General features: G+C 40.5%; 2 protein-coding genes across 8 annotated transcripts; both read right to left on the reverse strand.

The window, feature by feature from the left end:
- Positions 1–7,493: 7,493 nt before the first annotated feature.
- Positions 7,494–74,050, reverse strand: lrp5 (low density lipoprotein receptor-related protein 5). Of its 4 annotated transcripts, XM_053427960.1 has the most exons (29): positions 73,786–74,050; positions 48,862–49,062; positions 48,532–48,748; positions 47,207–47,275; positions 47,002–47,130; positions 43,252–43,448; positions 42,929–43,060; positions 37,438–37,526; positions 37,085–37,303; positions 36,718–36,806; positions 35,825–35,996; positions 27,007–27,223; positions 26,752–26,905; positions 23,774–23,909; positions 23,275–23,519; positions 22,806–22,990; positions 21,858–22,006; positions 20,770–20,947; positions 19,993–20,189; positions 19,245–19,447; positions 17,663–17,853; positions 16,183–16,392; positions 15,925–16,050; positions 15,147–15,383; positions 14,218–14,328; positions 13,892–14,131; positions 13,654–13,796; positions 13,454–13,551; positions 7,494–13,304 (listed from the first exon to the last, which is right to left on the reverse strand). In XM_053427960.1, exons 1-29 carry the CDS (start codon positions 73,838–73,840, stop codon positions 12,980–12,982), a joined length of 4,914 nt encoding a protein of 1,637 aa, XP_053283935.1. In that variant the 5' UTR covers positions 73,841–74,050; the 3' UTR covers positions 7,494–12,979. The 4 variants fall into 4 exon arrangements, with proteins under 4 accessions (XP_053283935.1, XP_053283936.1, XP_053283938.1 ...); XM_053427961.1 differs by lacking the exon at positions 14,218–14,328; XM_053427963.1 differs by lacking the exons at positions 35,825–35,996; positions 36,718–36,806; positions 37,085–37,303; ... (6 more) ...; positions 48,862–49,062; positions 73,786–74,050 and adding an exon at positions 34,739–35,777.
- A 7,938-nt stretch (positions 74,051–81,988) lies between these two features.
- LOC128444026 (uncharacterized protein C11orf24) lies at positions 81,989–102,863 on the reverse strand. 4 transcript variants are annotated; one of them, XM_053426313.1, is made up of 3 exons: positions 102,730–102,863; positions 100,595–100,779; positions 81,989–86,298 (listed from the first exon to the last, which is right to left on the reverse strand). In XM_053426313.1, the coding sequence occupies exons 2-3, from the start codon at positions 100,755–100,757 to the stop codon at positions 85,418–85,420; spliced, it is 1,044 nt and encodes a 347-aa protein (XP_053282288.1). In that variant the 5' UTR covers positions 100,758–100,779; positions 102,730–102,863; the 3' UTR covers positions 81,989–85,417. The 4 variants fall into 4 exon arrangements, with proteins under 4 accessions (XP_053282288.1, XP_053282290.1, XP_053282287.1 ...); XM_053426315.1 differs by having other exon boundaries at positions 100,595–100,730; positions 102,730–102,857; XM_053426312.1 differs by having other exon boundaries at positions 100,595–100,887; positions 102,730–102,857.
- Positions 102,864–144,179: the final 41,316 nt, after the last annotated feature.

The following is a 144,179-nucleotide window of genomic DNA, read 5'->3' on the forward strand; positions in this document are numbered from 1 at the left end:
ACAGCCTTAAGTGTTTACACTTTTGCTCATGTAGATACTTTATCTGCTGCCATGTAGATAATGTATCTGCTGCCAGTCTGGCCCTTTCCTTTAACAACTAGAAGTGGCAAGACCTCAGTTTTTTTTAGTTCAGGCAAAGTAACTCATTTTGGAGCCAAAAATATAACTAATTGTAAAATAATTTTTTTCAGCATATATCATTTCTTTGAGGTGTCCAGAACAACATACTAAAAGTCGTAAGAAATCCTAGTTGAGGAAATATGTTTAATTCTCATCATTCCTAGATGTGTGCCAGTAACCCAATCAGAACATTTTAAGTTACCAACTCCTTTGTAACTAGACATTGTACTGTTGACACATTTTGCTTAAGGCCAAAACTACTTTTCATCTTGAAGTAGCATCGCCTTGCCTATTGAAACAAACTAACGTTAGCTTGCTAGCACTAGCAAATTCTATTGGGCCTAATTTCATTGCTAGAAAACACTGTTTTCTTTTCTTTGTTTATGCAGTGTGTAATGTATGTAAACAGGGAGAAATGGAGAAGTGTCAAATATGTAATGAGTGATGAAAAAGGGCGCCGTACATGGTCGCTCACTGCTCTGTGTGTCCTGCACCAGATGGGTCAAAATCAGAGGTTAAATTTCCCTACCTGCATGAGTGTGCCTGTGCATGTCTGTGCATGTGTTTGGGACTAATAAATGCATCTTAATCTTAATCTTAAAACACATTGGTTGTTTTACGAGCAAAAGGCAGCAATGGTATGAACCGTAACAGTGCTCAACGTGGAAGTAGCTTAGTGACAATTCCTGGAGACAGGGTACACATCGAAGGCCGCCGCAGATATTGTAAAGCAGAAAATAATGTAAGTGATAATGTAATACAACTTTTGCAACAACCACAAATCAAACATAATCTCACAACAGAATTTACATTTTCAAGAGCATTGCTTGTTTTGTGGACAACCAACTGAAATAGATAATACAAATAATCAGAGAGAGAAAATTGATATCTACCCAGTAAGACAAAGAGACTTCCAGGAAAGGATTGTGCAGGTTTTCCACTTAAGGATGATGAATGGTCTGATAAAGTTTTGGAGAGAATATCATCTGTCCATTACCTTCATGCAGCCGATGTAATGTACCACAACATATGCAACACTAACTTTCGAAATATGAAAAATATTGCGAGTCAATATTCTGCAAACCCTGGCAACAAACCCAAAAGATTCAAAGTCGGAAGACGAAGATTATGAGAGAACAACAGCATTCCTAAAGGTGGCAAACTTTTTAGAAGAATACGATGATGAACAAATTACTATTCAAAACCTTATGGTAAAGATGACAGAGTACTTGCAAGACACTGGTTGTGAACCATATTGTGCAAAGTGGATGAAAATTGAAATAAAGGAACACTTTAGAGTAGAGATAGAGTAATAATGACTAGCCTGGAAAATCAATGTGTGGTCACTTTGCGAGACACAGCCCACTCAATTCTATGTGATATTCACAAGCAACAAAATATAATAGTCCAGAAGACGAGAAGCTGAGTATATTTTAAACCGCTGCAAAGTTAATTGGAAGTGATGTCAAATTCCTGGAAGTCCTAAACGATTCTTACCCAGACTCAAGTGACATTGCAGCTGCTGCAAGCTATGTTCCGGAGTCACTACAAGTTCTACTGAGGAATATGTTCACTGTTTAAACATTGATACAAAGGTTGCATCAATCGGACAGTCCATCATGCAAGCAATAAGATCAAGGACAATGATTGCCCCTCTTCAGCTTGGCCTAGGGGTCCAGATGCATCACCATTTTGCATCACGCTTTTTGGTAAACACACTCCATGAGCATGGTTTTGCCTGTTCCTATGCAGATGTGATGAATTAGTCACAGTGCATCAGTGCAGCAGTGGCACAAAGGACTGAGATCCCTGGATTCACAGAAGAGCATCATATAAAATATGTTGCAGACAACGTCGACCACAATGTGGCAACCATTGATAGTACTAGGACGTTTCATGGAATGGGTATAATGACTTGTATTACACCAGGAATGCAACAAAACAAACCTGTTCCAAAGATCCAAGTGACTGCTGCAGATATTGCTGCGGTTTGTCGCATAAACATTCAGTACTTTAAGATTCCTCCTATACATGAGCCACTGGCTCTGTTGCCAGTAGATAACAAAACATCACAGATGGACTTGCATTTTCAAATTCATTTACAAAGAAACTTGTAATACAATTTTATTTACTTTTCATGGGTACTTTCATTGTGTAAAGTTTCATTTTGATTGGAGTAAAGGAAAAAAATTGCCCCATTGTTGCCTGGCCCTTTTGGCACACATCTCGGATTAATGAGAATTTAATACATTTCCTCGACCAAGATTTCTTAGGACTTTTAGTAGGTTGTTCTGGACACCTCATAGAAATGATCTAAGCTGCAATGTTTTTTTTTTTTTATAAATAGTCTGTCGTAAAACGCTACTTTGCCTGGACTATTTGTCCCTCATAGACAACATTTTCTGCAATTTGCCCCAAAACAGGAATGTGACCCCAATTATAAGCTCTAAGAGTATCTGTAGCTGTGGCTACCTGCTTGTCTTCATCTATGTCATTAGCTTCGAAGTATTGTTCCAGCCGTTCAATGTACGATGACCATTGCTGGTTTTCTTGTCTGTTCTTCAAACCAGGGCCATTGTACTAGTAGTAGTATTTTGGTCTTGCATATGGGTGTGGATATGTGTGCAAAATGGATCAATAGCGCCCCTACAAAATTGCAATGAAGCAGCCGTGGTGGCACAATTAAGTAATATGTATTAACATCAGTACTATGTCCAGACTTACAAAAAAGCCTCTTGGACCCATTACCAATGCTTGGTTTATTTCCATGCATTGTACTTTGACGAAATCCTTCTAGACGATTAATCTGACAGCTGCATAAAGTTAGTGTAGTCTAAACACCTTCAACACCATCACCTTGAAAAGTTTTACACTTCGTGAGGTCTCGTTGAACGGTGTATCCGTGGCTTAAGGTTGTGTCAAAAAGGTTGTGTCAAAAAGGCCCAATAGTGTCCCCTACAAGTTTTGGCTGGCATATATGAAAATTGGTATGTAGACACCGTTACATTCAAACTCCTGAAATAAGATTTTGTGTGTATGGTTAAAACAAACCCCTCAAACATTTGATTCAGACAGCACTTACAAAAAAAAAAAAAACTGAGGCCGGATTCAACTAGAAACAACACAATACACAATTTGCCAATTCTGTAGCCTTGAGTTGTTTTTGGACTCGCAACCACGTAGTTGTCTACAGTACCTCTGTGACAACACTTTGAAACAGCAAACACGGGAATAACAATTATAGGACTACTACTAATAATAATAGTTGTTATCCTTACACCGCTGGTGTAGAGGTCCACCATGGATGGCAGCTCCGTCATGGTGATGTGCTGAGCAGGTACCAGGCGGTGATGCAGCCAGCCAGATACTCTCTACGGAGCACCGCTAGAAATTGCAGAGAATCCTGGAATCCATGTTGTGCCTCAGCAGCCTGCGGAGGAAGAAGAGCCTCTGTCTGACCGTCTTCCTGATGGAGTCTGTGTGGTGGATCCAGTTCAGGTCATCACTGATTCTAACACTGAGGAACCTGAAGCTGCTCACTCTCTCCACCATAGTCCCATTGATGAAGAGGGGGCCGTGTTCTACTCCTTGCTGCTTCCTGTAGTGACAGTCCATGATCAGCTCCTTTGTTTTGCTGATGTTGAGATGGAGGTTGCTGTCCTGGCACCAAGATGTCAGGGCTCTTATCTCTTCTCTGTAGGCCTTCTCATGGTGATCAGGCCTATGACGGTCATTACATCAGCAAATTTGATGATGGTGTTGGAGCTGTTGGTGGCCACACAGTCATGCGTGTACAGGGAGTACAGGAGAGGAGTGAGCACGCAGCCCTGGGAGGCGCCAGTGTTGAGAGTCAGGGTTGAGGATGTGGTGCTGCCTATCCGCACCACCTGTGGTCTGCCCATCAGGATGTTCAGGATCCAATCACAGAGGGCGATGTTGAGCCAAAGGTCTTTGAGCTTGGTGCAATGTAACTCAGTTATGTAGATTCAAGAGACAAATTCAATTCAATTTTGTTTGGATAGTGCCAAATCATAATAAACATTATCTCAAGGCACTTATCATAACAGGTCAAGACCTTAACATTTTACAAAAGAAGTACCATTTGATGACTTTCAGCCACATCACAGTCATCCTCAATTAAGGGTACCTCAATTAATTAAGTCAGCCTACAATTAGTCAGTGTAATAAATTCGCTAGTGAAACTTGGTTCATTCAATTGTACTAAACACAAAACAATGACCTTCATCATCAGCGATTGCAGTGATTCGATTGGAAGGAATTTACTTCCCAGTAAAGGTTTGTTATTGTAATGGTCTATATTCCGGTGTTACCAGGCATCAAACCCTTGTCCTGGTTTTGAGAAAGAAAGTGTTTGATTTTCAATGTACCTCTGTCACATATACCTACAGTAAGAAGCAGTTTGGAAAAACAAAATCCTCTTTGTCATGTTGAGGATACGTTACACACAGCGACTAACACTCACACAAAAATGATATTGTGTAACAATAATTGAAACGAGTAGTTTCAATATAAACGCCATATTTTGAATAAATTCTCAACAAGGACAGGATCCCAAACAGATGAATAATCTGTTTGTTATCTGTCAAATAACTTGAAACATTTAGCTTTATCTCAAATTATTATTGTTGGTGACTTTAATATTCATGTTGACAATAATAAAGATAGCCTTAGCGTAGCATTTATTTCAATACTAGACTCAATTGGTTTCAGTCAGTGTGTACACCAACCTACTCATTGTTGTACCCACACACTTGACCTTGTAGTATCGTACGGTGTCGGATTTGAACATTTAACAGTACTTCCGCGCATTCCAGTTCTATCAGACCATAATTTAATAACCTTCGATTTTTCAATAACTGAATATATGCCACTTATGAAAAACTCATTTTCTAGATGTCTACCTGATAGTGCTGTAGCTAAATTTAAGGATATAATTCCAATTACATTTAAACTCGTATTATCGGTAGATATAAACTATATCTACCGATATATATAAAATAACAAATTCTTTAAAAACCCGAGCTCCATTGAGATCGACCACCTCGTTTATAGCTCTGCAGACTCATTAGGATTAACATTAGACTCAATAGCGCCTCTAAAAAAGAAAAATGTCAAACATAGTAAATTAGATCTGTGGTATAATTCCCAGACAAATGAGTTAAAACAATTATCAAGGAAACTAGAAAGGAAGTGGCGCTCCAGGAACCATGTTGAAAATCTCAGACTGGAAAGCAAGAGCTGCCTACTATTCACAACTAATAGAAGAGAATAGAAACAACCCCAGGTTTCTCTTCAGCACTGTAGCCAGGCTGACAGAGAGTCACACCTCCACCGAACCCAGTATTCCTTGATCCCTAAATAGCAATATCTTTATGACCTCTTTCAATGATAAAATTTAACTATTAGAAATAAATTCAACCATCTCCTGCCCTCAATTGGCACTAATACCCTCCCAACAACAGAGATCTCAGAAACGGCTGAGAATCCTACCCATTACTTAGACAGCTTCTCTCTGATCACCCGTGATCAGTTTACCAAAATAATCTCAGGTTCTAAACCAACAACCTGTATCTTAGATCCCATTCCTACAAAATTACTTAAAGATATTCTGCCCCTAATTGATAGTTCGTTACTTAACATTATCAATCTGTCATTATCATCAGGTTATGTACCACAGTCTTTTAAAATAGCTGTCATCAAACCCCTACTCAAAAAAAAAACACTCTAGACCCAGAGGTTTTAGCCAATTACAGACCAATATCTAATCATGTCTAAAATCTTAGAAAAAGTTGTAGTCAATCAGTTGTGTGAGTTTCTCAAGGAAAATAATATATGAAGACTTTCAGTCTGGGTTCAGAGCCATCACAGCACAGAGACAGCCTTAGCAAAAGACACTAATGACCTTCTCATAGCTTCAGATCAGGGATTTGTGTCTGTCCTCGTTCTGTTAGATGTCAGTGCAGCATTCAACACAATTGACCATCCAATTTTATTACAAAGACTTAAACAGTTAATTAACATTAATGGAACCGCCCTTAACTGGTTGAAATCTTATTTTTCTGATCGCTCCCGATTCGTGCAAATTAATGATGAGTCATCTGTGCTCACCAAAGTTAACCATGGTGTTTCACAGGGCTCTGTGCTCGGCCCAATTTTATTCTCATTATATATGCTTTCACTAGGAAACATAATCAGGACACAATCTGTAAATTTCCACTGCATTAAAACCTGAACAAAGTAATCAATTAACTAAACTTCGAGCATGTCTCAAGGAAATAAAAACCTTGATGACCCGCAATTTTGTCTTATTAAACTCAGATAAAACAGAGGTTATAATACTTGGCCCTAAACACCTTAGAAGTACATTATCTCAAGATATAGCTGCGCTAGACGACATTGCCCTTACTTCCAATGAAACAGTCAGGAACTTTGATCCTAATTTAACATATTTCCTCAACTAGGATTTCTTAAGAGTTTTAGTATGTTGTTCTGGACAGCTCAAAGAATTTTTTTATGCTGAAAAAAATTAATTTACAATTAGTTGGTCGTAAAACGCTACTTTGCCTGGACTATAATGTTACTTCTAACAAAATGCACATTGTAACATTTTTAAGAATTTTTCTCCCCCTAAATTCCTAAATTTTCATAGACAACATTTTCTGCAATTTGCCCCAAAACAGGAATGTGACCCCAATTATAAGCTCTAAGAGTATCTGTAGCTGTGGCTACCTGCTTGTCTTCATCTATGTCATTAGCTTCGAAGTATTGTTCCAGCCGTTCAATGTACGATGACCATTGCTGGTTTTCTTGTCTGTTCTTCAAACCAGGGCCATTGTACTAGTAGTAGTATTTTGGTCTTGCATATGGGTGTGGATATGTGTGCAAAATGGATCAATAGCGCCCCTACAAAATTGCAATGAAGCAGCCGTGGTGGCACAATTAAGTAATATGTATTAACATCAGTACTATGTCCAGACTTACAAAAAAGCCTCTTGGACCCATTACCAATGCTTGGTTTATTTCCATGCATTGTACTTTAACATATTTCCTCAACTAGGATTTCTTAAGAGTTTTAGTATGTTGTTCTGGACAGCTCAAAGAATTTTTTTATGCTGAAAAAAATTAATTTACAATTAGTTGGTCGTAAAACGCTACTTTGCCTGGACTATAATGTTACTTCTAACAAAATGCACATTGTAACATTTTTAAGAATTTTTCTCCCCCTAAATTCCTAAATTTTCCTACAGAGACATGTCAAAATCTCTGCTGTGAAATGTCTTTCTACAAGTGCCATTTCATATCATAGATTAGCAGTCAAAACATTAATTATTGTACCTTGGACAGACACAATGTTCCTTAAAATAGAACCTTTATTATATAAAATGCTTCTGGTACAAATAAAAACAGTCACAGGAGTAAAATAGACACAAACAATTTGCTGAGAAAACAGTGTCTAAGGAGTTTCGCTGACACAGTGGCTTGATTTGGTGTCCACACACCCCTTAAAAATGGACTGCTTGGAGCAAAACACATGCATGCATGCACGTGCACACACACACAGATTGCTCTTATCTCTCAACAGTCAAATTACACACTGAAATCATTTAGTGTTCCGCTTTGTCGTAGAGGAGGTTTGTCTATTATGTATATGTTCCCGCTGTTTTGGTGTAGTATCTTGAGCTGATATTTACCATGTGCTGGAGTGACAGCAGGCTGAATATAAAAATATAGATAAAATAAAAATATCAAAATCTAGTAAATGTTGCCCCTTAAGAATCGTGTTCCCTCGTCATTTATCTGATCATAAGACTAAGTACCAGAACAACCTCAGGTGACTGTGCAGTGGTTGTTCAGAAAAATTGCAGCAAAAAGTCAGGCCAAAGGGTATTAACTGTGCTGTCTAACAGATTCTTGCATACTTTACGCAGAGACTGGCCCGGTGTGTTGAGGTGTGTAAGTAGAAAGGGTTTGAAGTTCTTGTTTTGTAGCTGGATGCATCCAGTGACCGCCATGAGCAGAAGAGCTGACAACAAGGGAAAGATCTTGTGGCGGCGAGGAAAGAAAGCTGGCATGGGGAACCTATCCATACTGGCGGGACCCAGTAACAGAACCCCCTGGAACGGAAACAAAGAAGAAGACAAGCACAATTCAAGAAGCTAACATGACAGAATCAGACAATAAGCTCCGGATGTGTCCCTGTGGCTGGAGGAAAATAATATTGGCCAAGGGCCTAAAAATATACCAAAGAAAGAAGTGCTTGATCGAAAGAGAGCAGGGATGTCGCATTGATCAGTACTTTCTAAGAAGTCAATCAAGTCAGTCGAGAGCGACCTAACTCGACCCAAAGTTCGCAGTCCCCCTGTATCTCAGGAGGATATCTCAAGCAACAAGGTAGAATAAACCTTTACAAACCAATGGTAAACTGACCCAGAGCATCAGAAAAAGCTAAATGGGAGGCCATCAATGCAGACCCAAGCGCTATCCTGGAAAAGATAAAGGACACAGTTGAGACAAAACTTGAAAGGATGGGTAATGTCATTAATAACTTCAGAACGGTACATGTTGGAGTGACACAGAAATAACGGATAACACCAACAATGGAAACCAAGTCCAGAAGGCAGCTGGAAATAGAGCACCAGGTACAAGAGAAGAAGTAGCTTGAAAAGCATTGGAAGAAAGCATCAGAGGAGCAGAAGGAGGGAATTAACATACTGCAGCAGAACATCAAGAGCCGACTGACAACCTTAAGGCGGGCAGAGCGCCTAAGAACAACTTGGAATAGAAAACGACAAAGAACCTGTTTCTTTCAAGACCCCTTCAAGTTCGGGAATTCCCTCTTCACTGCAAAGAAGGGAGGAACCCTGAGGACCTCAAAGCAGGACATAGAGGAGCACCTGGACGGATAACCCTCTGACCCAAGCAGACATGATCCGATAGCTATTCCATCTGATATCCCACCCATTGAGCAACCAGAACACCAAATGGATGTGGGCCCTCCGAAATGGAAAGAAGTCGAGAGCACAGTGCGGCGGGCAAGAGCATCATCAGCCCCAGGCCCTAACAGTGTCCCGTACAGGGTATACAAAAATGCTCCTAATGTTCTAAGCTTCTTGAAGAAATTAATGTTTGGCATGGGTGAAGCCAAAAAGTACCCAAACCTTGGCACTCAAGAAGCATCTCAATAAGCAAACGTAAGAGATCACACTTTAGCTTCTACATTAATGGAGATCCCGTTCCAACAGTGTCTGAGAAACCAATAAAAAGCTTTTGATAATGCTATGATGTACATTGGGAGGAAAAAGTATTTAGTCAGCCACCAATTGTGCAAGTTCTCCCACTTAAAAAATTGAGAGATATCTGTAATGTCCATCATAGGTACACTTCAACTATGAGAGACAGAATGGGGGGAAATAATCCAGGAAATCACTTTGTAGGATTTTTAATGAATTAATTGGTAAATTCTTCGGTAAAATAAGTATTTGGTCACCTACAAACAAGCACGATTTCTGGCTCTCACAGACCTGTAACTTCTTCTTTATGAGGCTCCTCTGTCCTCCACTCGTTACCTGTATTAATGGCACCTGTTTGAACTCGTTATCAGTATAAAAGACACCTGTCCACAACCTCAAACAGTCACACTCCAAACTCCACTATGGCCAAGACCAAAGAGCTGTCAAAGGACACCAGAAACTAAATTGTAGACCTGCACCAGGCTGGGAAGACTGAATCTGCAATAGGTAAGCAGCTTGGTGTGAAGAAATCAACTGTGGGAGTAATTATTAGAAAATGGAAGACATACAAGACCACTGATATCTCCCTCGATCTGGGGCTCCACGCAAGATCTCACCCCAGGGGGTCAAAATGATCACAAGAACCAAAAAATCCCAGAAACACACAGGGGGACCTAGTGAATGACCTGCAGAGAGCTAGGACAAAAGTAACAAAGGCTACCATCAGTAACCCACTACGCCGCCAGGGACTCAAATCCTGCAGTGCCAGACGTGTCCCCCTGCTTAAGCCAGTACATGTCCAGGCCCATCTGAAATTTACTAGAGAGCATTTGGATGATCCAGAAGAGGATTGGGAGAATGTCTTATGGTCAGATGAAACCAAAATATAACTTTTTGGTAAAAACTCAACTCGTCGTGTCTGGAGGAGAAAGAATGCAGAGTTTCAACCAAAGAACACCATACCTACTGTGAAGCATGAGGGTGGAAACATCATGCTTTGGGGCTGTTTTTCTGCAAGGGGACCAGGACGACTGATCCGTGTAAAGGAAAGAATGAATGGGGCCATGTATCGTGAGATTCTGAGTGAAAGCCTCCTTCCATCAGCAAGGGCATTGAAGATGAAACGTGGCTGGGTCTTTCACCATGACAATGATCCCAATCCCATAGAAAATCTGTGGAGGGAGTTGAAAGTCTGTGTTGCCCAGTGACAGCCCCAAAACATCACTGCTCTCGAGGAGATCTGCATGGAGGAATGGGCCAAAATACCATCAACAGTGTGTGAAAAGCATGTGATTTATTTAAATTTTTTTCTCATTCTGTCTCTCATAATTGAGGTATATCTATGATGAAAATTATAGACCTCTCTCATTTTTTTATGTGGGAGAACTTGCACAATATGTGGCTGACTAAATATTTTTTTTCCCCACTGTAAGCCTCAAAGACTGCAAACAAGTCCAGCAACTGAAGCAGGATGTCAACAAAGGTCTTAAGAATATCGACCAGTCCATGCTTCCTGGCAAGTTAAAGCTCTGGTGCTTAGAGTTTGGCCATTCCCCCCCGACTGATGTGGCCACATACAGTAGTTGTGATCCTATCACAGAAGTTGAGAACATGGAGAGGATGATAAATTCCTATGTGAGAAATGAGCAACATTGGCCGGTACCGACAGGGCATTGTCGAGTTGCCTATCTCAAGTTTCGTAGAAGAGTTTAAATGCACCAAAACAAGGCTGGAGTTGACTCTATCAAGAGTCCTGAGACAAATCTATACAGGCTGTTGGACCATCCTCGACAACAGGAGAGAAATTGAGACCAAAAAATGCAATTCAACGAGCAAAAGCAGCACTCGAACACGCTGACATTGTGGACCACTTTCATCAGGGAAGAGGTTGTTTAGGCCTAGCTCAGAGGAGACCCCTGTGAAACAAGGTAACTCTTTCAGAGCGAGGAAGATGGTAGTCCTGGAAATCAGGCGTCAAGTAGAGGCAGCAAGAAAGGCTGTCACTCAAGCAAGACAGGGGCAGGGACTAGACCCGAAACACCTGATGACACTTAGGTACATAACTGAATTACATCAACTGGCGGTGGGCATTAATTAGTGTGGCAGAACATACTTTACGTATTTTCAATCTTTTCCTATGTTCAAAAAGGTAAAGTGTTTAGTTTAAAAAGGCATAGGGGTAATTATCTACTGAGCAGGCCAAATAGCTTCATAATACTGCCATACAAGCCAGTTGCCAGTCAGATTTACCTTTAGCCTCAGTATACTCTCAAATTTGGCCTGTATCATTGATAACAAGCCCAAAACACTTCATGGCGCTAAGATGCACAGTTATGTCCCTAACCCCGGCTTGTGGCTACTAACACCTTTTAACATCTACTGGTAGTTGGTAACCTAAATTGTGCAGACGACCTTCAAACGTACAAGGGATATTCAACATTTCACTTTACTATTTCCCAAAAAATATAAGCATGGAGAGTGACATAGAAAAATACATAATGAACGATACACAAAAGAAAATACAAATAAATGTTGCTTTAAAAGTAATTTGTTATTAACTGTAAAATAACTTCAAGACATACTGCCAGTATGGGCGTGGGCTTTCTGTGAAATTATATGTTATAGTAACTCGTATAGAATGTACACAATAGCAGCAAACATACTTTTGGTAAACAGAATGATGAGAGTGAAGAAAAGTTGATGGAAGAGGTTCAGATTCACAATGAAAAGCATCCATCCTTCACTCATAACACATATGTTCAATAGCTGTTCATTTCCGGTTTCATGCCACATAATACCGGCAGAAACAACGGAAGATTTAGAAGAACGAATATGGACCAAATAGAAGAGCGTTTGGCAGAAGAGATCCGAAAGTATGACCACTTGTATAAACCGTCACTGACTGGCGGATTTGTCTGCCAGAAAAAGGCTATGAGGAGCCGCAGTGGCGATGTAAATAAACAGTCGACGAAGAAGAAAGAAGGCGTCTCTAATGTCGTCTTCGACAAAACACGTTACTCCGCCTAGTGTTCTGGCGGGGAATTACTTTGTAACACGCGCAACGGTTTGAGAAGCATGAATGACAACGAGTCCTTCGACACAGCTGCGTGAAAAGCAGCAGACGCAGTTGCAGAAGCATGCGCCGGCCTTAAGTCAGTGATTTTAGGTGAGGCCAGGGCTCAAATTTGGACAGAGGGAAGGCTTGACATTTTGTTGCCCAGAAAAGGAAATGTTTCTTATTATGGAGGAGTGAAAATTATAGTGGGAGCTGCTCGCCGTTTATAATTATCATCTTCTTTTTGTGTTCTTTAGAAAGGAAAGAAGACCTTGAACCATCAGCCACCACTGAGTGAATGTTAGAGCAGAGCACATGGGAGACAAACTGATCAAATGATGGTCACCCTGAGAGCTCCAGGAATACTGGAATGATGATATGAACAAATGGGGACATAGGAACCTTGAACAAGGCAATAAAGCCTAAGCAGTTGAGATAAAGCAGCATGTGTGAAAATTTGTTCTTTCCCTGTGGGCCAGACAAGGCCACTTCTGAATGAGGCAAGCATACTGTGTCCTTTCCTTCCTTAAAGGGCTCTTGGGCTGTTGGAGGGTCACAAGGAGTCGGTGCAGGGTGAGGGAGGAGGGGGGCAGAGGTGAAAGTAGGAGTGCTCTGTGGAAGGGGATGGGGGGCAACTGTCCTCAGCTGACAGGTACTGGGAACGGGGAGTGGGGGGTGGAGGGTAGGGGTCAGAGTCTGAGTTAAGGTCCATGTAGTATTTGGTGTGTTTGCCGTGGCTGCCATGGCCCATGGCCTTCCACCGGCCTGTTGATGATGCAAGCCCAGCCGGAAGGTGGTGGGTTGTGTAGTCACTGTCACAGACATCAGTGCTGCAGGGCGTAGTAGGCGGGGCAGTGCCACGGACTGGATGGTAAGGTCTGATTGGGGGGGGAGACAAAGTGTTAGTTTAGTACAGGGTTAAGGCTCTATAATATTTAACCTGTATTAAAACTTATTTCAACACTGAGGATAGATCAGACATTTGCTGGTCAGATGGATATTGTCCATATGAGACAGTTTGTATTACCTGTACGATCTGGTGGTGGACGGACTGTTGGAAGAGTAGAAGATCTCTGTGTTGTAGAGAGAGCGGTCAGTAGCCGGGGACGGAGGTGGGTTTAGGATCTACAAATGAAATATCTTTATTTTATTTGACTGTGGAGAGAAAAGAGCAAGAGACCAATTGATCTGCACTGTGTGTGTGTGTGTGCATGTGCGTGTGTGTACCTGAGGGTAGAAGGCTCCCTTGGTAGATGATGAGCTGCTAGATGAGGCTCCAGTCACATGGTTCCTGTCATAGAGGGGTGCTCCACTGCTGTTGCTGCCCATCAGGCTGACCGAGCTCATCATGGACTTTCCACAAGAAATCCCTGCACACAGAAATTCTCATTTTACCGAGACAATAACATGTTACTGATATTGTGTGTCAGTAAAATCATCACTGCTGCAGTGTGTCTGATCTTACCTTGGAAGGTGCCATGCTGGGAGCTGCTTGGGGAGATGAAGTTGAGGGGTACATGGGGCGTACCACCGATATACTCATGAGGAAAAGACCCACTAGGGCCCTTGTAGCGACGACACACCACACGCTGGCAAACAAAATAAGCTGCCCCAATAACAAAGACCAGCAGGATGATGGCAATGACTGGACCAATGGTATTGGGCCCTGTGTTGGGGATGCCACTGGAGGGAGGGGACACATTCTCTACATATGGAGAAAAAATATGGTTTATATTTTACACATGGTTTTACACTATATGATATGTTGTAGGAGATTTTCAATGTTTTTACCACAAGCAAACTCATCTGATCCGTCGGGACAGTCAGAGTAGTTGTCACACTGCTGTTTCTTGGTTATACACTGGTTATCACTGCAGCGGAACTGATTGGGAGGGCAAATAGCTGCAGCCGAGGATAAACAAATTGGAGACACAGTGAAAAGCTGCTTACATGTTACTTCTATAATAGAAGTTCTAGTGGCTGTCAGTCAAAAAAAAATATTCGGCAAAATAAATTCAAACAAGCCACTGATGCACCAGTTCAGTTGGATTGTACTCAGGTAATTAAGAAGTTGATTGTCCAGGCAATATTCACGTTTTGGTTGATATTAATTTTCCAGTTCAAAGGCAAACATACATGTTTTTCTCTTCATGCTCTGGTAAAAACCCATGTACCTTACTGGTGCTTTCCCTGACATTAACATACCTGCTACCTATATTCTGAATCCTGCCTGGAGTGGTGCTTAGTGCCCCCGAGTGTCTACACATATAGATGCACCAAAAAAATAGCACAATTTATCAAACGAATAAAATAGCTCCTACAGAGGTAATCAAATAATATATAGTTGTCAAAAACTGATTGGCCTGTCTAGTTAGCTTCTTTTAGTTTGGACATGTATTACTTGACTATATTATTAATCAATTATTTTGCTCTTGTAGAGGACAGAATTAATTTGCAAATCTGTGGGAATTAATTGCAGTTTTATAATCAGTTTATAATCTCAGTTTTCAAATCCAAGAGCACACATTAAGAAATCTTACCCTAACCCAGATGAACATAGGAAGGGGTCTATAGGACTGTGACTGCAGCACTATTCCTCAGCAACATGACATTTTTTTATAAATATTATTTATAATTTTGGGGTGACGATGATAAATCTGTGATCGCTAATAGTCTCATGTCAGCTTAGATAATATCCAATGTTTCAAGTGTAAACCTACTTTCACAGTCCTGCTCATCAGTGTCATCAGCACAGTCTGGTTCACCGTTGCAGCGCCTCTGAGCATCAATACAGCCTCCTTTATCACACAGGAACTGGAAGGCTGAGCACACGGGACAGTTCTCCTCATCACTACCATCTTCACATTCAGTGACACCATCACACCGCCAAGCCATTGGAATACAGTCGATCTCCCCTGTGGAGCAGGTGAACTGCTCTGTGGAGCAAGTGGGAGGCTCTGACAGAGACAACGGAGAGGAGGAATTATGTGTTGGAGAGGAGGAAAAGGACATAATATAAAATGCAAATGGAAGGTTTGAATACAGAATGTCAGGAAACCATAGAGATCATAGCCTGCAGTGTGATAGTATCGAGGCACAGTAGACAAAACAATTCACTGCCATGGTGTGTCCAACAGCGAGGGGGGTTATTGTGGGTATGATTGTAAAAACTATAAACGACCAGATTATCATAATAGCATGCAACAGTAACAAATTTGTTGATTATTCATTTTTTTTTATATTTTACAAACAGACAGAGATTAGGACACAAAATGTAGTGTCCTATCTCTGTCTGTGCACTTACAACAAACAAGAGTTTAAACCCATCACCACCCATCACACTGACTGGACACTGGAGATCCTCCTGAATTCACAATTGAGGACTGAAACCTGAACCTAAAGAGGACAGGTCAGTTTGCCTTGACAAGTTTCACAGAGTAATGACTAGGGAGTGAATTTTGGTTAGAATGCACCATGATTCACATCACAACTGTTTACCTCCACAGCGTAGCAGATCCTGCAGTAACACCAGGTGCATTGGACAGGAGCAGCGGGGTGTACCATCACCCTTAGCAATGCAGATATGAGAACAACCTCCATTGTCACGGGAACAAGGGTGGGATGCTGGAGAGAAAAAAAAGTTATTACTCAAAAATAGATGCTTTCCTGCTAAATTAGTACCATAAACAAAGCCATTATCACAGCTTGCTGCAATAAATTAGTCAGTACATGTGTCAGAGCGGCAGAGATCCATACCATATTCCTGTGGGTCCATCTCTTCCACAGCATGGATGGAGGTCAGGTATGATATCCGTCCCTGAATGCGTGTGCGTCCATCTCCTGTCAGTTTGTCCACCCTCTCTATCATTTGCTGCTGCCGGTCGATCCAGTACAGATGGCCTCCAAGGACTGTCAGCCCGATTGGCTGGAGAATGTTGGAATCCTGGAGGACGATGCGATTGGCTCCTGGAGGAGTGGGAGTAATGTCCATGTGAAATCTTATGAATAAGAAATTAGTTAACCTGACGAACCTGTCTAGATTTCTGATAACAAAAATGTAATGTTGTAAATATATAATAAGAGAGAGAGATTAAGATATACTTAAAATGTATTATTTATTAATTTAAAACAAATAACATCTCTGACACTCACACTATCATAGTTACATAGTGTGACTAGAATTTATGTGATAATGGAAAAATTCGTTAGTAAATTATTTCATTCTGGAAGATCTGAAAGTCAGTCAGATAGGTACCAGAGGAGACTGTTTAACTATTATTCAATTAAATTAGAAAATTATTGAGAGACTCAACAATTCCCAGAATGAGCAAACACTTTCGTACGAAAAACTCCACCATTAACCAGAAAAAAACTCTAGCAGAGGTAGACTCAATGTGGGTGGCCATCTACTTTGACAGGTTGGGGTGAGATGAGAAAAATTGGCAAGAGAAGAGACGTGGGTGGAAAAAAACTGATAGGGGGAAAGAGAGTAGAGGAAGACCAGGAACAGTTGTTTAACTGTCATATTAAGCTGTCAGACTTCGTTTTTATAATAAGCATCATATTTACAGATCCTACTATGTTATTAATGATAGCAGCACCAGTTAAAATAATAATAACAATTATAATTGTTGTTAAGATAACAGCACCTGGTATTCCAAGGCAGTATCCCTTTCCAGTACTAACCAGGCCCAGCCCTACTCACCTTTCGAGATCAAATAAGAGCTATGGTGGTATAGCCACGCAGATCATTATTTAATTTATCTGTGTTCTTTAAACACACATATGTTCATTTATTTGTCCACACAACTGACAGGAAAGATGATTGAATTAATGTTGAGACAGTGCTATTACAGTTTTTTTTATATCTTTTTACCTGACTTCACAGCTAAGCATCAACAGACTGGTGAGAAGAATCTCCATCTCTCCTTTCACAGGGTTTAAAGATGATGATAATAAACAATAACACATTTAGTACAAAACGGATATTTATATTTGTCTCTCTGCAAATTAATCTGAATCTGAATTTTTTTATTTGCCAAGTATGTTTGCACATACAGGAAATTGCTTTGGTGTCGTTCGTTTGTGCACTCAACTTAAAACAACAATATAGAACAAAATATATACAGTAACAGAGTCAGTGTGATGCAGGGGGCTTGTTTGTGAGCCCAACTGAAGAGATTCAGTTCAATCTAATGGTCTAATTAAACAATAATTTGTGTTTCTGTTGACTCACCTGTAAGATCACTGCTCTCAATGCGTTTAAGGTCAGCATCGACCCAGAACAGTTTTCCCAGTTTATTGTCCAGAGCCAGAGCTACTGGTCTAATCAGACCAGTGGTAAACAGAGATTCTCTCTCTGTCCCGTCCAGACTGGCGCCTTCAATTTTAGCTGAGCGCTCTTGCACTGTGGTGAAATACATGTACCTGCAGTGGGACAAAGGCACATTTATACACTACAGGCAGTGTTGTGCAAGTTCACACCTCTCATGAACTAGTTCAAAGTTCAGTTCATACAAGTAAACATGAATAGTTCACGTTCATAGTTCACCATTTAAATTCTGAACTACTTCATAGTTCAGTTCATCTCATAGTTTTAAGGTGGAAAGTGAGAATGAAAGACTTAACTTGTTAAATAAAACCTTATCCATCAGTACCCCTTGCCTTTACTGTCGGAATCTTTATCAGACAGTGTGTAAAAATCCTTCAGATAATAATAAGGTGCATCGGATGTAGTTGCTGAGTCTGCGTCTCTGCTTTCTCTTGCCATCTGTATATGAGACCGAGAGCTATTGTGTTGCAGGTATGGCCTGCCCCTTTAAGGACAGTTTGTAGTGTGTGACGTAGTGCACCTGGGTATTGTGGGAAAAGACGCTAAAAGTGTGTGTATAATGAGAAGTGACGGACCACCTAGAGAAGATGCGAGTGTTGCTCCTGCTGTATATCCGAGAAATAAAGTGGCCGCATTCCAAGTAAAGAAACGTCTCCTCCTCCTTATTAACGGAGCGGTCCGGACGGCTGGTTACCGGCCAGACAGCGAGCCAAGATAACCCGTGAGCTGAGACACTGGCCAGAGGACAAAACACTTGGAATACGTTGCTTGTTTGGTCTGCATATGTATGCCATGAGTGATGGGTAACGTAGTGCGAAGGCGAGTTAGTTGGTTTAGGTTAGGCTACATCACGGACATTTTACGGGCACTGAGCAAAGACATGGTGCAAGCACTCGATTTAGACAGAGTTTCTCCTGAGGAGAAAGTATTGAAATGTCCTGAGGGTCAGTGAACAGGTAGGGGTGGGGCACGTGACAGTTCTAGGCCAATGGCTGTAAGGATTTGTGGGATGGCAGGCTCTCATTGGCTGATGAGTTGGCGTATCAAGGGTGAATGAGGAAGGAGAGTGAAGAATACAGTGGTGGATGATAGGAGTTACGAACAAGAAGTGTGTCGTGTTCGCTAGACTTTAATAAAGTTACACATAAAGAGAGAAGTTTCCTGTCGTCTATACGCGAGGATGCTAAAATATGAACGTGTTCACCATTTAAATTGATTATTTGTCATTGAGTTGCGTTCAGTTCATCGTTCTCATAAAAGTGAACGTGTTCAATGAACCTGTTCTTTTGCGTTCGTTCATGCACAACACTGACTACAGGGCACTCACTCTATTCTCACTGTGTCACTGAGATACACCAGTATGTTCCGTTATACAGTTCTAATAACTTGTGGGATGCAATAAATTCCTTCCCTACATAGAGTACAACATATCTTCAAGTAACAAAGCATTTATTTTGAGCAGCAACAAAAATACAAATGAGCTCACCCTTTCTCAGCGCTGACCATGATGGCCCGGGGCTTGTCCGTTTCATCCTTCAGGACCACACCTACAGTGTGTCCATCCATCCTCTGAACATTGATTGTGTTGGTTGTCTCACAGGTCCAGTAAATGTGGCGGCTGTACGGGTCTAGACTTAGGTCATGAAGCTGGTTGTCCATTGGCTGAAAAGTGCTGCTCACTATCATGGACTGGGGACAAACACAGCAAGGTGTGGTGGGCAATCGTATATTCAAAGTCATATTAGGCTGGGTAAGCTGTTCTCTGTCTTACTATGTTTCAGAAAATGTGTTTGCTTATTTACATATACATCAGATTCCCATAAATGTAATGCGTTTTCGCTCAATATGATATAAAATGGGGGGATCCAGATCATGAGGAAATCTGATTCCGGTTGATCGACCCTCAATCCCGCCCTATTCCTAAGCCTCAGGTGAACCTTTCTGTTGATGTTTAGAAACCTTTCACAGGTTTCAGTGATGGAAGCAGGGGAAACAGAATTTCACAGGCTTGTTCCACTTTACACACTGATATGTCTTCACATACTATTTTCTCTTGTCCTAATCGGAAGGACACAACTAGGAAAAAGCTTCAGAGTCTCAGGGGTGTGACTGAGAAAGATATTACCAGCAAAAAGAAACATTCACAAGATAAAATCATATTTTAAACACAGCTACTTCTTGGGCTAAATACAGGTTTCATAAACTGTCAGTGTGTGTATCATGGCAAATTGTACCATGGCTCCATCGTCTCTGGCCCTTCTTATATTCTGTCGTCCGTCCAGCCAGTAGACAAGGCGGTCCAGTGGGTCATAGCTGACGGCTCGGACATTCCTTAAGACGTGGATGGGCAGGATGATGTCAGGACTCTGCTCACCTAAAACCATTCTGCTGATGCTGGCCTTTTGACTGAAGAGCAGGAAACTGGAGGGCGCTGCAGACAAAGGCAGAGAAAGAGAGAAGAATTGAGTAAGCACAGTGGAAAAAATGTTCTTCCTGCCAAAACATAGGCTCAAATTTTTCAGTGTGTATATATATATATGCACATACAAAGACAACCAACCCAGGCTCTCTTAAATATGTTCCCTGAAGCTAGAGACCGGGATAAGAATGAAAGTAGGAGTAGAGGCCTAAACTCTTTGGAAACATGACATGCTTAGCACCCCCGTAACGTTTAGAGAAACAAAGAGGTGCTAGTTTGACTGTGTTTCGGAGTGGAGGCTGTCTTGACCGTAGTCATAAAAGCTAGCCAGCGGCATCTCAAGCTAACTTTGGGATCTGTACACTGCCTGCAACAGGCCAGGCAGATATCCTGTGACAATTGTAAATTTAATACTTTACAGCCAATTTATGCTCAATTTAAGACAATTTAAAATCTTAATTTTGTTCATTTTGATTTGTCATTTTAAAGAGCCGTGGATAACCTGTACATCACACATTCGTTTTTACGTCACTCCTGGCATTCAAACCAGGGGATTTCCATTCTCAGCCATCCTATGCTTCTCTGTACTTACAGCTACAGTTTCGTCCGTCAGGGTTCAAGGTGTAGTGGGAGGCACAGCGGCACTGAGCACCAGCAGGCGTTGCCAGGCAAAGGTGTGCACAGTTGCCATTGTTTTGGGAGCACTCATTGCTACCATCCTGGCGAGATGAGTGGAAAACCAGGATGTCCAGCATTAGCTCTAGCTGACCCTGAGGACACAATGATTCAATAAAAATGAGGTACAGTATTACAGAAAAAACATTATTCACTCATTATCTACTCACCACTATGCCCAAGGAGCAGTACTGAGGCATTTTATGTTTTTTGCCTAATGTTTAACTTTTGAAGAAGTGGTTACAATTTACTTCAATTGTATTGGATTTGGCTGCAACGCTCTTTACCCTTGAAACTCCTATTTTTTCCCCTGTTTTGTGGACTCTTCACCAACCCCTCCATCAGCAAAGGGGTGAGTAAATAATGGGTGAATTATAATTTTGCTGTGAACTATCCCTTTAAGGCCAATTCATGCTTCTGCGTCCAAGCTAGGCCTTTGATGCGCTGGGAGCCTCCGCACGGATCCCAACTTTCATAGTTGTGTGTACGTGTGTGTGTGAGTCTCACTGCCATTAAACGCTATTGGCAGTAGAGTTTTTATGCTGATTTACAACTTCTCTGGCGTCTCTGTTTACTATAGAACAATGGTAAGTGTTACTAAATGGATCGTGTTTGAGTTGGAGGTGATAGATGTTGAAAAAACATTACTTTATCTTAAAGAACTACAACAGAGAACAGAAAGACGTTGCCTGTGTTGTTTCCTTAAACTCAATTCAAAAATTGCGACGAGTCGGTCGGACATCACAGCTCCTGCTGTCTGCTTCACTGACCCGTATTAAAAACTTTGGGGAGTTGCAAACCAGGGCACGCATCAGGGTTCTGCATATGGTACAGGTCTCTGAAGCAGAAGCATGAATTGGAATTTAATGTTAAAGCAAGTAAGACATGAAATACATTTTCAAATAACTTCCTCTCCAAATTAGGAGCACAATAACAGCACTGATCAAATATTTTGTTTAGAGAATTTGCTGAAACTTGAGCCTTGATTTTGAACTTGTTCCAAACCTGCAACACCACAGTGCGGTTGAGCCCACTGCGTTTATCCGCTCTCTCAATACTCCGCAGATTGAAGTCTGTCCAGTAGATAAAATCTCGGTATTGGGTCAGACCGAAGGGGTGAGGGAGGTCGTCTACTATGATCTCTCTCTGAAGGCCTGCAAAGGATGAGACAACCTTTATTGAAATAGCTCCTCATTTCCTTATTAAATGGTAAATGGCAAATGGTTTTGTATTTATATAGTGCTTTTCTAGTCTTGATGACCACTCAAAGCTCTTTACAGTACAGTTTTACATTCACACACACATTCATACAGTGCATCTATTTGCAGCACTTTTGGCAATCAGGGGTTCAGCATCTTGCCCAAGGACACTTCGGCATGCAGATGGGGAAGACTGGGGATCGAACTGTCGACCTTCAGGTTGGAGGACGACCGCTCTATCCCTCAGCCACAGCCGCAAATAACTATGTCATCTTCCAAGCATCAAGTAACACCATCATTAAGGACTTGAAGTAAATAGTGATCAGATAATTGGTTTGGCGATGATAAGCATTGGCCAATGCCTGTGCTCACAAGGACACACACCAGTAGGTAGCCTTTTTAGTGTTGCTGCCAATGACCCATGGGACAAACAACTTCCTGCAAATTTTACAGGTTATAATGCTGTTTTTTTCTTCTAATTTCACCCTTGTTCTGCTCCTGATCTAGCAAAGCAGATGAGGGAGGTTTGTGTGGAAGTCAGCATTCTTCCAATACTGCTGCAAAATAAAAATACATCTGTAAAAATTAGAAGGGGTTAGAGCGGAGGAATTCTAATAGATCTGCAGGATTAAGTTAAACAAATACATTCTGTTACACATAATTTGATTATGTCCATTTGTGATATTTATTCAAATTGATGTGGTCTGTTTATTATTTATGTGCCCTGTTGCAATGTTAGTGTGTAAATCCAAACCTTGCAAGTTGGTGCTTTCGATCATACATGTGTCCAAGTCAGTCCAATAGAGTCGATGGTCTACATAGTCAATGGTCAGTCCGTTTGCCCTGCCCACTTTATCAACCAAGGTCATGATGATGCTGCCGTCCATGTATGCTCTGGCTATACGAGGTCGACCACCCCACTCTGTCCAGTACATGTATCTGCGGAGACAGAACATTGTTTTAGCCTGAGACACTACATGATATAGTAGAGCTGTGTGCAGCGCTCATTGCCTCACTGTTGTGCACTTTCTCTCTACTTTCTCTGTCTCTCGCTCTCTCTGAAGCATAAAAATAAGATGTTATCATAAAATTACAATGACATCATCAAGACAAGTGAGTGCCATGTGTAACAGAATTGGATGTTATTGCCGTGAATGAACAGTGATGACCATAGACTTCAAGTTAGGCCAATATGAGAACCCAATTATTATATGCAGTAATACCCTTTAGCTGGGTGCAGTGCCAGTGAGCGAGGGTTGTCCAACGATCGCGGGTTGTCAAGATCCTTGGAAACCAGAACCTGCCGGTACTGGCCATCCAGCCTGGCCACCTCGATACGGTTAGTGCCTGTGTCGGCCCAATAGATGTTACGACCCATCCAGTCAACTGCCATGCCTTCTGGGTAGTCCAGTCCAAACTCTATGACATGTTCTACTGAGCTGCCATTCATATATGCTCTACTAATTGTCTAAAAAAAAAGGAGAAAGGTGTAAGAGGACAAATCTCATTCTGAGTTCAATACAAGGTCATGGATGTACCAAAATAAGGAATAAAAACACTGTCCAACTTACTTCCTCTGATACAAACATCAAACTGCCCACAACGTTCATTCTGACTTCTACTCTTTTCAAATCTGATGTTTTATCATACATCTGTTTCAGCAAAAATGACCCAATTTAAATTCAATCCGATACTTAGGTTGGTTTCAACAGCCCAGCTCACCTTGGACTGTATGTCAGTCCAATATATTCTCCTTTCAGAGACGTCAAAGTCGAGAGCTGAGGCTTCTTTAACTCCAGTCAGAGGAATGGCCACGTCGTTGCTGTTGGTGCCCAAAGAGATACTCCTGATGTTGTCCCTGGAGAAAAAAGGACTAAAGAAATGTTTTCCAGTCCAAGGTAAGACCTCTGCAACAATAATTATTACATTTTTCACGCCCATTTATCCATGTTAACAGTAATAAAAAGGCAAAATACTTTAGGAACAAAAACAAAAGAGTGGCCATTCTATATTCTTCACACTTTTGTCATGTCTTACTGATAATAGGGGAGAGCGGGGTAATGTGAGACATTGGGTGATGTGAGACACCCCCTGTATCTAGGCAACGGTACACATGTGTGGTCATGTGACAATCATGTTTTCAAGCCCCTCCCATTCCCCCCTTGCCATGAAGGAGAAGTTGGTGCTGGTGCTGTGGTAATTAGTTTTTTCACAAAAATTTGTTTTTTTGCATGTAAAAGTAAATTTTCTTGCTTTGAACTTAATCAACTGTTGTGTCAAAACAAGTTGATTCAGGTACAAAAACGTATATGATACATGTTGATGAACTTCCATCATATAAAACCATGTGATTGATGCTAGCTGAAGATTAGCCTGAATTGCTAAGAGATGTTTTTCTAAAATGTTGGCTGTGGGTAAAGTGAGACAAATGCTGTGGGGTAAAGTGAGACATGAAGTACAAGTTAAGTTTAGTCTTAAACATATTTTAGTGTAATATCACATAACATATGTTTTTAATTTTAATGTCATAAACATTGTAGAAAAGCCATCATGCCAAGAAACTACACCAGGAAGACAACCTGGGGCCAAACACCCCTCGCAGAGATGGAGAGTCCAGCCGCTGAGGTCAGGAAAGGAAAGAAGTCCTTAAGAAAAGCTGGAAGGGATAGAAATATTGACAAGACAACCCTCAAAAGATTCTTAAAGAAAAAAGAGAAAGGGGAAGTAAAATCAGTAGCCTGGGGTTCAGTAGCTGAGGCAAAGATAATATTCACAGATGAGATGGAGGAGGAGCTTGCCAAACACTTGAAACAACTAGCTGACCAGTTCCATGGCCTTGCTCCAGTTAAGTGCCGTGACCTGGAATTTGAATACGCATAGAAAAACAATATCCCTGTCCCTGCCAATTGGACAGAGAAACAATGTGCAGGTAAGCTAGGGTGTGGAAGAGATCACATGAAACATAATAATTATAAATGTGCTTAATTGACCAATCCCCATTATTCTGTTACTATTCCGATATTAGTTTTGGAATGTGTGGTTGTCAATCTAGCTGTCAGGATTTTAACTATTACAACATCTGTTGTTATGGTAGTTTTAAAGTGGAAAAGTAAGTGGTTCACTTTACCCCCTTGATGTCTCTGGTCTGTCTCACTTTACCCCATAGCTGGGGTACAGTGAGACACAAGACCACTTTTTAAAAAACAATCATATTTTCACTGCCCTTTGTCCTGAAGACATTCTGATCATTTCCATTGCTAGGAAACAACCTGACTTATTGGGAAATGTGTATATTTTACTGATATATCATTTTAGCTCGCCTAGAGGGGAGCAAATGTAAAAAATGTCTCACATTACCCCGCTCTCCCCTAAGATATGAAGTAAACATGGTAAAAATGTAATCGACTCAGTACAGTTTTATCAAATTGAAAGAGAAACTAGTAGATACAATCTTTACAGTAGCCATGACTCCTTTTCTGACACATGAAAACTCAGAAGTCAATACCACATTATATGTTTATTTAATATATAATGACATTATATGTTTATTTAATATATAATGTATTCTATTAATGGTAAAACTAAAAAATTTACAAATAAATTTGTTATTAACACTTACATTTATTTCCACACATTTATGTAAAAAAGTACACAAGTAAAAAGGTAATGCTTAGTTAATAGATGGACAGGACACATAAGAGTGTCAAAAGTAATACCTACAGTTTTACAGTCCAGAGCAGATCAGTGAAAGTGATACTAATTAATTCTGGTGATTTGGAGAAGAGATAACAGATTGACACTCTGCACAGCACAGTCCTCAGCTGTAGGACCACTGTACACTAAAACTGTGTAAAAAATATGACAATCAATTAAAAAATATTTTTGAGGTTAATTTATAATGTTATCATCTGTAATGTTGCGGTCACACTTCAAGTGGGCCTCGATGGACTCTGCTAACTACTAGCTGGTTACCTACTACCCGGTACACAACACATAACGTTATGTCAATATTGCCAAACTAAAAAGCCTGGCTGTTGCTAAGTTGACTGTTACTACATCATACAGTTAACATGCACATTATGTGTATTTGAGATACAGTACTTGGAGATATTATACAGAACTGAAAGACTCATCTGTGTAATATAGCAAAGTAATAAAACGCATTTGAAATTTTCATAAAAACATAGTATGACCAGCAGATTTACAAATCTTTATTTTAATTTATAAACACCTTGTTTTTTTTCAGATTATCAAAGAGGAATACAAGTCCCTAATATAACTAATATCACTTTATATATATTTTGTTGTAGTGCCAAATTATTGAGATATCAACTGTATAACAAAAATATTTTTGTAAAGTAACTTAAGGGTCAGTGGCTCTGAACAAACTGTAGAACATCTGAGCATGATGAGAGTCCTCAATGATGTAGAAAAGCTGAGCTACCACCATCAAACATCCCATATTTTTTTTAAGTTATTACGTTATAACTTACTGTCAGGCTGTATCCGAAATTCTGATATTCTCAAAGGCTTGACACACCTGAAATTATCAACCTGAGAAGTAGTGTAATATGTCATATTGAATTAATTTCTTTACGCACTGGATACAAGAAGAATGGAATATGTACTAATCATAGGTGAGGGGATCATTAGAAGACTGAGCATCCCTTGTTTGCTCCACTCCAATACGACAGACGTACCTGTTAGTGAAGAGCAAGAAAGCCTCAGGCACCACACAGGTCTGCAGGTCTGAGAGAAGCTCCATGCCCATGGGGCAGGCACAGCTAATAGTCTGTCGCTGCCAGAAACACAGATGGCTGCATCCACCGTTATCCACAGCACAGCCATTTGTTCCTGGACACATTTTGAAGGACGGAACATCTAGCTATTTAAGTTTCTATAATTTCACATTTTGCTCTGCTAGTTCTACTGCTGTGAGAACCTCTCCTCCTTACCGTATGTCTCTGTCACTTTAGTGGCCTTCAGTCCCATTAAATCTGGCAGCTGATCAATGATGATCTCTCGTACCGCTGTGCCTTTGTGGACTCTCTCAATGCTGCGCCTCTGCCAGTCCGTCCAGTAGATGTAATCACCCAACAGAGTGAAACCAAAGATATGAGGTAGTTTGTCCTCTAGCAGAGTCTGTCTGTTACTGCCATCCACGTTGATCACCTTAGAAAGAAGTAAAGAGAGGAGGCAGGGAAAGGTTTGGATATTTTTCAAGGCAGGAGAACAAATTAAAATCTGATTCTTACATTCAACATAGAGAACATAACAAACTAAAATTAAAACCTGACCTAATCTAATGTGCCAAAGAATGTTGTGACCACTTATATGTCCCTGAGCATGGCAACACACCTTCTAGCAGCATGGTTGCTATTGCTCCTTCTGACCTTTGACCACCCTACACCGGCCCTAGAGTAGGGGTCAATTTCCATGCAGAAGGTAGTAGAAAGGTAGAAGTTGTGAGCAAAGAGGCTGAGGAACTGTTGGAAAGGTAACCATGAACAGACAGAAATTGTGTTACCCGGATTGTCTCCTGCAACTACTTGACAACACTGACATACCATATAGCACTTAACAATGACCCAGTTAAAGCAAAATCACACAGAAATTGTGATCCAGTTGTGTATTTTTTTTCAATGATGTGAACTCTAAAACTCCCCATTTTGCAAAAAAAACTCTGGAAATGCACAGAGTACCTACAATTCAACTCAAAGTTTCAAGACAGAAGTGTGTAGGTGCACTTGCAAAATTCACAATTTATTCCGGCATAATGAGATTTAATTTCTTAAAAGAAATTCAGTCATCAGCTGATCACAGTGACTGCATACTGAAATTCATTCCCTGGGATGTTTCCTTCATGTAGGTATTTATTTCATGTCTTAATGTGTGTTACTGTCTTACATTACTTGTTCAGTTCCATAAAAATGCAATTTAGAGATGTTGTCAAATCACCACTATCAGTGTTAGAACACACAGCAATTCATAGTGAGACTCTTGCGTGCATGCGTGCAGACACAGTCACAAGGCATTACTATGTTGTTGAAAACTGATACAAGCACCCTTGCCTACAAATCTCCTGTTGTGTGTATTTGTTAGATGAAAGTGTTTATCAACCCTATTATTTGCTCTCTTTCTGTCTTTTTGTCCTTTTCTCTCTCTCTCTCTCTCTCTCTCTCTCTCTCTCTCTCTCTCTCTCTCTCTCTCTCTCTCTCTCTCTCTCTCTCTCTCTCTCTCTCTCTCTCTCTCTCTCTCTCTCTCTCTCTCTCTCTCTCTCTCTCTCTCTCTCTCTCTCTCTCTCTCTCTCTCTCTCTCTCTCTCTCTCTCTCTCTCTCAACCCTACCTTTTAATATGTTCAGATATCAAATGATTCCTTCATGGACCACAGCTCCCCAGTTCGCAAAGCTCTCGTCTTAAACAACCCAGAGTGTCGTTCTGTTTTTACCCATATCTTTTAATTTACTTATTTTTTCAGATTTTAGTAGTGATCCTCCAGCAGACAACTGTTTCTTGACAAATGTTAAGGTATATCTAGTGTGTTTCATCATCAAAATTTATTTTGTACCTTTATAAATCACTGTCAATGCAGTGGTGACATGATGGACAGCCATGACCTGCTTCCATAAGACATCTTATATTCCACAGGTTTATCGTTACCAAGTATAAGAGCTCTTCACAGCTGACAGCATGACAGGCAAGACTGAAGTAGGACAAAGAAGCAAGGCATTTACCTATGTGATGGACATGGTAAATGGTTTTGTATTTATATAGCGCTTTTCTAGACTTGATGACCACTCAAAGCGCTTTACAGTACAGTTTTACATTCACCCATTCATACACACATTCATACAGTGCATCTATTCACAGCACTTTGTTATTCTATGGGGGGGCCATTCAGGGTTCAGCATCTTGCCCAAGGACACTTCGGCATGCAGCCGGGTGAGACTGGGGATCGAACTGCGGACCTTCAGGTTGGAGGACGACCACTCTACCCCTCAGCCACAGCCGCCCTAACAACATGTTGGTATGGTTGTCAAAATGGACAATACCACTGTAATAAAAGCCTGTCTTGGAGCATTATGAACCTCTATGCAGTCATTAGGATTCATATAAACCTTCAAACTCATGGAAGTCTTACTCAAATTGGACCTCCCATATTGTATTTCATGTCTCACAGTAACACAGTCCCAACAACACAGGTCCTTGTGTTGTTTAACAGAATAATTTGTCGCTAGACCTTCATGGTGAGATTTATAAACCACTTCTTGACTAATCAAATTGATATAACAGCATTAATAACAATATCACATGATACTTAAATCTATATCATTATATATGTATAAAGTATACACAACTTCCTTGCAATTACAAGGTGTGATCATAAAGGTCTGAGACAATTCCTATACCAGTTTTTGTGACTAATTACAGGTGCACTATTGGGATTTTACCATAAACCAAAACTTGAACAGCTAGCGACCAGAGATGGGTCTACAGCTACAGAAAAACTAAACTCATCAGAGTTAAATGGCCCGCATTCTATTAGACCCGTAAAGGTGCTTCAGGTCCGAATCGTGACTAGTGTCTGTCTGTCAACACTGAGTTGTACTCTACCATTATGAGGCATCTGAAGGAGGACATTTACAGAATAACAGCATTCTCTTACAGAACAGGACTTCCAGGAAGCGTTCCAAGAAGCACTCAGAACAATGTACTTCAAACACTTTTAGATCCCACTTTGTAATGTTGAATACAACAACAAAGAATGTGTTCTATTGTTATGCATTACATCTGAACATTCTCCACAGCTCATTCAATTTTATTACAGTTTAATTTAGACAACGAAAATGTGCTAAATTAAGAATTGATGTTATTCTCATAATACAGTATAAAGTCCAGAGCCATCTCACTGTAAACAAAAGGAAAGGACAGACAAGTTTTATACCGAATTTAAAAAAACATTTGCTATAATGATATCATTTTATGCGTCAATCCTACAACTCACGTCTTCTGTTGCCGTAACCCAGGAGATAATATAACCAAGTGTAAAAGAAAGTAGAATTTGTGTTGTTGCTGTGATGAGCAGATATCTGTTTCATGAATGCTTATTTAAATATCCATTGAGAGGGTAAGAGGGTGAGCAACAGAAAAAAAAAAAACATTCAATTTGATGGGCCTCTGATCTAAGGAAGGTCCCTGACCCCTTCACAAAAAACCTATTCATTTATCACTGCGACACAATTAGATATGGTCATGCCAGGGAAAAAGACATTAGAGACACCCTTTCTTTGCTCTCTCCTTCTCTTTCTCTCTGCTGGATTTATCAGGAAGAATTAGGCAATTGGAGTGTGATTATCTTTCCTGTCCTCTCAGTTTAGCTGTGAGAATTTCTCATTTCTTGATGGACATGAGAGAGAAAAGGACAAAAAGACAGAAAGAGAGCAGACACAGATGTGATCAGACACGCAGAGAGACATCAGAGAATTGCCGAGCAGTTCGCATACGCTCACATATTCTCTGATAAACATAATGAATCACACTGGATGAATGGAATCCTCTGGAAAACTGCACAGTAAAAACTGTAGTGTTTCACTCAGAACCTCAATGTGCAAGAGGGGACTCACTGAAATCTTTGACTACTTTGTGTGCAAAACTCACATTTCACCATCATTTCCAGTTTACAACACAAGATCGCCTGACTTTAGTGTTAATAAAATACATTATAACAGGCAAGATTTCTTTCAGTAGCCATTGATGATAACTTATTTGTTGGTTTGATTAGACATTTATTATGAAAAATATATGAAAATAGTTTTTTAAATGGCCATTCAAATTTCTATGAGTTCAAGATAAGGTTTTTGTCTGAGAAACAATGTCTTATGACAGACTTCTATCTAGCTGAGAACACACTAATTTACTTTATACAATAAATTGGGTTTCAATATTTCAATAATAAGGATAAATTACTATGTATTTTGCCACTGTGCATTGTAATTTTACCTTCAATTTTTGTTCTGGCACAATTGGTTACATGTTAAGGTTGGCTTATGAACTCTTTAGAGCTGGTTCTGAAATCTTGATGTATTTATAAACGGGCTGTCTTTATAAAAAGATTTTCCAGCATTATCAACTACTCAAATTGCTTATTTTAAATGTTTTATTTTGAGTGAACAGAGAGATTAATTTGTGAAGAGTGGGCAGAGAGTCTGTCGGGGAAAAACATGCAGAAAAGGGCCGCAGTTGAGACTCTAACCCTGGCCGCTACGGGTAAAGACTAGCTTCATTGGGGCGGCAGCTCTACCAGGTGAGCTGTACGCTGCCACTAACTCAAAGTGCTTTTAAAGTGCCTCTATATGCAGCAAAATCTCTATTAAACTACTTTTTTTCACTGTCAGGCCGTGTTGTGTATCAATTTGGATCGTGCATCTATCGCACTTCTGTCTATCTTTTGAGAGGGATCCTTCACATGTGGCTCTATCTGAGGTTTTTATGCTTTTCTACACCGTTAAGTTTTTTTTTTTTGTAGTTTTCCCTTTCTCTTGTTGAGGGTCAAGGGCAGAGGAAGTCGCACCTTGTTAGGCCCTACCAGACAAATTTTGCTTTGTGAATATGGGCTTTATAAATAAAAATGTATTGATTATTTGAACTTTCATCTTGCCCAAGGGCGCTTCAAAACACAGACTAGAGAAGCTGACCTACCGACCTTCAGGTGGACTAGTGGACAACCTTCTCTAACTCCCGAGTCTCAGCTGCCACTATGTGTAAGTGTCTGCTTGTGGCCAATCATGGCAAAAAGTGTGGATGTGGGATCATTAGTTTCACAAAATTAAGACAAAAACCCCCAAAAATATTTTGCGAAGTACATGCACAGTATCAGTAAAAAAATGTAATGCCATTTTAAGAATTCCAAGTGGCATCTGTGGTAAATAATATGGAAGGAGGGAGCAGGGAGGAGAGGTGTCCTGATGAAGCTGCCCTGTAGCTATGTCAATGTGTATCATCACTATTTGGCTGTCTGATATGTTATCCTCTCATTTCTTATCTGTGAGGACTATTGTACATTAAGTCTTGTTTTGAATTTCTACAAATAAATCATATATCAAGAGCAGGAGGGTTTCCCACATTTGTCACACAAATCGCCCGTGTGGAAATACGGAACGTGTCTTTTAGTGTCCAATTACATTACGATTCCCTATTTTTCAGGACGGTTGGCAACACTTATTACAACTTAACTTCCAATCCCTCTTTTGTCAGTTTGACACAGAGATTCCCCAGGCATCCACCTCTTCTGCTTCAGGCTAGCATTAGTTAGCATTAGCTTCCAGTAGAAGATAAACCACCTAGAATTAATGTAAAATCTCAGTCTCAGCCAATAACCTTTTAATACAAGACACTCGTAGTGTAACGCCTTGTAAAAAGTTTGCAAAACAAGACTTAATATATGAACAATATGCTCCAGGTATGTGACTTGTAAAAACCCAATATTGTGCCATCTTCGCAAACAACCAATACATGAATAAATAGAAACTTGAGGTTGTATGAGGAAAAAGTGTGGTCATGTGAAAGGAGTTTTAAAAAATGGCTCTCGTCAATTAAGTGCTACTCATTGACTGCAATTGAGCTTTGCTTTTTGTTCATGTGAATGAAAGAAGTTATTCGAATCCTGTTCAAACCTTCCTGCCGCAGGACATCTGTCCCTTCTCTGTCCATGGATATTACACTAAACAGCAAACACGATATGATAGACCCAGGAAAGCTGCAATTGTCTTGGGCTCTATTGTGTAATGCCGAGCTATCAGCTGACACACATATCAACTAATTAATATAGCCCTACATTAACTTACATGTGCACTGTTTTGTGTTGGAAACACTGAAGCACCAGAAAACTGGTTTCAGCATGGGAAATGTCTTTAATAATGTTAAAAGTCTTCGATCCAGTTCTGGAAAAATCTGGAAATTTTACACTAAATGTATCTGAAAGTCATGTTCACACACAGTATTAAACATGTTGTATAACTTAAGACAGTTCTCAGCTTCATATACTCTGGTTGGTGAAACAACTCAGTTTCTGGTTGCCTGTCCCTCGAGGCTTCTATATGTGTGTTTGCCTCTCCTTGGCTGCCGGCTCTACTATTACCACTTACACTGTTGTAAAGTGAGGCTCCTCTGTTTCACAAAGCTGCCTGAAATCCTGTTTCATGGTCCTCACAGGGGTTAAAGCATTAGGGCAGAGCAGGACCACACAAATGCCAGTTTCCAAACACTTTATGTCACTCTTTTATCTAATTGATCCATTCAGCTCTGCAGTATGTGCTATCAGAGGCAGAGGAGACCTGAGTCACAACACTGATTTCAGTTCTACTTCAGGAAAAGCATTAAAAGTGACCAAATTCAACATTCCTTAGTTACCTCAGTGACTCTGTTACATTTAATGTTCTCATGTTTTGCAAATGTTGTATGATCACATGTCCTACAGTTAAGCTTATTTTAGACATGAGCTGAACTAGACATGAGGTGTCTGTGTGATGTCAAGCAAATTAGAGAATGAATATGTTACTTCCTGCCTCTGCCTGCTGCACCCGGCTGCTCTACCTCTTGCCTGAATAATGCAGAGGGTCTTTTTGCTGTTGTGAACGTGTCTGTGAGAAGAACCTTCCGCTGGGTTGTGCATGTGTGAAAAGCAAACTGTGGGTAAAGTCCGAACCAAATTCTCTGGATTTTAAGTTAGTACCTGTTACAACAACACACAAATTTTACAAAGAGATGTAGACAACATGTCCCCACTTCCTACCACTGTACAAAAATGAAGCCAACATATCCCAGATAGAGGTGCTGCCTTTTAGCACTGATGTTGGATGTGACCTGCTGATACCCATCCAACCAATAGCTAGTCATTCTCAGCTGTGAATTAAACATGACATCTCAGTCATGATGTCAGAGCATGGTCGTTTAAGCTCGTCTCTGCTGCTCCTCTATGACAAGCTGGAATAACCATGACGAGATCAGCTCTTTGTGAATAAGTGTTTCCTGTCCCATCTTTGAGGCATTCAGCTCTTGCACTTACGGAGAATTCTCATCTCAGGATTTTCCTAAATATTCTGTTTCACTACGGGATGTCATAAATCGGGGGTAACCCTTGTCTTGTGTCCCCAGAATCAACCATCTCTATGATATTATCAGTCACTTTGATAATGTTGTGTTTAAGGTTCATATCTTCGCTGTCGAGGCGAGGAATCAGCTTTTACATTTGAAATTCCTGAGGTCTTCCCCTCACCAGGACACACAGCTCTGCTTCTGAGCTTTCTTATTTTCTGGATCTTATTCATCAAACAATCTATTAACTACAACTGTCAGAGAATGTGCTATGAAAAAACTAAATACTTAAAAACAGTAGATGTGTCTTATCTTTATTTACACATGGTACTTGAGTAAATGCACTTTTTTATAGTAGTAAAGTAAAAGTGTGTGGATGCTTTTCCAGCCCTGTTGTTTTAAATGTCCAGCTAACAATTATTTTCATTGTGGACAAATCTATAATTTTCTCTGATTAACATTGTGGTTTAAAAAATGTCAAAAAATGTTTAATACTATATCCGATAGTGTAAGGTGGCATGTTCACAAATATGTTTTGTCTGACCAACAATCCCCAAATTCAATAATAATAATGATGAATGGGTTATTGGTTACCTGTGGCTGCCCGCATCCGTTTCAAAACACCAGTGAAGTGAACGGATGGGGTCCAGTCTACATCCAGGACATGGTCAAACCTTACCGTCCCCTCCGTTTCCTATGTCCTCCCTCCACACTACTGCTGACTCGCATTCTCTATCCCAGTAAACAACAACACTCATTAAAAGTTATTAGGACATGATTACTCAGTTCACCTGTTACTTGCATCACAAGACATCATGGTTAAAGTGTCCGGAACGTTACAGATTCATGATATGACATAATCAATTAAATTAAAACTTGATAATCGTGATCGTCTGTGCGGTGTGAAGAGCGACACACACAAACACACACTCCTTAAGAATTTGCTGGAAAACCTAATACAATCATAATCATCCTATCGTGTTTTCCCGAGCTGGTAACATATATCCCTTGCAATATTTATTGAAGAGCAATTTTTGGTAACAGCGCCAGAGAGACCATTTTATTTATTGTTTTGGTTGTGTGTGTTTTATTTTAATACTTTTAATTTTAATTCAAATGTCAGACTAAATATCTAAGAAGAAGTGTGTGGCACTTTGAAAGAGATATTATAATATTATAATAATATCAGTGGTATGAAATGGTTTCAAAATTATGACAATAATATAATCATCACAATTATAATATATCATCCAACTAAATTTGGTATCATGATAGGCCTACCTTAATATATTTAATAATGCACCAGGTTTACAGTATTAGTTCTCTGAAAATGTCTTTCACATCCAAGCAAAATTGAAATGTCAAGTCGCATCAGAAATTGAATCACGACGTTGTGAATCAGAATTGAATTGATTTGGGAAATCAGTGGTAATACCCAGCCCTATGTCAAATTGTACGATCAAGTGATTTGAGAGGTCATCAAGACTACAAAAGCACTATATAAATACAGACCATTTACAGCTGGTAGCATGCAGTTTGTTATTGCAAAACATCCTAACTGACCATACAGTAAAAATATAGTGGCAGAATTCTCCATAGCATCCATCTTTCAGCTGTCTTAGAAGAACCTGGAGAGAACACATATACATGAGATATTATTTAGTCTGCTCTGATTCCTACCTCGATTTTGTCAGTTTTAGCATCCCCCCAATATAGTTTTCCAGCTGCGTAATCTATTGCTAGTCCGTTGGGCCAGCCCAGAGAGCTGTTGAGCAGAACAAGCCGGTCTCTTCCATCCAGGTTGGCTCGCTCAATCTTGGGACGCTCACCCCAATCAGTCCAGTACATGTAGCTGAAAGAGACCCAGCAACAAGAGAATATGATGCCTAATTCCAGTAAGACATTATTAATCTGACAAATATCCATATTTTTTTATATATCCAAACCTCATGTCATCTTCCGTTGCTTTATTAGTTAGATGTTATTCTTTTAAAATTAATCTCTCTGGTTCTCAGCCATAAAAAGCCCTGAGGGCAGTCTCTAAAATTCATTAATATCAACATTTATTGTACCTTAAAAGGATAGTTCATCAAAAAATAAAATTCCACTGCAAAAAATTTCTCAGATATCCTCACACCAAACACACCAGCTCTCATCCGAGGGCAAACAACACTGTTTACCCCTGAAACACCAAAAGTATTTTGTGGACTCAAACACTTCACCCGACCCACCATTGGCATAGTGGTGAATGAATAATAAGTGAATTTAGATTTTTCAGTGAACTATCCCTTTTAATGAGTGAATATAAGTCCTATCTGGAAAATGAAAACATTTCGAGAATCCCAAGATGAACATCGAAATGCCACTCCAAGTTCTTGTCCACATTAAGTTTTTAGGATGTCCAACAAATGGTCAGGATTTGTTAGTAGAATAGTTTGTATTTTGGTCAATATATTTAGTCATAATGAGTAAAAATACTGCTATCAGTCAAGTAGGTCAAATTCATTGAATATGAGTTTACATTTTAAATTGTAAAGTGCAAACTCCACTGACAGACACACACAAACACACACCCATTTACGGGGTCCAGGACGATGGCTCTGGGTTCATCCAGGTTCTCTGAAATTAAAATTTTGCGAGAGGTTCCATTCAGCCTGGTAACCTGGAACACCACATGACACATTCAGTATTAGAATACAAAATACTTTTATCACTATTTATCATAATCCTGCCTGTTTTTCTTTTCTTTTTTTTGATAAGAATCAGGGTGGTTGTTTTCTGTGTTGAGCTACACATCATAAACACTGTGGTCCGCATATGGCACAAACAACATGAAATTATACCATGGGCAGGGATGGTGGTTATTCATCAAAATTAACTAAATCACTGGTATTTAAAAATCTAAAAGTTGAAATAAATTAGGCCATGTATCAAATCCACCTCAATGCGGTCAGTGCCAGTGTCGGTCCAGTACAGGTTTCTGGCCACCCAGTCCACAGCAATGCCATCTGGATGGTTAATCTCTGTGGTAACCAGCATCATGGCATTACTGCCATCAATGTGGGATCGTCGGATGGCCCGAACCTCATCGTCTGTCCAATAGACGTAACCCTCAACAGGGTCGTAGTCAATAGCGATGGCATGTCGAATGTCATCAACCTGCATGAGCAAAGTAAAAAAAAAAATGAATACAAAAGAGTGCCCATAACAAGTCTCAGTGTGGCGACTGTGTGGTCTCTCACAAATAAAATTTGATTGATTGATTGATTGATTGACAAGACTGATAAGTTTACCTGTAGCACTATGTCAGTATAGTCTGGCAGATCCAGTGAGATTCTCCGCAGGTCAGTGCGTCGAGCCAGCAATAAGACGTGCTCTGCTCCTACATAAACACAAAAGTTGAATTCAACGTTGATTCCTGTTGATTTTAGCAGCACTAAAGTACTCATTGGAGAGTTTGTTACAGCTTCGTTTGGTCCTATATTTGTGATATTAATTTCTACACTGCTGTGTTGGAATCTTTCTTGATGTCCTGCTCAAAACAGACTAATCCTCCATCATGTACCATCTATGAAGTAGAGGTGATGGATGTAGTTATATTTCTTTCATTTAGAGGGGCACTTGGATGGTGTGGTGGAGAAAATGCATTAAGTTGTAGAACAAACAAGAGACCTTGAAAAAGGTCAAAATTAAAGCGATATATGCAGATTTTATTCATGCCCATATTTTTCAAACTCCCAAACTATGAGAAATATCAGAAAATAGTCTATTCCATGAATGCAAAAAATAAGCCTTATGACATTGATGTAATCACACTTGATTCGAAGTTAAGCTTAATTAAAAAAAAAATTTAAAATCCAAATTTTTTGTATTTCATTTGGCGAGGACAGAGAGCTGTGAAGGCGAGCAGCACAGGGCCGCTGGTCGGCCTCAAACCCAGGCCGCTACGGGTGAAACTTAATTTAAGTTACATTTAATGTATAAAATGCCAAATCATAATAAATATTATCTCAAGGCACTTTACATAGTAAGGTCAAACCTTAACAAATTTTGCAAGCACTTTGGCAACATTTTACACTACAGGGACATTTCTGCTATAGGGTCCCTGTAGTCCCTGGGTAAAATGCCTGCTCATTTGTCCAAAGTCCCATAGATCCATATAATTCTATAAGCTTTTTTCTTTGTCACTCACACCTCACACCTCTGACTTTGAACAGCCATATGTAAAGCGGTTCAAAGTATCTTTCTATTCCCTAATCTGCCTCATCCTACTCTTCTTTGTGTCACATTTCAGATGAATTCATTTGAATCCAAAGACAAAGCCACATCTGCAGAGGAAAAAAAATATCCATAAAAATGAACATTTTATAAAAAAAAAGACATTCTAATGCGTGTTAAATACATTTTGTACATTCCCACATTATAGGTTTCAATGCACAACTCACGATCTCCAATTTCAAAAAGTGTCGGCTTAAACGTCAAAAACACATAGTTCACAGAATCAAAATCTGACATCTGTCAGCCTCAGCTCCGATTTAGATTAAACATCAAGATTGATTCCATGGTTTCCTAAATGGATGAGGCAACAGGACACCAAGACAATTTTAGACTCCTGACAGACAGTCTCACACTCTTACACACACACATTCTGGTGCCAGAGCAACAACAAACACCTCCAATTTAACCAGCCAAGTAAAACAAATGAGAAGCTGGGTAACAAAGACAAAAACACACTTCTTTCATTTTTTTTAGGACACTCATTACAACGTTGCATTCCCTGCCTCTTACCGCTGACCTAAACCATAATAAATGCCTAATCCCTAGCTAACTCTAACTTAAACCCTAAAACATGAAAAATTTAAAAATTAGAAAAAGTATCAACCATAAAAATGTCCTCAAAAGAATGGTTTGAAACATAAATTTGTTGAGTCAGCCATGGAAAAACACGAATGCACGCATGCACAACAAACTGCCGACTGACACAGTAGAGCTTTGTTGTTTTGATTTTCAACCAAATTGGAATGACAGGGCATGCTTCATTCAATTTTAATAGATTCAGCTTAGACAGATGCACTCTATTCAACAGAGAGATGCACTCAAGCACTGTGTTTTTTTTTGCAGAATAAGGTTCTATTGTTCTAGCATCGTGGGAATCAATATGGTAACTGGTCTGTTAGTGTCCCAACCTCTATGCAAGCAGAGAGGTAACTTTCTCTTGTTTTAAAGCTGATGCACTCTGTGCCGCATCACTAAAGAGAACCAAACACAATAATAATGGAGGTCACAAAACAGACTGTGTCGAAGTAGTATCTAATGCGCATATAAAAACCAATTATCAAATCAATTTGAAGGCATGTTGGGACATCTTCCGAGTTGTGGGTCCTCTACTCTTCTCTCTGTACACCAACTCTCTCGGCTCCTTCATTCACTCACACGGCTTTTCCTACCACAGCTACGCAAATAATTCTCTCTTTTCCCCAACCTGAAACACAGGTAGCAGGAGGAATCTCTGCCTGTCTGACTGACATCTCTCAGTAGATGTTCACACACCACCTGAAAATTAACCTAGACAAAACCAAATTACTTTTCCTTCCAGGGAAAGGCTCTCCCACCCATGAACTTATTATTACTAGGGATGGGCATAATTAATCGACGATCGATTAATTGATCATTAAGCATTACGTCGATGAAATAATTTTTTCATCGAGAAATTCGCTAATTACACATTTGACCACGGGGGCCAGTGTTAGAAAAAAACGCCACAGTCCTACTCAGTTACCTGCGACTGGCTGCGAGTTACCGTGTAGTTCCATTTCCAAAGTAAACATGAAGAGGTCACGGCGAAGTGTTGCGTGGGACTATTTTGAGTTAAAAAATGACTTGGTTCACTGCCAATACTGCGAAGCTATCCCAGGGACTGGGGGAGACGAGGAGCCTGCGTTGTCTGACACGGCGCCGCGGCCAGGCTAGCCAAGTTAGCACGGAGCTACCTGTTTATCACGGCGACGTCAGTCCCCTCAGAGCGGGTTTTTTGGCGGCTGGACTGACGGTCACCAGGCTGCATTCGCGTCTGACCCCAGAGCATGTTAACATGCTCATCTTTCTCAACACAAATCAGTAGGCTGGAGCTGAAGTTGTATCTGAGTTACTGGTTATTTTTATGAAGCTTTCTCGACTCGGTACCTTGTTTGATAGTTTTGAGTTACATTTGGCTGAACCTGTCAGACCTAAGTATTATATATTTGTAGTTGTTGTTTAACATTATGTTTTTTTATATTATTATTATTTTATTTTGGAGGGAAAAAAACGAGGGTCAGGTGTGTTTAGTAGCACCGGCTTCTAGCTGTCGGCTCCGCTGCTTAAGATTATGGCAGCGCATATTTTGTTCATCTTGTAATAAAGATCTCAATGAGGAAACACGCTTTTTTTTTCCACTGCATTTTTAATGTAGCTTATAAATAGTGAATTTTTTAACTTGAAAATATTAATGATTAATCGAAAATTCGTCATTAACTCTCCCGACGATCGACGAAGACAATTTAATCGAACGCCCATCCCTAATTATTACCATTGACAACTCTGTGGTAGCCCCAACCCAGACAGCAAGGAACCAGGGTGTGACAGTCAACTCTCCCTAACTTGCTGCAACAACCCGTTCCTGTAGATATATGCGGCACAACATCAGTAGAACACGTCCCCTTCTCATTCAGAAGGCGGTGCAGGTTCTGGTCCAGCCTATGTTCATAGTAGTGCTATCCAACCTCTGCAGCTCATCCATAATGCAGCAGCTCGACTGGCCTTCAACCTACCAAAGTTTATGTACACTACTCCACTCCCTTCACTGGGTTCCAGTGGCTGCCGCCTGCGTTTCAAGACAATAGAACTTGCATACCGTGCTGTGAACGGATCGGGCCCAGTCTAATTCCAGGACATGGTTTAACCTTACAGCCCAGCCTGTCCACTCCAATTTCCATCTGTAAATCTGTTTGCTGATACCTCACTGCGAGCAAAAAAAGAAAATCAGGACTGTTTGCTGTCCTGGCTTTTAAATGGTGGAAAGAGCTCCCCATAGACATCAGGAAAACAGAAAGTGTACACCCTGTCCGCCGAGGGCTAAAGACATATTTAGCCGACTAAACTTCGGCTAAGAAGATGATGTCTAATAAACCACCGTCACCATCACCATGGATGAAAGTTCATCCATGGTGATATAATGTATCAGTTAAAAGGTCTAGGAAAAGGAGTAATTCCAAGAGAAATAATAACAGGTCGGTTATATGTTAGAAATCTAAACCTTCTGTCAATAGTCTTCGGTCTATAAGGAGGCAGAGACCGTTTTTAGTGGCGGATCAATGTCCACAACCAGTTGTCTTAAAAAGAGGTGAGCTGTATAAGCGGTTATAGATAAAAGAGTACATTGTATTGTCTACGCTTAGGGGCTTTCATATCTAACTCATATGCGCACAGACAGAGAGGCACCAACTCTAACTCTTTTGCGTATTTCACCAGTGGCAAGACTTAAGGACACAATGTGATTTAGTTATGCATACTTTAGGCTTAACTATCCAATAGGATGCCAACACCTACACGTAAGGTGGAGAGTGACCCTAATTCTAGCAGTTGGAATGGGTGACGCAAGTAGAGGGAGATATATACGGATACTGTGGGAGACATCCTGAGACTTGGGTGTGACAATTGCTCATGTGACTCTGTTAGCATTTATAAATGACAGCTAACTTGATATTTTATGCAGTTTATTTGTGATGACTTTTTTTGTGTTGGGATTATTTTGTTATTCATATTCTCCTAAGCATTAGAAATCAACTACTCCGGGATAATTAGAGACTTCCTGTGTGAGTTATAAAACACCTGCTGCACATCAGCGTCTTGATTGCTTTAATCCCCGTTTGAACACCCCTCAGTAAGGGGAATGAGGTAGGAAGCGGTCTAATTCCCTTTGCTACAGGCAGTGCTGGGCGTGAGTCGCTCATTCACAGTGGTCAGCTGTTCTTTGTTTAGATTGACAGTGCACAGTTTGCGAGCTGTACTTCTCTCATGTTGTAGTTTATTTTTCAATAATGCTTATTCATGTATTTAATATCTTTTATTTATTTATAAGGGTTGATGTTTAAATATTTTAGATAGTTGTATCTTATTTTTTATTAAGTGATTATCTTGTACTTCCTGTTAGTATCGGATCTGAATTAATATTTTGTTTAGTTCCTACTAGTTTCACGGTGATTCTATGATGCCATGGTTGATTTGTGTGATTAAAAAGCCGAGAAGCATCAGTTTGGGACTCTGCATCTTGCTTTGCTGTTATACTGTAGCGTTTGTATATTTTTCCAACTTCTGGTCTCCTTGATGCATCAATTCTGCATTAAAATCTTCTGAATAAGAAATCAGCTGCTGCCCTAGTTCTCCTTTTACCAGCTTCCAGAAAACTGTGTACCAGGTATACATCTGATGTAGATCATCCCATGTTCTTTCTTCGGTGAACGGTTAGTCACAAGTGCTTGCTGATAATGGGTTTCAATTTAATATTGTACAGTTTTGAGTAAGGTGCCCTCAGATTATGTCTTTTATGATCTTGTGTTATCTTCAAAAATGGAGGATGATAAATAATTCATATGAATTATTTATGTTATCTTTAATGCACTGTTTAATAGTATCGATTTAAAAAATACTGTTATCAGTGCACCATATACAGCTCTTCTCACTTCATTTTCTAAACAGAAGTCGGAGTTGAGTTTGTGGTCACACTACTGCAAAAGGGGTCTGTACCTGGCTTGCATGTCTTTCCGTCTGGTTTAAGCTGAACACCGGTGGGGCAGGCACAGCTGTAGAAAGGCAATACTGGAGAGAGTAGGCAGAGATGACTACAGCCTCCATTTTTGTCACTACAGGAAGTCTTGACTTCAGTCACACAACAAAAAAAAAGGGACAAAAGTATATTATTAAATATATTGTATACAAATGATATTTTACCTACTAGAAAACTATGAAGTGTTGCAGATTAATATTCAATACCAATATTTGTACTCAATGATAGAAGCATATGTACTGTAATGTAGGCTACATACACATTAGTAAAACAGTCCACTTACTCTGAGGCTGACGATATGGCTCCAGAACCTGTATGTCCATGGGGGAGTAAATCCCACTGAGGATCTCTCTGGCTTTGTCTCCCCTGTGTTTGTTACAGGCATGGATGGAGCGGGTTTGCCAGTCGGTCCAGTATAATGTCTCCTCAGACAGTGTCAGTGCAAAAGGATGGGTGAGGGTTCCCTCCACCACTGTTTCACTATAGGACAAAATAAAAACAGTTTGAATGAGAGGATGGTCTGTATTTGTGTTTCGAGAATCCCGTTGCAAAATGCTTATCTTGAATGGAAGATATTTTTTAATAATTTGAGAAAATAGAATTGCATATTTTAATGTGATGTTTCAAGATGCCATTTTGGGTAGAACAGTGTAGCTGGAGGAGAATAGTTCGCCATGAGGAGGTTGGCTGCAGGGGTTTTATTGCAACATCAACCATCAGGTTGCTCTGAGATCTGGGAATCCACTGAAAAGCCCTGTGCTAGACCATAAAAGAAACACCACGGACTGCAGAAGGCTACAGCAAATATAAGCCAGATTTAACACACTCTAGATTTCAAAACTATTCAGCTTTTGAGAGTGACATTTTTTTATCAAACAAGCATATTTTTTCATTATGCCAGATGTCGGGTACAGTCAGATTCAAGCTTCCACTCCCCTTCTCAGTTAGCTAGACCAAGTGCATGTTTCTACCACCAAAGAGCATACTTCTGTCTAATACAGGCTGTTTACATAAAAGCACTATACTGAGCCGCTTCCAATAATAAGAGGGTTACAGTGGTAGGCTAACTAGAACCACCGAGCATTTCCACTAAATTGTGGTTTGGATCTAACTGAAACTTTTCTGATTTTAATACTTGTAGAGATGTGCAGTAGGTAACATTATGCTATACCTGCAGCTGCCTTCAGTTATTTCCTTATTTCTCCATGAAGTTGACTAATTACATGATAGAGAGTGTGATTAAAGGCTTATAATCCAAAAAGGTTGTTTTTTTTATCTAAATGTGTTTGCATACAATGTTTTGGGCATTTTATGCAGTTTTAGATAGATCACAGTTGAGCCATGACTTGCTTGCTAGGTGTTTATGGACTCCATCTGTAGCCCTTGGCACTTATATTGTGAAAGCCTACAGCATTCTGCCTTAGACTGGATCAGTAGCAACCATTTGAGACCTTACTCTTTGTAGGTTGAGCTGGGCTTGCACTTAACTGAAGCAGCTTCAACTAAAACACTGCTCATTCACTTTGAATTGAGGGATGTCATGGATTTCCGAACTGCAATGGGATTATGTTGTGTTGCATTGCTTGCACTGCGCAGAGGTTGAGATAATCAAATCTTGTTAAAACACTTAACTGCAGGTGCTTGCAAATCAAATCAAGATAATGCAATAGAAGAGGCAGAAGCAGCTGGCTAACCTGGAATATATTAATCTGAGTGAATTTTATTCGCTGTGTAATTATGTTTAACATTGCATTGATAGCTAGAAAGACATGTTAGCAGGAAAGCACGTGTCCCAAGCCCGAAACTGTGACTTTTGTTGTTATGATTACAATGCCACCACTAAGCAACAGGCACACTGACTGCCAAGCTTTAAAACAATACATACGTGTGAGTACAGCATCACAGATGGGCCAGCTCAACTTGTGGTGTTCCCAAAGGCTTGATCCTAAGTCCCTGTTAATTAACTGTTATGTTCTTATGGTAACATATTAGATCCTCATAGTAAGTTCTACAAATGTTACCTTTTGAAACAACTATGAACTGGCCTGACTGTAAGTGCTCAGAGGACATTATGTACAAACTAAGTGAACTCCAATCTTAATGCCTAAGAAAGAAGAAAAGCCTTTTCAGGCATAAACTTTGCGTAAAATCTGAAGAAATGGCTTTGGAGTTCACCCATGGTTTACCTGCCACACATGCAGGAAGGTTTGCTGCACAGACATGTTCACAACAGCAACAAATCCCCCACATTATTCAGGCAAAAGCTGGAGCAGCTTGGTGCTGGGGGAAGTTACATATTAACTATTCTGCAGAGATCACTTGATTTTCTTTACAACACACAGCTGACCCTGGGGCCCCGCCCCCACTCACTCGCTCGCTCAGAACGGCACACACAGTGAGATAAGAGATGCACGTGAAGCCGGTAACATTTTCGCCCGCTCCTCACATGATGACCTGATACGATTATGATAAAGAAACTTAAAGTGAAAGTGAGAGACGTTACCTCTCGCTGGAGTGAACATTGCTCACGTTTAGGGTTGCAAAATTCCGGGAATATTCAAAGCTGGAAACTTTCCATGGGAATTAACGGGTATTAACGGGAATATACGGGAATTAACGGGAAAAAACTGGAAATTGTATGGGTAATTTATACTAACTGTATATACCTTGTCATGTACAGACATAAATATAAACTTTTTGTTTTGTCATGGCTGATTTGAGCCCTGAGGAAACTTTGGGCACTTGACTATATGCTTCTGCATCTTTGTGTCATTCTTAACATAGGCCTTTGCACAGTATTTGCAAATGTACACAGCCTTTCCTTCTACATTGGCTGGGGTGAAATGTCTCCACACATGATAGTGCATGTGGCAATGTTCTGTAGAATAAGATGAGAAAAAAGCTTGTAAAAAAACACTAATGCAATGCCAGAGATATAAATAGTTAGCCAAACAATTGGAATCGTCTTTAAAAATATTTTACAATTGATGGATAAATTAATAGAAATAGGCTAGATGAACAGATGAACAATCCTCAATCAGCATGCTTGTATATTTTCCCCAGTAATATCATCGAAACTTACCTGACTAGTCCTGTACTACTGTAGTGTGCAGGATGCTGGGAATTATCTGTGCATGTGATGGAGAAATGCACAGTGGAGGGTTGAAATTCAAAGTGCAGGGTGTGTTGCATTCCATACATCTTTAAAATAGAGTTTTGAATATTTTTTTTAGTGCTCAGCGTTTAATTTGTGTAATTTTTTTTTTCAAAATTCCCAAAATTCCCCAGCTGAATATTCCCATGGAAAGTTTCCGGAAATTTACTGGAAATTGTCCGCCCCTTTGCAACCCTACTCACGTTCATCATATGTTAATTGATTCGTTAAATTCATCGTTCACAAAAAACTGCACAACACTGGCAGCTGATAACGGATATGACAACATCAACTTAGCGCCTTCTATAAAATACATTTAATCAGTATTGATAATAGCAATATACATAGAAATATGCAAGAATATGTAACAATATAGTTTTGTGACCTCTTTCACTTCAGTGAGATAGAGTGTAGTGTAATCATTCGTAAGTGAGGTGGTGCTTATAGGATATCAATCCAGGCAGGGTGTATGAGGCTGAGGGTTAAACATCACAACATAGGATCAAGTGTTGAACTGGCCAGTGGACCATCAAAATATCATCCAAATAGTTTGGGATGATTTTTCCCTCTTTACCTGCTTTTTCTGTATGTCTGTCATAAGAACCTGTTGTGTACCATCTGTTGAATCAACCAACAACCACAGTGCATACCTCTCAAATGTTTAAAAATCAAAGTCTAGAGCCATGCAATGCTCCTTGTTGATAATTGGTTGGACAGGAGAACAAAAAAGATAACATTAACAATTAGATTTCTGTACAATGAAAAAGTCCCTGTAGAGTTTGATTTCTTCTTCCACATCAGTCTATTATCTACTGTCAGAGAGCAAAGGCACAGTTCACACAATTAAATCCATTATCTTCCATACACAAAGATCCATACCGTGCTGATCCATCAAGGTTAGCTCTATGAATGAAGCTGAGTTTAGCATCTGCCCAATACAGCTTCTCCTCGACCATGTCTATAGTCAGACCATTGGGCCAGTATATGTCCACGTTTACAATCACTTTCCTGTTAGAGACACAAGCAAACAAATTGAAGAGACCAAAGAATGACAGTTGATTTACAATTCATTAAGTTACATTACCTATGGCTGCCATCCATGCCAGCACGCTCTATCCTGGGCTCCTCTCCCCAGTCAGTCCAGTACATGTAGCTGGATGAAAACATTATAAAAAATACAATAATACAAAAACACGGAAGTAAGTGTGAAACAACTGATTTTAATATTCACCATAGCATTTCAGAACATGGTTGTCACACCTTGGTTATAGTGGTTTTCTACAATTCTTTTTAATACAATTTTCGATGATTTTGACTGAAAAGATCTGCCTTTAACTGACTGAGCATCTGTTAGCGTGTCCCTGAAGGCAATTTTATCACATTTAGGCAAGACAAAACTCACATGATCTAGATGAAACTGAACCGAACTGACAAGAGGTTAGATTCAAGAATTGGTTTCTTAGTTTCTCCAATTTGGTGTCTTAGTGTTAAAAACATCCCAGAAAATGAACAAAAACCAACATTGTTCTAATCCCTTGGCCCTATCATTTGGACTTGTCATGAATAAAAAAAAACTAATGTTATATGTATATATCCACCTTCTGTCATTTATCTTTCCATCCCCACAACAATACACATAGAAAGTGGGAATTTTTTGGGCATTTAGAAATGGTGATTAATCGGACATTTATTTGTAATCGTTTGACATCTCTAGTCTTTTCACACACATTTTATGAAAACAGTTGTTCAGTTTTTAGCAGCTCTGTCAGTAATTAACTGCTCCTCTGTGTCTTGTTATTCGCGCTGTGTACCGAGTAAACTACGTAAAACCGAACAGAGCGCTCAGCTGTTTTTCTAGAACGTCACTGATCGGCTGCTTAACGTGAACGAGCCCTGATCTCACTGCATGTGTTGCTCCGAATGGAGTGAGTGGGGTATGGGTACATGGAGCGGGTCATTCTACGCATGCATTGATGCATTAAAAAAAATGAACACTCTAATTCCAGAAATTAATCATTGCAGTTTCATAGCTGACCACTGATTTGGAAGACTGGGAATTTTGTCACGCTGTGGCGTGCTCTGCGCACATGAATAATTAATATTCATGGTAGAAGAAAACAACACTCATCTGTGTTACACTGGTAGTGTCTCAGGTAGGACACTGCATGACAATATTCCCACAGCCTTAAATGCACCATCTGCAAATGTAATACGTTGCAACCAATTTATGGTAAACTTAAGTCTATTTAAGACCATAATTTCACTGACTGCCTGCTTCGTGAACCATTTGATGCAGAACACTGCTGTTGTAGATAGTTATGATTGTTACGGTTAGGATTAAGGCTAAGAAATACATTGTGTTGGTTAGTGTTTCTAAAACTTTAGAAAGACAATTGTTTGTGTAGTTACCAGTGAGCAGGGTTGAGAGCGACAGCCCTGGGCTGGTCTAAGTCCATCCAAAACAGAACCTTTCTGGATGTGCCATCGAGGTTGGCCACTTCAATCCGATTGGTCTCTGAGTCTGTCCAGTAGAGCTTTCGCCCCAGCCAGTCACAGGCCAGCCCATCAGGACTGTCCAGTCCAGACACTACCACTGTCTGACCAGTTCCCAGTGCCTCTTTAAGGGCTGCAACCACAAATCATACAGTGTGAAATGATGATAAGGAAGATACATTACATTACATGTGTTCCTTACTATTCAAGTAGAATAATCAGATAAAATAGAACATATAGTCTTACAGTTTGATGACTTATTCCAGTGGGTCTGTTTGATCGCCTCCTCACTAACATCAGTCCAAAATATAAGGCCCTCAGCATACAGGAAGTCCACTGCTGCTGCATCCTCCAGGTCACTAACAACAATGGCAGACTCACCCCGCACACCTTCTGCATCTACTAATCGTACATCACGTCGGTTGGCAAAGAGGAGGAGTGGTGAGCCTGGAAAGCATAAGATATTCTGAGTAACATTCAAAACATTTCATTGAATTAGGGCTGGGCGATATGGAAAAACATCTTATCACGAAATTTTTAATATATATCGCAATCAAATTATCATCTCTGTGCATGTGTTCCCACTTGTCTCTGCCCATCTTCACACACAAACTGATAAACACGTATTAAATGTTTAATCTATGATGTCGGTTCATGACTCTTTATCGTTCCAGTCAGCTTAACTCTGAAGTACTGTCTGTGCATGTCACATTATGTTTCCCGTAGCAGGTTTAAACGTGTATCAAATAGGGATGGGAATAATTAATCGACGATTGATTAATTGATCATTAAGAATTTCGTCGATGAAATTATTTTTTCATTGATAAATTCTCTGCGACTGGCTGCGAGTTACCGTGTATTTCCATTTCCAAAGTAAACATGAAGAGGTCACGGCGAAGTGAAGCGTGGGACCATTTTGAGTTAAAAAATGACTTGGTTCACTGCCAATACTGCGAAGCTATCCCAGAGACTGGGGGAGACGAGGAGCCTGCGTTGTCTGACAAGGACAAGGGGAGCGCAAACACCGGAGCCGCGGCCAGGCTAGCCAAGTTAGCACAGAGCTACCTGTGTATCACGGCGACGTCAGTCCCCTCAGAGCGGGTTTTTTCGGCGGCTGGACTGATGGTCACCAGGCTGCGTTCGCGTCTGAGCCCAGAGCATGTTAACATGCTCATCTTTCTCAACAAAAATCCATAGTCTGTTGCTGAAGTTGTATGTGAGTTACTGGTTATTTTTATGAAGCTTTCTCGACTCTGTGCCTTGTTTTATAGTTTTGAGATACATTTGGCATAACCTGTCAGACCTAAGTATTATATATTTGTAGTTGTTTAACATGATGTTTTTTTATATTATTATTATTATTATCACTTGTGTTTAGAAGCACCGGCTTCTAGCTGTCGGCTCCGCTGCATAAGATTACGGCAGCGCATATTTTGTTCATCTTGTAATAAAGATCTCAATGAGGAAACACGCTTTTTTTTTTTCACTGCATTTTAATATAGCCTGTAAACAGTGAATTTTTGAACTTGTAAATATTAATGATGGAGGTCACGTGGGACCCAGCTCAGGATGGCAGCATAGACAGCTAGCTCCCGATCAAAACTCAATAAAAAACCCTGAACTCGGTTATTAAAACGAGTTTTAACGTTTCGGCTTTGAGCATGAAAAGGGGAGGAAGATCAAGAGGACAGAAAAATACAGAAAACCAGCCTAAACAACCCTAACGGCTGGACGACGGAGGAGTCACGTAGGACACGGGGGAAGAAGACAAAAGCATGGAGACCGGAGCTGTCGAAGCGCTGCGTGCAGGTCTGAAAGACATCGTTAAAGAAATCAACGACTTCAGAACGGAGATGAAAAGCGAGCTCGCCACACTCAAAAAGGAAATGAAAAGAGAACTTAAGGAAGAACTCGAGGATTTTAAGAGAGACATTAACCAAAAGTTAGCAGACACGGGGAAGGAGCTAGCAACACAAACGGTGAGAATCGCGGAGGCTGAGCAAAGAATTGATGAGACGGAGAACTGGACTTAGGAGGTTAAAGAGGCGCTGCTCCAAACACTGAAACAGCAGAAAATACTACAAGAAAAATTGACCGACCAAGAGGGAAGAAACTGGCGAAACAATCTTCGGATTTTTGGCCTGGAAGAGGGAACGGAGGGCAGCTCAGCCGCACAATTCATAGAACAGTTGTTAAAAAAGGAGCTCGCCTTGCCGGCAGAGATAGACCTGCAAATACAACGCGCACACCGAGCTCTGGCACCAAAACCGGACTCCAGCAAACCCCCGAGATCTATTGTGGTGAACTTCCTCCAGTACACAACAAAAGAGATGGTACTGAGGGAAGCCTGGAAGAAAAAACCACAACCGAGCTTTGTTCTTTGATCATGACTACGCCACGGAAATAATTCAGAAAAGAAAGGAGTACGCGGGAATTAAAAAAGTTTTAAAAGAGAGAGGAATCCGTTTCCAGACACCCATGGCCAGAATGAGGATACACTTGGACACCGGCCCGAAAACATACGAAACTGCGAGAGAAGCTGCAAAAGACCTGAGCGAGAGAGGGATCGGCGCGACAACTGTCCCGGCGGGGAGAGATGCACCTGACACGGGGATGGAGAGCAGCCCGACGGCGAGAGGAGCGCCTTCCGCGGAGACAGAGGAGAATCTAAAGAGAGCGTGGACATGGCAACGGGTGGGAAACAAAGAAGAAACCGCAACACGAGCAAAACAAAGACTGCAGAAATACCGAGGAATGGACTAATAAAGTATGTGAGTACATCTACATGAATAAGTAAGTGAAAGATAACACATAAAAGACACTGAAGATAAATAGTCTAAGAGTTTGTATATAGGTGGACCTGGGTGATTGGATTTAATAGTCCTCATTGTTAGGATTGATCGGATGCTGTATGTGTGAGCTATAATGAGACAGATGTTCAAAATCTGCATAACAAGAATAGACCTCACCAAGGAGGGGCCCCCATATTACATGGGAACTACCCCTCAACCCACGGGGGAAACGTGGGGGGCAAGTGCCTACTGTCTTAGTTCGTTTTTTTTTCAATGTTGAGTTGCTCAATGTTCTTTGGGCTGTTGTTTATTCTCATGGCTGCAATAAGGGTCCGAAAGCAATGTATAACGTCATTCTCCAAAGTTATAAATGAACAGCATATCGTTAGTGTCGTTAAATGTTAATGGGTTGAACAATCCAATTAAAAGATAATTTTGAAAATGAGAAAACTTAAGGCCCAAGTTGTCTTTATGCAGGAAACACACCTTTCCCAGGAAGAACATGAAAAGCTGAAGAAATTCGGTTTTAGAAACACCTATTACAGTACATGTAAACAAAGCAACAAAAGAGGTGTGGCAATACTTATACAAAACTCGACTAATTTTGAGTGTCTCAAAGAAATCAAGGATATAGAGGGACGATATATTATGGTAAAGGGGAAATTACAGAAAGAGGTGGTTACATTAATAAATGTATATGCTCCTCCAGAGAGTACTAAACAATTCTTTAAATCATTATTCTCAGTCATGGCCTTAGAATCTGAAGGTATAGTGATATGTGCTGGTGATTTTAATATGATAATGGATCATAGGGTAGACACAACAAGCATAAAAAGAAATAAGACACATATATCTAAACTTGAAATTTTGTCAAGACAAAAAAAACTTAAGCAGGCAAAGTATCTCAACTTAGTGGAAAGACTAAAAAATCTTGAGGTACAACGCCAAACTACTTACACAGCCCAAATCCAACAAGAAATAAAGGATATTAAAAGGGGAAATAGATAATATATTAGGGAGCGAAATAGAGAAAAAACTTAGATTTCTGAAACAAGATTATTATGAAACAGGCCCTAAAGCCACAACGCTTCTGGCAAGGAGAATTAGGAAACAACAAGGGATTAACACGATATATAAGATCAGAGACTCTTCCGCAGACCAACTAAGACATAATGAAGTAGAAATACTACATTCAGAGACTACTACGAAAAACTATACTCTCAACCACCCTCATCGAATGAAGATGCAAAAAGACAGTTCTTTAGTTCACTTGATCTGCCATCTATTGGAGAAAACCAAAACCATGCTCTCACAGCACCTATAACTCCTCAAGAAATAACTAAGGCAATATCCAGGCTTAAGGCGAATAAATCATCAGGAAGTGGCGGTTTTCCTTCGGAGTGGTACCGAACTTTTAGAGAAGAACTAACCCCTCTGCTTGTTTCATCCTTTAACTGTACCCTTAGGGAAGGTAGATTGCCACCCTCATGGAATGAAGCAATCATATCTGTAATCCCCAAGGAGGGTAAAGACGCAGAATATTGTACAAATTACAGACCCATTTCTATACTCAATGTAGATTACAAGATATACACATCCATTATAGCAAGGAGATTTCATGACAGAATTAATTGACGAGGACCAAAATGGATTTATTACAGGACGACAAACATTAGATAACATAAGAAGGACCCTGCAAATAGTAAACTCGATACAAATGAAGGAAACTAAGGCTATTTTGCTGAGTCTTGATGCCGAAAAAGCTTTCGATAGCGTAAATTGGACATTTTTATATTTAACATTGGAACGATTTGGATTTAACAAAGAAGCCATTAAATGCATCAATACAATCTACCAGAATCCTATAGCTAGAATAAAAATGAATGGTAGTCTAACAAAAAACATAAAGTTGCAGAGGGGAACACGCCAAGGATGTTGCCACTCCTCTTTGCCTTATACATTGAACCTCTGGCGCAAGCTATAAGGCAGTGTGAGGAAATAAAGGGAATAAATATAAAAGAACAAAAACATGTAATAAGTCTGTTTGCAGACGATGTAATACTGTATTTAGAAAGACCTGATGCAAGCCTAACACATTTGATGAAACTTATAAGTATATACGGAGACCACTCAGGATATAAAACAAATGTGAGTAAAACACAGATTCTGGCTTTTAATTATACTCCGTCCCAAGAAACTACAAACGCCTATAAATGGAAATGGAACTCAGAAAGTATCAAATATCTTGGGGTAACCTTAACAAAACAGATCAGCCATCTTCAGAAAATAAATTATGATCAGATCCACCTACAAATTAAGAGGGATATTGAGAGATGGTCGACCATATCACTGGACTTCAGCTCAAAAATCAACATTATTAAAATGAACATTTTCCCTAGGCTGTTGTATTTTTTCCAGTCCCTTTCTGTTAAGATACCGCTAGAAAGATTTAAAACCTGGGACAAAATGATATCGAGGGTTCATTTGGAGCGGTAAAAAACCAAGAATAAAATATAGCAGGCTACAACTGGCTAAGAATCGGGGGGGTATGGCACTCCCAAATTTAAAGGATTACTATGAGGCAGCACAACTTGGACCAATAGTCAAGTGGTGTGACAAACATAACTCCAAATGGAAAGAGATTGAGATGAGGGTGGCTAATAAACCAGTGCAATCCCTTTTGGGCAACATTACATTGATAAAAACATTTAAAGGTTCAATAGATCCAATAACCTCCCACACACTGACTATCTGGGCTGATTTCATTAAAAGGCATAGATTGGAAAAGGAAGTGAGGTTGTTGAGCTGGATTGCATATGATGAAAGACTCAAGCCAAACTTGAGTGACCTGACATACAGAAACTGGGAGAGGAAGGAAATCACTGCCATGTGTACAATACTCAAGAAAGGAAACATAATGTATTTTCAGGACCCTTAGAGAAAGTTATGGATTAAAAAATGAACCCAAAAAAATTAAACGGAGTGATAGATGTACTAACGCGAGTATATAATGGGTCGAAAATCAAGGTGGTATCTGTGTATATCAAAACCTCAGAGACTGTACGAGTGCTTCAACTGATTACATTAGGGCTAGATGGGAGAGGGAGCTGGGCATCGGCATCACCCCTGAGGAGTGGCTTGATATGTGTTAAACACCACATACTACCACAAACTCACAAATGTGGAGGGAATTTGGGTGGAAAAATCTGACCCGTTTCTTTATAACACCTAAGATAAAAAGTAGACAAAGTGCTACTGAACAATCATGCTGGCGTGCGTATGGGAGTAAAGAAGCTAACCATGCACATACAGTGCCTTGCATAAGTATTCACCCCCCTTGGACTTTTTCCCATTATGTACTGTTACTAACTGGAATTCAAATAGACTTAAATAAACTTTTTCCCGTTTGATCAACAAAACATGCATAGTACTTTGGAGGTGCAAAATAAATTTTATTGTGACACAAACAATAATGAGAACAAAAAAGTTGACATCTGTTGGGTGCATAAGTATTCACCCCCCTGTGTCAATACTTGGTAGAACCCCCTTTCGCTGCAATTACAGCTGCAAGTCTTTTGGGGAATGTCTCTACCAGCTTTGCACATCTAGAGATGGAAAGGTTTGTCCATTCTACTTGGCAAAAAAGATGAAGCTCAGTCAGATTGGATGGAGACCGTCTGTGAACCGCAATCTTCAAGTCTTGCCATAGATTCTCTATTGGATTGAGGTCTGGGCTTTGACTGGGCCATTTTAAGACATTAACATTCTTTAATCCAAACCATTCCTTTGTAGCTCTGGCTGTATGTTTAGGGTCATTGTCCTGCTGGAAGATGAACCTCCGCCCCAGTCTCAAGTCTTTTGCAGACTGCATCAGATTTTCTTCAAGGATTTCCCTGTATTTGGCTCCATCCATCTTTCCCTCTATTCTGACCAGTTTCCCTGTACCTGCTGAAGAGAAGCATCCCCACAGCATGATGCTACCACCACCATGTTTCACTGTTGGGATGGTGTGCTCAGGGTGATGGGCAGTGTTGGGTTTTCGCCACACATAGCGTTTTGCATTGAGGCCAAAATGTTCAATTTTGGTCTCATCTGACCAGAGCACCTTCTTCCACATGTTTGCTGTGTCTCCCACATGGCTTCTGGCAAACTCCAAACGGGATTTTTTATGGATCCCTTTCAACAATGGCTTTCTTCTTGCCACTCTTCCATAAAGGCCAGATTTGTGGAGTAGACGACTAATAGTTGTCCTGTGGACAGATTCTCCCACCTCAGCTGTGGATCTCTGCAACTCCTCCAGAGTAACCATGGGCCTCCTGGTTGCTTCTCTGATTAATTTTCTCCTTGTCCGACTCTTCAGTTTGGGTGGACGGCCTCCTCTTGGTAGGTTTGCGGTTGTGCCATATTCTTTCCATTTTCTTATGATAGATTTTATGGTGCTCAGAGAGATGATCAAAGCTCTGGATATTTTTTTATAACCTAACCCTGCTTCATATTTCTCCACAACTTTATCCCTGACCTGTTTGGTGAGCTCCTTGGTCTTCATGATGCTGTTTGTTCAGTAATGATCTCCAACAAACTCTGAGTCCGTCACAGAACAGGTGTATTTATACTGAGATTAAATTGCAGACAGGTGGACCCTATTTACTAATTATGTGACTTGCAAATGTGACTTGTGAATGCAATTGGTCGCACCAGATCTTTGTTAGGGGTTTCACAGTAAAGGGGGTGAAAACATATGCACTCAACACTTTTCAGATTTTTATTTGTAAATAATTGTGAAATCCATGTAATATTTCCCCCCACTTCCAAATGATGCACTATTTTGTGTTGGTCCATTACATAAACTCACGATGAAATAAATTTTAATCTGTGGTTATACCATGACAAAATGTAGAAAAGTCCAAAGGGGGTGAATACTTATGCAAGGCACTGTATTTTCTGGATGTGCCCCGGGTTGCGCTCCTTCTGGGATGATGTCGGTGCCACAATTAAAGACATACTGGGATATGAAATACCAAATGAAAGCAAGACTATGTACCTTGGAAATGTAACTGAAAGTGTAACTGAAAGTGATAGATATATAGTCAAGATACTGTTGATTGCAACTAAGAAAACAATAACAAGGAACTGGTACAAAACTGAATCTCCTACCATAGAACAATGGTTAGGGATTGTAAGAGAAATATACTGTATGGAGAGAATGACCTACCAACTTCGACTGAAGGAAGATGTTTCTATAACAAAGTGGAAAAAAGGGGTGTTGTATGACATAACGAAAGACATGTGAACTGTAAACTGTATAAATCTGATTTTGTAGATTAGGGATACCTGCAGCCATGATTGACTTTTTCTTTTTTTTTCTCTCTTTGTTGTATATGACTTGTATGTGTTAATGGAAAAAACTGAATAAACACTACAGTTTAAAAAAAAAAAGAAAATATTAATGATTAATCGAAAATTCGTCATTAACTCTCCCGACGATCAATGAATACAATTTAATTGAACGCCCATCCCTAGTATCAAACAAACATAGTAAACATCAGTCCTGTTTGTTTCCCAATAACTTGTGATCAGTGATGGTGTTTATTGTTAAAGTGAGCGCAGGTCAGAGGGGGAGTCAGACTCCGACACAGGATGACCAGACTTTTAATGAGCGTCTGTCTGATCCTTGCGTACCACTGGTTATAATTATTCAGCGGTGGAAACCTGCTGAAACTATGAACGTAGCTGACAATATGATTATTTTCAGTCACTGCATCAATGCAGAGTCATCCTCCTCTCTGCAGGAGCCCAAACATTGACACATGTGCTGCTGCTGTTCCGCACACTCTGTGCTGTGTGTGGGGGGGGACTCTGCATCGATTTGGTGACTGAACATAATTGATGTTTTCCACAGCGTTCATTGTTTTAGCGAGTTTCCAACGCTGAATTATTATAATTCAGCGTTGGACCTGCTTAAGTACCAGGACAGATGCTCATTATCAATCAAATCAAATTTTATTTGTATAGCCCGTATTCACAAATTACAATTCATCTCATAGGGCTTTAACAGGGTGTGACATCCTCTGTCCTTAACCCTCAGCAAGAGTAAGGAAAAACTACTAAAAACCCTTTTAACAGGGTAAAAATACTTAGAAACCTCAGAGAGAGCCACATGTGAGGGATCCCTCTCCCAGGACGGACAGAAGTGCAATAGATGCCACGTGCAGGAAAACATCGTCAAGGTTAAAGTCTTCAAAATTAAAGATTAAAGTCTCTAGCAGCATTTGATGAGGGTAGACATCCCGAAGGACAACCCCAACATGACATGCCAAGCAGTCCCGCTGCAATCACAGTCCATGGTCAGCAACCATCCAGACCACGATCCACCATCCAGACCAGACGCCACTCCAGTCCTCAGTCACCGTCCACCGCCGCCCACCAGGACCCATCACGAGCCACCACCGCGGTCCTGGTCCACCCCCGTGCCCAATGCCAACGCGACACAGGGTCCGCCACCAGCACCACGATCAGCCCACATAACTCAGAATCCGCCACACTGGATCCAACACTGCGACCCCCGGTGCGCGATCCACAAACCGCAATCCATGGTGCGGCCACAGAGGCCCTGGATCTGCGGGTGATAAAGCAAAGGGATTCCGGGGAAGGGGGATAGGGATGGAGAAGAGGAAGGAGAAGCTGGAAAGAGAAGCTCCGTGTGTCATGCGTCATAAAATAGAAAAAGTTACATTCTTCCGCACTAATTAGCTCTAACTATAAGCTTTATCAAAAAGGAAGGTTTTGAGCCTACTCTTAAATGAAAAGATGGTATCTGCCTCCCGAACTGAAAGTGGTAGATGATTCCACAGCCGAGGGGCTTGATGGCTGAAAGCTCTGGCTCCTACTCTACTTTTAGAGACTTTAGGGACGACAAGTAAACCTGAATTCTGGGAGCGGAGTGCTCTAGTGGGTTTATAAGGTACTAACAGCTCTTTAAGGTAAAAAGGTGCTATATTATTAAGGGCCTTGAAGGTGAGGAGAAGAATTTTAAATTCTATTCTAGATTTAACTGGAAGCCAGTGTAGCGATGCTAATACTGGAGAAATGTGCTCTCTTCTCTTTGTTCTCGTCAGGACACTTGCTGCGGCATTTTGGACAAGCTGTAGAGTCTTTAACGACTTACTGCTGGATCCTGATAATAATGAATTACAATAGTCCAGTCTCGATGTAACAAAGGCGTGGACTAGTTTTTCTGCATCTTTTTGTGAAAGGACATGTCTAATTTTTGAAATATTACGCATGTGGAAAAAAGCGGTTTTAGAAATTTGTTTAAAGTGACTACTAAAGGATAAATCGGGATCGAAGATCACTCACAAGTTCCTGACTGTTTCATTGGAAGCAAGGGCAATGTCGTCTAGCGTGTGAGTTTCTCCAGGAAAATAATATATATGAAGACTTTCAGTCGGGGTTTAGAGCCAATCATAGTACAGAGACAGCCTTAGCAAAAGTCACTAATGACCTTCTAATAGCCTCAGATCAGGGACTTGTGTCTGTCCTCGTTCTGTTAGATCTCAGTGCAGCATTCGACACAATTGACCATCAAATTTTATTACAAAGACTTAAACAGTTAATTAACATTAATGGAACCGCCCTTAACTGGTTTAAATCTTATTTTTCTGATCGCTACCAATTCGTGCAAATTAATGATGAGTCATCTGTGCGCACCAAAGTTAACCATGGTGTTCCACAGGGCTCTGTGCTCGGCCCAATTTTTTTCTCATTATATATGCTTCCACTAGGAAACATAATTAGGACACACTCTGTAAATTTCAACTGCTATGCGCATGACACCCAGTTATACTTGTCATTAAACCTGAACAAAGTAATCAATTAACTAAACTTTGAGCATGTCTCAAGGACATAAAAACCTGGATGACCCGCAATTTTCTCTTATTAAACTCAGATAAAACAGAGGTTATACTACTTGGCACTAAACACCTTAGAGATAAAATATCTCATGATATGGCTGTGCTAGACGACATTGCCCTTTCTTCCAATGAAACAGTCAGGAACTTGGGAGTGATCTTTGATCCTGATTTGTCATTTAATTCATACCTAAGACAAAGAGATGCAAAAAGAGTCGCAAAAAGATGCAGAAAAAGTAGTCCACGCCGTTGTAACATCGAGACTGGACTATTGTAATTCATTACTATCAGGATCCAGCAGTAAGTCGTTAAAGACTCTACAGCTTGTCCAAAATGCCGTAGCACATGTCCTGACGAGAACCAAGAGAAGAGAGCACATTTCTCCAGTATTAGCATCGCTACACTGGCTTCCGGTTAATCTAGAATATAATTTTAAATTCTCCTCCTCACCTTCAAGGCCCTGAATAATATGGCACCATTTTACCTTAACGAGCTGTTAGTACCCTACCAACCCACTAGAGCACTCCGCTCCCAGAATTCAGGCTTACTTGTCGTCCCTAAAGTCTGTAAAAGTAGAGTAGGAGCCAGAGCTTTCAACCATCAAGCCCTTCTCCTGTGGAATAATCTACCACTTTCAGTTCGGGAGGCAGACACAATATGTACATTTAAGAGTACGCTTAAAACCTTCCTTTTTGATAAAGCTTATAGTTAGAGCTGGTCCAGTCTTAGACCTGCTTTTAGGTATGCTGCTATTGGTCTAGAACAGGGGTGTGCAAACTACGGCCCGCGGGCCATCTGCAGGGGGGCGTGGCGGCGTGAGTGGCCCAGACCTTTGTATTTTGTCTATATGTGGCCCTCGGGATAAAAAGTTTGGACACCCCTGGTTTAGAAGGTTGATAACATCAACTGGCGCTATGCATTAATGAGTGTGGCAGAACTTAACTTGTCTTATGTTCTAAAATAGGAGGCGTTTAGTTTAAAAAGGCATAGAGGTATTGATGTCTGATCTACTGAGCGGGCCACATGGTTTTCATCGTTGTAACGATATGTGGAAGTAGATGGACCCAGGAGCAGAGGTATTTAACAAAAAGAGTATTTAATATAAAAAGAAACTTAACTAGCCAAAAACAAAAACCACAAACACTAAAAGAGTGGAGCCCAAAACACAAAACATAAACACTAAAAGAGTGGAAAAACTGGAAAGACAAGAACAAGAGGACAAAAACACAAGGAAGCTTACAAGAGGCTCAGGAGATCAGGACAGGGCAGGAACGCAGGATATGACAGCACCATGGAACATCGACAAGAACGACAAGAGGAACCAGAACCAGAACAAGAACAGCAAGACAGCAAGAACAATCTGACAAGGACAAAGGGAAGGACAGAGGCTTATATACATAGAGGGAAGGCAGGGCCAATTAAACACAGGTGAAACACATGAGGACTGGGGAAGACAACCACCGACAGGAAGTGAAGACAAAAACAACACACAAGGTACAGAGACTACAAAATAAAGCAGGAAACAGAAACACATAGTGCAAACATGTAAACAACTCAAACATAACCAGAGATCTAACAGATAAACAGAAAACACTTACAGAATTAAGCCTGACAAATACAATCTAAATTGCCAGACTGTTACAATCGTACTACCATACAAACCAGTAACCAGTCAGATTTACCTTGAGCCTCAGTGTACCCGCAAATTCGGCCTGGCAAAAACACCTGATGGTGCAGAGGGAATTTATGACACATGACACACAGAGCTTCTCTTTCCAGCTTGTCCTTCTAGTAGGGTCAGGAACCTCAATTCCGTGACCATTCTCTGGCTAATATGTTTTGACGACTGATTTGACATCTTTACACCTTTTATAAAAAATGTAGCCCCCATGTCTCTCGCAAAAATGTCGGCATTTTTCGATAGAGGGCCGAATCAAAAATGGCAGCCGGCACCATCTTGTAAAAGTAACTTTTTTTACCAGAGCACCTAGAATAATGTATGAATTAGTGCTGTCAAACGATTAAAATATTTAATCGCGATTAATCACATTTATTTCATAGTTAACTCGCGATTAATCGCAAATTTGTATCTTTTCTAAATGTCCCTTCATTTTTTTTTTTTTCATAACTTTTTTTTTTTTCGTTTTAATGCTCTTATGAACATGGTAAAGTGAATTGGCTTGCTTTATGCAAATGTTTTATTTTATTGAAAAACAACATTGCCAAACAGGGCGATACAAAATAAAATTATAAAGTGCACATTTCAGGTAAACAAGGACTCAGCCTATAGTGCAGCTAAACCATGGCTTAATATTTTCTTTTTTCAAGTTTGCTGTGAACATAGCATTCAGGCCTCTTATTTCAGAAACAATGAACCGTAACAGTTAGGTTACCAATAAAAGGTAAGCCTACTACTTCTTTGCTTTCAGTCTGCTACCCAAACAGACAAGCAACAAAATAACAAACAAACAAAATACAGAGGCAAGTGTCGGCCTACTTTGAAATAAATTAAACACAGAACTTTGTAGGGCTATTTGAGTCCTCCCCATTTTTGTGAAAAATGTATGAAATAAGAAGTACCCTATTTTTAAATAAATAAAAACATATAGCTGCAGCCTAATAGCTTAAAAATATATATTTTAGTTGGCGAAATATTAAGACAAAAAGCAAGAGCAGGTCAGACTGGAGGCGAACACAGATACTGAAGATCGGTAGAAACCAACTGCAGCTTCTGCTGTGATCAAGACGCTGAGGCGCTGATCTCTGATCAGCTGAGACCAGAGAAACTCTGTGTTTTCACTGTTTCCATAGTTAAGAGGCAGTCAGTCACTGAGCGTGACCGACTACACGTGAACGAGCTCTGGTCTCGCTGTGTCTCTCTGAGCGAGTGCGCGGTGGCGGTGGGCGGAGCCGCCGGACCGGTGCGCTATCTGGGAGGACACACACACACGTGTGAGAGTTGGCAGCTCTGCGTTAATCTCGCGATAAAAAAATTTACGGCGTTAAAATTGGTTTGCGTTAACGCCGTTAATAACGCGTTTAACTGACAGCACTAGTATGAGAACACTTTTTGTGGTAATAGACCATACGGATTGGGATTCTGACATAATTTTGCCATTTTGCCATCATCTTGACCCCGAAATCCAAGATAGCCACCATCTGGTAGAGCGTAAACGTAATTTTTGATACACAAATTAACTTTTTAACCAATGCACCTAGAATAATGTATGAGGACACTTTTTGTGGTAATTTGACCATAAAGATTGTGATCCTGACATCATTTTGACATTAAGACATCCTGTTGACCCCAAAATCCTAGAGATGGCCACCATCCGGGAGAGCAAAAATGTAAAGTTGTATACACAAATCCGCCCCCAGGTCTCCAGGAGATGGGTGATGTATGGCCTTTATACATTACTTATTATGGAAGGACAAAAACAAAGAATATCAGAAATGTAGGTGGGCTCCAAACTAAGCTGTTTGAGTTTTGCTGTGAACCAGGGCTTGTCGTTGTTTTAACTCACCCTGGTACGTGTCGGAATACATCTGTCTTCACAGAAGCTGATGTAGGACGTCACAGCATCTGTGTATTTGTCCAGGCTGTTAGAAGCAGTTCTAAAAATGTCCCAATCAGTGTTGTCAAGACAGTCACCCAGCTCCTCCACAGCTTATCTTCGAGCATGTCTCAAGGACATAAAAACCTGGATGACCCGCAATTTTCTCTTATTAAACTCAGACAAAACAGAGGTTATAATACTTGGCCCCAAACACCTTAGAGATGCATTATCTAATGATATAGCTGCGCTAGACGACATTGCCCTTGCTTCCAATGAAACAGTCAGGAACTTGGGAGTGATCTTCGATCCTGATTTATCCTTTAATAGTCACTTAAAACAAATTTCTAGGACCGCTTTTTTCCACTTGCGTAATATTTCAAAAATTAGACATGTCCTTTCACAAAAAGATGCAGAAAAACTAGTCCACGCCTTTGTTACATCGAGACTGGACTATTGTAATTCATTATTATCTGGCTCCAGCAGTAAGTCGTTAAAGACTCTACAGCTTGTCCAAAATGCCGCAGCACGTGTCCTGACGAGAACAAAGAGAAGAGAGCACATTTCTCCAATATTAGCATCGCTACACTGGCTTCCAGTTAAATCTAGAATAGAATTTAAAATTCTCCTCCTCACCTTCAAGGCCCTTAATAATATAGCGCCTTTTTACCTTAAAGAGCTGTTAGTACCTTATAAACCCGCTAGAGCACTCCGCTCCCAGAATTCAAGCCTACTTGTCGTCCCTAAATTCTCTAAAAGTAGAGTAGGAGCCAGAGCTTTTAGCCATCAAGCCCCTCGGCTGTGGAATAATCTTCCACTTTCAGTTCGGGAGGCAGTCACCATCTTTTCGTTTAAAAGTAGGCTCAAAACCTTCCTTTTTGATAAAGTTTATATTTAGAGCTAATTAGTGCGCCAGAACATTACTTGTTCTATTTTCTGACACATGACACACGGAGCTTCTCTTTCCAGCTTCTCCTTCCTCTTCTCCATCCCTATCCCCCTTCCCCGGAATCCCTTTGCTTTATCACCCGCAGATCCACGGCCTCTGTGGCCGCACCATGGATTGCGGTTTGTGGATCGCGCACCGGGGGTCGCGGTGTTGGATCCAGTGTGGCGGATTCTGAGTCATGTGGGCTGATCGTGGTGCTGGTGGCGGACCCTGTGTCGCGTTGGCATTGGGCACGGGCGGTGGACCAGGACCGCGGTGGTGGCTTGTGATGGGTCCTGGTGGGCGGCGGTGGACGGTGACTGAGGACTGGAGTGGCGTCTGGTCTGGATGGTGGATCGTGGTCTAGATGGTTGCTGAGCATGGACTGTGCTTGCAGCGGGACTGCTTGGCATGTCATGTTGGGGTTGTCCTTCGGGATGTCTACCCTCATCAAATGCTGCTAGAGACTTTGATTATTGATGATGTTCTCCTGCACGTGGCATCTATTGCACTTCTGTCCGTCCTGGGAGAGGGATCCCTCACATGTGGCTCTCTCTGAGGTTTCTACATATTTTTACCCTGTTAAAAGGGTTTTTAGTAGTTTTTCCTTACTCTTGCTGAGGGTTAAGGACAGAGGATGTCACACCCTGTTAAAGCCCTATGAGATGAATTGTAATTTGTGAATATGGGCTATACAAATAAAATTTGATTGATTGATTGATTATCTGCTGCTCCAGTTATTGGATCTCAGCACAGCAGGTTTAGAAAGTTTTAGTTTCTGTCTGTAAGCCGGGATCAGGTGAATGAGAGCGTGGTCGGATAGACCCAGGGCAGGTCAGCAAGGCGTATCATGCAGTGGCATGTTACACCTTTCTGATGGTGCTGTAACAGTGATCCAGAGTAATGTCCCCCCTGGTCGGGCATTTGATTAACTGTTTGTATTTTGGGAGTTCGTTAGATAAGTTCCCCTTATTGAAGTCCCCAAGGACAATAACAGGGGAATACATGTTCTCTCTCCTTCTCTCCACTCCCAGTATCTGCTCCGCACGTAAACTCCAGCCAGGATAAAAGAGGTGAATTCACGGGGAGAGTAGAACGGTCTGCAGGTGAAGAAAAAAGTTTCTAGGTCCGGAGAACCGGACTGTAAAATGTATTTCACGTTGCTGCATCAGCCATGGTTTATATAAAAACAAATCCCTCTGCCTTTTGCCTTGCGTGACTGGATCGGGCTGCTGTCCGAACGTAAGATGCTGAAAGCCGGTCAGCTGTTCAGTATATCTGGCCGCTGACCATGGACTGATTGCAGCAGGACTACTTGATATATAGTATTGAAGTTATCCTTCAAAATGTTTACCCGCATCAATGCTGCTAAAAACTTTAATCTTGATGATGTTTTCCTAGACTTGACCTCTATTGCACGTCTCTCCAACCTGGGAGAGGGATCCCTCACATGTGGCTCTCTCTGAGGTTTCTATGTATTTTTACCCTGTTACAAGGGCTTTAGTAGCTTTTCCTTACTCTTGCTGAGGATTAAGGACAGAGGAGGTCTCACCATGTTAAAGCCCTATGAGACAAATTGTGATTTGTGAATATAGGCTATACAAATCAAATTTGATTGATTGATTTTTGACAGTAGGGGGTGCTATGACTACAGCTAAATAATTGGCATGTAGATTGTGTTCAGGCTAGGGCCATGTTAAGTTTGGTGCAGATTGGATAATGTACACTGATGTTGAAACAACTTCCTGTTACCCGGCAAAACACTGAAATTCTACGAGGCCCTTTAATCTAAATAAAATGTTTATATGTAGTCCAGGCAAAGTAGCGTTTTACGACCGACTAATTGTAAAATAATTTTTCTCAGCATAGATCATTTCTATGAGGTGTCCAGAACAACATACTAAAAGTCCTAAGAAATACTAGTTGAGGAGATATGTTTAATTCTCATCAATGTGTGCAAATAAGGCCACACAACAATACACCCCAATGGGGCTATGTTTTTCCTTTATCCCTATCAAAATGAAACTTTACACGATTAAATTACCCATGAAAAGTAAAAAATGTTGTGTTACAAGTTTCTTTGAAAATGAATTGTAATATGCAAATGAGCTATACACTAATCGAATATGCCCAAAATACAATCAAAAAGGCTTAATATTTTCCTTTACTCCTACCACAATACAACTTTACATGGTAAAAGTCTACATAAAAAGTAACTTTTTTTGTATTACAAGTTTCTTTGGAAATTAATTTGAATTTGTACATGAGCTCCACACTTATTAAATATGTCCTAATTTGCATAGGCAGAAACACCATTCATATGTATGACAAACAAATCTGCCCAATCTTCATCAAATCATCCCACTGCCAATGGGTGATGGCAAAGCTGCTTTTAGACTGGCCTCTTACCGGACATTTTTGGCTCCAAAATGCGTTACTTTTCCTGGACTAATGGGAAACAAATGTGACAGTCAATAACTGCACATGAAGAAAGTCATTGGACAGTTTGAATTTTGCCTTTTGTTTCTTCCTGGCCCTGCTTCTTGTTTTGAGCTTTTTGGAGTAAATTCAGTTTTTTTAGTAAAGGGGGGGAGAGAGAGAAGGAGAGAATGAGGATGCTATCAGGGCAGGGCAGGGAGAGAGCGGGTGACATGGAGGTGAGTGAGAAAAGGTTCATGTTGATTATTATAACCAAATAAGGACATCATACTAGTCAAAGACTGGATGTCAAATAATGTCCTTCAATTGAACGCTGACAAAACTGAAATTCTCATTATTGGCCCACATCACTTACATTCGGTTAACATTAGGTTATAACCACTCACAAGCCTGTGCGCAGCCTGAGATCATCAGGCAGAAACCTGCTAGTTGTTACAAATATAATTTCTTATTTTTGCAACAATCCAAAACTAAGACAAACAATGTCCAGAATATTCTCCAGAATACCCTCAAGGGTACTGTATATATAGTCCAGAGAACTGGGTCCGGGCTTAACCCAGACCTTCATGTATGCGCAATGTGCATGAGCACGTGGTTCTTTGCACAGTGGCCCTCCCAACAGCAACAAATCCTCCAAATTATTCAGGCGAGAGCTGGTGCAGCCGGCAGGAACAGGAATTAAAGTATTACGTCCACTAGGAGATCATGTTATTACATGTTTACAGCACCCCGACACCATAATCGGCTGTTATCACCACAAACTCTCTTGACATCTTTGTCTGTGTCTTCTGCTGGCGTGTATGGCACCACTTTTAACCCAGAATTTATATTTATTTTTATTTTATTGTTGCATGTTGGAAGCGCCATTAACTGGATTCACTCACTGTGAATCCAGCGTGGGATTCCTTGCTCTGTTCACACATCTACTTCTCTGGACTTTCTATGGACTTTATACTAGGGGGACAAGCATGGAAAGTCTGCAACAATTGCACATGCTCTTACTTGCATTTACACTACAGGGTTCATACACATTTTGACCAATGGATTTCCATGACTTTTCCATGACTTTCAATAACTTTAAACCAAAAGTATCGGCACTTGGCCTGTTCTTGGTTCACAGGAAAAAGGGAAACTTGAATTTAAATAAACAAAACTATATTTGCATTTTGCCTGTCCTTGGTTTTAAATGGACAAAAACTTCAATAGTACCCAGCAACATTTATGAAAATACATTTTTGAATGAAGTATCGATCTTTATTGTCTTTATTTTCAGTCATCACCACCTCAATCTAAATTTAAAAGCTGTTGGCTTAATAAGAGCAATTGTGAATTTGTGTGATTCATAATCCGATTAGTCGATTAATAGTTTCAATAATCTATAGATTAATCGACTATCAGAATAGTCATTAGTTGCAGCCCTAATTTACACATGCACCTCCTCTGGAGAAAATAAGGAGGATCTATGGAGGTCAGTGCATCAGCAGCTTTAGAGTTTAGCCGAAATTTGATGTTGTTAATGATGCACACAGTCATCAGCTAAACCAGGGGTTCCCAAAGTGGGGGTCGCGACCACAAAGGGGAGGTCACGAGATGCCGTCCACAAAACAAATAAAATGTTATTCATTTTAAATGGAATTTTTAACCTTTATTGTATAAATATATACATAAATATGAGTTGAAATTAGAATAAAAGTCCTCTCAGTTTTTTCCTTTTTCTTTGTGACCCACGAGGTTATTACGACACAGATTAGCGGAACGAGCGAGAGTTGCAAGGCCAAAAGAAAGTCTTTACGAAACAGACAATCCCAGCCGCAGCTCAAAGGGCATCAGATGAGGTGGCATATTTAATTGCACAGGCAAAAAAGCCAAACACAATCGGCGAAACGTTATTTAAACCTGGTGCTGTAGCTATAAATCTGGCCATGCATGGGGATAAATTATAAGCCCGTGAGCTGAAATCAGTTCCGCTGTTTAACAGGACCCGGCACACCACCAACATGGCCCTGGACATAAAGGGGAAGGGAAATATGCTTTACAGTTACATGAATCCAAAGATACATTAAACTCTGCCCAGCTGCTTGTTTTCATCAGATACAGTTTTGACGGAAAACGTGAAGCTGTATTGCTCCGCGCTCAGCACTCCGGAGTTGACATGCACAGGTGAGGACATTTTTACAAAACTAAAAGAAGAGGGACTATCTTCAGAAAAAACTGTATTGTTGTGTGTAGGGACAGGGCTGGAGTGTTGCTGGGGAAAAAGGCAGGACTGAAAGCGAGAGTCTTACAAATGGCGTTGCACGTAAATTCCACACACTGTATTATTCACAGAGAATCTCTTGCAAGCAAAACACTTGAACCAAAGCTTAAACATATTCTTGACATGGCGATAAAAATGATCATCTTCATAAAAGCACCTCCACTCAATATCAGACCTGCTCTTACGGAGTAATGTGCTGAGCCGCCTGTATGAGCTGCGGGACGAGGTGCGCATATTTCTGATGGAAATCCCAGTGCATGGATCCCAGTTTGCTGACCACCTCACTGACCCTGACTGGTTACTTGTGCAAGACTTTCTCAGCCCTGACTAGGGTTGCAAAATTCCCGAGAATATTCAAAGCTGGAAACTTTCCATGGGAATTAACGGGAAAAAACGGGAATAAACTGAACAATGTGTAAGTCATTTATACTGTATTTACCTTGTCATATACAGACATAAATATAAACATTTTGTTTTGTCATAGGCTGATTTGAGCCCTGAGGAAACTTTGGGCACTTGACTATATGCTTCAGCATCTTTTTGTCATTCTTAACAGAGTATTTGCAAATGTACACAGCCTTTCCTTCTATTTTGGATTGGGTTGAAATGTCTTCACACATGAGATGGAGCGTGTGCTGCATTCCATACATCCTTAAAATAGTGTTTTGAATAATGTTTTTATTGCTCAGCGTTTAATTTGTGTATTTTTGTCTCTTGAAAATTTCCAAAATTCCCGATCTTAACTTCCCATGGACAGTTTCCGGAAATTTACCGGAAATTTTTGCACCCCTTTGCAACTCTAGCCCTGACGTACATAAAGAATAAATACAGAGCGCGGCTAAATGTGGAGAATGATCTCTGAGTCGCCGTCTCCAGAATAAAGCCGAGAATGGACTTGCTCTGCTCCATGCATATTGCCCACCTATTTCATTAGTGAGTTTAAGAAATAAAAGTAATGTTTAGGCTAAATAAGTTTTTGCACATGGCAGCAATAAGGTGCTGCTGCTTGTTATGCATTCAGACGGGCACAGACATCACCTACGCACTTCTTATACTTACAGCATATTACAGCATATACTTACAGGGAGTTTCCCTGTATTCTTGTTATATTCTATTTCTTAAATTGCCTAAAATAACATTATGGATGTAAGGCTGTTGTTCTTTTGTGTTATATTAATGCCCGTGTTTGCATAGGCCTAATAGTGCGTGTGCATGGCTGTGCGCAACATTATATAACACATCCAGGGTCGGTGGGGGTCGCCAGTCTCTGGCATCGTTATTTTAGGGGTCGCGGGCTGAAAAGTTTGTGAACTCCTGAGCTAGGGCTGCCACTAACGACTATTTTTCTATCGATTAATCTTTCGACTATTTTACAGATTAGTCGATTAATCTAAACAATTCATTTTCCTCCAAAAAAAATCTAATTGACGACGCGCCGCACAGCGCCAAGGAAAGCCAGGCGCCTCCTATCCACCCCCCTGTTAAACCTTTGTGCAGTTCACATGGGCTGCGATGCGCATCGCTCCCTGCACCGATGGTTTAGGCGTTGAGTCTGTCGAGTTTGCTTAATAATGTGCGTGAGACAGACAGTGTACTATGTTGACATCTTTATTCGGGTCCTCACTTCCGTGTCTCACCCCGCCCCCCACATGCATTGCCTCATCCTATTTTTTTTCGCTCGCCGCGTATCGCGCCAGGAAACACACTGAAAAATGATTTTAAACGATATTAATGACTTTGATGATTTTATATGATATAAATTATCAAATATGCAGGAGTTTTGATTTCCCCAATTTTCCCAATCACATAAGTAAATGTCCCCCTCTGCCCATCCCCTACAAGCACACAAGCAGATAGACAGAGAGAGAAAGAGAGGGGTGGGGGCTATGAAGACCATCATCATTTACTCCCAAACAAGTACATTGAACGGATTACATACAACATCAAGCGGAGAAAGCAGAATCGCGGGCTGACCTGCGTGTCCCGTGTGAACAGCCAGGCGCCGGCGTGATTGAGAATAGCGCTGTACGGAGCGGCGCAGTGCTTCGGCGTCAGGTGTAAACAAGGCGTCACGTAGTGATATTGAAGAAGACCACCAAAATATTGGATTGATACGCAACTAGCAGATGGGAAAGTAGAAGAGTTTGAGGCTAGAAGAGAAATTTGAAGGCCTGAAGGAAAGGACAAGAGATGTGGTGACACACATGCACCGTTCTGCTAAGATGGGCTCTGATAAGGCTTAAAGCAAGAAAGCCTATTTGCTTTTTTCAAGAGAAACAAAACACTTTCACGTAGAAATCCTCCCCTTTTCATTTCTGTCTCCTCCAACCGTTCTTATCCTTTCTTTCACTTCTCTCTGCAGTTTGTCTTTCATTCCAGTCTTTCTCCCCTCTATCCTCTCTTTTTCCTGTCTCGCCCCTCCCTCCATTATACTTGGATGAAGTCCAAACAGGACAGAACTTCCTTGAGTTTGTAAAATACATAAATATAGCCCATATTAATACGTTATCTTTGTTTCTTTTGTTTTTTTTAGACAACTAAATAAATGAATTAGTCTGGTTGAGCACAGGGAGCTGGAGCTGACCACCGCAGGCATGGTGTCGTTGTAAAATGGTCTGCTTTTATATTGCGCTTTTCTAGTCTTGATGACCATGCAGAATGCTTTACAGGACAGTGTAACATTTACCAATTCACACATAAATGTATACAGTGCATCTATGTGCAGCAATTTTTTCTATGACTAGGTGTAATTCAGGGTTAGGATAGGCCAGGATCTTGAAAACTGTGTGACTCTACCGCCGCACATCTCCCAGTTTTGCCTTGAAGTTTTTCACATTTCCACTTCATGGGGTCAGATGAATAATCTTTTATTGCTATTTTTGCTTTTTGTTTATACTTAATTCTGTTGTCGTTTCACCTTGTTGCGTTTTCACTTCTTTGACGGCTTCTGCACGCTCCCTTGTTTTTTCTGATGTTTATTTTCTAAGCATTATATCCATTAAACATAACTTCTGTTAGCAAACTTTCTACAAATGTTTAATAAGAAACTTTTAATAGTTTGAATTTATGCAGAGCTTTTCTAGTCATGACCACTCAAAGCTTTACAGTATAGTTTGTCAAATGATGTCACAATCATAAAATAATGATTTGGTCAGCCAACTCTTTATCAGATGTTAGCTGATGCTGTTTGTGAACTTGTGAGGGGGCCAATTGGCTAAAGAGAAGAGGTTTACCCAATTTACATTTTATAACTGTGAACAGAGGTCTCAAAATCCACCTGGAAAAGGCACAAAAACAGTTGTCAAATTCTTTATTAGGTCACTGTTGATGAGAGAGTATAATTTATGAGAAAACCCAGCTATACACCAAGTGATAAAACAGTCTGTCTATAAACATACAGTGAATTGATGCCACTTTGGTGTTTTTAGTCAGTGAGTGCAAAGTGTGCGTACATGCAGTCGACTCATTTTCGCTTGAGGACCAATAACAGCCAACCATCTTAACTTAAGAAAAAGCCCAGTCTTCTTTTCTGTCTCTGTTTCAATCTAAACATCAACTTAATAACATACTTTAATGTTACTTATGTACAAAATGAGCTACAATGTTTGGTTGTGTTTTATATGGTGATATGAGTAATGTTTCAATAAATGTCAGTATTCTTAACAAAAGGAAGAGATATAGGCGAACCTATCTTCTACATGATATATATACAATCAGTCCGAGATTTTGACCACAACCAATCCCATTGATATATATTTATTTTCAAACATGAATTAAAAACATTTGACATCTGTGTCAAAAACAAAATGTTCAATACATTAATCTTAGAAGCTTATGATACTTTGAGAAGCAGATAAATTGACTGTGTAGGCACAACAATACACTTTTTACACTAACTTCCACAAAATTTCTATTAAATATGTTCTGAGCAAATCAACTTGATAATAAACTGAAACACAATGTCACTAAAGCTACTTTCAGATATGTACTCTACTCCGCAGATCCACGGAGGAGGTGCATGTGTGAACGCAAATGTCCAAGTGAGACACTCCGATGTTGATCTGAAGAGGATAAGAGCTGACAGTAAACAATATCACGTGATCTACACAGCAGGGTTAACACTACCTGTCTCTGTCTGTTGCACCATATGTCCGAATTTTGCTCGAAGGTCATGCCTGAAAAAGGCTTAAGTGTGTTACCGGTGCAAAAAGACACACATTATACCTATATTGTAACATGTTGAAGAAAATAATGCTGTCAATTGTTTCAGAATAGACTATGCGAGCAAAAAGGGGCCTACATTTAAACAATAATCTAAGTAGAAATTGACAAAATCATGAGAAATATCTGATCAAAGAAAAGCTATAAGGACATAAAAGCTGGCAATGCATTCAGTCCCATTTTATGTTCATCACTCACCCCTATTAACCTATATCTGCTGCATCAGTTACAGGATTATAAAAATGTTATTTCAGATTGGATGTAAACTTTGTTTTATAGTGAATCAGTCATATGTCAGTTTTCACAATTTAATCATGCTGGATATTGTATTGGGTTATAGTATAATTTCCATCAGCTAATGATTCCAAGGACAACTCTTTAAGCTTTATTTATTTCACCAGTACACATTGACACACATTAGTACGGTTTGATTGAGGACCTTTGGACCTAAATGTTAGTGAGGACTGTCTTCACACATGACAGAATGTCGAAGCGCCGCCTCGTAGTGGTGGAGTTTGGGCGAACAAGACCGCAAATCCACCGGCAGAAAAAGAAAATCTGATAAAGACTCTGATCCAGAGGCACAAACTGTCTATTATGTACATCAGCATTTTCTTTCAGAAATAAACATTCCTTGTTCATCTACTTCTCCACACTGGAGCACAGAGTCTGCCTGACATCCGACACCGAGCAGGAATCGTCTGGAGCTGCAGAGGCCCGAGAAAACAGCCCAGGCTCTTTTCAAACTTGATTTGTGCTCCAGCAAATAAACACACCGCTGAGACTAAGATACTGTACAAAATGGTTTATCTACGATAGGTTTATTCAGCTGTGAGTCAGACACCAACATAGCATTTTAAGATATTTACTACAACATAGTTGTTGTTGTACCCTTGGGACATTAAAACGTCCAGAACAAATATCATAGCTAGCTGCACACCTCAGTGTGGAGAGGCGAACAGCAACACACAAATGGAGCACAGCAAGTTAACTACAACGTTCTTATCATGTTCACCCTGGTGGCTCCAGTCTTTGTTTCCTAAGAATAAAAGTGAACAAAAAGTGGACGTACCTTGAACTGCCGACAGCAAGCAGCTCCTGAACAGCAGCAGAAGCAGACCGCCCATTTCAGTTCTTCTAAGCTTTAAGTCCGTAAGTCCCGCTTCATTGTTGGCTGTTTACTCTTAAATGAAGTTGTAAAGAGGTCCACTTTCGGTGTGTCCATGAACACATATGTGTGAGTGAGTTTGTGCGCGCGCTCCTCTATCGACTACACTTTTTCACTGTTGTGGCACTCGCACTACTTTATACTTTGGACAGTCGAGCTCGTGCACGGAGAGAAGGGGCCGGCGGACGTGGTATGACGTCATCCAACACAAGGCGAACAGATATTTTCTTAATTTCACAAAGTCCACTCTACTAGTAATGTCATACATACCTTTTTATTTTTAATTACAACCATATCTATGTCCTTCTTAACCTGGATTTCAAGTGGACCTACTAAAATCATTGAAACCCAACCAAATTCGCCCGAAGGACAATTTTTTATTTAGCAAGACATGAACAATAAAAACAAGATAAAACAAGGAGGGGAGATAGGCACAGATGCTGCAGATTTGAGAGGGCAATAGTTGTCCCGCATTGACCTTACAAATGTTGAATAAATATAATACTGTCGAATAGATACAATAGAAACAAGAATAATAAATACTATATAAGATATTTACAAAATCTTGGGGAAAAAAACATGAATACCATTGCCATCTGCCCCCCTGGAAAGAATTAAAAGTTGGAATGACAGTGATAATGAATATGAGTTTGAATCTGGGGCCAAAGGGTTAAAGAAGGTGGTGAGTACTTACCAATAAAATAGATGCAGCTTTCCTCACAACCTGTTTGTTGTGCAAGTCAGTGAGGTTAGCTTGCTTGAACTCCAAGGGTTTTCTTGATGTTTAGGATTTTTGTTTTTAAGGTTCCGTTTCAGGACAGAAGAGTGAGGGGCTTGAGCACCTGCTGTTATGCTTCTCGTTTTCAGACATGATCTTCTCAGGAACTTCAGAATATTGAGCCCACACTTTCGTCAAATTTTGCAATACACACATGTACACTCTGGAGTTTCTTCAGACTTTATTCTAGGGAGCCAGGTGGAGAAATTCAGCAGAAAGTACAGAGGATCTCACTTGAACATCTGCATTAATACATACAGCCCCTGCAGAGAAAGTCCGGAAGAAGTGTGTGTGTGTGTGTCTGTGTGTATGAGTTGGTATATGTGTGTGTGTTCCTTTCAAGATAACAGCTTTAGGGTTACAATTAGGTTTAGCTTAAAGGTTAGGGTTAGGGTAAAGGTTGGGGTTAGGGATAAGTATTTAGTTTTGATCATTAATGTTAGGGTTAGTGTCTTCAATAAAATAGAAGTACAAGGAATCTTAAGTACCTTTTAGCAGTGATGCTCTGTAGGGATCAGTGGCCTGTAACCTGGGGATGGGTGGAAGGATGGTGTGTGTTCCTGCTCCTCTACCTGCGCTCTCCTGTGGTGAAGGTCCTTGTTGCTTCAGTGTAGCACCAGGCTAACTAAGACATCGCTAACTGCAGCAACCCCTGATACAGTCCATGCAGTGTACAGATTCCAGCTGATACAGGCTGACATGACAGTGAAGAGCGATAAGAGGAAAGGAGGAGGGCTAGCAGTGTTTGAGAATGATAGATGCTGTAACTTTGGCACTTCTCTAAAGAAGAATGGGTTAAGACTTTATAATACCATTCAGTCATAATAATATATAAGCCCTTAGTTAATGATGAACTTATAAATTACAGAACATTAATAAACATTGACCGATGAATAATAAGGGCTATGTTAATAGTACAAATTATTCATTGTAAATATGTGCAAGTCATTTACAAACTTTAGCTTAAGGGATGAAGGTTTGTAAATGATTTAGCTATATGGTTAAACATAATTTATACCAGGTGAGGAACACTTTATTTGTTCTGCAGTGCTTCTATGTGCTGGCTGCTTCTGCAAGCTTGGGGGAGTTTATAGACGGCTATATTTTTTGGACACATTGAGCCTTCTAGTCACTTGCAGCAGCTTCACCTGAAGGTCATAACTGGTTCATAGGTTAAAATTAACGCCTGGTCCCACACACTCCACACAATGCTCAAGTTTCTATTGCGAGTGAATTTATAAACTGACCAGCCTGGATCCCCTGACTGTAAATCCTTTGTTTTTTTTTTGTCTTTTAATAGGCTAATAATAGGCTAACTTAAAGGTGATTAATGATACATCAACAAATTATATACTGGTCATTTACTAATCATTTTTTCATGATTAACCAATGTGTTCAAAGTAACTGATACTTGCACATGTCCTTATCTTTGTAAGACTTACAGGTGATTCACAATACAACAAACCATTACTTATTTATCATTTACTAATGATTTATTAAAAAGTTGGTTAATTACTTGAATACATGAACATACCACTTAATTCATCATCTGCAAATGTATATTGATGTTTTGTTAATTATTAGTTCATCATTAACAAAAGGCTAATACATGGCTTATGACTGAAAGTTATTATAACTTCTTACCAAGTATATCACTGCTGTTGTGATATTGAATTGTTAGTGGTTAGCATGAGACCCCACTGTCTAATTTCTGCATGTTATACCTAAAATGTTTTCCTCCTCTGCTAAAATTGATACAGCCTTCACTCTGTGGTGAGCATGCTGCATACATTGCATCCACAGGCTCTTCTCCTCATCTCGGAACGTCATACCTCTCCATCCTCCACTGTGCCCACTTTCATCCAGTACACCACATGCCACACCAGAGACATTTCTAAGCTAATACAAAGGAGGCATACAACCCGCCTTGAAAGATCTGACCATAACTTGCATCATCAAACCTCTCATGCACAAGGTGTAACGTGCACAGTGAAGAGGTGGTGCGACTGAGGTTTTGAAGGATTGTAATGAGTCAACCTTTTGGGAAGATCTCCAAAAGGTTAATGGGGAGGACATCGACAGCCACATACACTGCATCAGGGACTACATCAACTTTTGCGTGGACAACACTGTACCACCCAGGAACTGATCCTGAAATAAATAATTGAGCAGTGAGACATTTGAGAAAGGAGTAGTTAACTGATAGAACCTGTCCTTTTAAGAAAGAAAGATACCTTGTAAGACTCCAACAGCTGCATCTTGGTATAAAGATGCATCATGTCATGATGCTCTATGTAGATGAAGCTTCTAACATTCGAAAGATGCTGAAATAAAAAATATTAAAAGACAAAACATCTCTCCGGGAGAAAAAGCAATGCCATACAAGTTGAAGCAGGCGACGGTGTCTATGTGCTGTAAACAAAATTAAGTGATCATAGCAGTGGAATTCATATGTTACTTCCTGCCTCTGCCTGGTGCACCACCTCTCACCTGAATAATGCAGAGGATATGTTGCTGTTGTGAATGCGTCTGTGCTCTTCTTGCTGCGTTTTCATGTGTAGAGGCAAATTACGAATACAGTTCAGTCCCATTCCGTGGACCTTATCCGCAGGCAATGTCGGAAAAGGTCTTTACTGTTACTTTAAATAAAACTCACAAAGACAAGTTTGTTTCACTAGTTTGTTATTTTATGCAGTTCACCTATCGGCCTGGCATTGAGGTGGATACCTCCTACTCAGAGAAGCTGTGGAGCACTGTGTAATTTATGTTCTTTGATTTCTCCAGTGCTTTCGACACTATTCGACCAGAACTTCTGGCGGAAATACTGGAGACTGCTGCAGTAGAGCTCCACCTCTCATCCAGGATACTGAAAAATGTGACCAACCGACCCCAGTATGTGAAGACCCATCAGTGTGTGTCGGCAGAGTACATATACCTACTATTTTTCATACATGTTGGTGGAACGTTCCGCTGGGGCTGCATTACTTTACTGAGCCACGGGGTTAGAGCAGATGTCCTCGATTATGGTGATCTCGCCCCACGCAATGGTTTTGCTGGAGTCAGGGTTTTCCTTCCCAGAGACGGTAACTTTCGTTACACCAAGAGAAGCTGTCTCGCATTAAGTTTAGCTTTAGTTAATTTCTTTACCTAGTAGTGGGACCTTGGGGATTCCACCACACCCGCAGGTCATGGAATGAAAATTATAATCTTCATTGTTACCATCCGATACCGGACAATACTCTCCTCCTTGCGACTAATCCTCATCCTCATAATCAAACGAAGGGTGACTCTGTGAGCGGGCTTAACATATCCAAAGTAATTTTAACTAAATTACTCTATTTTGTTCTTACATTTTCTATTATTTTCAATCTACATATGACAGACATCTATCTGAATGACAGACTGTCAATTACTTACTTTTAACCCCCCCCGTTAATAGGGTATTTTTTCCTTACTCTTGTTGAGGGTTAAGGACAGAAGACTTCGCAATATGTTAAGCCAAATAGTGACATAAGACAAATTGTGATTTGTGAATATGGGCTATACAAACACAATTGTATTGATTGAATACATCATAATACACTGCTCAAAAAAATTTAAGGAATAATTAAATCACTCATCAGATCTTGATGAACAAATTATTCAAGTTGAAAATATTTACCGATGTAGATTGTATTATGGAAGTTTTCTGGAAGCTGGTGAAGGAGAATTCAAGCAGCAGCTTATGTCTTATGCAGAGGATTTTAATGTAGACTGGATGCATCAAGGAGACAAGAAGGTGCAACAATATACAAACGCTAACAGATTAACATGAGCAATTGTCTCCCCCAAGTCTCACGATGTCTTCCGCAGCATCCGAGTATATCTTCCTCCCTTCAGCAGCTGTGGCTGAGGGGTAGAGTGGTCGTCCTCCAACCTGAAGGTCGGCTGTTCGATCCCCAGTCCGACCCATCTACATGCCGAAGTGTCCTTGGGCAAGATGCTGAATCCTGAATGGCCCCCCGTAGAATAACAAAGTGCTGCGAATAGATGCACTGTATGAATGTGTCTGTGAATGGGTGAATGTAAAACTGTACTGTAAAGCACTTTGAGTGGTCATCAAGACTAGAAAAGCTCTATATAAATACAAAACCATTTACTTGTGTCAACCGTGCCAATGGCTAGAATTATTGTCACTCTCTATGATACATGGAGGTGTTCACATCCTATTGGATAGTTAAGCCTAAATTATGCATATCTAAATCACATTGTGTCCTAAAATCTTGCCACTGATGAAATACGCAAAATAGTTGAAGTTGCAGCCTCTATGTCTGGGGCATCCGAGTTACATATGAAAGTCCATCAACATAGACACTACAATGTAGTGTTGGTTGGCCCTTTATCTATAACCTTGCCTTAGGTCCTGCTTAAAGAGAGAAGGGAATATATGTGGAATTAGACAGGCACTATTCTCCTGTGCAGATATGTGTACTATACAATATACATAATATATTGTCACATACAGTAATGTGTGAGGATGGTCAAAGATATCCTCAACACATTGTATATTTTATTTACAAAAACAGGCAATGGAAACCAAAATCATCAATCCATTGATTCAAAACCACACCGAAAATCAAATTGAAATCACAGGCAACTCCTAACTTGACACAGCAGTGTGTATGGCCTCGAGTGCCTGAATGCTCTCCAGACAACATCTGGGCATGCTCCTGATGAGGCATGGATGGTGTCCTGAAAGATCTCCTTCCAGACTTGGATCAGGGCATCAGTGAGCTCCGGGACAATCTGTGGCAGTATCTGGCAGAATCAGACTTTTGATACATGATGTCTTGTAGGTGTTCAATTGGATTTAGGTCACATGAGGGACAGTCAATGGCATCAATGCCTTCATCATCAAGGAACTGCCTACACAGTCTGATCACATGAGGCCCGGCATTGTTCTCAACCAGGAGGAACCCAAAACCATTACTCACCGACCGAACTGGTCATGCTAGATGATGTTACAGTGTTAGAAGAATTGTATATAAGTTATCATGTTTGAATGTACTGCTGATGCAAAGTGTGACTGTCTGACATAGAGGTGCAGTCTGGCACCTCTGAGTTCAACAACAGGGCAACAACGCTTTGCAAGAAACCACAGACAGATGCTGTCTAGTTTTCTACTTAAACAGGAAACACGCCTGGAAAGATGTGATGATGAAGATGTTTCACTTTTCTGTATGCAAATGTAACCCCACCTTGTTGTTGTAACTGAGCTTTCGAATAAATACGCTGTATACGGGAAGTACCGTCGAAGTTGGCTGCGACCTACTCAAAGGTGCGGACTTCCCTTGCAAGTAAAAACTACGTACGAGTGTATGTGTGGTGTTTGATTCGTGAATTCTTACAACATTGATACATGTCTGGGTGAAATTCCCTCGACATACAGGCATCATTATGTTCACCACAGCATCTCCAGACTCTTTCAAGCGTGACAGAACCGGCTTTCATCTGACAAGAGAATAGGGCACCAGTGACAGACATACCATTTCTGGTGATCTTTGGCTTATACCAATCAAGCTGCAAGGTGCTGGGCTGTGAGCACAGCTCCCACTAGAGCATACCTTCTCAACCATTGGGCCCCTGCCCATTTGTGAGCGCCCTCTAGTGGGCTGTGAAATGTTTAAAATTTGACATTAGCAGGCCACATACGTCATAAGTTTGAGAAGCCCAGTTGACAGGTGAGCTAATGCTAACTGCTAGACCGTAGTGTGTGGAGTGATGGAAAAGTTCATAAAGCGGAAACACGATGTGTGTATTTTATGGCTTTTGTCTGTAAAACAAAGAGCGTTTTTTTTGTAGATGTTTCATAATATTAAGACAGAACAAAGAATAGAATCGATTATCCAAAATAACTAGGTATATATGTGCTGGCTTAGTTATCCTTTCACCACAATTACAGTTTTTCAAAATTTCTAGATCCACTTGATCTTTAGCTTCACAGTAGAAGTTTTCTCTTAGTTATGTGTTATAACTTTTTCATTGGGTTCACATATTTTAACACAGATCTCATACAAAGAATCCAAATCTCTTTTGATTTAACAGAGCATAAAAAAGGAAAAGACTTAAGTTTCACATTGTATAATGCATGATTCAATAAGAATGATTCTTGAATGCCCCAATGTGAAGAAGACAGGAAATAAAGCTGGGGACACAAAAGACAAAATGTCCATAATGAAAAGTGTCCAAGAAAATCCAAAAACTGATTCATAACATGTAAATCTTACACGTAAACGACATTTCATGAAAACCAAACACCTCCAAACAATTATCAAATGAATGAAACTTTAATTGAAATATTGCTTTTATTAACTGTATTTCAAAACAAAAAGTGTAGGTGGTGCAGTAGGGTTAAATATCTACTAGAATCCACTCTGTATTTCTGTTTGCTTTTTTTGGGCTCAAACTATAACAAAAAACACAGCCCCAAAGGAGCAAAAGCTGTATTTTGTAGTTTTACCTAATTCATGTAGTCTCATATGGAAACGATTAAGAATTTAAGAAAACATTTCATGTCATAAATTTGAGAATATTTAAGGGCAATATTAAGTTATTGTGTCAGTTATGATATGATCTAGTCAAATACCTGAACATTGATGCTGTGAAATTATTGATAATGAGGATACATAACCTTCCTCACTCCCCCAGACCTTTAAGAGAATAAATCCTCTAAAAGAATATGTTCTGTATGTTGGTCTGCCACAACACATTTGAAAAAAAAAAGTATTTTTATACTGCAGATGACCTGCGATCACATGAATACATGCCTATATAGAGATGTATCAAGAATTGAATCGTGGACAGGTGAATCGTAATCGAATGGTGAAGCTAGTGAAGATTTGCACCTCTAGTAGTAGTGATATAATTTGTATGTTTAACCAGATATTTCCTAACCACATGTACTCATTTCAAATACCACATGAATGTGGATAACCACATTCTGGATAAGTGTGCCGGCAGCCATCTTGTTCCAAGTGAAAACTACCCACAATCCAAAGAAGTAACAATCTGTGTAATTATGAACCATGAGTTGTGTGAACAGAAAGAGGACTAAGGACCTTTTAGAGCAAACGTGGCCCAGAGAGAGAACCAAGTCCTCCATCAAATAAACTGACAATGTGAACGCAAAAAGAACCCTTTTATGTTGGTGCACTTGAGGATTGAATTTTGGTCATTAAAAGGGCTAAAACAACCTCTGCTTCCATACTGTTGGCCTCCTATGTTCTTGTAAAAACCTCATGTAAAAGTGTGCCATAACATAAAAGTTATGGTGGAGAAAGTTAAAAATCATACAGGCCAAATATAATTTTTATTACAATGTATATTACAGAAATACATTTAAAAAAATGTAATTTAAGAACAACTGCTGCATGAGTTTTTAGATCAATTAATGCATCTTCCTTTCATTCAGATACAATCTGACAATGGCTTTATGTTTGACTTGGCTTTGTCATACAGTAATGTGCTTCAGAAAATATTTGGCAAAGTAATAAAGGCATTTAATTATGCAGCGTAGACACAGACTTCTGTGAAGTTACCAATTTCTGGTTAAAACACTGAGAAATTATTGCGGTTAATGACTGATTAAGAAATCTGTCCATAATCATTATATCACATCATGTTCATAACTATAGCAATTTAAACACATACAGACAATAAGTTTATCATTAAATGTGATGCAATTCAAACCTTCAGACAATCATTATACAAGAGATTTTGTTGCAACAACAGGTCACTCCCACTGAAATCTCTGCATTCACATTACATTCACATAACCTTCTCTGAGTAAAGAGATTATCTCTCAACATACATATTACATATGTACGGGGAATGATCGCCCTGCTGTATCGAGATGTGTGGATACCTCTTTAAGACACACCAGCTTGTCTGGCCAGGCCCTACAATTTACCTATGAAAACACCTGTGGTGGCGTGGAACCAGTTGATGGTTTGATTGACACATCTCCGAGCAGCCTATGAGTTGGAGAGATAGTCTCTTGTGGACTGAAACACTTAACCCAGCCCTCCACTGGCATGGAACGAAAACGGAAACAACAATCAAGAGAGGCTACCTGGAGACGGACGACGAACTTAACGATAGGCAAGTGGACACAATGCTGTATAGCACATGCTTTCATAACCACGCACGCGTGCACACACTTGCTTTTCTGAAATTGCACACTTCCCCCTGACTCAGGTGGAGATCAAACAATCAACTGTTTCCACGACAACACATGTGATTTATAGGTTGTCTGTAGGCCGTGGGCGGGCAAGCCGCAGTAGTGTCTTAAAGTAGTATTCATGCACCTTGAAAGCAGGGGGATCATTCCCATTAAATATGAAATATGTAACAGAGTGGAGAGATAGTCTCAAGAGAATTTTATGGATATGAATTGAAGAATTAATTCATTTCTTAAAATTGTTTTAACAGAAATCTATATCTTTAAAACATGTATGGAAGTCATCATTCAGAGGAAAACTCTTGTCCGAAGGAATATGTTAAAAGGTAGATGGGTGAATGGCTTCCTATTCATGTTGATCAGTGATATATAAATATCTTAAAAAAAACATGAGAAAATGTAATACGGTCAACATAAAGCTTTAGAAGCAATCTGATAATCAACCACTTAACCAGATGTTGGTCATGAATAGGGACAGACAAATGGATTAATACACAAAACATACACTAAACAATAACATAAACGCAATACTTTCGCTTCCATGATTTTAAAGTAAATATGTAAGAATTCCTCTATGCAAACAAGAGCACCTTACCATTGCTGAAATAATCCATACAGGTATGAAAACCAGGATAAAGATGACAAAGATGCAGATAATAATGCACGATTTTTGCGAGGAACACTATTGAAATCAACTCTCTGGTATGGTCCCCTTCCCGTGATTCAGTGCAAAGAAAACATTTGCTAAATGAACAATATTTACAGAAAATGACTGAAATGTCATTCCATTAATGAAAGCTGTTGGACTTAAATGTAATTCAAGGTACAGTACAGTGTTTGGGAAATAGTTTTCTTAGTTGTTAACCACAGTTGGACAAGTTTCAGATACATGAAGCTGTTAACACTTGAGTTATTTCTGTCCAACAACAGCCAGGTAACACAATGTTTCTTCTCAAAATCCTACCTTCATAGTGCTGGAGCCTGGTTTGGAAAAATGTGTTAATTTTCAATAAAACTAACTAACTTAAGAGGATAGTTCATCGCAAAAATGAAAATGCACTCATTATCTACTCACCGCTATGCCAATAGAGGGGTGGGTGAAGTGTTTGAGTCTTCAAAACCCTCCTGGAGTCTCAGGGGAAAACTTTGCTAGAGCAGAATCCAAAACAACTGAAGTAAATGTTGAGTCCTTCTTTAAATGTAATAAAACAGAAAAATCACAACATGAATACATACTGCTTGTGTGGTCATTAACATCGAGTTAATTCCATAGGCATAGGGTGAGTAGATGTTAATATTCATTTCTGGGTGAACAATCCTTTTAATTAAACACCTTTCGAAATTGTTAGTACTGGAGTTGCGTCATCGTTTGATTTTTTACGAAAAACGAGTAAGGTTTAATTGATAAAAAATGGGAGCCTTTTTTGTTTGTGACCTTCCTCCTTAACATCATTACCAAGCAAAGCAGCTACTGACTTAAACCCAGTGAGCTAACAAAGCTCCAGTTGCTCATGCACACAGCAGAAAAACACCAAAGCAATAATTACTCACTGAAAGGCGATAACAACATTGTCAACTCGATGATTTGCCCAAGATGACATGGTGGTCTCTCTCTCTCTTTCTGGTCAACTGACTAAACCAGATGCCACATTGTATAAACTTCTGGTCTGGAACTCACGAATCAGGCTTTCACACACACGGCTATATCAGGTCTGATCTCCTTCATAGAACCATTCTGCTACTCACTGGACTGGTATTTCATGCATTTGAAGGATAATTCAACTCTAATAAAAATAGTACAAGTTGTATCTTGTTTGCCAACTTTCTATCTATTCAAAGGTCAAAGTAGCTTCATTTAGAGAGGCTGTAAAAAATTCATTCATTTCTCTAGCTCATCTAAACCACTTATAACGTGGATATTTAAAACATTAATATAGAGAAGAAAGTTACAATTAAGCTGAAATATCCGTAAAAGCTGTCATGTAACTGTGACCTGAAAGATAAAAAAGTTCCCAGAGCACACAATATTGATATTCCTAAATTCCACTGTGGCTCGAGGGTCTGCGTTTGCTTTTAAAAATAGCTATTTAACGTGACTAAACCAATTGAAATGAACTGAAAATCACATTACTGTCACTTTTGTTTTTTCTCCTGACATAAAACCCCCAGCTTGGATCCAACTGCAGCGCGACTGACAAGCAATGTGAAGGAGATTCTCTCCTGTGCTTAAGCCTGCATTGATTCATAGAACCTAGTAACCGAGTTACATACAGGTAACTAATCTTTTGGCTGCATAATAAATGGAAAGGCAAACTTTTTACATTGAAACAATCACAAAAAAAGAGTCAAGACAACTAAGTATTTTGTGATGAACAAAAAAGTAAATGCTGCTTTGAAGTCAGTTAACTATTGGATTTTGGTCCAGACAACTGAATCACCTTGTGAATTCACAACACTAGTGTTACCAGCCTGTCTGAAATGTTTGACTCCAGGTGCAAAAACAAACACCCTCCACAAGCTGTGTTTAGCTTCTTCCACGCTCATACCCCAGAGTCTGAGTACATGCCATTTATCAGGTAATCCACCTGGGTGTAGTCCTTCCTCCTGTAGCTCTCGTAAGCCTGGATGATGAAAACAGCCACCGCGACCAAGAAAAAGAGCAGGCCAAAGAGCAAGACAGCAAACAAAGACGCTTTATCCACCAGCTGCCTGGTCAGAGCGGCCCCTGCTACTTCTGCCACAGCAACACTTGTTTCCGCGGTATCAGGATTATTGTGATTGGCAGGAGTAATAGCACGGTCAGCAGTTATGGAGTTAATTGTGGGCATTCCAGTATTTGGTTTTGTAACCGGTGCCGGTGATGTTGGGGGTGTCATTTTTGTACAGGCAGCTGTGGTAATAATAGTGGCATTCTGACTTGTATGTGTGGTTGCTGCAGACTTTGATATTGTTGTTGCAGACTGTCTTGCTGTTGTAGATGCTGTCGTATTAGACGTAGGCGTTGTTATGTCGGGAGAAGTCACAAGTACAATGGCTGTGATTACATTCCTCTCAGGCTGTGCACTACCGGTGGTTGTAATGGATCCAGACTGAGCAGCCTGTGAGAGAGAGCCTGTGGGAGGAAGGGCTACAGGCTGAGTGTCCATCTCTGATAATGGAAGCTGGTGGTCTGGTAATACAGGCTGCTGATTGAATGGTGAGGTTGAGGACGGATTGTTTCCAGCTGTGGATTGGTTGGGTAAAATTACGAAGGCTGTAGTTTTACTTGATTTTTGTCCTATAGAGGTTTGAGTGTTGGATGAAGATGGGGACTGGTCCCTTTCTAGCACTGAGATAGAGGTCAATTTCTTCAGTAGTGGGATGGTTTGTACATCACTGTTCTCCTGAGCAGCTCCATTTTTCCCAAAACCTCCATTGACACCTGGGGAACCACAACATCCATTAGTGACTTAACTCAAAAGTAAGGGCAAAAAGAACTACAAAGAAATACAATTTTCCAAACTTAATGTCTATCACACTGCAAATCAGCATAATCCTGAGGAAGTTACTGGGTCACAAAATGAGGTTAAACAATGAGTCTATAAGAAGTTTGTCTTAGGTCAACGTTTTGTTGAACTATTTATTAGTTCATATTTTCAAGCCATGAAAAAGATGGAATTAAAGCATTACCATGATAAAGATGTGTTTGCATAAAGTAGCTGGTTAAGCTAACCCAGACATTCATATTCGACTAGAAACTGTGGCAATAATACAATGTTTTTAGCCTTAATGTCCTCTGATATCTTCCTACGAGGTACATCCATGGACTGTCAGATGTGCTAACATCCGCTAGCTTAGACACCCCTGTGGTCATTTAGGCTTAAAACACAGTGTAAATGACCTCGCTTCGAGTCGAATATGAATACCAGGGCTTGTGGACACTTGGATGACCCCACACGAGCAGTATGGAGTCATGTTATGTTTTTGTATTAGATTCAGGTCTAACAAAGTTTACCTCTGAGACCCCAAAAGTATTTTTTGGACTTGAGTTGGACAATTCATTTATTAAAACATACAATGATAACAAATATATAAGAAAATATTAACACGACATGTGAAAAGGTTTAGTTTATAATAAAATTCTGCAGATTCTTATACTAAAACTGACATTTAACTCACTCTGTAAGATCAGTGCTAAGACTATTCGTACTCTTGTCTCCATCTGTGGGTTCACTCCCTCCTCATAACTTTATTTCACAAATACTGTTCTACAATCGATTATTCTGGGCTGCATGTACATGCCCAACACAAGGCTTTTTAAAGCAAGGCCAGAATTAGCCTTGATTAGACCCCGCTAATTGTGTTGGTGGAACGGCTTAAGCCTCAAGTGGAAGTTGAATCTAATTCAAGTTGGACCATTTCACTTAAGACAGAAGTAGTTTAACCACTTTGATGTTATAACCACCATAAAAATCCAACTTTAAGAACAAGGTTATTAACATCTAAGGCCAACACTTAAGTCAGTCCAGCAAAAAATTGTCTTCAGTTGGTCCAACAAAAATAAGTGAGTTATTGCTACATATATCTTTATGTTGCAAGTTAATACAAATTAGTTTAAGTTATGATAACTAATGTGTCTTTGTTGCCAAACGCGTTAAAGCCAACTTTCCGAGTTGGAGGCATAGACTGTATATATAAATGGACTGAGGGTCCGTGACGTCACCCGTTGGTGTCTGCAGAGTGAGAATGAGGCTAGTAGGAGGCGTTCCCCCAGCGCCATCTTGCCGGTGCTGACTCCTCCTAGTTCCTGGCTAGCCAATCAATGGGCAAGGACCGGGAGCGCAAGTGAAGACTGACAGCTGTGCGACGGCAGCAGAGCTCTATTTGCCTGGTTAGCTTAGGCTACGGCTAGTCGCCGGTGCTAATCATTAGCGCTTTCCAGCCGGATGGTCGCAATCTTTACCATGAACTAGAGGTAAGTAACCTTGAAACTATACAACAACACATATTGCTTTATCTATCATCATATGCTAGCATGCCTCACATGTTTTTAAATATGTAATTGTTATAAAAGTTAGCGTTTATTTAACACGTCTAATGAACAGATTGAAACAAGTTAACTACAGAGTCGTGTGTTTGGTTGTGACTTGATTTTTAATTAATTTAATAATCAATACGCTACATGTGTAAGTTACATTTGATAGTAACTATGTTTCACAAATATTCTGATACAGGCTGGTATATCCACCATTACTATTGCACCTCATTTATTTAGCCTGTTATGGAATTTTAGAGTGAATTAGACAGTTTAGACAGTTCTCATATTAATTATATAATTATGTTTTCACACTGAGAGAAGTGGAGAGACTTGATGTTGACTGTTATCAACAGCTCTGTGGGAGATTATCACATTGAATATTACAGATGAGGTAGAAAGACATTTTATCTATTTGTAAAATGTTTTATTTCTTTCAGTACTTTTATCCAAAGCTACTTAAAATATGTGTGGGTACAAACCCAGAGCCCAGTACATCGCTTCTGTCTGACATCTGTGGTGCTTCATACACAACTCAAAACATTCTTTAATAGTGAGTTTCTTCTTTTCATTAGATGAAGCACTGCAGCACCTGATGTCCTCAGCAGCAACATGGAGATCGGCAGCTTCAGGCTGGTCAACATGAGGACGACCTGCACAACACTTCATGTTTTCCTTCCTTAACTAAAGACGGCCTGCAACTGTTTCGAGTTGGCAGTCATTGCTAAGTATGGTTGGTTAAAAAATTGAGACTTATTAGAACAATGTTTATTTTTTGCTGTCTGATTTGATACACTTTAGATAATAACCCAGTGTTTTATTTTTCTTCTTTGCCATTAGAGACAGAACATGGTCATCACAGCTGTGTCCTTCAGGCTCATCCGTCCCTAATAAAATGAGAGGAAATATAAAAGTATGGCATTATTGTAGAGGAAGTGTTACTTATGAACAAAGTTTGTGTTCTTATTTTCTGTGGATATTCAACTTTGAGTTTGAAAATGCTTTTGGATTAAACTGTGCACTACCAAGACAATGAATGTACAGTATGGCACTATTTCACATTAAAAGTATTGCATATATTATTTAAAACATTATGTATTATTTGCAATACTTTGCTTTGATTGTTTGTAAGTAATGAAAACAGGTCTGTACCTGGAGTCAGTGTTGATGTGATGACTGTGTTAATTTATCTATGAGACTGTCTTTTCTAGTAAAGTTACACTTCCTATAAATTATTTATATTTAACACAATAATTCAGTGAAGTCTGCCTGATATTAACGATGTAAAAACTGAAGGTAGCAGACAAGTTTAGTTTTCACTGTAACACATTACAACAGCAATACTCTGAATAAAGAGCTTCAGGAGACGTAATGCTACTTTAAACAGCTGCTCTTAAAATGCAGCTATGACTTTAAATACTCAGGTTTCAGTTGATCACAGTAAATCTGTTTCTGTAGAATAAGTATCTGTGTAACATTGTCAAGTTAAAAGGTCTGTCGAGTGAAACATCTTCACCTAACATTAGATATCTTACGTGCTGGAGCTTATCCTCCGGACACACACAGTCGCCTGTCTCAGTTTAAAAGATTCATCATCAAACTCTAACGCTTCTCTCTGCTAGACGACCGGCTCATGTCGGTTCATGTCAGTGTGTCGGTAATTACTCCCGGGCTAGCGGAGCTAAGCCAACAAGCCGACAGTCTTGAGAGACACCAATACCTGCTAATCACTTTAACACATCTAAATAAAATACTAGACTTGACTTACCACAGAAACGGGGGCGCAGACGTCTTTAACTTGTCCTTCAGGAGAACAAGCAGAACATCAAACCTTGTTATTCATCCGATGTGTGAGTGGAAGCCTCTCGGTCTCAGGTGGTGTTCAGTGCCGGGGAATAGTCTGTTAGCTCTAGGGGTGTCACGATACCAAAAGTTCAGTAGTCGGTGCCAATACCAGTAAAATAACATGATTCTCGATTACAATTTTGATACCACGGTAAAAAAAAGAGGATTTTCTAAGATTCCATGTACTTGAACTTGAAACATGAACTTTTCAAAAAGGTATTGTGCAAAAACAACAACAGTGCGAAACAAACAGCGGATATAACAGTGCAGCCATATAGCTAACAAGATGAACATGAGTTATGGCAAAATTGCATACTTTTTCACAGCATTTCACATCTTTTCTTGGCTAGTTCTAGGTTTTTACTGAGGAAAACTAACATGTCAACATGGTTTTGGGTAAGTCGGGAATGTCTTGGACTGACAATGATTCCTGAGACACTGAAGACCCTTTCTGAAGCACAGCTTGAAGCTGCATTGCAGAGATGCCTCCTTGCAAATTCTGCAAGTTGAGGTATTGTGCCTCCATTCATTTTCCATCAGATGAGGGGATCTTCGTCTGTGCTCAGTTCTGGCATTTTGCTATATACCAGGACTTCACCATTTAACTTCTCTTGTGTGGAGAGCCCTGCTTGAGATGATGTGTCATCATCACGGCCCTTCTTCTCTCCTTGAATGGCTGAAAGCAGATGGTTCAAATCAGTCTTCGACTTTTTAGATAGCCTGCTTTGGCTCGAGGCTTCTGCTCTTGTTGCCATGGGGGTTTCAGATGTACCAGCTCCATCATCGGCATTCCCCACTTGCTCCAGGAGACTTTGCTTCATGTCATCCTCCAATGCAACAAAACTGGCCTTAAATCTTGGATCTAGGTAGGTGGCAGTGTTTAGCAGAAGCTGCACCTCCCTATTCCCATAACGTTGGTTGATGCTTTCCCTTACTAAGCTCTTCATCTCTCCAGTAAGTACAGAGTCATCCTCCTTATCCCTGAGACAAGAGAGCATCTTCCATAACAGCGGTAAGACAGAGGAGAGAGTAGTGTGCTTCTCACCACTGAGTGCATCTGTAAAAGGACTCAGTGGCTCAAGGACTTCTTTTAGTGTTTCTAGGATTGTGATGTCATTGTCTTTTGGCATCAGGTGCCTTTTTTTTCTGTCCTCTGCCAAGACTGCACACAGGGCTTGCTGCTGCTCCAAAAATCTCTCCACCATGTCATATGAGGAATTCCAACGGGTGGGTGCATCATGTATCAAATTGTGTTCTGGGAGTCCAAGTTGTTTTTGTCTTGTTTTGAGTTGTCGCGACAGCTTTGATGACCTGGTGAAGGCAGATAAGGTTCTGTACAGCCTTGTCAGGGCTGCTGATACCCTGTCGATGTTGATGGCTTTGTTAACGGCCAGGTGCAAGTTGTGGCCAAAACAAGGGATCCATGTGTAGTCATCTTTAAAAGGCATTTTGGTTGTTGGATGCATTGTCTGTTGTGATGCCTGCTAGTTTTGCAATGTCCGACCTCCTCTCCTCAGTAACTACTTCGTCAAATGCCTCCCTCATACTGTCACCTGTGTGGTCTGAGTTCAGGCCACTACAGCCTAAACACCAGGTGTGCAACTCCCATGACTGTGTTATGTATTGTACAGTAATGGACATGAACATGTCTGCAGCTCTGCTTGTCCACAGATCAGTTGTGCATGCATAGAATGGCTTTTCTTTGAGATATTGTGTGATCAGGTCCCTTGTTCCACTGTAGATTTTTGGTATTTTTGTGTACGTGAAATAATTTCTACTTGGAAGTTGATATCTGGGATTGAATTTATGGAGCATTTGCTGAAATCCAGTTTTTTCAACAATGTAGACAGGGAGTTGGTCCATAAATATGAACTCTGCTACACTTCTATCCAATCTCCTGGCCTCATTGGAATTTCTCTCATAATTTGTTTACTTCTGTAGAGCCTCGGTTATGGATGGCTTTGATAGCTGACTCCGAGTTGGCTGAGTTGTCTCCTGGACGTCATTCTCTTGTTGAAACTGGAAAAGGAAAATTGACACTTCAGTTAATAGTTAATTGACTAAAGAAAGAGCACAGGCACCTATAAAGCAGAAGCACCTGCCTGCCCTGCCCTGCACATTGGCTCCAGCCCACGCACGCACACACCTAAATATTAATAGTAGTAGATGCAGCCATTTGAAGTCAGACAGACTATATTAATCTAAGACATTCAGTGAATGTTCGCTAGTTTTGACATACTTGTAAGATACATGCTCTCTTTCTCTCTAAACAACCTAAACTACGTACAAAACATAAGCCATTGTAACCAGTGTTGCCACAGTTACTTTGAAAAACTAACTTAGTTACTTTACAGATTACTTGATTTTAAAAGTAGCCAAGTTAGATTAAAAGTTACTTTATTAGTACATTCAGCAGCTGCCGACAACACCCCCGCCGCCTCAACATAAAAATGACAACCGGTTTTGCCAACACTCACTTTATTAGTAACGGCCGGAGGGGGCCCCCCGTGCGAACGGAGGGTTCCCCCAACGGGCGCCGTAGCTGAGGTGATCCGCGAGAAGGGGCCGACAAGCGTCCAGAGTCGCTGTCGCCGCCCGCCTTACCCAGTCCCCTCCAACCTGTCCCCGCCTTCTGCACCGGCGACGGACACCGCCCCGCGGCCCAAGAGAAGGAAAGCCCCCGCACCAGCGACGCTGTGAGGCGCCGCACACCGAGCCTCCGGCGGCGTGGAGAGGAGGATGACTGCTCCCCCAGCCGCGGCACGTGCCCAGCAGTTTAACCACAAATACCAATATAGTAACGCACAGTGACTTGGACAAGTAACTTTAATCTGATTACTGGTTTGGAAATAGTAACGCATTAGATTACTCGTTACAGAAAAAGTGGTCAGATTAGAGTAACGCGTTACTAAGTAGCGCGTTACCGGCATCACTGATTGTAACACACGTGCCCACCATCTCAAACATCATTTAACGTGTATTTCAGTATTACAGATTAAAAAACTGAAAAAGTGCATTCTTTGGATGTTGTTAATATTAATCAAAACTCACCTTGAATTCTTTAAACAAATCCGGATGACGGTCTTTCAGGTGCTTTGCTAAACTGGAATTATGACCTCCCTTGGTCTGAAGAGCACGGTAGCATCGTTTGCATAATGGCTTCTGCGGATTGATGATAACGCCATGGTCATCTGCCTCAAACGCAAAGTACTCCCAAACACGACTCTTTGTGCCTTTTTTATCAATAAGTCAAGGGGGGGCGATCGCTGCAGCCGCAGTTGCCATCTTAGTTTTCTGAATGTAAACGTCGGCTGGCGCAGCACCGATGCTAATGCTAAGTTGCTGACAGCTGGCCTTGGCGCTCACGGTGCTCACGGTGCTTCAAAAAAATGGGCATCATCCGTGTTTTGTTATCTTAGTATCGAAAGGTATCGTAAGTATCGGTTCTTGTGACATCCCTAGTTAGCTCAGGTCAAGCCGAGCACGGCACGTGAATTTCAAACCTCTATATCGCTTAAACAAGGGAATTAGAAAATTCACCCCCCTCAGAGTTGTCATGAAGGAAGAACCTTGCGATTGAGACTAAAACCAATTTTTGTACCAGGCTGTAAACAGGTTTAATTCTGCTCTAAAGTCGGGCATTTTAACATGGAAGTTAATGGGGACTATCTGCTTCTTGGAGCCAGGAGTAGCGGATTCCCATGGAACTGCAGCTTTTTACACTTCCATATCGGCTTCATTGCTCAGCCCAGGATGTTGCCCTTGGTTGGAGGTCGTCACTTATGCCCCACCCCAGTGTCGTTGCGGTGGAGCTGGTGACCACACGGGTACGATTAACCTACTTTTCTTTTTATTAAGTGTGTCGCAATTACTATTTAGAGTTATATGGTGTAACAACTTAGCTAATGAATAAGGTTGTCAATATCTTTGAAAATGTTACAAATTTTAAGTGTGATGCTTTAGCAGTTAGCCTAGAGCTAACTGCTAGTGCTTGCTTATGCTAGTGAGGCGTGTCTAGAGAGGTCCAGTAGCCCTCTAACAGAGCAGGTATGTGTTTTCCGAATTATCTTAACATATGTTCTACAGTTTAACAACCACGGGAATAGCTGTGTCTCAATCCTGTCACTTGAGTGAAACATTTTAAGCTGTTTTTAACTGTGAGTCCTGAAGTAGCTCTTGAAGTACGGCTACTGCAAGCTAACGTCAATGCTTTTCATGGCTTCAAATGTCAGGGGATTTGACTGTGCTGCGCAGCTTCGGCATCTGCACCTACATTTCTCGGTCTTCTTTGTTATGGGCATTTCTTGTTCTTTGCTTGCACTGCTGCGGCAGCATTGCTGCCAGTTGCTTCAGCCTCCCAGTACCTCAGTATCCACCTGTTGCTACAAACTTCAACAAAGGAAACAAATACTGCAAAAATATTTTTAAAAGCATCACAGCGGTCTCCTGGTCAGACTACAACCCTCATTGAGAAAATACGTCCAGGCATAATTTTGAGGAATTCTTATTAATAATTAATTATCGCCCGCGTGGAGTGTAGAGTCACCAATATTTATATACACATAAATCGTCATTTGGTTAGACTACAACCCAAAATAAAAAAAAAGTTGATTTAGCATAATTTTGAGGATTTTTTAAATTAGTAATTAATTACTTCAATTATATTAAAGATAAAGTGGGTGAGAGATTTACAGTGGAAATCCATCTATAAGCCTTGTTTTCGATTTTTATTTAGTCATAAAAACTAAAGGACATTATTCAGTGAGTATATTTATATCGCTTTAGAATTTTGTATTAAAAGCTACAACCTGTGTGCTATGTGTTTGTAATGATTTCTGTTCGAAATGTTGTGGTAATGCAGAGTTTTTGTCAAATAACAATCACATTTTACATCCCCATCTCAACCACATCACCTAACCACTTGAGAACCCAAAACTTACATTTAGATTCTTCTTCCAAGCCATTTGTGATTGACTGTCGCAAGGCAAGAGAACTCAACATTTCAATATAACCTATAACATAACTGAACATGTTTTAATGCTTGCTCCTAGCTTTTGTCATGTTAGTAACATAATGGTGTATTGTTTCGACAACTATGTATATTCAGACTTTTGGTACCCAAAAGAAGTGAGGCACACTTTTGAAACAATTCAAAAGATGTTCCTGGAACTTCAAAAGAATCTCTCTGCAAGGGTCAGGTCCTTTAAAAGCAAGCTGCTTCAGTAAATAAATTTTCACTTCTGCAATCTCAGGCTGTAACAGTCAATATTTTAATGCTTGATTGTTGAAAAATCACTGTAGCAGCCACCAGCCTGGACAAAAAGCAGAAGTTTAGCAGTGGAATAGGCCTTGAAGGGTAACGTCTTGCCCAGTGTTTAATGTGAAATGTGCCCGTTTTGGATCCTGCAGTTCATACATAACGTTTGTGGAGCTGGTGATGATGAATCTGGGACAGTTTTAAGTCAGTTGGTCAATTGTACCATGTTGAGATTGACAAGTTAGGATAAAGTTCTGTAAAAAGTTACATTTTCTGATAACTTTTCTTCTGAATTTAAGATGCTTTGTGTGTTATTGTCTGACAGATTCGTCGACAGCTAAAGAGACGGTGTACCTGCTTATGAATACATCACCACAATTTGTAATGCGTGATAGCATAAAAACAGGTTATGTGGTAAGACTGGGGCAGTTCTGGATCTCAGCAGTTCCAATTTACTTGACCTTGTTGGAAACGTTGGAACTCAATAAACAGTTTAAAATGTTAACTTTGCATTTGTAATTAATTACACATCTAATGGAAATGAATTGAACTGGTTACCTTAAATTTTGATTGTACAATAGTTACTCCACTAATCAAACTGAAATTTATTGTAGATTGAATGACTTTTAGAATAAAGTTGACATTAAAGGTTTGAATTAAGGTTGTTAAAGTCTAAAATAATAAGTAACTTCAACTTGAAGTACATTTAACCGAAGTAAGAATTCGAAGTTGCAACAATATAAAATCATAAGTCGCATCAATTTGAATATAAGTAAAGACAAGTAAGGATTTTAAGTTTTTAAAATTAAGAATTATGAGTTATATCCACCCTGAGGGAAGTTAACAAAAGTAAGAATTAAAAGTTGCAACAATGGAAAATCAATTTGAAGTTGAGTTCACAGAAGTAAGGATTTAAAGTTATAACATTTTAAAATTATAGGTTTTGTTGACTCTGAGTCAAGGTAATAGAAGTAAGGATTCAATGTTGCTACAACCTAAAATTAAAATTTACATCAAACTAGGAGTTGAGTGACAACTTAGAATTGAAAGTTGAGCAAACCAAATAATGGAACTTAAAATGTTAAGTTTAATTGCCTAACTTAAAATTGTACTGAAGTTTGTTGCCTTACAATTTTAAGTTGACACAACTTTTTTTTTTAACAGTGAGAAACCAGCATACTGTGTGGCATATAAATACCTTATCTGGTTTCCTTAAGTTTCATTAATCCGAATACTAAAATGTCATTGGGCAAGATACTGAATAGGGCTGCACGATATTAGGGAAAATATGCGATAACGTTGTTGAATATCGCGGTGACGATATGACCTGCGATAAATAAACTAATGCTTAAGTATACAGTGTTAAAGTCTTTCTGCTTACATGAACCTTATACAGTAAGTTGTCTATGCAAACACTGACCTTTTTTTGTATGCATTATTTCCATTTCATCAACATGGCTTAATTGAAAGAATTCCACCTGGCTACGGACGCAGGGACCACAGACAGCGATTATTTGTCATCCCCCATGACACCACACTCCAGCCCATCAGCTGCAGCTCCCCCAACAAAGCAAGGGCCTGCACCTCTCCACAACTTCCCACCTCTGCGTCCCTCCCCCTCCTCTACCACAGTGACGACTCTCTCCATCCTGGAGAGGGACGCCAACAGACTCTTCAGTAGACAGAACCCCCGCAAAGCAGCCGGGCCAGACTGTGTCTCTCCATCAATCCTGAAGCACTGTGCTGATCAGCCGTCTCCGGTGTTTACTGACATTTTTAACACCTCACTGAAGACATGTCACGTACCAGCCTGCTTCAAGACCTCCACCATCATCCCTGTCCCCAAAAAAAACAAGATCGCTGGACTCAACGATTACAGACCAGTTGCCCTGACCTCTGTGGTGATGAAGGCATTTGAGCGCCTCGTGCTTTGTCACCTCAAAGCCATCACTGACCCTCTCCTGGACCCCCTGCAGTTTGCCTACAGAGCCAACAGGTCTGTAGACGATGCAGTCAACATGGCCCTCCACTTCATCCTTCAGCACCTGGACTCCTCAGGAACCTACGCCAGGATCCTGTTTGTGGACTTCAGCTCTGCCTTCAATACAATCATCCCAAATCTGCTACAGGAGAAGCTCTCCCAGCTGAGTGTGCCTGACTCCACCTGCAGGTGGATCACAGACTTCCTGTCTGACAGGAGGCAACGCGTGAGGCTGGGTAAGTATGTCTCTGAATTCAGATCCATTAGCACCGGTTCCCCTCAAGGCTGTGTTCTTTCACCTCTTCTCTTCTCTTCTCCCTGTATACCAACAGCTGCACCTCCAGTCACCAGTCCGTCAAACTCCTTAAGTTTGCGGATGACACCACCCTCATTGGGCTCATCGCTGATGGGGATGAGTCCGCCTACAGGTGGGAGATTGACCATCTGATGACCTGGTGTGAGCAGAACAACCTGGAGCTCAACGCTCGGAAAACAGTGGAGATGATTGTGGACTTCAGAAGGAAGCCAGCCCCACCCACCCCCATCACCCTGAGAGACGCCCCAGTCAACACTGCGGAGTCCTTCCGCTTCCTGGGCACCATCATCTCCCAGGACCTCAAATGGGAGCTGAACATCAGCTCCATCACCAAAAGAGGACAACAGAGGATGTACTTCCTGCGGCAGCTGAAGAAATTCAACCTGCCAAAGACAATGATGGTGCACTTCTACACCTGCATCATCGAGTCCATCCTCACCTCCTCCATCACCATCTGGTTCGCTGCTGCCACCGCAAACGACAAAAAGAGGCTGCAGCGTATCATCTGTTCTGCTGAGAAGGTGATCGGCTGCAATCTGCCATCTCTACAGGACCTGCTTTTTCCCGTCTGCAGTTGGCCTTATCAACAAGGCCCAGGACCCCCACTTGACTCGGACTTCTATTCCGCCCCCTCACCCCAAGGATGTGTTAAATTAACACATTATATCATATCATATTATACTGCATTACATATTGCAATCGGACACTGTTTACTGTTTTGCATGTTGCATTTCACTTTTTATATCTTTTATCTTCTATATATTTTTATTCAGAAATGTTTATGTCAAAATAAATGTTACTTTGTATAAATATTGGAAAAAAGTGAGTAAATAAGAAGTAAACAGTGAGTAAATATATACTGGTTTTCTATTTTTTATTGCCTTTCCTATGTATGTTGTATTTATTGCGTTTTTATGTCCTATGTTCATTGTATGCGCCAATTACCAGAGCAACTCCTTGTAGGTGTAAACCTACTTGGCAATAAAATACTTCTGATTCTGATTCTGATTCATTTACTCTTTCACATGTGCATGTGCAGTATTATTCAACCCCCAGCCTCAGTACTTTTTGGCGCATCTTTTAGCTTTTATAACTTCCAACAAAAGTTTGTTAAGTGCTGACAAGCTTCTAACACCTCTCCATCGGAATCTTTGCCCATTCTTCACGTGCAAAAGTCTCTACCTCAGTGATGTTTGATGGCTTCCGTGCTGCAACTGCCTTCTTTAAATCCCAACAAAGATTTTCAATCGGATTTAAATCTGACGACTAAGAAGGACACTCCAGGACACTCCATGATCTTTTTCTCAACCAAGCTCTCGTTGACTTGGAGGTGTGCTTGGGATCATTGTCTTGCTGGAAAGTCCAATGATCAACATATTTTAATCTGTCAACAGAAGGCATCACATTCCTCTTTAAAATGGCCTGGTATTTCTGGGAATCCATGATGCCAGGTACACGATCAAGATTTCCTGTTCCTGCTGCAGAAAAACAGCCCAATATCAATGACCCACCTCCATGCTTGACCGTGGGGATGGTATTCTTCTGTTCATAAGCCAGACATACCACTGGTCCATATGTCCAAATAGTTCCAGTTTGGTTTAATCAGTCCATACAACTGGCACCCAAAACTCAGTCATCTAATCCAAATTCCTCCTGGCAGATTGTAGTCGTTCCTTGTGGTCAAGAGTGGAGTGCACCCTGGAGTCCGGCCATGCAGTCCTTGTTCATTCAGTGCAAATGTTATAGTTGTCACTGAAGCACTTGTACCAACCTTAATCAGGTCATCTTCTAGGTGTCTTGCAGTCACACAGGGTTTCTCTTAGTTGTTCTGACTAAGATGCGAATGGCCCTTGATGAAATGTTGGTCTTTCTTCCACGGCCAGGCAGGTTTGTAGCTGTTCCATAAGTTTTAAACTTCCTTATAATGCTCCCAAATGGTGTTTTCGAATAAACATTTTTGGGGAAATCTACTTATACCCAAAGCCCTTCAGGTGTGACAAAATAATCTCCTCTCTCAGCTTTTGTGGAAGCTCCTTTGTCTTTCCCACGATTGCAACTCACCTTGACTACCTTCAAAGGTGGGGTTTATATGCATCACAGCTGAAGCAAATGAAGGATCATTACTGTCAGACAGCTTTAAAAACAATACTATTATATAGGGGTTGAATAATTGTGATATAGTTATCTTAACAAAATATACTGTTACACACAAATACTACATCATGCATTTTCTGTGATGATTTAATATATTACTCAACTCATAAAGAAGTCATCTGAAGCAGAATCTTGCTTTTTAAAACTTTAATTGATAAATCCTGAAAATCTTTAGAGGGTTGAATATTTCTGATTGCAACTGTACATGCTGCACAACATCACTGGAAGACGAAATTATAACTCAGAAGGTTGGCCAGGTTCTGGTCCAAGCTCTTCTCTCGCCTATACTACTGCAACTCCCTCGTGCAAAAGGATCTGGCCCAGTCTACAACCAGGAGATGGTTAAACCTTACACGCCAGCCTATCTACTCCCCTCTGTATCGGCCAAGTGACTGCTGCTCCCTCACGGCCAGGGGCACCTAGCCACTCAACAAAATCCGGACTGTTTGCTGTCCTGGCTCCCAAATGGTGGAACGAGCTCCCTATTGACATCAGGCCAGCAGAAAGTCTTCACAGTTTCTGCCGCAGGCAAAACTAGATCTCTCCCTACACCTTGGTTAAGAAGATGATGATCTAATAACCACCGCCAACTCTGGTGTTGAAATAAAAAAATCAAAAAGGCTTATATTGTATTTACATGTAGCACTTTGTAGTTTTTTTTTTTTAAGCTAATGTACTTACATGGTTCTTGCTGTCCTGTGTTTGTAACCTCATGGTTGAATGCACTTATTGAAAGTCGCTTTGGATAAAAGCCTCAGCTAAAAGATAAGTATTAATATTATATTAGGACGAGTGTGATGAGTCTCAATCGGCACATGTGTGACAATTAGGTTGCCGTGCAGCATTGGTGCTTTGATAGGCGACCCATTTGTCGTAAAATAGGTATATATTGGTTGACTGTTGGTCAGCATTGGCCTGGCAACGAAAAGTAGTTGGATCTTTTAATGTTTGAAATAACTCAGGCATTTTCTGACATTTTCAGACACATTATATAACCTTAAATATTGAAATATACCAAGAGATTTTCTGACAATGTCTGCTTTGGAAAGAAAAATATTTGCATCATTGAATTATTGAAGTAACTCAAGCATTTTCTGACATTTTCAGACATATTATATAACCAAAGATTCTTATCCAAGCTCATACTTACATGGAGTGGAGCAGTTTGCTTGTGTTGTGTTGAGCTGCATCAGGGGTTTGGCTGGAGCTGTAACATTTTTGGGTAGTCTTGAGGAGGAGGAGACGAGCACCAGGCAGAGGAGGTGAAGACACACCAGAGAATTTAACTGGAATGCCAGGGTGTGTAGGAACATGGTGGACAGGGAGGGAATGAGACTGAGACACACAGACACAGACACAGACACACACACACAAAAGTAATTCTCAGCTGAAATGGGAGGATGGAGACCAGGAGAAGGTGAAATCATCATCCATACTCTTGATCTAAAATAGACACCAACATAATCACGCGTCAACAGCAGCAATTTGAGCTAAATAAATGCATCTTAATCTTAAATACACAATCATTGAATAAACTCAGCCAGAGTTGTCATAGTTAGACTAGGGACTTATTCACCCTTTTGACTGACACAGCTCCAACAAAGCACGTAGTCATCTGACAGAAGAGAAGAAACACACAACACATTGTTCGACAATGAAGACATTAAGTCAGTTTTTCAGATTGGTTATATCACCCTCGGGGGGAGTGTGGCCTAGGGGGTAAGGTGGGAGTTCTCCAACATGAAGGTTGCCGGTTCAAACCCCACTCTTCCCCATCTGCATGCCTAAGTGTCCTTGGCAAGATACTGAACCCCTAAAATGGCCCCTCATAAAATGTTGAGTGTACTAAAATTTTAAGTCGCTAAATGAAATGTAATGTAATGGCATGTTGACAACACACTCTATACAGTACCGACACATCATCTGTTGATTACACAAAGATAAACAACACTTGCATCACAGAAACTACGAAAAACAAACCCACCCATTTGCTGATTAGCGTTTGGGTTGTTTTCATTCACCGATGACTGACAGCAGCGAGGAGGACACGTGAAGCTTTAAATGTCCAATAACTTTGCTCAAAAAAACACTGAATGAGCCTCCACCTTGTTGGTGTGAGGGATGTTTGCATATGACACGTGTTTGGTGTGTGTGCATTGTAATGATCACTAGCGTCAAATGAAACCACTTTGCATGGAGCTGGCCAGCCGTGTGTATTCTTCATAACTCCATGTGGCTCCTATGAATATTGAGCTTCCGTTTGTAAAGCCTGATATTGATTATTAAGTTTAATCTGTATTCGGACTATCAACGGATATCATGGGCTTTTCCTTTAAAAACATCTGGTGTTAAACAGCCAACAGAGCAAAGTATGTCTAATTTTAGGTTTCATGCCCCGAACATCTCAGCGGCATCATCATCCGTCCAGAAGCTAATACTGCTTCGCAATGTTGTTTTGAATCTCGTTAAAGTTGTTTATATTATGTTTATTTTTTTACCTATATGATCTATATTGCTGTCTGATGTTGACACAGACATATTACATTAACTCGTGATGTGTTTTTTTATGTTTATTTCAACGAGACCTTCAGTAAACTTCATACACATGCGCTTTGAGAAAAGGACGAATCTGCGGCCAAGTCTTCATAATTTGGACGAAAGACAACATATCACCAGTTGCCATGATCCCCAGATAAACATATAGTGATTCATAGAACATGAATCACTATACCCAAATCAAGTAGTCAGACATTATTTGACTTATTCCAATAATTAATCCCCCAAAAATATAGAAACAGAAAGGCAACAAGCAGAGAGAATAACATAGAAGCTTCATGTCAGTGATGTGTTGTGACAACACCCGACTTCATATACAGTCAATGACCTCACAGCTTGCTGCAACACTTCACCAACAGAAAACTTTGAAATATCAAAGTCAGCTAAATTAGTCCATATTTATAATCCTCACTTTCACTTACATGAGTGACGAATAAAGAGCCAAACATGTTACAAGTTACACAACAATAGTTAACCAGCTAGATCAACGGCGATTGACGCATATTCAAAGCCACAAAAGCTCGTTGGCATACCAGTTAACAGGGGGGGTGTACTGAGTTGGCGTTAAATGCTGAACACACATCTCTCCCTTTAAAGAGAGCACAGTTAAGATATACACGTAAACGTCACTAATACAAACAAGCCATTTTCTTTCAGGGCGCTTTAGCCGGGTGATTGAATGGACCCGCTGAAATGCTAGCTACAACCAACGGAATATAGGGGGCTTACCATCAGTCCTCTGTCATATGTTTATAAATCACAACAGTCGTAGTCTTCGTCTTCTTCGTCTTCTTCGTCTTCTTCTTCTTCTTCTTCGTCTACTTCTTCTTCTTCTTCTTCTTCTTCTTCTTCTTCTTATTCTTTCCGGCAGACTAGGCACTAAATGGTGCGTTGCTGACACCCACTGGAATCACCAAGCAGTGTTTTTAAAGAAAAAGTTTCAGTACCCAGTTTGCCTATTCCTATAAAAACCCTCCTCCTTTCTTTGGCATACAATGGATAATACATCAGATTATGTTGGACAGACTCCGGGGCTCCACAGTTGTCACGGTTTCCATTTCTGTGTTTTTCTACAAGCACCAACCCACTTACTAGTCCACAGGCCAGTAGAAAGTTTACACACTTTCTGCCGCAGGCAAAACTACATCTCTTCCGACTACACCTTGGTTAAGAAGATGATGATCTAATAACCATCATCAACTCTGGTGTTGAAATGAAAAAATAAAAATAAAAAAGGCATATATATTGCACTTACATGTAGCACTTTGTAGTTTGGCTTTCTGAAGCTAATGTATTACATGGTTCTTGCTGTCCTGTGTTTGTAACCTCATGGTTGAATGCACTTATTGAAAGTCGCTTTGTATAAAAGCCTCAGCTAAAAGATAAGTATTAATATTATATTAGGACGAGTGTGATGAGTCTCAATCGGCACATGTGTGACAATTAGGTTGCCGTGCAGCATTGGTGCTTTGATAGGCGACCCATTTGTCGTAAAATAGGTCCTTAATGGTTGACTGTTGGTCAGCATTGGCCTGGCAACGAAAAGTAGTTGGATCTTTTAATGTTTGAAATAACTCAGGCATTTTCTGACATTTTCAGACACATTATATAACCAAAGCTTCTTATCAAAGTTAGTCTTGAGGAGGAGGGGAGATGAGCAGCGGGCATAGGAGGTGGAGACAAACCAGAGAATTCAACTGAAAAGCCGGAGGATACAGGGACATGGTGGACAGGGAGGGAATGAGACACACACACAAACACACACAAAAGTAATTCTCAGCTGAAATGGGAGGATGGAGACCAGGAGAAGGTCTATTTTAGGTCCATAGCAGTTTGAGCTATGTAAGAGGCATGTTATAAAGTAGAGTTCACATGTTGTCAAAAATCACTAGGGTAAATTTTTCCCACAAGCACCAACCCACTTACTAATCCACAATGTCCGAGCCTTAACATTGTCAATTTGATTTCATCTATTCGAGGCATGGATATTTTATTGACAGGTTAAACTGATGCTTGGATGTTATATAGGTTTCTTCCAATTTAAGCTATGTAAGAGGTATGTTATAAAGTAGAGAGGAAAAGCACTTGTATTACAGAAATTACTTAAAACTAATTATAGTCAAATCCAAACTGTTTTCTGATGAGCATTTGAGCTGTTTCCATTCTCAGATGACTGAAACCTGCTCATCATTAAGAACATTGACTATGTCTTCTTTTAAAATCACGTGTGCCAACTTTAACAAGCAGTGACAGGAGGATACATGAAATCTTAGAACGTCCAATAAAAGCATGTTCTCTAACTTGAAAGTTAAACCCCCTGAAAATGTTTTACCTTTGCCATCTTCAAAACCCTACCAAAGAGACTTAAAATGGGGAAATGATCACTCCTCATTGTGTTCCCATCCACATCGTACCATTTCCAACCTGAAATCTCACCGGCCTTCCATCCATTCCTTCAGCATGACAAGGAAATGCTTATCTAAGAAATCTTCTAAAAAAGATCCATTCAGGTCTTTACATTTGCTGCACCACAAAGGATTATGAGCATTCAAATCTCCTGACCTCACCACAGGAGAACGCACTTGAGCCATTAATGCATACAATTTTTCCATATACAACTGGAGACAAGGGTTGTAAGCAGGCACGTGCACAGACATTTTGGGGGGCAGGTGCTCAAACCCCCAAAAAACGACACCCATCGCCAAAATTATTTAAATAAATAAAAAACACAGTAGGATATTTTCAACTTATATATATATGAAAATCTTCCTGTTGAGCTCCATATTTCTATCACAACACACTTAAGCTCTGATAGCACATTAACCCTCCTGTATTTAATTCCCTCCCCTACAAATACTGCACATCCTCCCCCTGAAATATTACAATCTTTACACATTAAGATTAGGTTTCAGCCACTTCTCTTGTAAAAATGTTAACCCTGTTTTTCTACAATTTTTTTTTAACTCTTGCCCATTGGCCACCAGACTCCTGGCCTTTCACTCGAGGGTGTAAAACATAATCATTGAATAAAATATAATCAGTCTAAGTATGATGATCAGTATCATCTTCCTCTGTTCGGCCTCCACTTGTTTAACCTTTCCTTCTCTAGAAAACACTCACCAGTTTTCAGCATATTTCTAACCACTTCTGAATAATTTTTTGCATTGAGTCTTCTGCTACATGTGTTACTGGTGGGAGCCTCCCCCTTAATTCCTCCTCACTTCCTCTACTTCACCACATTTAGTAACCTTTAACATTGCTTAAAACTGTGTCTAAAACCTTTAAAAAACAGACTCTGTCATATCCTAAGACAGGAGCATAAAAATTTATAAAAACAAAATAAAAATGCTCAACCTTTGCTAGGCCTACAGAGAGGAGGTCAGAGCCCTGACATCTTGGTGCCAGGACAACAACCTCCATCTCAACGTCAGCAAAACGAAGGAGCTGATCGTGGACTACAGGAAGAGACAAGGAGTGGAACACGCCCCCCTCTCCATCAACAGGACCACGGTGGAGCGAGTCAGCAGCTTCAAATTCCTCGGGGTCCACATCACTGATGACCTGACCTGGACCCATCACACAGACTCCATCAGGATGACGGCCAGGCAGCGACTCTTCTTCCTCCGCAGGCTGCGGAGGCTCCACATGGACTCCAGGATTCTCTGCCATTTCTACAGGTGCACCATAGAGAGCATCCTGACTGGCTGCATCACCGCCTGGTATGGCAGCTGCACCGCCCTGAGCCGTAAGGCTCTACAGCAGGTGGTGAAGTCTGCACAGCACATCACCAGGACGGCGCTACCATCCATAGAGGACCTCTACACCCAGCGGTGCAGGAAGAAGAGCAGCCGGATTATTAAAGACCCCTTTCACCCCAGCCATAAAAATGTTTGTCTGCTGCCGTCTGGCCGACGGTTCCGCAGGATCCGGGCCCGCACCACCAGGCTCAGAGACATTTTCATCCCCCAGGCCATAAGACTTTTAAACTCCTCTGAACTGCAATAACTCCACCAAACTAGCACTGTGACATATTTGCATATTCGCACCATTGCACAAATTGCACTATTGTTGTTTTATTTTCTCTACAGCTGTTCAGCTGAATTTTGCCAACCTCTACACTGTCAAGAACGACATACTCTTCAACTAAGCTAACTATCTATATGGTGATTTTGGTTATAGTTATTGATTTAATTGTTAATCGGAGTTCCAAATTTGTAGTTAGTACTTTGATGAGACTTAATCAATAAATTTGCTATCTTTTCCCTTCCTTTGAAGGGTGGTGCCCCTAGGTAACTTTAATCAATTAAAGTTATGATTTGATACGAATATTTTTTTAATATTCATATTTAATATTTTATTTTGATAACCAAATTTATTGAATGCCGAAAGGCATGGTATCACGTTTAATGCATTATTGCACAACACCGTCCAGTCCTCTACTCTGTTTTTCCTGCTGCTATAAATGGACAGTTTGGCTTCTCCTACTATCCAGTTTAACAATTTCCACTTGTTGGCGTTGGATTTTCCTATAACCAAGTCCTAGGATGAAGGCACTCTTACTCCATGGCTCATCATACTGTTTAAAAACATTCTAGAGTGTATTAAAAAGGTATTGTATTTTATTGTATTCAAATATACCGGCTGCTATGACTAAAGAATGAATAAAGTTATCTATCTATCTATCTATCTATCTATCTATCTATCTATCTATCTATCTATCTATCTATCTATCTATCTATTACAATCATAAAAAGCGTGAAAGACTGTTTCTGCTTCTCCACAAAATGGACAATTGCATTTGACTGTTGGATTGATGACAGAAATAAAACTGTTAACCACTATGGCAACGTGTAAAATCCTCCACTGCAGGTCACCAGTCCTTTTCCTCAACGGAGGTCTGTATAAAACCCTCCAAACTGGATTGACATTGCTGTCCACATCCAGTCTTTTCCTCCACACGTGTCAGTCCTCACATCCAGTTTGCTTCTGTTCAGGGTTAAAACACAACATTCATATATGGCTTTTCCTTTGGCTGTGTTCAGGTCTACCTGTTTCCAGTCTGTTTTATTCCTAGTCCTGTTAGCCCGTCTGGATTTGGATTAAAACCTAACTCCAGAAAAGGGTAGCTGTCGTCAGGTGTTTCTGTTCCAGCAGCATATTCCTGTAGCATCTTTACCTCCTTGCCTGCGAGCCACCAATGGGATGTCCTTTTAGATCAGGACCTGCTGCATCGACTATCTTCCTCAGGGTTACAGCTCCGGTGGTGCACAGCAAACTGGTGAGGCCTGGTTTTGAGCTGCTCTGGACTTCCAGCCTGGCTCCATTGATTAGCAGCTCTCCGAATAGTGCTTCCAGTGCAGAGAGTTTGCAGGTTGCAGCCTTTTCCATTTAAAAAGGTTCCATGTCTTAAATAGTGACAGATAAAAAGGAGATAATCCACACCCAGTGTAATCTATTCCCCAAAAATTCTGTTAAAATGACTTGTAGTTTCTGTATTAGTCCTTTGGTGGTTCCATGCATGCAAGCTGGTGCCACAGAGCAGAAGCTACCAGGTTGTTAACTATTAGTGTTCTGCCTCTGTACGATAAATGCGAGTTCAGCCATCTCCATTTGTTGAGTCTACCTTTTATTTTCTCAGCCCCCCCTCCCAGTTCTCTGAACCATGTACTCAACGCCGACATATACCCCCAGGAATTTGAGACCGTCTCTTCTCCACATCAACCCAATATATGAGTCTATATATGTCAGTGAAGCCTCCTCTGCCTTTCCTGCTTATGTGCAGCCGGGCAGAGTTTGAAAACTGCTCTTTACCAGAGAAATAACCTTCTATTTTCATCCTTTCATGTTGTTTGTTTTCTGGAGAAACACTTTCACTTTCCCCACACTGTAACCTCTTGTGCTCTTTTGGCTTCCTGTCCTGATATCAGAGTATTTACTGTCTGCAGAATCGGTCTCCATGTAGGACTCCGACTCTGCTGCTCCTCTCCCTCTTTCTTCACTGTCCCTTGTTTTGCCTTTGAGCTTCCACTGTTCCTCCTGGTCTTTCTTTTCAGATGAGGAAATTTACGCACCTCCTCATCATCCTCCATGTCGATCACTTGCCTGATCTACTTGTTGGAGCCCCCCTGTCCCCTCCTGTCCTTCCTCACTCACCTGATCTACCTGTTGCCCCCCCCCTGTCCCTCCTCACTCACCTGACCTTACTTTGGGACCTCCCCTGTACCCTCCTCACTAACCTGACCTTCCTTTGGAATCTACCCTGTGACCTCCTGTCCCTCCCCACTCACCTGACTCTCCAGTTGGACTCCACTTGTCCCCTCCTGTCCTTCCTGACCTTCCTGCTGGACCCCCCCTTGCCCCCTCCTGTTTTTCCTCCGTGTACACCACAACACCACAAACCCTATAACCGACAATACACTATATATATTTTAGGGCTAATTAATTTTAGGGCTAATTAATCTCACATTTTGAAATTCATTAATCTAGATTAATCGCGATTAAAAGTTAGTTTTTCTTCTAAAGACTAAATCTTATAAATTACAGAGCTGTGTTTTCAAAGAGGCTCAGGCCTATAACTCCTACCTATAAAGTGGCAGCCAGGTATTTAAATATCATGTATGATCAATTGTGCTGAGACAGACAAGCATGTTCACATTTTCTGGAGCCAATGCTGCTCTCTTCTTCTGGACAATATGACCTGAGAGTGAGAACAGCCGCTCACAGGGCACTGTGGTAGCTGGGGTTGACAGTTGGTTCTTAGCTATTCCTGCAAGCTTCTCATGTTTGTGCTGCCTTCCTGACCACCAATTTAGTGGACAGTCCCCCATCCGCAATTTTGGCTTCGCTCTGTAACGGTCCAGAGCTTTGACAGATGGAATGAGTGAAGACGAGGAGAGGAGTAGCTTAGGCCACTAGCAGAAACTACTAGCAGAGGAAGAGAGTAACGCCGGGTGTACACCGGACTTATCATTTGACGGGCTGCGTTTGAAGTGTGTCGAGGAATTCCTCTGCAAAGTTCTGCGCTGTATGTCGCGCCTCTGTTTTTTACTTCCGATGCAAAAGATCTAAATTTCCATGCATTGTCAATAAAATGAGCTTTGACAGGTAATTGTCATTGCTGACTGACGTCCAGTGTTCACCAGTAAGGGTGACGCTGGCAGCTTGCTCAAGGAGCTGAATTTTCTTCTGCATACCGGAAGTAAACAAAGTTGTGTTAACTGCGTTAAAATATTTTATCGCATTGATCTCAGGCGCAATAATCTCATAGATTAACGTGTTAACTTTGACAGCCCTAATATATATATATATATAAGCAGAATTATCAACAAATAGTACAAAATCGCACACAATGCTCAATAACCTTAACCAGCTCTCAGCTCACACAAACTCCACCACATTTCAGATAGAGAGAGAGAGAGAGAGAGAGAGAGAGAGAGTCTACAGGCACGCTTGAAAAAGGTGAAAAAGGCAACTGTCTCAGACATCAAGAATTCCTTTAATCTATGGCATTATACAGAGCTCTCAATGTTGAAGAGACACCTACACTCGAGCGAAGCATAAAAAAGCTAGAAAAGGTGAGATATGTCTGAGGGTCCGGAGGAGGGATCGTGGAGTTCACCGACTCAGGCTCAAGTGGAGGTGGTAGGTACGTAGGGGCTCCTGGAGCTCACTGACTCTGACTCCAGTGGAGGTGATACATACGTAGGGGCTCCTGGAGCTCACTAACTCAGGCAGTGGAGGTGGTCTGTAGGGAATGCTCCTGGAGCTCGGATTGACAGGGGCCCAACTTGATAGTTGAACAATAGCCAGCAGCAGCAGCAACAGCAGCAACAGCAGCAACAGCAGCAGCAACAGCAGCAGCAGCAACAGCAGCAGGATGAGTTGCACATTCATCTATTCCCTGTCCTCTTTAAGTGGCCTCATGATAGGGAAACAGTAGTTAATAAAGACAATTTGGTAATCATTTTGTGCATCTTTTTTTCTTGTAAATTGTGTATTTAAAACAAAGTTTTGGAAGTTTTGGAATCCCCATTGAAAAAAGTGCCATTGTGTTGTTTCTCCTGTCTTAGATTATGTATTAGTTAAGTTCCTACACGTGTCCCAAGTATTGCAGATACCTAACCACAAGTGTGGGACATTTGTAGGCATTTTGCCTCAATGATAAGTGCCTAGAAGTGTTCGGCTTATTCCGATTGGTCGGGAAATTTCTAGACATTTTGCTATAATGTAAAGTGCCTACAAATGTCCCAAGTATTGCACTTCCGTAACCACTAGTGTGGGACATTTCTAGGCATTGTGCTTGAAAGTAAAGTGCCTACAAGTGTCCCATGTATTTTACTTCCCCAACACCAAGAGTCGGACATTTCTAGGCATTTTGCCTCGATGATAAGTGCCTCGAAGTGTCCAGCTCATTCTGATTGGTCGGGACATTTCCAGGCATTTTTTGTTATAATGTTAGGTAACTAACATTATAACAAAAAAGTGTCCCAAATATTGCACTTCCACTAGAGTGGGGCATTTCTAGGCATTTTGAGCACTAAGGGTGGGGGCTTGAGAGTGGGTCCCCAGGCTTGGCTGGTGCTGGAGGTTGGTCTCTGCAGAGGGGTACTTTGGTCCAGGTCAGAGAAATTTGACTACGTGTTAAAGGGATTACCAGGGGCGCAAGGGTCTTTAATTCACGCCGATGAGTGTGCACTCAGGGTGGGACCCCGGGCGTGGCTGGTGCTGGAGGTGGGTCTCTGCGGAGGGGCACTTTGGTCCAGAGCAGGCAGGGTTTCCGGGATCGGCTTGTGCAGGAGGTGGGTCTCTGCGGAAGGGTACTTTGGTCCAGAGCAGGCGGGGTCCCCGGCCTCGGCTGGTGCTGGAGGTGGGTCTATGCGGAGGGAGTACTTTAGTCCAGAGCCGGCTGGGTCCCCCGGCTCGGCTGGTGATGGAGGTGGGTCTCTGCAGAGGGGTACTTTAGTTCAGAGCTGGCTGGGTCCCCGGGCTCGGCTGGTGCTGGAAGTGGGTCTCTGTGGAGGGGTACATTGTTCCCTGAAAGTGGGCTAGTGGATTGGGGTCCGGAGGGGTCTTCCTCTGAGGGACATTTTCTCAGAGGAACAGGACCCCTTCAGATAATCCCATTTTGCAGAGTAGTACTTCTTCAAGCTCTTACTCTTCACGAGTAAGCTCCAAGTCAGGTAGTTCCTAAGAGGGAGGTTCAAAAGCAAGGAGTATGGACAGTGTGAAGAGGCTTGTCCAGGAAACAATCAACAATAGTTTGAATGACATCACAGACTTCTTTAACCAGCTGTGCATCATCCTCCCGGCGGCGCTTAGAGATGCGCTGTTTTACCGATCAGCATCAAACATTGTTATTTACAGAACTGCGTTGTACAGCTAGGTAGTAATGCAACATACCGTTAGCTTGCTACGATTCTTCTGATTCCACTGATGTAAACCATTTCAAGATCCGATCACCACAGCCACAACGTAACAGTCAGTCAACTTACATTTAAAAAAAATTAAGATTCACTCACTTATGAAGCATTTTATTAATCCACAGATCGATAATATTCCAACAAAAACGGTTATGGTACATTGCCAAAGGTCCAGACGATCAAATCCAGTAACATAATCACTCCATAACATACTATTTCATCAAAGAATAGCAACAGTCAACTGTTGCGTAATCTCAGAGTAGCCAGCAGCTACGTGCCAACTTTGACTTATTTTAGGTAAATAAAGCAGCTCTCTGGATATCAAAATGGTGGCTGCACTCTGAACTTTAAATGGACAGCTCATTGGACCCAATTGGAGAAGGCATGGGTTGTCCACAGCCTACACTAGCCAACGAGACCCCTTGTTGACAGACAGTGCGCGCCCTTCTTCTTACGTGTACAGATTGTTGTTATGACTGGCTTATCGTTTAGCCAATTACATTTTCCAGCAAGTACGTGTCCTGCTCGACCTGCTCACCTCAGTAGCTTGGTGGCGGATGCTGATAACGAGCAGAGGAGAGGCACAGCAGCCTTGCAAAATCAAACCGATCTACGAGGAGATAAGAGACGCCTGCAGAAGGAATTATCACCCGAGCCAAGATATTGCCATTGATGAGTGCATGGTTGCCTCCAAAGCCCGCATTGGACTGAAACACTACATGAAGAACAAACCTGTTCGCTGGGGTTACAAACTCTTCGTTCTGGCGGAATCCAGGAAGGGTTGTATATGGGACTTTTTTGTCTATCAGGGGAAGTTACAGGGAAGAACTGGCAAGGGGCTGAGTTACGATTCTGTTATGGAGCTCATTGACACACATATGCTGGGATCGGGCTACACGCTCTTTGTGGAAAAAATTTATACAAGTCCCATCCTTTTCCGCGACCTCCTTCAGAAGAGGATTTGGGCGTGTGGAACCATCCGCACAACCAGAATTGGTGTCCCAAAAAGCAATGTCAATGCTCTGGTCTTGAAGTCTCCCCGTGGCAGTATCCGTCGGATCAGGAGGGACTCCCTCCTCTTCGTCCAGTGGCGAGACACGAGGGACGTCTCCATGTACTCAACACTCCACACGGCCCATGCAGAGGAGACAGTGCAGAGGAGAGTCAAAGGTGCAGATGGGCAGTGGTCATTGAAGAACATCCCGGTTCCACCAGCAGTGAAGGAATACAACAGGTACATACTATATATTCACCGATGTTTTATGACCTTTGAAATGTAATAATTTGCGTGCTTCATATAGTTATGTTTTAGTATATTTTTCTCAATCATGTGTTTTCTGTCCATCCAGGTGTATGGGTGGAGTGGACCTCTCTGACGCCCTGATAGGGTATTACAAAGTCCTCCACAAGACGATGAGGTGGTACAACACATTCTTCTATCACTTCATGGACATCGGGATAGTGAATGCCTTTCTCCTCCATAAAAACCTTGCACGGGCTAAAGGACAGGTATATATGGCACAGAAGACCTTCAGAGAGACCCTCATCGAGGAGCTGGCAGAGGCGGGATCTCCCACCACAGCCAGAACCGTACCACCCCCTGCTCCAGTCACAGCACATCACAGGCCGGTTTATATCTCTGGGCATAGAACCAATGGTCGGCTGATTTGCAGGCAGTGCCATGCAAAGACAACACTGAAGTGCTCCTCCTGTGATGTGCCTCTGTGTTTGGTACCAAGTCGTGACTGCTATAATGCCTGGCATGTTGCCAAGAACATGTGATGAAGCTTATAGTTAGAGCCTGTCAAGGCTTGTCTTAGACCTGCTCTTAGTTATAAAGTTCCTCTTCTCCATCCTTATTACATAAAAGTAATTCATATCACATCAATACATGTTTCTGACTTGACCCCTTCACCGTGGTCCCTGTGCCTTATCGCCCGCAAATCCAGAGCCACAGCTGTGGAGGAGGTCGCGGTGTCGGAGGTCGTGGTGGTGGATCCAGTGTGGCTGATTCTATGTCGTGCCGGATGATAATGTAAGTATTATTTATGTTTATTATCATGGATAGATATTTACCCATCTGAAAGGCTTTTTTAGTTGCTTCCGACTTTTTTTCTTTTCCCATAACGGTCCATCGAGGTGCGATGTGCCTTTGTGTTTAGTCCCCGGTCGTGACTGCGACAATGGCTGGCATGTAACCAAAAAAATATGTACATTTGAATAAATTTGAAACCACATGACCAGTTTTGTCTCCTTTATATAAAAGTATGATTTTTTGTGTAAAAGAAGCTTTTTTAGCCTATTTGGTTACCATGGTTATCAAGGGTCCTTTGGAGTCTCCAAATGACCTTTTTGGAAAACGCCTAGACATGCCCTTAGTAAAACATCTGTAAAATCTTCATTTTCTGTGGTATTGTGTTCAAATTTGAACTTGGGCTAGTCAAGGCGTCATGCTAGGGTCCCATAGCACTTAAAGTGATTCTGACTATTGGGGGGGAGAGTTCAGAATGTTACCTTTCAAAAGGGACCAAGATCATGCATGTACTCCAAATGGTTCAAGAAGAGCTTTCAATTTAATTTGGATGTCCTCAAACAGGCGTTTTAGGCGAATCTCACACGCCTCTTAAGAGGTTAAACAAAACGTGTGGGACATTTCTAGGCATTTTTCTATAATGTACAGTGCCTATAAGTGTCCCATGTATATTTTAATATAACACAAAGAGTGAACCCTTTCTAGGCATCTTTCAGCACTCAGGATTGGGCTTTAGAGTGGCTCCCACGGCTTAGCTGGTGCTGGAGAATTTTTTCTCCCGTGTATTGTATTTTTCCCTCACAAAACGTGTGAGACATTTCTAGGCCTTTTTGCTATGCTGTAAAGTGCCTACAAGTGTCACATGTATTTTTATTTTTTTTACATAACACAAAGAGTGAGACATTTCTAGGCATTTTTCATCACTCAGGTTGGGGCTTCAGGGTGGGTCCCCGGGCTTGGCTGGTGCTGGAGAATTTTTTCTCCCATGTGTTGGGCAAGAGTCCCTGCTGAACTGGCCATGTGGTGGGATCCACACAATGAGTCGTAAAAGTAAGGCCTGTGAGCCAAGATGAAACCAGCTCTAAAGTTTCCAGCTAAGATCAAGCATGGAGATAGCATCTCCTCTGGTGGTTTTCCCAGAAACCCCTGCTCTGCTCCTGACCGTTCCCACTCTGATCTGACCTCTGACACTCAATTGGCTTAAAGCCGGCATCATCCCATAACCACACCTCAAGGAGGCTGGGCCTCCACAGGTTAATAAGAGGGGCTGCTCATCAATAATCGCTGCCCATTCCCGATTCCCTGAAAATAGAGCTGACCTTTCCAGTTAGTTGATCCGGAGGTAGTTTTAGGGAGCATTTACAGACGTTTGTTTTAATTCCATTTTCTTTTATTTCTTTAATTCAGTCGACGTTTTATTTTGATAGGACTTTTTGTTATTTTAACTTGAAGGAGATCGCCAAAGGAAGTCCACTCGCCGGCCGAGATCACAGACTTTCTTTTTCACGATCCCCACAACAGCGCCACCGCTGTTAATCCCTGCAGGACAAAGTATCATTCTGTTGCAGAAGAGACGAGGCCGAATTCCGTTCCAAGAGCAAGAGAAGTTCGCTCTATTCGGCCCAGCGCTGACCTCCGTTGCAACCACGAGACCCAGCGGAGCCCCGCTTAAGAGGCCAGGACTTCACTCATTTGTTTTCCAGGAATTCGCCGTTCGAGCACGCATCCTGAGGTTAACAACGAGATTCACTGGACTTCTGGAAAATCCGCGCTACGCGCAAGCAACACCGCGAAGGTCACAGTAAGAGGCTTTATTGTCTGGGCAGAGACTAGTTTAAATACTTAGCGTGTCACGTTTATTTGAATGTGTTTGTTTGTAGATCGCTGATCTGTTTTTAGCCGTGTAATGCGTGGCGAACTGGAGACGTCACATCCGGTTCCTTTGTCTACTATGTTCTGAGAAGCGCGCGTAATAAGCCGGCACTTCCCTTTTTAAAGTGTTACCGTCAGAGATATTGTGCGGAGATTTACATCTGTTAAAAGATACATCTCATGTAACTGGACTGCCCGCTTCGCCGGAAGTTTGTCTCTGACGATGTTTTGAGAGCTTTCCTGATCTCTCTATCTCTCCCTCTCTCTCTCTTTTCTCCTAAACCTGTTTTTACACACGTCCCGACCTACACTTACATATTTCATGTGGCATAGAAAATTCTAGATTTAAGGAGCCTTGATACATCTCGACGCCATTCGGCGCCAGAACCAGGAGATAAGAAATCCCTTTGTCTAAAGATCCCCTTTGTTAAGTTCAGTGACCGGCAGCCATTTTGCTTTTCGCAACGTGGCTTCATTCATAAACCTCCATCTTGAAAGTACGTGAACGTAACATCCTGATCCTGGCCAGACTTCGTCACCACGTGATCTCGTCATTACGCCATAGCCACGCCCCTTTCTCTTTAGACACACACACCCACACACACACATAGAGACACAGACAGGCAGACACACACGACCACACACACACACACACACCAGTAGATACCCAGTATTACCTGTGTGACCATTGTGATAAGTGCTGCTGCTGCTGTTGCCATCTTTTGAAATATTGGTTTTGTTAAATGAAGAATCATTGAAATAACATTAACTTTATTTCCCCTTTTTAATAAATACTTTTGTAATTAAAGTATTTGTATTTCTGTGATTATTTGTACATGTGTATGTGAATACAGCTGGATTACTATAGCCTGTGCTCGAACTTAAAACCCTTCATTGTTTATTATATAATCATTAATATTAAATATTGAGATTATTAATATAACATTTATCACTTGAGACTGATAACTATAGTTTGACTAGTTGGTCCCTGTAACCAGGGTGGTGCCCCGCTACGATAAGCATTAATTACAGATTGTTTCATTCTTAATTGATAATTTTATTGTTTTTCATTAATTATTTAACCATTATTAATTGATAACCGTATCATTTCTAATGAATTATTTTACTATTCTTAATTACTAGCTTTATAATTTTTAATTATTTTTAACAAATAATTTCTACTTTAATAATCATTTCTCATGATTATTAATAATTAGCCAACGTCAAATCTACTACTACTATTGCACAACACATGTATTGTATTTTTCACTAACAAAACGTCTGAGACATTTTGAGGCATTTTTGCTATACTGTAAAGTGCCTACAAGTGTCCCATGTATTTTATTTTATTTTTTACATAACACAGAGAGTGAGACATTTCTAGGCATTTTTCATCACTCAAGGTGGGGCTCCAGAGTGGGTCCCCGGGCTTGGCTGGGGCTGGGGAATTTTTTCTCCAATGTATTGTATTTGTCCCAAACAAAACATGTGGGCCATTTCTAGGCATTTTTGCTACACTGTAAAGTGCCGACAAGTGTCCCATGTATTTTTTTTTTTTTTACCTAACACAAAGAGTGAGACATTTTTATGCATTTTTCAGCACTCAGGATGGGGCTTTAGAGTGGGTCCCCGGGCTTGGCTGGTGCTGGAGAATTTTTTCTACCATGTATTGTATTTTTCCTTAAACAAAACATTTGGGACATTTCTAGGCATTCTTTCTATTATGTAAAGTGCCTACAAGTGTCCCATGTAATTTTTTTTAATAACACTAAGAGTGAGACATTTCCAGGCTATTCGGCACTCAGGGCTGGGCTTTAGAGTGGCTCCCCAGGATTGGCTGGTGCTTGAGAATTTGTTCTCCCATGTACTGTATTTTTCCCTAACAAAACATTTGGGACATTTCTAGGCATTCTTTCTATTATGTAAAGTACCTACAAGTGTCCCATGTCATTTTTTTTAATAACACTAAGAGTGAGACATTTCTAGGCATTTTTCAGCACTCAGGGTTGGGCTTTAGAGTGGCTCCCCAGGCTTGGCTGGTGCTTGAGAATTTGTTCTCCCATGTACTGTATTTTTCACTAACAAAACATTTGGGACATTTCTAGGCATTCTTTCTATTATGTAAAGTGCCTACAAGTGTCCCAAGTAATTTTTTTTAATAACACTAAGAGTGAGACATTTCCAGGCTATTCGGCACTCAGGGTTGGGCTTTAGAGTGGCTCCCCAGGATTGGCTGGTGGTTGAGAATTTTTTCTACCATGTATTGTATTTTTCCCTAACAAAACATTTGGGACATTTATAGGCATTCTTAATATAATGTAAAGTGCCTACAAGTGTCCCATGTCATTTTTTTTAATAACACTAAGAGTGAGACATTTATAGGCATTTTTCAGCACTCAGGGTTGGGCTTTAGAGTGGCTCCCCAGGCTTGGCTGGTGCTTGAGAATTTGTTCTCCCATGTACTGTATTTTTCCCTAACAAAACATTTGGGACATTTCTAGGCATTCTTTCTCTTATGTAAAGTGCCTACAAGTGTCCCATGTCATTTTTTTTAATAACACTAAGAGTGAGACATTTCCAGGCTATTCGGCACTCAAGGTTGGGCTTTAGAGTGGCTCCCCAGGATTGGCTGGTGCTGGAGAATTTTTTCTACCATTTATTGTATTTTTCCCTAACAAAACATTTGGGACATTTATAGGCATTCTTGCTATAATGTAAAGTGCCTACAAGTGTCCCATCTATTTTTTTTAATAACACTAAGAGTGAGACATTTATTGGCATTTTTCAGCACTCAGGGTTGGGCTTTAGAGGGGCTCCCCAGGCTTGGCTGGTGGTTCAGAATTTGTTCTACCATGTACTGTATTTTTCCCTAACAAAACATTTGGTACATTTCTTGGCATTCTTGCTATAACGAAAGTGCCTACAAGTGTCCCATGTCATTTTTTTTAATAACACTAAGAGTGAGACATTTATAGGCATTTTTCAGAACACTCAGGGTTGGGCTTTAGAGTGGCTCCCCAGGCTTGGCTGGTGCTTGAGAATTTGTTCTACCATGTACTGTATTTTTCCCTAACAAAACATTTGGTACATTTCTAGGCATTCTTGCTATAACGAAAGTGCCTACAAGTGTCCCATGTCATTTTTTTAATAACACTAAGAGTGAGACATTTATAGGCATTTTTCAGCACTCAGGGTTGGGCTTTAGAGTGGCTCCCCAGGCTTGGCTGGTGCTTGAGAATTTGTTCTACCATGTACTGTATTTTTCCCTAACAAAACATTTGGTACATTTCTTGGCATTCTTGCTATAACGAAAGTGCCTACAAGTGTCCCATGTCATTTTTTTTAATAACACTAAGACTGAGACATTTATTGGCATTTTTCAGCACTCAGGGTTGGGCTTTAGAGTGGCTCCCCAGGCTTGGCTGGTGGTTCAGAATTTGTTCTACCATGTACTGTATTTTTCCCTAACAAAACATTTGGTACATTTCTTGGCATTCTTGCTATAACGAAAGTGCCTACAAGTATGCTGTAACGAAAGTGCCAACAAGTGTCCAATGTCATTTTTTTTAATAAGACTAAGAGTGAGACATTTATAGGCATTTTTCAGAACACTCAGGGTTGGGCTTTAGAGTGGCTCCCCAGGTTTGGCTGGTGCTTGAGAATTTGATCTCCCATGTACTGTATTTTTCCCTAACAAAACATTTGGGACATTTCTAGGCATTCTTGCTATAATGTAACGTGCCTACAAGTGTCCCATGTCATTTTTTTAAGTAACACTAAGAATGAGACATTTCTAGGCATTTTTTAAAACCCAGGGTTGGACTTTAGAGTGGCTCCCCAGGCTTGGCTGGTGCTTGAGAATTTGTTCTACCATGTACTGTATTTTTCCCTAACAAAACATTTGGTACATTTCTTGGCATTCTTGCTATAACGAAAGTGCCTACAAGTGTCCCATGTCATTTTTTTTAATAACACTAAGAGTGAGACATTTATTGGCATTTTTCAGCACTCAGGGTTGGGCTTTAGAGTGGCTCCCCAGGCTTGGCTGGTGGTTCAGAATTTGTTCTACCATGTACTGTATTTTTCCCTAACAAAACATTTGGTACATTTCTTGGCATTCTTGCTATAACGAAAGTGCCTACAAGTGTGCTGTAACGAAAGTGCCAACAAGTGTCCCATGTCATTTTTTTTAATAAGACTAAGAGTGAGACATTTATAGGCATTTTTCAGAACACTCAGGGTTGGGCTTTAGAGTGGCTCCCCAGGCTTGGCTGGTGCTTGAGAATTTGATCTCCCATGTACTGTATTTTTCCCTAACAAAACATTTGGGACATTTCTAGGCATTCTTGCTATAATGTAACGTGCCTACCAGTGTCCCATGTCATTTTTTTAAGTAACACTAAGAATGAGACATTTCCAGGCTATTCGGCACTCAGGGCTGGACTTTAGAGTGGCTCCCCAGGATTGGCTGGTGGTTGAGAATTTTTTCTACCATGTACTGTATTTTTCCCTAACAAAACATTTGGTACATTTCTTGGCATTCTTGCTATAACGAAAGTGCCTACAAGTGTCCCATGTCATTTTTTTTAATAACACTAAGAGTGAGACATTTATAGGCATTTTTCAGAACACTCAGGGTTGGGCTTTAGAGTGGCTCCCCAGGCTTGGCTGGTGCTTGAGAATTTGTTCTACCATGTACTGTATTTTTCCCTAACAAAACATTTGGTACATTTCTTGGCATTCTTGCTATAACGAAAGTGCCTACAAGTGTGCTGTAACGAAAGTGCCAACAAGTGTCCCATGTCATTTTTTTTAATAAGACTAAGAGTGAGACATTTATAGGCATTTTTCAGAACACTCAGGGTTGGGCTTTAGAGTGGCTCCCCAGGCTTGGCTGGTGCTTGAGAATTTGATCTCCCATGTACTGTATTTTTCCCTAACAAAACATTTGGGACATTTCTAGGCATTCTTGCTATAATGTAACGTGCCTACCAGTGTCCCATGTCATTTTTTTAAGTAACACTAAGAATGAGACATTTCCAGGCTATTCGGCACTCAGGGCTGGGCTTTAGAGTGGCTCCCCAGGATTGGCTGGTGGTTGAGAATTTTTTCTACCATGTATTGTATTTTTCCCTAACAAAACATTTGGGACATTTATAGGCATTCTTAATACAATGTAAAGTGCCTACAAGTGTCCCATGTCATTTTTTTTAATAACACTAAGAGTGAGACATTTATAGGCATTTTTCAGCACTCAGGGTTGGGCTTTAGAGTGGCTCCCCAGGCTTGGCTGGTGCTTGAGAATTTGTTCTCCCATGTACTGTATTTTTCCCTAACAAAACATTTGGGACATTTCTAGGCATTCTTTCTATTATGTAAAGTGCCTACAAGTGTCCCATGTCATTTTTTTTAATAACACTAAGAGTGAGACATTTCCAGGCTATTCGGCACTCAAGGTTGGGCTTTAGAGTGGCTCCCCAGGATTGGCTGGTGCTGGAGAATTTTTTCTACCATTTATTGTATTTTTCCCTAACAAAACATTTGGGACATTTATAGGCATTCTTGCTATAATGTAAAGTGCCTACAAGTGTCCCATCTATTTTTTTTAATAACACTAAGAGTGAGACATTTATTGGCATTTTTCAGCACTCAGGGTTGGGCTTAAGAGGGGCTCCCCAGGCTTGGCTGGTGGTTCAGAATTTGTTCTACCATGTACTGTATTTTTCCCTAACAAAACATTTGGTACATTTCTTGGCATTCTTGCTATAACGAAAGTGCCTACAAGTGTCCCATGTCATTTTTTTTAATAACACTAAGAGTGAGACATTTATAGGCATTTTTCAGAACACTCAGGGTTGGGCTTTAGAGTGGCTCCCCAGGCTTGGCTGGTGCTTGAGAATTTGTTCTACCATGTACTGTATTTTTCCCTAACAAAACATTTGGTACATTTCTAGGAATTCTTGCTATAACGAAAGTTCCTACAAGTGTCCCATGTCATTTTTTTTAATAACACTAAGAGTGAGACATTTATAGGCATTTTTCAGCACTCAGGGTTGGGCTTTAGAGTGGCTCCCCAGGCGTGGCTGGTGCTTGAGAATTTGTTCTACCATGTACTGTATTTTTCCCTAACAAAACATTTGGTACATTTCTTGGCATTCTTGCTATAACGAAAGTGCCTACAAGTGTCCCATGTCATTTTTTTTAATAACACTAAGACTGAGACATTTATTGGCATTTTTCAGCACTCAGGGTTGGGCTTTAGAGTGGCTCCCCAGGCTTGGCTGGTGGTTCAGAATTTGTTCTACCATGTACTGTATTTTTCCCTAACAAAACATTTGGTACATTTCTTGGCATTCTTGCTATAACGAAAGTGCCTACAAGTGTGCTGTAACGAAAGTGCCAACAAGTGTCCCATGTCATTTTTTTTAATAAGACTAAGAGTGAGACATTTATAGGCATTTTTCAGAACACTCAGGGTTGGGCTTTAGAGTGGCTCCCCAGGTTTGGCTGGTGCTTGAGAATTTGATCTCCCATGTACTGTATTTTTCCCTAACAAAACATTTGGGACATTTCTAGGCATTCTTGCTATAATGTAACGTGCCTACAAGTGTCCCATGTCATTTTTTTAAATAACACTAAGAGTGAGACATTTATAGGCATTTTTCAGCACTCAGGGTTGGGCTTTAGAGTGGCTCCCCAGGCTTGGCTGGTGCTTGAGATTTTGTTCTACCATGTACTGTATTTTTCCCTAACAAAACATTTGGTACATTTCTTGGCATTCTTGCTATAACGAAAGTGCCTACAAGTGTCCCATGTCATTTTTTTTAATACCTCTTAGAGTGAGACATTTATTGGCATTTTTCAGCACTCAGGGTTGGGCTTTAGAGTGGCTCCCCAGGCTTGGCTGGTGGTTCAGAATTTGTTCTACCATGTACTGTATTTTTCCCTAACAAAACATTTGGGACATTTCTAGGCATTCTTGCTATAATGTAACGTGCCTACCAGTGTCCCATGTCATTTTTTTAAGTAACACTAAGAATGAGACATTTCTAGGCATTTTTTAAAACCCAGGGCTGGGCTTTAGAGTGGCTCCCCAGGATTGGCTGGTGCTTGAGAATTTTTTCTCCCATGTACTGTATTTTTCCCTAACAAAACATTTGGGACATTTCTAGGCATTCTTTCTATTATGTAAAGTACCTACAAGTGTCCCATGTCATTTTTTTTAATAACACTAAGAGTGAGACATTTCTAGGCATTTTTCAGCACTCAGGGTTGGGCTTTAGAGTGACTCCCCAGGCTTGGCTGGTGCTTGAGAATTTGTTCTCCCATGTACTGTATTTTTCCCTAACAAAACATTTGGGACATTTCTAGGCATTCTTTCTATTATGTAAAGTGCCTACAAGTGTCCCAAGTAATTTTTTTTAATAACACTAAGAGTGAGACATTTCCAGGCTATTCGGCACTCAGGGTTGGGCTTTAGAGTGGCTCGCCAGGATTGGCTGGTGGTTGAGAATTTTTTCTACCATGTATTGTATTTTTCCCTAACAAAACATTTGGGACATTTATAGGCATTCTTGCTATAATGTAAAGTGCCTACAAGTGTCCCATCTATTTTTTTTAATAACACTAAGAGTGAGACATTTATAGGCATTTTTCAGCACTCAGGGTTGGGCTTTAGAGTGGCTCCCCAGGCTTGGCTGGTGGTTGAGAATTTGTTCTACCATGTACTGTATTTTTCCCTAACAAAACATTGGGTACATTTCTTGGCATTCTTGCTATAACGAAAGTGCCTACAAGTGTCCCATGTCATTTTTTTAAATAACACTAAGAGTGAGACATTTATAGGCATTTTTCAGCACTCAGGGTTGGGCTTTAGAGTGGCTCCCCAGGCTTGGCTGGTGCTTGAGATTTTGTTCTACCATGTACTGTATTTTTCCCTAACAAAACATTTGGTACATTTCTTGGCATTCTTGCTATAACGAAAGTGCCTACAAGTGTCCCATGTCATTTTTTTTAATACCACTTAGAGTGAGACATTTATTGGCATTTTTCAGCACTCAGGGTTGGGCTTTAGAGTGGCTCCCCAGGCTTGGCTGGGGGTTCAGAATTTGTTCTACCATGTACTGTATTTTTCCCTAACAAAACATTTGGTACATTTCTTGGCATTCTTGCTATAACGAAAGTGCCTACAAGTGTGCTGTAACGAAAGTGCCTACAAGTGTCCCATGTCATTTTTTTTAATAACACTAAGAGTGAGACATTTCCAGGCTATTCGGCACTCAGGGTTGGGCTTTAGAGTGGCTCCCCAGGATTGGCTGGTGGTTGAGAATTTTTTCTACCATGTATTGAATTTTTCCATAACAAAACATTTGGGACATTTATAGGCATTCTTGCTATAATGTAAAGTGCCTACAAGTGTCCCATCTATTTTTTTTAATAACACTAATAGTGAGACATTTATAGGCATTTTTCAGCACTCAGGGTTGGGCTTTAGAGTGGCTCCCCAGGCTTGGCTGGTGCTTGAGAAGTTGTTCTCCCATGTACTGTATTTTTCCCTAACAAAACATTTGGGACATTTCTAGGCATTCTTTCTATTATGTAAAGTACCTACAAGTGTCCCATGTCATTTTTTTTAATAACACTAAGAGTGAGACATTTCTAGGCATTTTTCAGCACTCAGGGTTGGGCATTAGAGTGGCTCCCCAGGCTTGGCTGGTGCTTGAGAATTTGTTCCCCCATGTACTGTATTTTTCCCTAACAAAACATTTGGGACATTTCTAGGCATTCTTTCTATTATTTTAAGTGCCTACAAGTGTCCCATGTCATTTTTTGTAATAACACTAAGAGTGAGACATTTCCAGGCTATTCGGCACTCAGGGCTGGGCTTTAGAGTGGCTCCCCAGGATTGGCTGGTGCTTGAGAATTTGTTCTCCCATGTACTGTATTTTTCCCTAACAAAACATTTGGGACATTTCTAGGCATTCTTTCTATTATGTAAAGTACCTACAAGTGTCCCATGTCATTTTTTTTAATAACACTAAGAGTGAGACATTTCTAGGCATTTTTCAGCACTCAGGGTTGGGCTTTAGAGTGGCTCCCCAGGCGTGGCTGGTGCTTGAGAATTTGTTCTCCCATGTACTGTATTTTTCCCTAACAAAACATTTGGGACATTTATAGGCATTCTTGCTATAATGTAAAGTGCCTACAAGTGTCCCATCTATTTTTTTTAATAACACTAAGAGTGAGACATTTATAGGCATTTTTCAGCACTCAGGGATGGGCTTTAGAGTGGCTCCCCAGGCTTGGCTGGTGGTTGAGAATTTGTTCTACCATGTACTGTATTTTTCCCTAACAAAACATTTGGTACATTTCTTGGCATTCTTGCTATAACGAAAGTGCCTACAAGTGTCCCATGTCATTTTTTTAAATAACACTAAGAGTGAGACATTTATAGGCATTTTTCAGCACTCAGGGTTGGGCTTTAGAGTGGCTCCCCAGGATTGGCTGGTGCTTGAGAATTTGTTCTCCAATGTACTGTATTTTTCCCTAACAAAACATTTGCGACATTTCTAGGCATTCTTTCTATTATGTAAAGTACCTACAAGTGTCCCATGTCATTTTTTTTAATAACACTAAGAGTGAGACATTTCCAGGCTATTCGGCACTCAGGGCTGGGCTTTAGAGTGGCTCCCCAGGATTGGCTGGTGGTTGAGAATTTTTTCTACCATGTATTGTATTTTTCCCTAACAAAACATTTGGGACATTTATAGGCATTCTTGCTATAATGTAAAGTGCCTACAAGTGTCCCATCTATTTTTTTTAATAACACTAAGAGTGAGACATTTATAGGCATTTTTCAGCACTCAGGGTTGGGCTTTAGAGTGGCTCCCCAGGCTTGGCTGGTGGTTGAGAATTTGTTCTACCATGTACTGTATTTTTCCCTAACAAAACATTTGGGACATTTCTAGGCATTCTTTCTATTATGTAAAGTACCTACAAGTGTCCCATGTCATTTTTTTTAATAACACTAAGAGTGAGACATTTCTAGGCATTTTTCAGCACTCAGGGTTGGGCTTTAGAGTGGCTCCCCAGGCGTGGCTGGTGCTTGAGAATTTGTTCTCCCATGTACTGTATTTTTCCCTAACAAAACATTTGGGACATTTATAGGCATTCTTGCTATAATGTAAAGTGCCTACAAGTGTCCCATCTATTTTTTTTAATAACACTAAGAGTGAGACATTTATAGGCATTTTTCAGCACTCAGGGATGGGCTTTAGAGTGGCTCCCCAGGCTTGGCTGGTGGTTGAGAATTTGTTCTACCATGTACTGTATTTTTCCCTAACAAAACATTTGGTACATTTCTTGGCATTCTTGCTATAACGAAAGTGCCTACAAGTGTCCCATGTCATTTTTTTAAATAACACTAAGAGTGAGACATTTATAGGCATTTTTCAGCACTCAGGGTTGGGCTTTAGAGTGGCTCCCCAGGATTGGCTGGTGCTTGAGAATTTGTTCTCCCATATACTGTATTTTTCCCTAACAAAACATTTGGGACATTTCTAGGCATTCTTTCTATTATGTAAAGTACCTACAAGTGTCCCATGTCATTTTTTTTAATAACACTATGAGTGAGACATTTCTAGGCATTTTTCAGCACTCAGGGTTGGGCTTTAGAGTGGCTCCCCAGGCTTGGCTGGTGCTTGAGAATTTGTTCTCCCATGTACTGTATTTTTCCCTAACAAAACATTTGGGACATTTCTAGGCATTCTTTCTATTATGTAAAGTGCCTACAAGTGTCCCATGTCATTTTTTGTAATAACACTAAGAGTGAGACATCACCAGGCTATTAGGCACTCAGGGCTGGGCTTTAGAGTGGCTCCCCAGGATTGGCTGGTGGTTGAGAATTTTTTCTACCATGTATTGTATTTTTCCCTAACAAAACATTTGGGACATTTCTAGGCATTCTTTCTATTATGTAAAGTACCTACAAGTGTCCCATGTCATTTTTTTTAATAACACTAAGAGTGAGACATTTCTAGGCATTTTTCAGCACTCAGGGTTGGGCTTTAGAGTGGCTCCCCAGGCGTGGCTGGTGCTTGAGAATTTGTTCTCCCATGTACTGTATTTTTCCCTAACAAAACATTTGGGACATTTATAGGCATTCTTGCTATAATGTAAAGTGCCTACAAGTGTCCCATCTATTTTTTTTAATAACACTAAGAGTGAGACATTTCTAGGCATTTTTCAGCACTCAGGGTTGGGCTTTAGAGTGGCTCCCCAGGCTTGGCTGGTGCTTGAGAATTTGTTCTCCCATGTACTGTATTTTTCCCTAACAAAACATTTGGGACATTTCTAGGCATTCTTTCTATTATGTAAAGTGCCTACAAGTGTCCCATGTCATTTTTTGTAATAACACTAAGAGTGAGACATCACCAGGCTATTCGGCACTCAGGGCTGGGCTTTAGAGTGGCTCCCCAGGATTGGCTGGTGGTTGAGAATTTTTTCTACCATGTATTGTATTTTTCCCTAACAAAACATTTGGGACATTTATAGGCATTCTTGCTATAATGTAAAGTGCCTACAAGTGTCCCATCTATTTTTTTTAATAACACTAAGAGTGAGACATTTATAGGCATTTTTCAGCACTCAGGGTTGGGCTTTAGAGTGGCTCCCCAGGCTTGGCTGGTGGTTGAGAATTTGTTCTACCATGTACTGTATTTTTCCCTAACAAAACATTGGGTACATTTCTTGGCATTCTTGCTATAACGAAAGTGCCTACAAGTGTCCCATGTCATTTTTTTAAATAACACTAAGAGTGAGACATTTATAGGCATTTTTCAGCACTCAGGGTTGGGCTTTAGAGTGGCTCCCCAGGCTTGGCTGGTGCTTGAGATTTTGTTCTACCATGTACTGTATTTTTCCCTAACAAAACATTTGGTACATTTCTTGGCATTCTTGCTATAACGAAAGTGCCTACAAGTGTCCCATGTCATTTTTTTTAATAACACTTAGAGTGAGACATTTATTGGCATTTTTCAGCACTCAGGGTTGGGCTTTAGAGTGGCTCCCCAGGCTTGGCTGGGGGTTCAGAATTTGTTCTACCATGTACTGTATTTTTCCCTAACAAAACATTTGGTACATTTCTTGGCATTCTTGCTATAACGAAAGTGCCTACAAGTGTGCTGTAACGAAAGTGCCAACAAGTGTCCCATGTCATTTTTTTAATAAGACTAAGAGTTAGACATTCATAGGCATTTTTCAGAACACTCAGGGTTGGGCTTTAGAGTGGCTCCCCAGGCTTGGCTGGTGCTTGAGAATTTGTTCTCCCATGTACTGTATTTTTCCCTAACAAAACATTTGGGACATTTCTAGGCATTCTTTCTATTATGTAAAGTGCCTACAAGTGTCCCATGTCATTTTTTTTAATAACACTAAGAGTGAGACATTTCCAGGCTATTCGGCACTCAGGGTTGGGCTTTAGAGTGGCTCCCCAGGATTGGCTGGTGCTGGAGAATTTTTTCTACCATTTATTGTATTTTTACCTAACAAAACATTTGGTACATTTCTTGGCATTCTTGCTATAATGTAAAGTGCCTACAAGTGTCCCTTCTATTTTCTTTAATAACACTAAGAGTGAGACATTTATTGGCATTTTTCAGCACTCAGGGTTGGGCTTTAGAGTGGCTCCCCAGGCTTGGCTGGTGGTTCAGAATTTGTTCTACCATGTACTGTATTTTTCCCTAACAAAACATTTGGTACATTTATTGGCTTTCTTGCTATAACGAAAGTGCCTACAAGTGTCCCATGTCATTTTTTTAAATAACACTAAGAGTGAGACATTTCCAGGCTATTCGGCACTCAGGGTTGGGCTTTAGAGTGGCTCCCCAGGATTGGCTGGTGGTTGAGAATTTTTTCTACCATGTATTGAATTTTTCCATAACAAAACATTTGGGACATTTATAGGCATTCTTGCTATAATGTAAAGTGCCTACAAGTGTCCCATCTATTTTTTTTAATAACACTAATAGTGAGACATTTATAGGCATTTTTCAGCACTCAGGGTTGGGCTTTAGAGTGGCTCCCCAGGCTTGGCTGGTGCTTGAGAAGTTGTTCTCCCATGTACTGTATTTTTCCCTAACAAAACATTTGGGACATTTCTAGGCATTCTTTCTATTATGTAAAGTACCTACAAGTGTCCCATGTCATTTTTTTTAATAACACTAAGAGTGAGACATTTCCAGGCTATTCGGCACTCAGGGCTGGGCTTTAGAGTGGCTCCCCAGGATTGGCTGGTGGTTGAGAATTTTTTCTACCATGTATTGTATTTTTCCCTAACAAAACATTTGGGACATTTATAGGCATTCTTGCTATAATGTAAAGTGCCTACAAGTGTCCCATCTATTTTTTTTAATAACACTAAGAGTGAGACATTTATAGGCATTTTTCAGCACTCAGGGTTGGGCTTTAGAGTGGCTCCCCAGGCTTGGCTGGTGGTTGAGAATTTGTTCTACCATGTACTGTATTTTTCCCTAACAAAACATTTGGGACATTTATAGGCATTCTTGCTATAATGTAAAGTGCCTACAAGTGTCCCATCTATTTTTTTTAATAACACTAAGAGTGAGACATTTATAGGCATTTTTCAGCACTCAGGGTTGGGCTTTAGAGTGGCTCCCCAGGCTTGGCTGGTGGTTGAGAATTTGTTCTACCATGTACTGTATTTTTCCCTAACAAAACATTTGGGACATTTCTAGGCATTCTTTCTATTATGTAAAGTACCTACAAGTGTCCCATGTCATTTTTTTTAATAACACTAAGAGTGAGACATTTCTAGGCATTTTTCAGCACTCAGGGTTGGGCTTTAGAGTGGCTCCCCAGGCGTGGCTGGTGCTTGAGAATTTGTTCTCCCATGTACTGTATTTTTCCCTAACAAAACATTTGGGACATTAATAGGCATTCTTGCTATAATGTAAAGTGCCTACAAGTGTCCCATCTATTTTTTTTAATAACACTAAGAGTGAGACATTTATAGGCATTTTTCAGCACTCAGGGATGGGCTTTAGAGTGGCTCCCCAGGCTTGGCTGGTGGTTGAGAATTTGTTCTACCATGTACTGTATTTTTCCCTAACAAAACATTTGGTACATTTCTTGGCATTCTTGCTATAACGAAAGTGCCTACAAGTGTCCCATGTCATTTTTTTAAATAACACTAAGAGTGAGACATTTATAGGCATTTTTCAGCACTCAGGGTTGGGCTTTAGAGTGGCTCCCCAGGATTGGCTGGTGGTTGAGAATTTTTTCTACCATGTATTGTATTTTTCCCTAACAAAACATTTGGGACATTTCTAGGCATTCTTTCTATTATGTAAAGTACCTACAAGTGTCCCATGTCATTTTTTTTAATAACACTAAGAGTGAGACATTTCTAGGCATTTTTCAGCACTCAGGGTTGGGCTTTAGAGTGGCTCCCCAGGCGTGGCTGGTGCTTGAGAATTTGTTCTCCCATGTACTGTATTTTTCCCTAACAAAACATTTGGGACATTTATAGGCATTCTTGCTATAATGTAAAGTGCCTACAAGTGTCCCATCTATTTTTTTTAATAACACTAAGAGTGAGACATTTCTAGGCATTTTTCAGCACTCAGGGTTGGGCTTTAGAGTGGCTCCCCAGGCTTGGCTGGTGCTTGAGAATTTGTTCTCCCATGTACTGTATTTTTCCCTAACAAAACATTTGGGACATTTCTAGGCATTCTTTCTATTATGTAAAGTGCCTACAAGTGTCCCATGTCATTTTTTGTAATAACACTAAGAGTGAGACATCACCAGGCTATTCGGCACTCAGGGCTGGGCTTTAGAGTGGCTCCCCAGGATTGGCTGGTGGTTGAGAATTTTTTCTACCATGTATTGTATTTTTCCCTAACAAAACATTTGGGAAATTTATAGGCATTCTTGCTATAATGTAAAGTGCCTACAAGTGTCCCATCTATTTTTTTTAATAACACTAAGAGTGAGACATTTATAGGCATTTTTCAGCACTCAGGGTTGGGCTTTAGAGTGGCTCCCCAGGCTTGGCTGGTGGTTGAGAATTTGTTCTACCATGTACTGTATTTTTCCCTAACAAAACATTGGGTACATTTCTTGGCATTCTTGCTATAACGAAAGTGCCTACAAGTGTCCCATGTCATTTTTTTAAATAACACTAAGAGTGAGACATTTATAGGCATTTTTCAGCACTCAGGGTTGGGCTTTAGAGTGGCTCCCCAGGCTTGGCTGGTGCTTGAGATTTTGTTCTACCATGTACTGTATTTTTCCCTAACAAAACATTTGGTACATTTCTTGGCATTCTTGCTATAACGAAAGTGCCTACAAGTGTCCCATGTCATTTTTTTTAATAACACTTAGAGTGAGACATTTATTGGCATTTTTCAGCACTCAGGGTTGGGCTTTAGAGTGGCTCCCCAGGCTTGGCTGGGGGTTCAGAATTTGTTCTACCATGTACTGTATTTTTCCCTAACAAAACATTTGGTACATTTCTTGGCATTCTTGCTATAACGAAAGTGCCTACAAGTGTGCTGTAACGAAAGTGCCAACAAGTGTCCCATGTCATTTTTTTAATAAGACTAAGAGTTAGACATTTATAGGCATTTTTCAGAACACTCAGGGTTGGGCTTTAGAGTGGCTCCCCAGGCTTGGCTGGTGCTTGAGAATTTGTTCTCCCATGTACTGTATTTTTCCCTAACAAAACATTTGGGACATTTCTAGGCATTCTTTCTATTATGTAAAGTGCCTACAAGTGTCCCATGTCATTTTTTTTAATAACACTAAGAGTGAGACATTTCCAGGCTATTCGGCACTCAGGGTTGGGCTTTAGAGTGGCTCCCCAGGATTGGCTGGTGCTGGAGAATTTTTTCTACCATTTATTGTATTTTTACCTAACAAAACATTTGGTACATTTCTTGGCATTCTTGCTATAATGTAAAGTGCCTACAAGTGTCCCTTCTATTTTCTTTAATAACACTAAGAGTGAGACATTTATTGGCATTTTTCAGCACTCAGGGTTGGGCTTTAGAGTGGCTCCCCAGGCTTGGCTGGTGGTTCAGAATTTGTTCTACCATGTACTGTATTTTTCCCTAACAAAACATTTGGTACATTTATTGGCTTTCTTGCTATAACGAAAGTGCCTACAAGTGTCCCATGTCATTTTTTTTAATAACACTAAGAGTGAGACATTTCCAGGCTATTCGGCACTCAGGGTTGGGCTTTAGAGTGGCTCCCCAGGATTGGCTGGTGGTTGAGAATTTTTTCTACCATGTATTGAATTTTTCCATAACAAAACATTTGGGACATTTATAGGCATTCTTGCTATAATGTAAAGTGCCTACAAGTGTCCCATCTATTTTTTTTAATAACACTAATAGTGAGACATTTATAGGCATTTTTCAGCACTCAGGGTTGGGCTTTAGAGTGGCTCCCCAGGCTTGGCTGGTGCTTGAGAAGTTGTTCTCCCATGTACTGTATTTTTCCCTAACAAAACATTTGGGACATTTCTAGGCATTCTTTCTATTATGTAAAGTACCTACAAGTGTCCCATGTCATTTTTTTTAATAACACTAAGAGTGAGACATTTCTAGGCATTTTTCAGCACTCAGGGTTGGGCTTTAGAGTGGCTCCCCAGGCTTGGCTGGTGGTTCAGAATTTGTTCTACCATGTACTGTATTTTTCCCTAACAAAACATTTGGTACATTTATTGGCATTCTTGCTATAACGAAAGTGCCTACAAGTGTCCCATGTCATTTTTTTTAATAACACTAAGAGTGAGACATTTCCAGGCTATTCGGCACTCAGGGTTGGGCTTTAGAGTGGCTCCCCAGGATCGGCTGGTGGTTGAGAATTTTTTCTACCATGTATTGAATTTTTCCATAACAAAACATTTGGGACATTTATAGAAATTCTTGCTATAATGTAAAGTGCCTACAAGTGTCCCATCTATTTTTTTTAATAACACTAATAGTGAGACATTTATAGGCATTTTTCAGCACTCAGGGTTGGGCTTTAGAGTGGCTCCCCAGGCTTGGCTGGTGCTTGAGAAGTTGTTCTCCCATGTACTGTATTTTTCCCTAACAAAACATTTGGGACATTTCTAGGCATTCTTTCTATTATGTAAAGTACCTACAAGTGTCCCATGTCATTTTTTGTAATAACACTAAGAGTGAGACATTTCCAGGCTATTCGGCACTCAGGGCTGGGCTTTAGAGTGGCTCCCCAGGATTGGCTGGTGCTTGAGAATTTGTTCTCCCATGTACTGTATTTTTCCCTAACAAAACATTTGGGACATTTCTAGGCATTCTTTCTATTATGTAAAGTACCTACAAGTGTCCCATGTCATTTTTTTTAATAACACTAAGAGTGAGACATTTCTAGGCATTTTTCAGCACTCAGGGTTGGGCTTTAGAGTGGCTCCCCAGGCTTGGCTGGTGCTTGAGAATTTGTTCTCCCATGTACTGTATTTTTCCCTAACAAAACATTTGGGACATTTATAGGCATTCTTGCTATAATGTAAAGTGCCTACAAGTGTCCCATCTATTTTTTTAATAACACTAAGAGTGAGACATTTATAGGCATTTTTCAGCACTCAGGGATGGGCTTTAGAGTGGCTCCCCAGGCTTGGCTGGTGGTTGAGAATTTGTTCTACCATGTACTGTATTTTTCCCTAACAAAACATTTGGTACATTTCTTGGCATTCTTGCTATAACGAAAGTGCCTACAAGTGTCCCATGTCATTTTTTTAAATAACACTAAGAGTGAGACATTTATAGGCATTTTTCAGCACTCAGGGTTGGGCTTTAGAGTGGCTCCCCAGGATTGGCTGGTGCTTGAGAATTTGTTCTCCCATGTACTGTATTTTTCCCTAACAAAACATTTGGGACATTTCTAGGCATTCTTTCTATTATGTAAAGTACCTAAAAGTGTCCCATGTCATTTTTTTTAATAACACTATGAGTGAGACATTTCTAGCCATTTTTCAGCACTCAGGGTTGGGCTTTAGAGTGGCTCCCCAGGCTTGGCTGGTGCTTGAGAATTTGTTCTCCCATGTACTGTATTTTTCCCTAACAAAACATTTGGGACATTTCTAGGCATTCTTTCTATTATGTAAATTGCCTACAAGTGTCCCATGTCATTTTTTGTAATAACACTAAGAGTGAGACATTTCCAGGCTATTCGGCAATCAGGGCTGGGCTTTAGAGTGGCTCCCCAGGATTGGCTGGTGCTTGAGAATTTGTTCTCCCATGTACTGTATTTTTCCCTAACAAAACATTTGGGACATTTCTAGGCATTCTTTCTATTATGTAAAGTACCTACAAGTGTCCCATGTCATTTTTTTTAATAACACTAAGAGTGAGACATTTCTAGGCATTTTTCAGCACTCAGGGTTGGGCTTTAGAGTGGCTCCCCAGGCTTGGCTGGTGCTTGAGAATTTGTTCTCCCATGTACTGTATTTTTCCCTAACAAAACATTTGGGACAATTATAGGCATTCTTGCAATAATGTAAAGTGCCTACAAGTGTCCCATCTATTTTTTTTAATAACACTAAGAGTGAGACATTTATAGGCATTTTTCAGCACTCAGGGATGGGCTTTAGAGTGGCTCCCCAGGCTTGGCTGGTGGTTGAGAATTTGTTCTACCATGTACTGTATTTTTCCCTAACAAAACATTTGGGACATTTCTTGGCATTCTTGCTATAACGAAAGTGCCTACAAGTGTCCCATGTCATTTTTTAAAATAACACTAAGAGTGAGACATTTATAGGCATTTTTTAGCACTCAGGGTTGGGCTTTAGAGTGGCTCCCCAGGCTTGGCTGGTGCTTAAGAATTTGTTCTCCCATGTACTGTATTTTTCCCTAACAAAACATTTGGGACATTTCTAGGCATTCTTTCTATTATGTAAAGTGCCTACAAGTGTCCCATGTCATTTTTTTTAAAAACACTAAGAGTGAGACATTTCCAGGCTATTCGGCACTCAGGGTTGGGCTTTAGAGTGGCTCCCCAGGATTGGCTGGTGCTGGAGAATTTTTTCTACCATTTATTGTATTTTTACCTAACAAAACATTTGGTACATTTCTTGGCATTCTTGCTATAATGTAAAGTGCCTACAAGTGTCCCATCTATTTTTTTTAATAACACTAAGAGTGAGACATTTATTGGCATTTTTCAGCACTCAGGGTTGGGCTTTAGAGTGGCTCCCCAGGCTTGGCTAGTGGTTCAGAATTTGTTCTACCATGTACTGTATTTTTCCCTAACAAAACATTTGGGACATTTCTAGGCATTCTTTCTATTATGTAAAGTGCCTACAAGTGTCCCATGTATTGTTTTACCTAAAACAAAGAGTGAGAAATTTCTAGGCATTTTTTCCGAACTTAGGGTTGGGCTTTAGAGTGGCTACCCAGGCTTGGCTGGTGGTTGAGAATTTGTTCTACCATGTACTGTATTTTTCCCTAATAAAAGATTTGGGACATTTCTAGGCATTCTTGCTATAATATAAAGTGCCTACAAGTGTCCCATGTCATTTTTTAAAATAACACTGAGAGTGAGACGTTTCCAGGCTATTCGGCACTCAGGGTTGGGCTTTAGAGTGGCTCCCCAGGATTGGCTGGTGGTTGAGAATTTTTTCTACCATGTATTGTATTTTTCCCTAACAAAAAATTTGGGACATTTATAAGCATTCTTGCTATAATGTAAAGTGCCTACAAGTGTCCCATCTATTTTTTTTAATAACACTAATAGTGAGACATTTATAGGCATTTTTCAGCACTCAGGGTTGGGCTTTAGAGTGGCTCCCCAGGCTTGGCTGGTGCTTGAGAATTTGTTCTCCCATGTACTGTATTTTTCCCTAACAAAACATTTGGGACATTTCTAGGCATTCTTTCTATTATGTAAAGTGCCTACAAGTGTCCCATGTATTGTTTTACCTAAAACAAAGAGTGAGAAATTTCTAGGCATTTTTTCCGAACTTAGGGTTGGGCTTTAGAGTGGCAACCCAGGCTTGGCTGGTGCTTGAGAATTTGTTGTACCATGTACTGTATTTTTCCCTAACAAAACATTTGGGACATTTCTAGGCATTCTTGCTATAATGTAAAGTGCCTACAAGTGTCCCATGTCCTTTTTTTTAATAACACTAAGAGTGAGACATTTCCAGGCATTTTTCGGCACTCAGGGTTGGGCTTTAGAGTGGCTCCCCAGGATTGGCTGGTGGTTGAGAATTTTTTCTACCATGTATTGTATTTTTCCCTAACAAAACATTTGGGACATTTATAGGCATTCTTGCTATAATGTAAAGTGCCTACAAGTGTCCCATCTATTTTTTTTAATAACAGTAATAGTGAGACATTTATAGGCATTTTTCAGCACTCAGGGTTGGGCTTTAGAGTGGCTCCCCAGGATTGGCTGGTGCTTGAGAATTTGTTCTCCCATGTACTGTATTTTTCCTTAACAAAACATTTGGGACATTTCTAGGCATTCTTTCTATTATGTAAAGTACCTACAAGTGTCCCATGTCATTTTTTTAAATAACACTAAGAGTGAGACATTTCTAGGCATTTTTCAGCACTCAGGGTTGGGCTTTAGAGTGGCTCCCCAGGCTTGGCTGGTGCTTGAGAATTTGTTCTCCCATGTACTGTATTTTTCCCTAACAAAACATTTGGGACATTTCTAGGCATTGTTTCTATTATGTAAAGTGCCTACAGGTGTCCCATGTCATTTTTTGAAATAACACTAAGAGTGAGACATTTCCAGGCTATTCGGCACTCAGGGCTGGGCTTTAGAGTGGCTCCCCAGGATTGGCTGGTGCTTGAGAATTTGTTCTCCCATGTACTGTATTTTTCCCTAACAAAACATTTGGGACATTTCTAGGCATTCTTTCTATTATGTAAAGTACCTACAAGTGTCCCATGTCATTTTTTTTAATAACACTAAGAGTGAGACATTTCTAGGCATTTTTCAGCACTCAGGGTTGGGCTTTAGAGTGGCTCCCCAGGCTTGGCTGGTGCTTGAGAATTTGTTCTCCCATGTACTGTATTTTTCCCTAACAAAACATTTGGGACATTTCTAGGCATTCTTTCTATTATGTAAAGTGCCTACAAGTGTCCCATGTATTGTTTTACCTAAAACAAAGAGTGAGAAATTTCTAGGCATTTTTTCCGAACTTAGGGTTGGGCTTTAGAGTGGCTCCCCAGGCTTGGCTGGTGCTTGAGAATTTGTTGTACCATGTACTGTATTTTTCCCTAACAAAACATTTGGGACATTTCTAGGCATTCTTGCTATAATGTAAAGTGCCTACAAGTGTCCCATGTCCTTTTTTTAAATAACACTAAGAGTGAGACATTTCCAGGCATTTTTCGGCACTCAGGGTTGGGCTTTAGAGTGGCTCCCCAGGCTTGGCTGGTGCTTGAGAATTTGTTCTCCCATGTACTGTATTTTTCCCTAACAAAACATTTGGGACATTTCTAGGCATTGTTTCTATTATGTAAAGTGCCTACAGGTGTCCCATGTCATTTTTTGAAATAACACTAAGAGTGAGACATTTCCAGGCTATTCGGCACTCAGGGCTGGGCTTTAGAGTGGCTCCCCAGGATTGGCTGGTGCTTGAGAATTTGTTCTCCCATGTACTGTATTTTTCCCTAACAAAACATTTGGGACATTTCTAGGCATTCTTTCTATTATGTAAAGTACCTACAAGTGTCCCATGTCATTTTTTTTAATAACACTAAGAGTGAGACATTTCTAGGCATTTTTCAGCACTCAGGGTTGGGCTTTAGAGTGGCTCCCCAGGCTTGGCTGGTGCTTGAGAATTTGTTCTCCCATGTACTGTATTTTTCCCTAACAAAACATTTGGGACATTTCTAGGCATTCTTTCTATTATGTAAAGTGCCTACAAGTGTCCCATGTATTGTTTTACCTAAAACAAAGAGTGAGAAATTTCTAGGCATTTTTTCCGAACTTAGGGTTGGGCTTTAGAGTGGCTCCCCAGGCTTGGCTGGTGCTTGAGAATTTGTTGTACCATGTACTGTATTTTTCCCTAACAAAACATTTGGGACATTTCTAGGCATTCTTGCTATAATGTAAAGTGCCTACAAGTGTCCCATGTCCTTTTTTTAAATAACACTAAGAGTGAGACATTTCCAGGCATTTTTCGGCACTCAGGGTTGGGCTTTAGAGTGGCTCCCCAGGATTGGCTGGTGGTTGAGAATTTTTTCTACCATGTATTGTATTTTTCCCTAACAAAACATTTGGGACATTTATAGGCATTCTTGCTATAATGTAAAGTGCCTACAAGTGTCCCATCTATTTTTTTTAATAACACTAATAGTGAGACATTTATAGGCATTTTTCAGCACTCAGGGTTGGGCTTTAGAGTGGCTCCCCAGGATTGGCTGGTGGTTGAGAATTTGTTCTACCATGTATTTCATTTTTTCCCTAACAAAATGTGTGGGACATTTCTATGCATTTTTGCTATAATGTTAAGTGTCTACAAGTGTCCCATGTATTTTTTTACCTAAAACAAAGAGTGAGACATTTCTAGGCATTTTTTTCAGAACTCAGGGTTGGGCTTTAGAGTGGCTACCCAGGCTTGGCTGGTGGTTGAGAATTTGTTCTACCATGTACTGTATTTTTCCCTAATAAAAGATTTGGGACATTTCTAGGCATTCTTGCTATAATATAAAGTGCCTACAAGTGTCCCATGTCATTTTTTAAAATAACACTGAGAGTGAGACGTTTCCAGGCTATTCGGCACTCAGGGTTGGGCTTTAGAGTGGCTCCCCAGGATTGGCTGGTGGTTGAGAATTTTTTCTACCATGTATTGTATTTTTCCCTAACAAAAAATTTGGGACATTTATAAGCATTCTTGCTATAATGTAAAGTGCCTACAAGTGTCCCATCTATTTTTTTTAATAACACTAATAGTGAGACATTTATAGGCATTTTTCAGCACTCAGGGTTGGGCTTTAGAGTGGCTCCCCAGGCTTGGCTGGTGCTTGAGAATTTGTTCTCCCATGTACTGTATTTTTCCCTAACAAAACATTTGGGACATTTCTAGGCATTCTTTCTATTATGTAAAGTGCCTACAAGTGTCCCATGTATTGTTTTACCTAAAACAAAGAGTGAGAAATTTCTAGGCATTTTTTCCGAACTTAGGGTTGGGCTTTAGAGTGGCAACCCAGGCTTGGCTGGTGCTTGAGAATTTGTTGTACCATGTACTGTATTTTTCCCTAACAAAACATTTGGGACATTTCTAGGCATTCTTGCTATAATGTAAAGTGCCTACAAGTGTCCCATGTCCTTTTTTTTAATAACACTAAGAGTGAGACATTTCCAGGCATTTTTCGGCACTCAGGGTTGGGCTTTAGAGTGGCTCCCCAGGATTGGCTGGTGGTTGAGAATTTTTTCTACCATGTATTGTATTTTTCCCTAACAAAACATTTGGGACATTTATAGGCATTCTTGCTATAATGTAAAGTGCCTACAAGTGTCCCATCTATTTTTTTTAATAACAGTAATAGTGAGACATTTATAGGCATTTTTCAGCACTCAGGGTTGGGCTTTAGAGTGGCTCCCCAGGCTTGGCTGGTGCTTGAGAATTTGTTCTCCCATGTACTGTATTTTTCCCTAACAAAACATTTGGGACATTTCTAGGCATTGTTTCTATTATGTAAAGTGCCTACAGGTGTCCCATGTCATTTTTTGAAATAACACTAAGAGTGAGACATTTCCAGGCTATTCGGCACTCAGGGCTGGGCTTTAGAGTGGCTCCCCAGGATTGGCTGGTGCTTGAGAATTTGTTCTCCCATGTACTGTATTTTTCCCTAACAAAACATTTGGGACATTTCTAGGCATTCTTTCTATTATGTAAAGTACCTACAAGTGTCCCATGTCATTTTTTTTAATAACACTAAGAGTGAGACATTTCTAGGCATTTTTCAGCACTCAGGGTTGGGCTTTAGAGTGGCTCCCCAGGCTTGGCTGGTGCTTGAGAATTTGTTCTCCCATGTACTGTATTTTTCCCTAACAAAACATTTGGGACATTTCTAGGCATTCTTTCTATTATGTAAAGTGCCTACAAGTGTCCCATGTATTGTTTTACCTAAAACAAAGAGTGAGAAATTTCTAGGCATTTTTTCCGAACTTAGGGTTGGGCTTTAGAGTGGCTCCCCAGGCTTGGCTGGTGCTTGAGAATTTGTTGTACCATGTACTGTATTTTTCCCTAACAAAACATTTGGGACATTTCTAGGCATTCTTGCTATAATGTAAAGTGCCTACAAGTGTCCCATGTCCTTTTTTTAAATAACACTAAGAGTGAGACATTTCCAGGCATTTTTCGGCACTCAGGGTTGGGCTTTAGAGTGGCTCCCCAGGATTGGCTGGTGGTTGAGAATTTTTTCTACCATGTATTGTATTTTTCCCTAACAAAACATTTGGGACATTTATAGGCATTCTTGCTATAATGTAAAGTGCCTACAAGTGTCCCATCTATTTTTTTTAATAACACTAATAGTGAGACATTTATAGGCATTTTTCAGCACTCAGGGTTGGGCTTTAGAGTGGCTCCCCAGGATTGGCTGGTGCTTGAGAATTTGTTCTCCCATGTACTGTATTTTTCCCTAACAAAACATTTGGGACATTTCTAGGCATTCTTTCTATTATGTAAAGTACCTACAAGTGTCCCATGTCATTTTTTTTAATAACACTAAGAGTGAGACATTTCTAGGCATTTTTCAGCACTCAGGGTTGGGCTTTAGAGTGGCTCCCCAGGCTTGGCTGGTGCTTGACAATTTGTTCTCCCATGTACTGTATTTTTCCCTAACAAAACATTTGGGACATTTCTAGGCATTGTTTCTATTATGTAAAGTGCCTACAGGTGTCCCATGTCATTTTTTGAAATAACACTAAGAGTGAGACATTTCCAGGCTATTCGGCACTCAGGGCTGGGCTTTAGAGTGGCTCCCCAGGATTGGCTGGTGCTTGAGAATTTGTTCTCCCATGTACTGTATTTTTCCCTAACAAAACATTTGGGACATTTCTAGGCATTCTTTCTATTATGTAAAGTGCCTACAAGTGTCCCATGTATTGTTTTACCTAAAACAAAGAGTGAGAAATTTCTAGGCATTTTTCAGCACTCAGGGTTGGGCTTTAGAGTGGCTCCCCAGGCTTGGCTGGTGCTTGAGAATTTGTTCTCCCATGTACTGTATTTTTCCCTAACAAAACATTTGGGACATTTCTAGGCATTCTTTCTATTATGTAAAGTGCCTACAAGTGTCCCATGTCATTTTTTGTAATAACACTAAGAGTGAGACATTTCTAGGCATTTTTCAGCACTCAGGGTTGGGCTTTAGAGTGGCTCCCCAGGCTTGGCTGGTGCTTGTGAATTTGTTCTCCCATGTACTGTATTTTTCCCTAACAAAACATTTGGGACATTTCTAGGCATTCTTTCTATTATGTAAAGTGCCTACAAGTGTCCCATGTATTGTTTTACCTAAAACATAGAGTGAGAAATTTCTAGGCATTTTTTCCGAACTTAGGGTTGGGCTTTAGAGTGGCTCCCCAGGCTTGGCTGGTGCTTGAGAATTTGTTGTACCATGTACTGTATTTTTCCCTAACAAAACATTTTGGACATTTCTAGGCATTCTTGCTATAATGTAAAGTGCCTACAAGTGACCCATGTCCTTTTTTTTAATAACACTAAGAGTGAGACATTTCCAGGCATTTTTCGGCACTCAGGGTTGGGCTTTAGAGTGGCTCCCCAGGCTTGGCTGGTGGTTGAGAATTTGTTCTACCATGTATTTCATTTTTTCCCTAACAAAATGTGTGGGACATTTCTATGCATTTTTGCTATAATGTTAAGTGTCTACAAGTGTCCCATGTCATTTTTTTACCTAAAACAAAGAGTGAGACATTTCTAAGCATTTTTTTCAGAACTCAGGATTGGGCTTTAGAGTGGCTACCCAGGCTTGGCTGGTGGTTGAGAATTTGTTCTACCATGTACTGTATTTTTCCCTAACAAAAGATTTGGGACATTTCTAGGCATTCTTGCTATAGTATAAAGTGCCTACAAGTGTCCCATGTCATTTTTTTAAATAACACTAAGAGTGAGACATTTCCAGGCTATTCGGCACTCAGGGTTGGGCTTTAGAGTGGCTCCCCAGGATTGGCTGGTGCTTGAGAATTTGTTCTCCCATGTACTGTATTTTTCCCTAACAAAACATTTGGGACATTTCTAGGCATTCTTTCTATTATGTAAAGTACCTACAAGTGTCCCATGTCATTTTTTTTAATAACACTAAGAGTGAGACATTTCCAGGCTATTCGGCACTCAGGGTTGGGCTTTAGAGTGGCTCCCCAGGATTGGCTGGTGCTTGAGAATTTGTTCTCCCATGTACTGTATTTTTCCCTAACAAAACATTTGGGACATTTCTAGGCATTCTTTCTATTATGTAAAGTGCCTACAAGTGTCCCATGTATTGTTTTACCTAAAACAAAGAGTGAGAAATTTCTAGGCATTTTTTCCGAACTTAGGGTTGGGCTTTAGAGTGGCAACCCAGGCTTGGCTGGTGCTTGAGAATTTGTTGTACCATGTACTGTATTTTTCCCTAACAAAACATTTGGGACATTTCTAGGCATTCTTGCTATAATGTAAAGTGCCTACAAGTGTCCCATGTCCTTTTTTTTAATAACACTAAGAGTGAGACATTTCCAGGCATTTTTCGGCACTCAGGGTTGGGCTTTAGAGTGGCTCCCCAGGATTGGCTGGTGGTTGAGAATTTTTTCTACCATGTATTGTATTTTTCCCTAACAAAACATTTGGGACATTTATAGGCATTCTTGCTATAATGTAAAGTGCCTACAAGTGTCCCATCTATTTTTTTTAATAACACTAAGAGTGAGACATTTATAGGCATTTTTCAGCACTCAGGGTTGGGCTTTAGAGTGGCTCCCCAGGCTTGGCTGGTGGTTGAGAATTTGTTCTACCATGTACTGTATTTTTCCCTAACAAAACATTTGGTACATTTCTTGTCATTCTTGCTATAACGAAAGTGCCTACAAGTGTCCCATGTCATTTTTTAAAATAACACTAAGAGTGAGACATTTATAGGCATTTTTCAGCACTCAGGGTTGGGCTTTAGAGTGGCTCCCCAGGCTTGGCTGGTGCTTGAGAATTTGTTCTCCCATGTACTGTATTTTTCCCTAACAAAACATTTTGGACATTTCTAGGCATTCTTTCTATTATGTAAAGTGCCTACAAGTGTCCCATGTCATTTTTTGTAATAACACTAAGAGTGAGACATTTCCAGGCTATTCGGCACTCAGGGCTGGGCTTTAGAGTGGCTCCCCAGGATTGGCTGGTGCTTGAGAATTTGTTCTCCCATGTACTGTATTTTTCCCTAACAAAACATTTGGGACATTTCTAGGCATTCTTTCTATTATGTAAAGTGCCTACAAGTGTCCCATGTATTGTTTTACCTAAAACAAAGAGTGAGAAATTTCTAGGCATTTTTCAGCACTCAGGGTTGGGCTTTAGAGTGGCTCCCCAGGCTTGGCTGGTGCTTGAGAATTTGTTCTCCCATGTACTGTATTTTTCCCTAACAAAACATTTGGGACATTTCTAGGCATTCTTTCTATTATGTAAAGTGCCTACAAGTGTCCCATGTCATTTTTTGTAATAACACTAAGAGTGAGACATTTCTAGGCATTTTTCAGCACTCAGGGTTGGGCTTTAGAGTGGCTCCCCAGGCTTGGCTGGTGCTTGTGAATTTGTTCTCCCATGTACTGTATTTTTCCCTAACAAAACATTTGGGACATTTCTAGGCATTCTTTCTATTATGTAAAGTGCCTACAAGTGTCCCATGTATTGTTTTACCTAAAACATAGAGTGAGAAATTTCTAGGCATTTTTTCCGAACTTAGGGTTGGGCTTTAGAGTGGCTCCCCAGGCTTGGCTGGTGCTTGAGAATTTGTTGTACCATGTACTGTATTTTTCCCTAACAAAAGATTTGGGACATTTCTAGGCATTCTTGCTATAGTATAAAGTGCCTACAAGTGTCCCATGTCATTTTTTTAAATAACACTAAGAGTGAGACATTTCCAGGCTATTCGGCACTCAGGGTTGGGCTTTAGAGTGGCTCCCCAGGATTGGCTGGTGCTTGAGAATTTGTTCTCCCATGTACTGTATTTTTCCCTAACAAAACATTTGGGACATTTCTAGGCATTCTTTCTATTATGTAAAGTACCTACAAGTGTCCCATGTCATTTTTTTTAATAACACTAAGAGTGAGACATTTCCAGGCTATTCGGCACTCAGGGTTGGGCTTTAGAGTGGCTCCCCAGGATTGGCTGGTGCTTGAGAATTTGTTCTCCCATGTACTGTATTTTTCCCTAACAAAACATTTGGGACATTTCTAGGCATTCTTTCTATTATGTAAAGTGCCTACAAGTGTCCCATGTATTGTTTTACCTAAAACAAAGAGTGAGAAATTTCTAGGCATTTTTTCCGAACTTAGGGTTGGGCTTTAGAGTGGCAACCCAGGCTTGGCTGGTGCTTGAGAATTTGTTGTACCATGTACTGTATTTTTCCCTAACAAAACATTTGGGACATTTCTAGGCATTCTTGCTATAATGTAAAGTGCCTACAAGTGTCCCATGTCCTTTTTTTTAATAACACTAAGAGTGAGACATTTCCAGGCATTTTTCGGCACTCAGGGTTGGGCTTTAGAGTGGCTCCCCAGGCTTGGCTGGTGCTTGAGAATTTGTTCTCCCATGTACTGTATTTTTCCCTAACAAAACATTTGGGACATTTCTAGGCATTCTTTC

This window comes from Pleuronectes platessa, chromosome 7 (genome assembly GCF_947347685.1).
Source record: "Pleuronectes platessa chromosome 7, fPlePla1.1, whole genome shotgun sequence".
NCBI classification, from domain to species: domain Eukaryota; kingdom Metazoa; phylum Chordata; class Actinopteri; order Pleuronectiformes; family Pleuronectidae; genus Pleuronectes; species Pleuronectes platessa.

What these genes read in the sequence shown, in the direction of transcription:
- lrp5 (XM_053427960.1), bottom strand. Translation starts at nt 73,840, where the DNA reads ATGGGCGGTCTGCTTCTGCTGCTGTTCAGGAGCTGCTTGCTGTCGGCA. An exon ending in CCAGAGACGATGGAGCCATG is followed by an intron (nt 19,448 to 19,992) that starts GTACAATTTGCC and finishes GTTTGTCCCCAG; the next exon opens with TCCATGATAGTGAGCAGCAC. An exon ending in AGGGAGCCTTCTACCCTCAG is followed by an intron (nt 13,552 to 13,653) that starts GTACACACACGC and finishes TTTCATTTGTAG; the next exon opens with ATCCTAAACCCACCTCCGTC.
- LOC128444026 (XM_053426312.1), bottom strand. Translation starts at nt 100,874, where the DNA reads ATGATGATTTCACCTTCTCCTGGTCTCCATCCTCCCATTTCAGCTGAG. An exon ending in AGCAAACTGCTCCACTCCAT is followed by an intron (nt 86,299 to 100,594) that starts GTAAGTATGAGC and finishes GTGGTTCCCCAG; the next exon opens with GTGTCAATGGAGGTTTTGGG.